Raw genomic sequence first — 144179 nt, 5'->3', positions numbered from 1 at the left:
ACATACACCACACACAATCACACAGCCTCAGAAAACACTGACTGATTGAATGAAATGTCTTGAGTAGAGTGTGAAAAAAAAAGAGAACAAATAAAATCCTCTGCTCTCCTATTACGGCGGCAGAGCCACACACCTCTATGACACATATCTCTATAGTTGCCATGAATATTAGCTCTCCTGGTACTTACTTGATAACATGTGTTAGGAAATATGATATGCTTTTCTTGACTTGGAGTTGAGAGCAAAAGTAATTCATAAGAGGTGAGTGAAGTAGAAGGCAGCTATTATCCCGAACAAGTGTATCTTTTTCTCACTGGTCTGGATACATGGGCACACACTGAGAAATCTCGTCGCAGCCAATTCCGCCTTTGTCTCTGTTTATCATCTACAAGGTTAAATGAGGTTATATCATGGGCTTCAGTTAAAAGAATGTGTTTGCTTGTATATTCAAATATCTGTCTAAACTGTTTAAAATAACAAGTGGTTTCACACCAGAAACTGAGGGAATTTGGTTTCAAATGTTGGAGTATGGTCCCTCATGAGGCTCCCCGATTACAAGTACATGGAATGTAGGAACACTTCTTGTGGTCCTGAGTGCCCAGTACCTTCAGCCACATCACAGTTCAGTTCAAAGGAAAGAAGCTAGTCTCCTCTAATTCCATTCATAGCTCAGAAACTGGAGTTGGGATTCTTATATGATTTGTGATGGCTTTTTTTTTTTTTATTGAGAAAAGGAAAAAAAAAAACAAGTTTCCGCCTCCTCCCAGCCTCCCATTTCCCTCTCCCTCCTCCCACCCTTCTCCCCCTCCTCCTACCCTTCTCCCTCTCCCCCCACTCCTCTCCCCCTCCCTCTCCAGTCCAAAGAGCAGTCAGGGTTCCCTGCCCTGTGGAAAGTTCAAGGTCCTCCCCGCTCCGTCCATATCTAGGAAGGTGAACATCCAAACTGGTTAGGCTCCCACAAAGCCAGCACATTAAGTAGAATCAAAACCCCGTGCCATTGTCCTTGGCTTCTCATCAGCCCTCATTGTTCGCCATGTTCAGAGAGTCCAGTTTTATCCCATGCTTTTTCAGTCACAGTCCAGCTGGCCTTGGTGAGCTCCCAATAGATCAGCTCCACTGTCTCAGTGGGTGGGTGCACCCCTCGTGGTCCCGACTTCTTTGCTCATGTTCTCCCTCCTTCTGCTCCTCATTGGGACCTTGGGAGCTCAGTCCAGTGCTCCTACTGACTGGGAGAAGATCTTCACCAACCCCGCAACAGACAAAGGTCTGATCTCCAAAATATATAGAGAATACAGGAAACTAGACTTTAAAATGCTAATTAACCCAAATAAAAAAATGGGGCACTGAACTGAACAGAGAATTCTCAACAGAAGAAGTTCAAATGGCCAAAAGACACTTAAGGTCATGCTCAACCTCCTTAGCGATCAGGGAAATGCAAATCAAAACAACTTTGAGATATCATCTTGTGATGGCTTTTATGATGAGTTTTTCTCCTTTTAAACTGTTTTTCTTTGCATCTAATATCCACTTATGAATGAATACGAACCATGTTTGTCTTTCTGGGTCTGGATTACCTCACTCAGGAATATTTTTGTGTAGTTCTATCAATTAGTCTGCAAATTGGGAGTGCAGGGTTGTCAGAGGGAGGGGTGAAGGGAAGGGGGCAGGAGAACATGAAGAAACAGGAAGGTTGAGTTGTGGGAGGGACAGAGAGGGAGAGAAAGGAGAGAGGTATACAGGGAGTAATGGGTTAGGGAGAAATCTGGTACTAGGGAAACTCCCAGGAATCTACAAGGTTGACTTTAGTTAACACTACTAGCAATAATGCAGAGGGTATCTGAACTGGCTTTCTCTTGTAATCAGATTGATGACCACCCTAATTGTCATCATAGAACCTTCAGCCAGTAACTGGTGGAAACAGATACAGATTCACAGCTAAGTTCTGGGCCGAGCTCCTGGATTCCAGTCAAAGAGAGGGTGGAGGGATTATATGAGCAAAGGGATCAAGATCATTATGGGGAAACCTACAGTAACAGCTGACCCAAGCTAGGAGAAGCTCAGTGATTCTGGACTATTGATAGCTGGGGAACAAACTAAGCCATATGAATGCGGGTGTCAGTTGTATGGCTTGGGCAGTCTGTGGAACCACTGGGAGTGGGACTATGATTTATCCCCAGTGTATGAACTGCCTTTTTCGAGGGATACCATGTTCAGCCTTAATACAGCAGAGAGGAGCTTGGTCCTGCCTCAGTTTAGTTGACTTCCCAAGGGAGGCCTTACCCTTTCTTGGGAGTTAATGGGTGGGTGAGTGTAAATGAAAAAAACTTTTAAATAAAAAAACAAAATATTTTTTTTATTTTGTGGATAATGTGTGTATGTATGGATTTGGGTGTGCCAATACACACCAGCAATATGGAATTGGTGGAGATCAGCATGAGACTGTGAGCGAGCAAAGACAGTTACATGGAAACAGTTTTTTTCCTTCTGCTTTACATGGGTTCTGAGGACTGAGCTCAGGCTGGCAGGCTTGAACCAAGTGTTTTGCCCACTGAGCCATCCTATTGGCCTTGCTCTTCTGGCCTACCTCCCCACCACCTCCATGCTCTCTCTTTATCCTTCCCTCCTTCCCACCTTCCTTCCTTCCCCCACCTCTCTTTGATGTTTCTTTTTTATAGAGATAAGAGTTTCTCTGTGTAACAGCCCTGTGTGTTCTAGAGCTTGTTCTGTAGGGCAGACTGACCTCAAACTGCCTGCCTCTGCCTTCCAAATGCTATAATTAAAGGCATGTAATTAAAAACTATGAACCGGGCAGTGGTGGCGCACGCCTTTAATCCCAGCACTTGGGAGGCAGAGGCAGGCGGATCTCTGTGAGTTCGAGACCAGCCTGGTCTACAAGAGCTAGTTCCAGGACAGGCTCCAAAACCACAGAGAAACCCTGTCTCGAAAAACCAAAAAAAAAAAAAAAGAAAAGAAAAAAAAACTATGAACCGTGTGCTGCTGCTGCCTCCTCCTCCTTTTGCTCTTCTGCTTCTACCACATCTTCTTCCTTTCTCTTAAGAGAGGGTCTCATTACCAAGCCCTGATCTGAAACTACCTATGTAGAATAGGCTGGCATCAAACTTACATAGATCCTGCTGCCACTGGCTCCAAAGTTTTAGGATTAAAGGTGTATGTCACCATGCAAAGTTTTAGGATTAAAGGTATATGTCACCATGCAAAGTTATAGGATTAAAGGTGTATGTCACCATGCAAAGTTTTAGGATTAAAGGTGTATGTCACCATGCAAAGTTTTAGGACTAAAGGTGTATGTCACCATGCATAGTCTTGTTCTGGCTTTTTTCCCTTTCAGTTTTTAATTTTTTTTAATTTTCAATAGATTTTTTTTTCATACAGGTCTGATTACTATTTCCCCTATCCGCATCTACACACAGACCCTCCCAGACTTCACCACCCATACAAATCACATCTTTTGTTTCTCTCATTAGAATACAAACAGTCATCTGAAAGAATAAGAAAATAAAGTAAGATAAAATAAAACCAGATAAACCCGGATAGGACTAAACAAATGATGGTGGTAACTTCCTCCAAGCTGCATTGATGGAGTTCCCTTTTTAGCCAATCTTCTGTTTCCCCTGTGCTCTAGCACCTTTTTGTCCAGTCTATGCAACATGGGAAAGTGCAGGGCTTGTCTCAAGTCCTGGCTACAGTAGTCTGTTAGGCTGGATCATCTCAACTAGCTACGTCAAAATTATTCGGAGGTGGTGTTTTTCAACTTAGTGGTGTTATTATAGTCCTGGAGGAGTTGTCCTTGTGAGGCTCCATCCTCCTTATGTTCATGGTTCACTGCAGAAAACTGAGAGACACTCAAACCTGAAATCATATACAGGAAAGTATATGGAACCTTTTTCTAGAATTAATTAGTACTCTATATGACCATTAATATCATAACAAAAAGTTTCATATATATACTATAAATCTTATACCTTAGGAAAAAATGTTAAGGGGTCAATATAAAACCAAAGGATTATGAGACGAATAACAATAAAATAGCCCTTAGATTTTTGCTTTTCTTCTGTACCATATCAGGACCCCTGATTGGCTGACATTTGTCTAGTGGTGGTGTCCTGGTGAATGTGTGCTGGCAGGTGATCTTATCTACAGCAGTTGGAATGTTAGGCATTTCCTTTGAATGGTCTGTTCTTGGGTGGTGGTCAGGTCCTGTAACCAGGTATTGCCTCAGGGTAAACTACTGAGACTCAGGCCTCTTATTAAATTTATCAAGGGCTGAGTTCTACTTTGGCAGGTGATAATGGTTGAAAATAAAGAACTTCTTTTGGGGACCTGTCCATACTTAGCTTATCAAAGCTGGAATCCACATGAGTCTCCCCTAAAAAAAAACCTCTTTATTATAGGATAGTAATCTATGAGCCTCCCCTAAAAAAAATAACCTTTATTATAAGTAATACTGAGCTAGTGTGAGATTATTTTGTATCTTCTGCCATCATCTGGTGCTGGAACGTGGGGACCAGTCCACAATTTTTGGGATTGGTCTGCCAGCTGCGTGGCCCACTGGGCACTGAATCTCCTGTCCATGGCTCTAGCAAGCCCTCAGATGCAGCAGGCTGCTGTTCAGCACTGCCTTGCTCATGACCCACATGCTACCTCTCTGTGCGATACACACCAGGCCACATGCTGCTGCCTGCAATCCCTGTGATGTACACAGTCAGCAACTTGTACTGACAGAAAACTTTGGGTTTTTTCTTTTTCTTGGGCCCCAACTCTCAGAATTGTTTGATCACCTTAATAACTGCTTTTAATTTGTTAAACGCATATTTTTTCAGTACCTAAGTAAGCAACACATGTTGTTCACTGCTGGCAGCATCTCTTGGCCACGTGGCTGCAACTGTGACACCTGCTGGCCAATAACGATTATTACACCTACTGCAATTCATTGTAATTGCCTTATGACAGGTAAGATCTGAAAAAAACTACAAAAAGTGACTGATAACATCCAGGAGTTCAATAATTATTTTGCTTATACTATAGAAGGTATTCTGCAAGGCTTATGTGATTTTCCTCCTATACCCCTTTATTTGATTCTAGGAATTAGTTCTGTTTTCAATATTATCTCATTAAAAATGGTCCAATACTATGGAGAAGGATAGCATCCATTTGACAAAATTATCTGAAAGAATTTGTGCTGTTTAATTTAACTATCAGAATCTGTTGAAAAGTTATGATAGATTAATGGATAAGATATCTCTCCAGGAACGTAATATGCACACAATCAAAATTATGTCCAAAGAGGAGATGTTACCTTTACTGGACAAGTTTCATACCTTGGAGTCTTCAGTGAAGGCATTAGAACAGAACACTGGTCAGGAGATTCAGATTTTACAAAAGGCAGTAGTAAAAAGATTAAAATATTGAGGAATTTAATGAAACTAATGAGCAGGGACAGAAGGTACAAGGACAGGATTTAGCCTCATCAGTACATGCCAGACCATGAGATGATTTACATAGAGTTTCAACTTCATATCTGGTAATTTCCTCAGAAATACTATCTGGCACAAAGTACCCTAAGGTAGTCGAAGAATATGCATAGGAACCAAGACATATGAGCAATCTAAAAGAAATAAAGCTTGCAATAATTTCTTATGTGCTACATTCTCCGTTTTTAAGGGAAATGGTGAAAATATGGGCTTCAAGCACTAAGGCTACCCCACACAATTGGCTTCAATTAATCTCAGCAGTCCTAGAAGATGGACCTCAGCTGCTTTGGAAGTGTTATTGAAGAGAAGAGACAAAACTTTTAGAAAAGCAAAAGAATTTGAGACTTCCCAAGATCAAATTCTTGGCAAACATCATTACTCTGATTCTCAGGAACAGGCTCACTACAATGAATGTACCTTGTCTCTGTGTAGCACAGCAGCTTTAAAAGCTTGGGACAGAATTCAGAAACTAGGAAAGAGGTTGAATCAAATTGTATTCATTTAAACACTGCTTGGCACATTATATCCAGCCTCTTCTCAGCCAACTCGTGCACTTGGACTAGCCCATTTCCAATAATGTGTGTGGCACCCCTAGGTGCACTTACCGGGAAGATTCTAGCCTACGTCCATCCTCGGTCGGAGCTTCATGGCGTCTGCCCGGGCGAGGGGAGCATGGCCTCTGAGCTCACTTCCTCTTCCTCCCAGCATTCTGTTCTGCCTACTTCATTCACCTAAGGGATGGCCTATCAAAATGGGCCAAGGCAGTTTATTACCAATGACCTTCCTCCATCAAAGATGGGGTCCTATAACAATGACTTCATTTGGTTGATATGATGTCATGATGCTGATAGCGCTAGTATAAGGCTGGTTTGGGGGTACCAGCTGTGGAAATGGTGCACCTTCTTAGAACATTCTGGACAGAACTCCAAATAAGAACTTCAAAAAACAAACAAACAAACAAAAAGACCCTATTGACTACTCAAAGACCATTTGCAATTATACAAAACAGCAATCTTGAAACTTAACTATCATTTTACTTTTACAGGATTCCATAGATAAAACATTGACCCCCACGACAGCTAGAAGCAACTCTAGAAGATGATATTTTCCTCTCCCAACAAAGTTTTTCCTCTGGGTTAGAGACACCATTTTGGGGTTGATTATTACTCATACAGGTTTGGGGGTTGGAGTGGAAATTATAGAGGCTCAGAGATCTCAAAAAAAGAGAGAAAACTGAATGAGATAATAGGCAGATTAGTGTGAACTTACATTAATAATAGTAATAGTGAGTAATAGAGTGAATACTTTTGAACTATTATTTATGGACAATTTATATTGGTATAGATGTTTGTAAATTGACACAAGTGTAGAAAGGAGCAGCAGGCTGCATTCCTGCTACCCGGCTCCTGGCTACATGGAATTTATGCCCCGAAATAACAATACATAAACTGTATTCATTTAAACACTGCCTGGCCCATTATATCTAGCCTCTTCTTGGCTAACTCTCATATCTTGCTTAACCCATATTTAGTAATCTGTGTAGCACCACGAAATGGTGTCTTACTGGGAAAGATTCAGCATGTCTGACCTGGTGGCTTGCTCCATTGCACCTGACCAGAGAGGAGAGGCATGGCATCAGGCTCACTTCCCTTCTTCCCATCATTCTGTTCTGTCTACTCCACCCACCTAAGGGCTGGCTTATCAAATGGTCCAAGGCAGTTTCTTTATTAACCAATGAAATCATCACAAAAAAAGAAGACCCTTCCACATCATACAAGTTCAGATTATATTTGTTATATGGAATATGTTCCTATTTCTGTTTACAATATTTGATACCTATGCAAAGTTATTTTATCATATTGCGTGTATGCATGTTTCTACCTCTGTTTAAGACATTTTGTATATTGATATAATTTTAGGTTATATTTATCATATTGCTTTATATATTTTTACCTCTGATCAAGATATATATATATATATATACATTGTTTACATTTTGAAGTCATTGTTCTCCTTCACTGCACAGTTTTTTAACAATTGTTTAATATTCTGATATGAAGTCTTAATCTTTAAGTTATATATGTATTAAGTATTATAGGTAAATAGTCATTCATGTTTGTTATAGTTTTAGTCAGACTAATTAGGTTCTTTAGATACATAGACATTGTATTATGCATAGATAGGTAACCTTCAACTGCTTTAAATATCTGTAGGACATGACATTTAAATAGCTTATGATTCTGCTGATGTGAGACACAATTGCTCCTGGCAGCACCAATATATTCCTGAGAGAGAGTTGAGCACCAAAAATGGTCTACTTGGAGTTCATTTTTTTTCTTGGCACAATTAGCCTTTGCACAAGAAACTGCCCATGCCTCTACCACTGACAAAATGCACGATGTCTGGACTGGATAAGCAGGATATAAGAAAAAACACTGTCAAATCTTGCCAAAACAGTGTAAGACAGTTCAGAAAACTTTCCTGCCTCTGAAAATTGTCTGTCACTTATTCTAGTCCTTGCCAATTTGGTTGCTTGGTTGTACTTCTTGCCTACTCAAGTAATATTATCTCCCTTCTCAGGTCTTCGATGGGTTTAAAGATTAGATAGTCATAGTTACCATCCTCTTATGACCTAGCCAAGCCATTTCCAATACAAGACATAGATTCCTTAGGATAGAATGTTAAAACATTATTAAGCGACAGTTACCCTGATATCAAAATCACACAAAAACTCAACCAAGAAAGAGAATTACAGACCAATCTCACTCATGAACATCGACACAAAAATTCTCAATAAAATACTGGCAAACCAAATCCAAGAATACATCAAAAAAATTATCCATTATGATCAAGTAGGCTTCATCCCAGAGATGCAGGGCTGGTTCAACATACAAAAAATCTATCAATGTAATCCATCATATAAATAAACTGAAAGAAAAAAACATATGATCATTTTATTAGATGCTGAAAAAGCATTTGACAAAATTCAACACCCCTTTATGATAACATGAAACCCCTCCTCTGTTGTATGCCTTAAATTCAATTTGAAAAAGTTGGATATATCTAGAACATTCCTACCATCGTTGAACCACTGAGCACATTTTGCCATGTTGATGGATTTACATGCTGTCTGGAGCTAAACAAGGACTTGGTGGCAATTCTTCCCTAGTAGCATACCTAGGACCTTCTAATAGTGAGCATGTTAACAAGCTGGAAGCAAAGTTCCTCTTCAGTCCAAATTAGATTTCTCTATGTTCTTCAACTAGAGATCCCATTGTCATGTCTACAATAACAAAAAAGTGACTTAACATCTAGTTCTGTCATAAAAGCAACAACAGCAATAGCCTATTAGTATGTGACTTCAGAGGTTTCCCTAGAGAGCAACATACCCAAGAGATAGCCTATCAGTGACACTGATGTTTTCATGTGCCATCCTTATGGCTTCTAAAAGCACCTTTATCTACCTATTCAAAATACCTTTTTTCAAACTTCTAACAACTCTCCTAATGTTTGTAGATAAATTTTTTTTTGGTTTTTTGTTTTTTATTGGGGGGCAACAGGGAAGGAGCCTCTTTCATTAGCAGGAGTATTCACAGGTTCTTCAGCCACTCCAGGCTTGGGCCCTGATGGTCCTGGGGGTGGCTGGGCACATCGGGCATGTTCCCATAATCTCGTACAGGGACTGAGTAGTTGTAGGGTGTTGCCTGGTTGATCATGGAAGCATACTTGGTGTAGGGGTTGATTATGGGCATAATTATAGCGAGGCCCCAGACTGAGAAGGACACCACCAGCACCGGCTCTTTCGCCCAGGCATTCTTGAGGAAAGTGGTGATTCTCGCAGCCATCTTGGTCTTCTGTAGGTAAAAACTTTTGTAGGATTTTTCTTCAGGTACTTTGTTAGTTCTTATCTATACTTCACCCAACCATAACATTTCTGTACCTGCTGTTCCATCTTGTAAGAACTGATTTCCCATCATCACTTGCTTAGGTGTGCTTGCACATTTCAGATGCTTTTCTAGACCTGTGAATCATCCAGAGCTTAGTTTTATATAATGAAACATTGCTATAAAAGTGAGCAGGATCTGAAAAGTCCAAAATCTATTCATTCCAGCAAGTGCCAACTGGTCTTGGGATTTATTAGCTATGGGGGTTTAAAACATGTGATCAAGGTACATGAGAAGATTCCACTGCTTCCTTCAATTGTTTCCTCAAAAGAGCAAAATGGGGCACAGCCACACAGATGAGCAGCTCTCTTTTGCCTAACTCTATAGATCACTAACATGGTCTGTGAACCATCCTGCTTCTTCATTTTCTTGATGTTTGGGAAAGAAAGATCACTGGTAGGACAGACAGGGAAAGAGAGCATGAATATATAAGAAAGATGACAAACTTCTGGCTTCCTCACATTCCTGACCTGAAACAAAGGTCTAAAGGACTGGCTTTTTCTTCTGCCAGCAGGGCTCTACTACTGAGGAACCAGTCTGAAAATGACCAGATCAGTACATATTCACATCAAAGTTTTGGGTCTATCAGCCTCCCTGTCTTTGTTCAAAATTATCAACCCTAAAATAGAGAGAAGAGATACCTCAGAGAGGAGACAGTTAAATCCCCAGCCCTGACTTCAGCTTCTAAAATTCCCATTCGACTTTACTGAGGATCTTTCTCTCTGTGTGCATCTCTGTCTCTGTTTTAGTTTCTGTCTGTCTCTAGTCTCCATTTCTGTCTCTTCCTCTACTTCTCCCTCCCTCTCTTGTTCTCCTTTCTTCCCCTTCCCTTCTCCTCCCCTCCCCGTGTCTGTATATGTTTGTATGTGTTGTTTCCCCACCTTTAATGAATTATCTTTCTTCATCAGCTCATCTGGCTGCTGAGATTTTCCCCTGCTGTTACCTATTGTATTTGAGAATTGTCTTGCCTTTTAAGTTTTTAACTGGCAGAGGAAACAAATATCATCAAATAAGTGCCTCAATGGTACGAAGATGTTAACTCTAGAGCCCTACCAGGGGAGTTACTATTCTCTCTCTCTCTCTCTCTCTCTCTCTCTCTCTCTCTCTCTCTCTCTCTCTCTCTTCTCTCTCTCTCTCTCTCTCTCTCTTTCACACACACACACACACACACACACACACACACACGGATGCAACAGGGTTGGTTTCTACTACTTGGGTTAACAAGAGTTAACAAAGGATATCAGAACCATGCCCTCTCTGGTTGTGCAACTACACATACCACTTAGCACAAGCAGTGTTAATGCAAGGTGCAAAAATGGATGTAAAATAACAGAAAAATATATATAATGGATTATACTGCATAGACTCTTAACTCAACTGTTGCCTCTAAGGAGGGAAATGTTACCTGGGTGAGTAAAATACCTAGTTTTTATCACCTAGCCCTGTTGTACTCTTAGAATTCCTACATACTTTGGATAAAACAATTTTGCTTATTTTTTAATTTTATAAATTATTTCCAAAACCTAGGTATTATTTTAACTATAAAATATTGGGGAAGTCCTTGCTCCTGAGAAAGTCCTGTTTCTACATTCTACATGGCACGATTTAATATTGTCTCCTTACTCAAATCTGAATACTCACTGGTCCTTTCTCCAACTCCCCTACGGGTGTAATTCTGATTGTTGGAGAGGAATAGTATAGGGTGAAACAGAGCAGTTGCCAAACCTAGAGCAGACAAGGGTGAACATGATATTTACCTGAGCTCTCGTGGGACAACTTACTTACTGTTTGGATTGTGTGGCTCTCCTGTAGCTTGTTTTAAGTAAGTGTTAGATCGAATGTAGCAGGTAGAAGCAGCCTTTAGTTTTAGGACCACTTGAACCTCTTCGAACCATTCTTAGACCTGTGTCTATGAACTATGTAAACCACTAAGTGGTGCTATAAGCTCATGTTTGAAAAGCATGCATCCTGAGTTCAGTTATTTCATTACATAACTTAGACTTTTTTAAACATAGCAGAAAACTGTAGGCTGTTTTCCATCCAAAGCCTCACCATCTTCTTTAAAATGAGTACTCAGAAGCTAAAGCTTGAGATTGACAGGTCTGACCACATAGAAGGACTAGAGGTTAAAGACAAAAGAAAGAAAACAAAATTTTATTTCATATAAATAACCACATTATTTATAACAACTACAAGATTGTAATACAACTGCAACATTAGAAATTATTGTCTTGTTATTTAAAACCCCATTCTCCCTTGCATTTAATTTGCCTATGCTCTATGAGTATTGAAAATAAATGTAAAAACTTGATATACAAGAAGGCTTAAAGGGATAAGTGCCTGAAATTTATATTTACTAAATCTTTGTTAACTATCTCACAATTATGATTGAAAGCTCTACTTTGCATCTATTTTTTTTTCAAATTCTTACTATCTAGAATAGTTAGTAATGATAAAGAGAGGCATTGTCTCACGGTCATTTTGCTCTTGGGACATTTGGCAGAATCTAAAGGCAATTTGTTTGCAGCAACTGAATGAAGGTGATATTATTGATATCCAAGGGGTAGAACCAAGGAAGAGAAGGATACTCAGGAAGGAAATAAATAAGAATAGAGGGAGAATTGTAAATATATAAATAAGAGTGTGTGTGTGAGGGGGGGGCGTACTGGGGAGATGTTGTAGTTGGTAAATTGCTTGCTTGCTGCAGAAGACTTAACTCCCAAATTCATCACAGCACCAGGGAAGGCAAAAAGGACAATTCCTAGAGCTTGTTGGTCAGCCTCTCTAGCTGAACCAGTAAGTTCCTGGTCCAGGAAGAGTCCTTGTCTCAAAAAAGAAATTGAAGAGTTATTGAGGAAGATATAGGAACATCAATCTCTGTACTCTCCAATGTGAAGTTCTGACTTACACACACAGACACAAACTGACACAAATATACATCCACATGCAAGTATACATACACACATATGTATATATTTACTAAATCTTTGTTAATTAACTACCTCACATTTATAATTAAAAATTCTACTTTTTATCTATTATACACATATGTATATGTATATAACAGATACACACACGCACACACAGAAATGGGGAAAACTATAAAAGAATAGATAAATTAAGCCAACCTCAGAAAAACAACCATCATATTTCCTCTTATACATCATTTGTAGATTTTATATAGTCACCTAAATTCATGAACGATTATGTTAAACAAAAGAAATAAAATTGTCTTGGAGGAAATGGGCACAGATCAATGGAATGGAGACAAGGGAGAAAAGAGGGAGGATGGGGAGGATGTGGTGGGAAGACATTATACAATATTATAAGATGCTCATTATACTTGACCAATATATGTACATTGACTGATAAAAATAAAAGTACAGAGAATAAAAAGAAGCTTTGGTGGTGAGTATGGTACTTCTTGACATAGGGTCTTGCTATTAGAACCTGCCATAGCTTTGTTCTTCTATTCTTCCCGCTTCTGTTTTATGATTCCTGTGATTACAGAAAAGCTTGATTTTGTTTTCAGCCAGTGATACAGCTACTGGGATGTGTCATCAATCTACTCAGAAGATTAATATTATAAGATATGCCTATTTCATAACGATTGTCGTTATTAAATTACCATATATTGTAGTATGAATTCTAATTGATTTTAATAATAAAAACATCGAGTCAGATAGAGGAGTGGCGCTGAAAGATCAGAAAAGCAGAACAGCCAGTCACTAGTTTACCAAATCCTCAGACTGAGTGGGTGATCCTCAGACTGAATACCTTGAGTTTCTGTCTCCTCCTGCCTCATATTCCTTTCTCTGCCCAGACATATCCCTTCCTGTCTCCATCTCCCTAGTGCTGGGATTTAAGGTGTGGGACTCCCAAGTACTGGATTAAAGGTGTGAGACACCACCACCAGGCTCTGTATTTCTTATTTACTGGATCAATCTCATGTACCCAGGGTGACCTTGAACTCCTAGGGATCCACCTGCCTCTGCCCTCCAAGTGCTGGGATTAAAGGTGTGTGCCACCACTGCCTGGCCTCTATGGCTAACTAGTGGCTTAGCTCTGCACTCTGATCTTGAGGCAAACTTTATTTGTTCGATCACAAACAAATATCACCACAATATACATACATGTTAGGAATTGAAAGTCAGGCTGGACATCATAGACAAGCCAGGCTGGATAGCATAGAACTTGCTCCAAAATATGTTCAAGGTGAAGAAAGGATATTAATAGAAATGCCCAAAGACAATTTATTTTAAATAGATTTCCTGATTTTAAGGCTCCTCTAGTAATCCAAATGTTCTAAAAAATTGTACACTGTGCTACAAGCATATTGAATCTCTTCACTTTAAAGTACTGCATGTGAGTGCTTGTATGTTATATGTGAATAACAGTATATACATATAATCAAGAAACTCATGCTTATTGAAATTAGTTAAATGTGATAATTTATATACATTGTTGTGACCAAATTGCAACAAATTAATCCCTGTAGCTTATGTGTAACTTAATAGAAAGTAAAATAAAGTTTGTGAAAGTAAGATAACTTGATCTGAAGCATCAAATTTTAATTCTGAAGACTATTTTCTTTGATTTTTGTTTTTGAGACAGGGTCTCTCTATGTAGACTCAGCTGTCCTAGAACTCACTTTGTAGACCAGACTGGCCTCAAACTCAGAGATCCTCTTGCCTCTTCTTCCCAACATCTGTAATGAAAGGCTTGGACCACCACACCTACTCAAATTCAGGGACTGTATTCCTTTTTGCAGCACTGAAGATTACATGTAAGGACTTACACATGTTATTCATGAGAAAGACACTTGAGCTACATTCCAGACCTTTAAATGTCTTTTTCCTCGAATATTACCAGATTACACTATTGCACTATACAGAATGGTTTTAAAGCAACAACAAAATCAAATGGAATCAACTCTGGGCTTTTACTACATTCTTGACACATATTCTCTCTTCCATAAAAGTTACTATATCTATAGAGGAAAGGATGGACAATGCGAAGAACAGAAGAAGGGGAGAGGAAGAAAGAGAAAGAATGACTAACTGCTTACATGCATGTATAACTGAGAAGTAGCTTAACTGAGAAAGGTTAGGTTAGAAACTGTTCTCTCCTTCTAGAGTTTGATATTGGCTTCTTAGTATTGTTGCCTTGAGCATTAAGTTTCAACCTGAATATTCAAAACATAGTGCCAACCCTTGGTTGCAATCAGCCAAGTCAGTATTAGGATGGGGTTGTAGTTATGCAGAAAACCAAGGAAGTCTGTGACAGCTTCTGGATTTGGCATTACCAGTATATGCAGAGCACCCCCATGATGTGGGAGTGTCATATCAATCTGTTGATTTCATTGGTTAAGTAATAAAGAAACTGCTTGGCCTGATGGGTTAGAACATAGGTGGGTGGAGTAAACAGAACAGAACGCTGGGAGGAAGAGGAAGTGAGATCAGACGTCATGCAGCTCCTCTCAGAGCCAGACACGATGAAGCAAGCCGCCAGGTCAGATATGCTGAATCTTTCTGGGTAAGACTGGTGCTACACAGATTATTAGAAATGGGCTAAATTAATACGTGAGAATTAGCCTAAAAGAGGCTAGATATAATGGGCCAGGCAGTGTTTAAATGAGTACAATTTGTGTGTTGTTATTTCAGGGCATAAGCTAGCCAGGCAGCAGGAACACAGCCCTCAGCTCCTACAACACCTCCACTTAAGCTCCTTATAAAAATTTTATTTTTACTTTGCTTTATTTTTGTTGGTAGTCTTGTTTGTTGGGTGTTTTTGGTTGTGATTTCTGGTTTTGGTATTTTGTTTGTTTGTTTTTTGTTTTGAGACAGGGCTTCGCTGTGTAGTACTGGCTGTCCTGGAAATTGCTATGCAGACCAGGTTGTCCTCGAACTCACAGACTCTGTATGTTTCTGCCTTCCAAGTAGTGAGATAAAGGTATGTGCTACAATACCCAGCAAAATTATGTCTTTAAATTAGCTTACAATGTAGTGAATCTTCATAAAGCTTTTCATACATCTTTCTTAGCACTCCTACCAACTCCTCATCTCCAACCTCCCATCCTTACATACGACTTCATACAATGTATATCTATCTAATGCTACCTGAAAACTGGTCTTGAAGCTTAACAAAATTTTATAGCTTTATTTCCATGTTGATGTAATTCAAGCTATTTTTAGATTTCCCTTGAGAGTTCTTTTATCTGTGTTTTATTTATAAATATATTGTTTAATCTCCTTAGATTTGACAATTCCCCAGTCATTATTTGTTTCCTGGGCACTAGTTCAAGGTGTACTTTGTGGCCTATAATACGGGTACTACAGGGAATATTTTATCAATGTCAATTCCTTCAAGTTGATTTTACTAGTGCTTTTCTGATTTACTGATTCCTTACCAACCTTCTGGATGCTTAATCTATTGACTACTGGCAGTTTTATGACGTCTCCAAATATAGGGGTGGATTTATCTATTGCAATTTGTAGTTTTAGCAGTTCTGCATCTCCTACTTTGATGTTTTATTGTTAAGTGAATACAATTTAAGGATTATTATGTCTGGGTACCTGACACATTTATTACATGTAATGCCTGTTTTTCTCTGTAAAAGTCATCCTGATTCTGAGATTTGCTTTACTGAAATTAATAGAAAGTACAATTTTCTTTTTATTCACATATATCTTTGTCATCCTGCATCTTTCAATTGAGCTGTCTTCTTAGTTAAGATAGCTTTGTTAGCTGGGTGTGAGAATGAGCCCCATAGTCTCAGTTACTTGGAGTGCTCGCAGCAGAGGATCACTGGACTCTAGAAGTTTGCGACCACTCCAGGAAACATAGTGAGAATCTGCTCAATAAACTAATTCAGTTTTTAAGAACAATATGTACTCAGAACCTGTTTTGCATTGCCTTTTATGTTTTAATTAGTGGATCCAGGCTATGTCCTTTATCACAATCAGTACATTTTGATTAGTGATAATAACTTCCATGTTTATTATCTTCCATTCATCGTACTCGCTCTTTTTAGGCTTCTCTGGTTTTACTTGAGTTTACATTTCATTTATTTTTAAACTTCTTAAGTAGTAATCTTAAGTTCCAGTAGGCATCTTAATTAGCCTAAATCCCCCTTCAAATAACACTTCACCACTTCATATGCAACACACATACCTTTGAATAAAGCATTTCAAATTCTTCAGGCCTATCCTACCATTCATTTCTTGTCTTCTAATGCTACAAGTCTGTAATGTAGTGTTGTATTTTTTTATTTTAATCCATCTTTTGCCTTTTAGAGAAACTAAGAAAAATGGAGGATTTTGTTTTACCTTCATTTATTTTTTCTTCTGGAATTCTTCCCAGTTTTATATAAAACTGTGGTTTTGACTTAAAGAGTACCTTGTCCCTAACAAAATCATCTTTAGGTTCTTTAAGTACCAGTTCTCAACCTCACTAACACTGTGACCCTTTAATACAGTTCCTCATGTTCTCGTGACCCCAACCATAAACCCACTTTCATTGTTACTTCATAACTGCAATTTAGTTTCTGTTGTGAAGCATAATGTAAACATCTGTGTTTTCTGGTGTACTTAGAGGACCTCTGTTAAAGGGTCATTCTCTTCAGCCCTTCGATCCCTAAAGGGGTTAAACTCATAGCTTGAGAATTACTGCTTTTGAGTAAAAATAGCTTGAAAAATGAATTATTTTGTTTTTTTTGTTTTGCTTTTAAAGTTCACTTTATTTTGTGATATTTGAGATTTGAGATGATAATCAAGCACTATACCACTGAGCTAAATTCATAGTTTCTTTTAGCTTATTTCAGATGGGATTTCATTAGGATTCTCAGGCAGCCTTGATTTCACTCTATAGCTTCAGCAGGCTTTGAACTTCCAACCTTCCTGCATCAGCCTCACAGTAATTAGGAATGCAGACCTGAACCAATAGGCTGAACTTTTCTTTAATTGATTTTACTGCTTACACAATTTTAAGTTCCTCATTTTTTCTTTTTCCCACCATCAATTTAATATTTCACGCTTCTCTCCGTTTACATACATGGACTATAATTTTTAACCAGCAAAGCACATTGTCATTCCAGCAAAGTGGCAGGCTACAGAATAAGATGCAGATGCAGAGGTGGAAAGATTTTAAGAGCTAGAGGTAGTGGATGATCCCAAGAAAACAGCATCTTCCGGACACAACTGGGCTGATATGCACATGAGCTTACAGAGACTGTAACAGCACATGAAAGACCTGCACAGACTCAAACCAGACAAAATCTCAGCACTGAGAAGGAGACATGGACACAAAGTTCCATACCTAACCGAGAAGCTATTTGCAGTCAATACCTACTGGAAAAGGGGAAAAATCAGTTTTCTCCCATGCAGTGCCACTGGGTATATCAACCACAGTCTAGGGCAGGTCCAATACCCAGGAATAGTTGCCCAACACAAAATAGACTTCATGATGTTTTCATGCATTTTCTTTTTCTTTCTTGTTTTATTGATTTTTCTCTTTCTTCAGTCTGTCTGTTTTGATTCTTGTTGCTTTTTTTTTTTTTTTACTTTGCTGTTGCTTCTATTTTGTGGGTTTTTAAAAGACAATGTTCAGTTGTGTGGGTATAGAGTCAGGGAGGATGTGAAGTAAGTTGGGGGAGGGTAAAGAATATGATCAACATATACCACCAAAAATTTTAAATAGAAATTAAGAAATTGAAAAAAAAACTAGGAACCCTCACAAAGACAAAAAGGGAGGGAGGGAGGGAGGGAGGGAGGGAGGGAGGGAGGGAGGGAGGGAGGGAGGGAGAGAGATGGGAGGCAGCTGAAGCCAATGGGATACATTTTCAGATGTCATGGAGCTCCGGTAAAGTCTGCTGCTGTGGAGAGCAGGTCTTTTAATGCACACTTGTTCTCCTGCCAAACAACAGTGGCGTCCTTGGGCTTTCCATTATGAAAAGCTAATGAGCTTTCTGGAGGTAAAGCTCAGACAACTGTGGTGGCCTTGCCCTCCCTTGCCCTCAGATTGCTATCCTCCACAGGTGTCTCCTCAAAGTAGCCACATGCGTGAGAACCTTAGTGGATTCTAGCTCTGGCAAAAACCTGCCTGGGACTCTCCAGGTTCTTTCTCTCCATTCCGAAATGTGGTATTTGCCCTGAAAATTCAGCCTGATAATTTCTTTGGTGTTTTTAATTGAAATGGAATTACATCACTTCTCCTTCCCTTTATACCCACCTTCAAACCCCTTGCATACCCCTTCAAGTGATAGGCTCTTTTCAAAAATTATGTATTTAATTTAAAAAGAAATAAAGAAGTAAAAGTGAAAAAAATATCTGTTTTGAATTCCCTCGATTTTTAGTTTTTGCGAGCCAGGGAATAGTGATTGTTCAGGTCTTTCTTTGCTCACGATTAAACCAGAAGTCAAAATTGACCTTTCTGTTCTTTCATCTAATTGGCTAAATTTAATTTGTGCTTGTTGATTTCTTTCCTGTGTGTGAAGAAAGCACAGCCTAAAATTGAAAGTGCACAATAAAGTAGTACACATTGCTTCTAACATATCTCTGGGGCTTTTCTATCCGGCAAAGCTAAAAGCCCAGCAACTGAGACGCTAGCTGCTGTAGCTCCTCTTTCCTCACTCCCCCAGCACCTGGTGACCATCAATCTCCCCTCGGCTTCTAGTGCTTGGCTACTTTCTCCCTGTCATGGAAATGCAACTGAGACCCTAGCTGCTGTAGCTCCTCTTTCCATGCAGCAACTGTTCTTTTCCGACTGGCTTGTTTGACCTAGTATAGTGCCCTTAAAGTTCATTTGTGTTACAATATATACATCTTGATTTGAAAATAAAAACGATTCAAAGCCAAAAAATACCAACCATATGCAGTTTTAAATAGCTTTTGTTGTAGTAACTCTCGCTGAGAAATTGATTTTGAAGAAGAGATTTGAAGGAAGTGGGAAACATAGTCAAGCAGATATCTGGCAGAAACAATCCAAGTGTGGTAGAGGCAGAGCAAAGAACCTAAAATAAGAATGCTCTTGATATATCAGCAGAAAATCAATAAGGCCACATCGATGGAGTAAAAGGAACAGAGAGATTAGATAGAGAAGACTAAGTACAGCAGACAGAATCTGAAGGGCCTGTCGGCAATTAGAAAGACACTGTCTTTGCCTCTGAATGAAATTCGACTCTCCTGGAGGGGGTTGAGAAGGAGAGGTACACAATCTAATGCACAGTATGAAAAGAGTACTGTGTGTGCTGTGCTAAAAATAGGCCAAATATATGAACTAGATGGGCCCCAGATGTAGAGAGAATTCACATGAACCAATGATTCATCGTACAGATACATCCTGAATATTTGTCCAGATTGTATTGGTGGAAAATAGGCTAGAAGGCAGAGAAAAACTGCAGTAATTATGCTCCTATACTTTTTGGACTTTAGGCTGTGCAAACCAGAATCCAAACAAACCTAAAATATTAGGTACTACAGCCAAAGCCTTTGCAAATCAAATAACGTCAAATTAAAAGTGGTGGCAGTGGTGCAACTGGGAATTAGCCTCGTCGGCTATGCACTAAATTGAATTAGAGCTAAAGCTGTGTCCCCATTCAACTCATTTAAAAGGAATGAAATGTTCATTCTTTCAACCTAACCTGTAGTCAGCAAATGAAAGGAAAAGACCTAAGGCAGATTCTCACCTACTTTGATAAATAATATTATATGGAACCCAAGCAACACCAATTCATGTACGCAATTGTGTGATTATGTTTTAATGGCAAATTTCAGAAATTGCAACAAAGAGTATGGGGCCCACAGTACGGAAAATATCTATTCTCCTTTTGTGTCTGAATAATATGGTCTCCTATTGGTAACCTCAACTTCTACCTACAAAATCCTAAAATAGAGAGTAAAACCCAAATTAAGCTAATAAATATCAGAGTGGAAATTAATGAAGAAGAAAACTAAGGAACAATGGGAGCAATCAATGAATTCGATACATCATTAGTCCAATGGAAAGGGGGAAAGTGGCAGATAACAGAAAAGTGAGGGGTGACATCACAGGAGCCACTAGGGATTCCAAGGCTATTACAGAGTTCATTCTGGATAAAACAGGGGAACTAAGGAGCCTTCTGTGATGGGGATTGTTACATATCTACCTGACAAGGCTCTAGTGCCCAATCGTTGTTCAAACTCTAACTTAAATGTTCTTATGAATATGTTTTTTCTTCTGCATTTATTTATTTTCTATGGAGAGGGTGTAACATGTGCCACAGAAGCTCATGGAGAGGCAGTGGACAACTTGGAGAAGCTCATTTTCTTCTTCCACCCCCACCACCTGAGTCCGTCAGATTGCCAACCTTATTGACAAAGTACCCTTCCCCATTGGTCTTCCTCACTGGTCCACTCATATGTTTTCCAACTATGATGAACACCTTGCAAATAGGTCACTTAAAGTAACCATTTCCTTTCTGTTTTAGTTAGGCTTCTATTGTGATACTGATCAAAAGCCACTTGGGAGAGTAGGCGTGTTTGGCTTACATGCAGTTCCACGTCACAGTCCATAATCAAAGAAAGGCAGGGCAGGAACTAAAGCAACTGCCACCGCGCAGTACTACTTACTGGCTTGATTCTAATGGCTTGCTCAGCCTGCATTCTCACGCAACCCAGAACCACCTACCTACCTAGTGGTGGCACTGGCACAGTACCTGTGCCCTCCCACATCAACCATTAATCAAGAAAATGCCCCTACAGGCTTGCCTGTAGGCCACTCTAGCGGAGGTAATTCTTGAATCAAGGTTCTCTCTGCCCAGGTGACTGGCTTGTGTTAAGCTTACAAAAACTAGCCAGCACAGCTCCAAGTTGTTGGCATCATAGACTCTCTTTCACTTCCGTTGTTTATGTGAATGCGAGAGTTCTGAAGCCAGATCCTCATGTTAGCACAGCAAACACTTTATCTACTGAGCCACCTCTCTATAGCTAAACATTTTCACTTTAGTTAACTATTATTATTTTTCTGTGTATGTATGTGAGTGTGGTATATGTATGTGGTTTATGTATCTATGTGGGGAGGGGGAGTCTACAAGCCTATGTGTACTCAAGTAGGCCAGAGCATGACATTTGGTTTTCTCTATTATTCTATGCCTCACTTTTGTAATGGATTTTATTACTCTGAACTATGTATTTGTGTGAGTCTTTATATGGATACATGTATGATAATATCATATGTTATAAGAAAAATATACATTTAAATTACATTAAGATGTCAACTCAAACCTGATACCATGCAAAAAACAAATACATATATCAAATTTGGCAATACCAAATCCAGGCAACAGGATCATTTCTTGACAGAAGACAAAAATATATTTTTTTAAAATTATTTTTAGTTATGTGTGTGCGTGTACTCACCCAAGGAGGCCAGAGGCATCAGATCTCTTTGGAGCAGGAGTTCGTTACAGTTGGTTGTGAGGCACCTGAACATGGGTGCTGAGAACCAAAATCAAGTCCTCTGCTCTTAACCACTGAGCCATCTCTCTCAGCCCCCCTCTGCTTTAGTCCTTCATGACAAGTTATGTCCTGAATTTAGAGCTCAGATTTCCCTCCCCCAAAACACATACACTAGGCTGGAAGGCAGCAGTTCCAGAGATCCTCCTGTCTTCAGCCCACTCAATGCTGGGCTTAATGGGGTGTGCAATCCCATGACTGGCTGGGTCTTCACGCTTGTGCAGCAAACCATCTTAACTGCTGAGCTGAGCCATTTCATCAGTCCCGGAAAGCAACCACATGTTAAATCTACAAAATCAGATAAATAAAAATGTTCAACGTACAAAATTAGAAATAACGATAATGATCCAATTCATAGATAAGGAAAACATAATAGTGCTAATAAGATCTGAAGATAAGGCAGCTGGGAAGCCAGAATACTCTTTAATATGCATAGAGTTTCATTTTGTATAGATGAAATCATTCTGGATATTGATTGTACAAAAATATGAACTAAACAATAGCTACTGAGTGATATATTTAAAAGTAGTTAACATGGCAAATATTATATTACACACATTTGAACAGGATTAAATAATTTAAAAATGAAGAAAAACTTTGACAGATATATGTTTATAAATGATGACTTTTGTAATATGCCATACAAAAAATGAAGGCTAAAACTAGATTAATGTATCAACTCAAACCTGTGAACATAGCAGAACTATTTTTTTGAATTTGTCAATGCCAAATCCTGACAAGAGGATCTTTTCTTGAGGACAAGTGAGACTATAAAACAATATGGCACTGTGAAAGACAGTTTGAAATTTTCTTACAGTGCTGAATTCAACCCGCACAGTTTAACCACGTATGTCAATACAAAAATCTGTATGTGACTGTTTACAGCAGTTTAACCAAGGCTTGTCAAACAAACATGCTATCCTTCCAGAAGTGAATGAGTAGCCAAACTGTGATTTTCTTTTATCAATAAAAATGAATGAGCTATCAAACTACAAAAAGATAAAAAGAGAGGAATGTTAGTGCATACTTCTAAGATAAAGAAGCCAGTTTACAAAAACAACATATCATATGATCCAAATCATATGAAATTCTGGACAAGACAAAAATATAGAGAGGGCTTAGGACAGCCTGTGTGAGGTACACAGGTAGAGTGCAAAGGACATTTAGATAATGATGAAACTGTCCTGGGTACATGCAATTACCCATTTCATGTTGATGTAGGTATGCCATCACACATTGATCAAATCCTTAGAATTGTATAGGCCCAATAATTCAAATTAATGTAAGCAATCATTTATAGCTATTAATAATGCAAAGCGATTTTTCTAATTGTATGAAATACCCAGCATTAAATCATGATGATAATTATTGGTGGGACATGAAAGAATTGGAATCATTGGAATTCTGTTCTAGTCACTCAGTTTCTTTTTGCAGTTCTAGTAACTGAAGTCAAGACCTTGTTCATCCAAGAAAGTGTTGTCACTGAGCTCCAGCCTCAGCCCCGCTCAACTGCCTTTATAAACGAAATGGTGCTCCGGAGAAATGAAGCCTTCTAAAGCTGTGTAGTATCTCTAAATAATCAATAGCTTAAAGTCGCTGAAGATATCACATACCTGTGTCAGAGGACACGGAGAAATCCAACTATTGCCACCCTCAAAGCTTCATTCCTAGTGGCTAACTTCCCCAGTGTGGAGAAGTTCTTGTCACGTTAGCTGGAGAGAAAAGTCATCATCCACCTTACCCAGCTGTGAAACACGTGAGTGACAATAATGACTATCTTGGCAAGATATGCCCATTGGTACAACAGAGGCACAAATGCCATCATGTAAACTAGCCATTTTCTGATTGGATTTAAGGTGCTTGCCGTAAGTGGGACCCCAGCTAATACTACTAACTGAGCCAAAAAAACAAAAAGGAAAAAACAAATAAACAATCCAAACCAAACCAAAACCAAAACAAAACAAAACAAAAAAAACAAAGAAAAAAATCTGGGCTGGTTATACCATAGGTCCCAGGGGGGAAAAATAGCTCTTTTATTCTGCTAAATAAATAATAACCTGTCCCCCACAAGTTCTTACATTTATACTAATAGATTGGGATGTCTATCACCTCCCATCAGGGAAGCTTCTTTTTACAGTAGATGGTGATTAATACAGAAACTCTTAATTGTTATTGCATAGAACAAGAGACTGTGGATTGTTCAGCTCTGAATGGGACATCCGTGACACACCTCATTTCCCCAAGGCTGTAGAAGTGGAAAGACTGGAAGAGTGAAAGGAAGTAGATGTCTCTAGTGACACATGCATTTTCTTAACATGACAGCACAGTGCACACATAAACTCCCAACAGCTGTGAGAATGTACAAGGCTTGCACAAAATCAAGCCAACGCTAAATCCCAATATGGATGGGGGAGGGGCTCGTGCATTCCCACCTCAATCTGAGAAGCTATTGACGATACACAGCTGCTGGGAGAGACTTGTTTTCCTCAAGGATGCGGCATCTGGGAGGCTACCCATGCTCCCATGGACATACTGGTAGCACCGAGAGGACTGCACGGGTATTAAACTTTTAAAGAAGGAGAAAAACACATGAAGTTGGGAAGGAAAAGTATTTATGATAGGGGAGGAATGGGGAAGGGAATGAGAGCATAATGGATCCAGAAACATTGTCTGCATGCATGACTATTAAATAAAATAATTAATTAAAAAAGAATAGAAAGAAACCTGTGGCAAATGAGAAAAAAAGGTTGCTCTGTAATCACTATAATGGGAGGCTTAAAATAAAGCCAAATGTTTGTAAATAAAAAATTAAATAAAAGCAGCATCAAAGTAGAAAGAAATTACACTTTCTAGAATAGCTGAAATCAAAAGATTGGCATCAGTTGCTGTTGGCAAGTGTGTGAAGCTACTGTAACACTCTCGCACATGAAGGGTGATACACAAAACAGAACTACTGCTTTAGGAAACAGTTTAGCAGCTTCCCACAAAGTCAAAAATATTCTCAACACAGGATCCAACAATTCCATCACTGTGTTATTACTGTAGAGAAAGGAAAACATGTGCTTCCAAAAGAGTTGAGTAATAATCTTAGTAGCGTCTTTGATGTGTACTAGCCCCATCCATAAAAATTAACCCCACTGTCTGTGAAAAAGAATCGAATAAACAAACTATCGTGTGTTCATATAGCAGAATATTACTCAGCAATACAGGAAATAAGATGGTGCTACATATAGCAATGTAAGCAACTTATTAGAAGTAACTGGTAAGAGAATTTAAATTGAGGAATTGCATATAGATCAGATTGGCCTATAGGCACATCCGTGGGAGAGATTGTCTTGATTGTTAATTGATGTAGGAAGAACAAACCCATTGTGAGTGGCACCATTCCCTGGTTCAGAGAGCTGTCTCCCTCCCCTCCCCCATCTTATATTCTTCTCTAGGGCTAGGATTAAAGGCATGAACCACCCAGTTTCTATGGCAACTAGTGTGGCTACTGGGATTAAAGGTGTGTGTGTGTGTGTGTGTGTGTGCGTGTGTGTGTTACCCTAACCTGGTCTGTAAAGATGATCAGTGGGATGGTTGTACTCTCAGATCTTCACGCAGTCTTTATTTATAAAAATACAATGAAATGCCACTACATTCATTCTTGTCCCTATGAAAGGAGTCTATACCACACACTTCTGTGACAGTGACCATTATGAACACTGCTGTTGGGGACTTGTCTCTTTTTTTTTAATTTTTTTTTATTTAATTATTAAGGATTTCTGCCTCCTCCCCGCAACCGCTTCCCATTTCCCTCCCCCTCCCCCGATCAAGTCCCCCTCCCTCATCTGCTCGAAGAGCAATCAGGGTTCCCTGACCTGTGGGAAGCCCAAGGACCACCCACCTCTATCCAGGTCTCCTAAGGTGAGCAACCAAACTGCCTAGGCTCCCCCAAAGCCAGTACGTGCAGTAGGATCAAAAACCCACTGCGATTGTTCTTGAGTTCTCAGTATTCCTCATTGTCCACTATGTTCAGCTAGTCCGGATTAATCCCATGCTTTTTCAGACAACATGGGAGCACCGGACAGAAATCTCAAGGTCCAAATCAGGAGCAGAAGGAGACGGAGCACGAGCAAGGAACTCAGGACCGCGAGGGGTGCACCCACACACTGAGACAATGGGGATGTTCTATCGGGGACTTGTCTCTTGTGATGGCCTGAAATACCCTTAAACTGTGCACTGAAGCAGTTTTTCATTCTGCAGTTATCTTTGTCAGATACCTTCGAAGCAGGATAGAAACAAGAAAACTGAAAGGAACTTGAAAAGGGAAGGGAGCCCTTCACCCTGGAAGAGTGAAGCCTCTTGCCAACTGAGTGTCAACACTTCCATCATAATTGACAATATTCCTTTTATCTGAAAGTATTTTTGGAACTGGAAAGATTGGCTGAGAAGTTAAGAGCACATACCCCTCTTGCAGAGGTCCGGAGTTCTGTTCCCAATACCCACAAGATAATACAGACATCTGTAATTCAAGTTCCAGAGTATTTGATGCCCTCTCCTGTCCTCCAAGGACATTTACACACACATGGTCCATAGACATACATGCAGTTGAGATGCCCATACATATTATGTTAGTTGCTGCTTTATTGCTGTGAAGAGATACGATGATGACAGCAACTCTTATAAATGAAAACATTTAACCAGGGCCTTGCTTACAGTTTCAGAGGATGAGTCCATGATCATTGTGGTGGGGAGCATAGCAGCACTCAGGCAGGCATGATGTTAGAGAACTACATCCTGATCCATTGGCAGGAGAGAGAGAGAGAGAGAGAGAGAGAGAGAGAGAGAGAGAGAGAGAGAGAGAGAGACAGAGAGACAGAGAGACAGAGAGACAGAGAGACACAGACACAGAGAGAGAGAGAGAGAGAGAGAGAGAGAGAGAGAGAGAGAGAGAGAGAGAGAGAAAGAGAGAGAGACTGGAATAAATGTGGGCTCTTAAAACTCCCAAACTCCACTCCACGCCTACTCCCTGTAACACACATCCTCCCACATGGGCACACCTCTTGCAACAAAGTTATACCCCTTAGTCATTCCCAGACAGCACATTAACTGAGGACCATCCATGCAAATATATGAGCCTATGGGGGTGAATCTTACTCGAACCACCACATACCACTAACTGTTCCCATCCTTACCCAGGATCTTTGGCCAAGGAAAGCATGGTTGAATTCTTTATGCTGGACTTACTGGGTCCTCTGAGTAGGAGCATAGACAGGGATGCTAAGGGACATGTGGACAGTGACAACCCTGCACAAGAAGGTTTCGGAGAGGAAAAATATTAGCGACTGGCCTCGAGATCATTCTTATGACATTTTGCTAGAGAATGTGGTTGGTTTTTTGCTCTTTTCCTCTGGCAAAGGCTAAAGTGAAGAATTTTGGATTAATGGATTGATAGATTTCAAGAGAGCCTAGTATTGACTGTTGTCTTGTAGTTAGCTGGAATCACTTTGATACAGATCTACACTGCAGAAACACAAAATGTGTAGTGTAAAGAGAAAACAGACACCAGGAAGAGTAATGGTTTTTTTTTTAAATTTATTTCTTTATTAAGGATTTCTGCCTCCTCCCCACCACCGCCTCCCATTTCCCTCCCCCTCCCCCCATCAAGTTCCCCTCCCTTATCAGCTGGAAGAGCAATCAGGGTTCCCTGACCTGTGGGGTTAAACAGGAAGAGTAATGTTGGATCTAAATCCTGTGCTCAAGGAGATAAAGAGTTTAAAGAAATGCCTGATGCTAAATGAGATAAAGGGAGTAGTGACCTGGGGGCGAGGTCCCACACAGCTTAATTCCCAACTTGAATAAATGCATTGAAGGAGCAGTGCAGGGAACTATCAACAAGTCAAAGTTTAGGCAAATAAGAGTAATCCAGGGGCTCAGGTTTTGGCCCTAGGCAGAGGCAGATTTGGTAGCTTTGGGACCACTTGGGTTTGGCTTTAAGGGGTTGTGCACTCTCCCTCCAGGGCTAAAAAAAGCTGCTGAGGCCAGGTGTAAGGTAAGGGAAGCCTCGGTATGGAGGTCCAATGAGGCCAATGCATGGAGCTGCAAATTTGAAACTTTCAAGACTCCAAAATGTTGGAGTTGCCATGGTTCTAGGATACCTGCCGAGGAAAGTGGAACAGTGGCTGAGAAACGAGCTCCAATAAAGTTGATAGGAGGAGATCTGAAAAGCACTTTGACATCAGGCATGGAAATGTAGAATTTGTAGATTTCCCTGCTGGTTTTCAGTCACGCTTTGGTCCAGTATTTCCTCCCTACATGCCCTTTCCTCCCTTTGGAAATGATAATGTATATTCCTTTTTTCTCTTTTTTAAAAATGCTTATTTATTATGTATACAGTGTTCTGCCTGCATGTGTGCTTGCACACCAGAAGAGGGCACCAGATCTCATTATAGATAGTTGTGAGCCACCATCTGGTTGCAGGAATTGAACTCAGAACCTCTGAAAGAGCAGGCAGTGCTCTTAACCTATGAGCCATCTCTCTAGCCCGGTAATATATATCCTGTGTTATTGTATGTTGGTAGTATGTGATCTGCTTTTGATTTTGATTTTACAGAGGATTACAGTTACAAGATTTCTGTGAGTCTAAGAACAGACTTTGGACTTTTAAACAGTGTTGAGTCTGTGAAAGGCTATGGGGACTTTTGATCTTGGACTGAGCACATTTTGCATTAAGATATGGCTATAGGCCTAATGGGGACAGGGAGTGGAATGTGATTATTTGAGTTAGATTGACACCCCGTGGACTCTTAAGTTTACAGACTTGGTCCCCAATTGAAAAGCTATCCAGGGAGGATTAGGAAGTATGGCTTTGTTGAAGAAAGTGTGGCGTTATTGAGGAGGTGTGTCACTGGGAGTTGGCTTGGAGGTGTCAACACCCACACCCAGCCCAGTGTCTCTGCCTGCTTCCAGTGCATCAGGATGTAGTTCTCAGCTACCTTTCTAGCATCATACCCACCTGTGTGCTGCCATGCCCCCAACCATGATGACAAAGCCTCTGACACTGTAAGCAGTCCCCCAATTCAATGCTTTCTTTTATAGGACTTGCTATGATCATGGTGTCTCTTCACAGCAATAGAACAATAACTAAGAGACACATAAAATAAAAACAAATAAAACTTTTTAAAGAAAGCTATTTTAAATTATCGTGTTAAAACACCAATATTCTATGCTTAAGCCCTTAAGTGATATATGGTCTTTCTTCTTCCCCAGCAGCAAACCTACAATTTTCTAGGAATCTCATTAGAAGCCCCATTTGCTGTAAAGTACATGTCTTTACTTCACATCATTGCGCGACCCTTGTGACCCTTGATTCATCAGATTACAAGCCATACAAGATACAGAACCCTGAAGACACCTTGTAATTTCACTTACTGAAAACTGAAGGAAAACAGAGAGAGTAAGGATGTGCCTTGCAGAGGCCACTGTGGTGCACAGATCTCCAATAAAGCCACTATCACCATATCTGACCAGGAGATAAAACCTTCAACTGAGGACTTAGGGGACAAGAAGGAAGGGGAATACATTAAACTCGAAGTTATTGGATAGGATAGCAGTGAGATACATTTCAAAGTGAAAATAGCAACACATCAGAAGAAACTCAAAAGAAAATCACAAAGACAGGGAGGGCCAACAGATTCATTTGGATTTCTCTTTGAAGGGCAGAGAATTGCTGATGAACATACTCCACAATAACTGGGAATGGAAGAAGATGAGGCTGATGTTCATCAAAAACAAACTGGATGGGGGAGGAGTGCCATTTGATGGTGTCACAAATTCTTTTTACTGTTTCCTTTTCTCTCAATCATTTTCTATTTTTAAAATAGGTTCTTTTGTAACGTGTTCAAAATGAAAATTGAATACGGACACTCCAGCTCTTTAGAACATCTGCTAATCTGAATTCTAGTGTTCAAAATTCACTATTGGTTGTTATTTTTGTGTTGATTTTTAGTGATCAAACTTCAGCTCCCTTAATATTGTCCTTTTTTCATTTAACAAAATGTCATGTGTGCACAGAGAGACTGCCCTTTTCAGGGCTGTACATTTTCAGGTTCGTGGTGATAAAAAGGCCAAGCAGTGTAAACTTTCCTACGCTCTTCCAATTGGCCCTGAAGGTCCAGCACGCAGCTGCTTCACTCCAGGACTCTGATTTGCGATGGGAGATAGAAATTGTGCAGAGAACTGAACTGGGGGAAAATGGCCTGTTCTCAGCTTGAAGCTAGTTTTAAAAATCTGAGGGTCTGGACCAAAAGAAGAGCATCACATTTGTAGTCAAGGAGACAGATGCAGCTAACTCCAAAGATGGCTTCACTGGAGAGAGAGAAAGCATTCTAAGAGTAAGGCAGGCTGTCTGAAGATCCCGAGAAAAGTTCTAATTTTCCTCAGCAGTTAGCAAAAACGTTACTCAGGCAGAAATTTACACAACAGACATTGCCCCTTTTGATTCTGTTTGTACTTTTTGGCCTGGGACATGAGTTCTTAAGGGACATCGTCTGTACCAGTTTCTTTAAAATAAACAATATTTCTAAAAAACATAAAAAGGAGGGGAAATAGAAAGAGAGGGAAACTCTCTTAGAAACCCTTTGAAATGTAACTTGAAAGTCTCTAATATTGCATATTTTGCTACTGCTAAAATATTTAAGACTCTTCTTTAAGCAGTCAAGATGCCCACTTGGGCGCATCTTCTTCTTTCCAAGAACACTCCTCTTTTTTACTATAATTCCCATGCTTCAATCTATTTCAGAATCTCTTCTTAAGAAACTCCAACTCCAAGGGGACATGGCTTAGGCGACAAAATGTTCCCCGTACAAGCATGAGGACCTGAATTCAGATTTCCAGCACACATGCACACGGAGCTGGGAATCACAGGTTTACATCCCAGCTCTGGAGAAGTACCTCAGGGAATCGCAGACCAATCATTCTATCTCAATCTGTAAACCCCAGATTCAGCAGAAGATTAATCTCAAGAAAAACAAACAAATAAAAAAAGGTGGCTGAACCAGGCATGGCGATGTTTACATTTAATCCTCGCAGGTGGGAGGCAGATCTCCGTCAGTTTCAGGTCAGCAGCCCTGTCTACCTAACAAGTATCATGATATCCAGGGGCTTCATACTAAGAGCATGTTTCAAAATTCATTAATGAATTAAGTAGAGAAGTGCCTGAGGAAGACATCAGTTGTTAACTTAGGATGTTTGCACACTTATGCACATGCAAATGCACCCACACATACGCCATGCATGAACATTCACATATCAAACTCCAACTCTAGTTCATCCTGGCTTCTCCTTTCCTATGATGAAGTCACTGATCCTATATACAACTGTGTTGATGCTGCTGGAAAGAAGCCCTCAGGTTGCTTCAGGTAGCAGTGGGATTGTATCTCTCATCCACACAATAGAAAATATCTCCTGGGTAACCTGGGAGTGATGGGGGGCTATAAAAGGGAGGAGAAGAGAGATGAAAAATGAGGGATGGTCGGGGGGGGAGGGAGGAAGTGGAAGAATCCTGAACGAGATATCTTGTTAGAGAGAGCCTGGTGCTAGGGAAATTCCCAAGAATCCACAAGGATGGCCCCAGCTAAGACTCCTAGCAGTTGTGGAGATGGTGCCCAAACTGGCCTTCCCCTGCAATCAGATTGATGAATACCCCAACTATCATCAGAGAGCCTTCATCCAATAACTGGTGGAACCAGATACAGAGATCCACAACCAAGCACCAGGCCGAGCTCCGGGAATCCAATCAAAGAGAGGGAGGAAGGAGAGAATATATGAACAAGGGAGGTCAAGATCACAATGAAAAAATCTACAGAGACAGCTGAACCAAGCTCATGGAAAACCATGAACTCCAGCCCAACAGCTGATGAACCTCCATGAGACCAAACTAGGCCCTCTGCATGTGGGAGACAGTGGTGAAGCGTGGACTATCTGAGGGGAACCTGAAAGTGACCAGGATCTATTCCTGGTGCATGAGCCAGCTTATTGGAGCCCATTCCCCATGGTAGGATGCCATGCTCAGCCTTAATGCGAGGGAGGGGCTTGGTCCTGTCCCCAACTTAATGTGCCAGACTTTGTTGACTCCCCATGGGAGGCCTTCCCCATTGGGAAGAGTAAATAGAAGGTGAGCATGGGGAGGAGGTGAGAGGGTGGGAAGGAGGGGTGGGTGGGAGAATTGTGGTTTCAATGTAAACTAAAATTAAAAAAAATAAATTCAAAACAGAAAATAATTCAAACAGCAGCCAAGGGCACACCCAAGAAAATGGTTATAATGACTGGCCATGGAGAGTTCAGCCACAGATAAAACACATACAAAGGGAGATTATTTAAATGAGTTACCTTAAAAAATACTTTTAAAAGGGGAAAGACAGAGCTTTAAAATTGTATAATCATCAGATGCTCTATTTAGAAAAAGTAAAGTATATAAAATTAAAATTTAAATGCCCTATATCCATATCTGCACCTTTCCTCCACTTTGGCCCTCTACACTTCAGGCCTAATTAACTCCTGCTAACAGCTTAGTAAGTATGTTGGCACATCAAACTAAATGGTGGATTCTCTGAGACTTTGAAAATCCTCCTCGAGAAAAGTTGAACCAAAAAAGTGCCATCTCCCTATCTACTGCCTATGCGATGATCCAAAATGTTTCTTGAGCATTGTACCTATTTCATGTTACCTAGCTAGGCTTTATGTAATTTACCAAATTCCCATAGGAGATAAGTAGTAAAATCGGGGTTTGTATTCAGGTACCTTTGACTTCAAACCTCAGCTTTCTGATCCTGGTTCTGCTCCTTGCAGGCCGGGGGATGGATGAGCAGGGACACTGAGCCTGGAGTCAGGAAGTGCAGGGATCGTATAGTGAATTTTGCCCACAATAGACTGCATAGTAGACTCACAAGCAACAGAGGAGAGTTCCTGTGCTTGCCAGTAGCAGAATGGAGAGCAAATGCGACATTTGTGACAACACGGTGGGGAAGGGAGAAACAGACTAAAGCAAGGGCTTGCAAAATCACCCTCTGCAAGGTTAATCATTTGCAGAGACACAAATAAGACACAAAACAAACAAATACGAAGAGGTGAAATCAACTTAGATCTTGTGGGGGTGGGGCATTTCTTCCCAGGTTCTGGGAAGTGTAGTATATCAGGGAGAAAGAGAGAGAGAGAGAGAGAGAGAGAGAGAGAGAGAGAGAGAGAGAGAGAGAGAGAGAGAGAGAGAGAGAGAAGAGATTTAGTTTCTCCAGGTTGCAGAGCTGACTGGGAACAGCAATGCCAGTTTTATTCTTCTCATAGTTCTTTTGTTTAATTTTTGTATTGAGAATTTTAAAAATGAATTGAATATGTTTTGATCAAATCTATCTCCATTCCTTCCTCTCCGACCTCTCCCCTATGTCTCCACACCACTATCCCTTCCAACTTTCATGTGCTCTTTTTTTTTTCAGCTCACTGAGTTCTCTTAGTCCTGTCTGTGCAGATATGAGTGTAGAACCATCTACTGGAGCATGGGGGATCTCTCAGGAGCCACATCCCTGTAGAAAACCATCTTTTCCTCTCTAAGTAGCTATCAATTTCTAATAGCTTCTCATCCCATCACTGTACTTACTTAGTTTACTCTTTCGCGCCACACTTAGAATGTCTACATGGAGCCATGTTTTGCTCTGTCTTGTAAAAACATGCCCTGCTAGACTTTCCACGGGTCTGTGTCAAGTGCAAGATTCAATTACATGTCATCTAGAGGATTTGTAAACCCCTCCTTTGAATGGAGATGTTAGGATTCTAGTGTCGTATTGCATCTTCCTAACTGGCTTCTGGGAGACTGGTGATTCCTTCTCAAAAAGTAGTAAAGCTTTCTGACAACATTTGCTTGCTGTCTTCTGTTTACCTTGTGGCTGGTTTTCTGCTGCAACACTAAGTAACTTTGGAAAGAGGCCACTATTGCTGCCATTGTCCCTGTTACAACCCTTTCCCAGGAGGCAGATCAAATCCTAGTCCAGAGGAGACAGTACTGAATATACTCCTAAATACTCATGTGCCTTTGAGTGAGTTCCTTAGCTTTCTCTGACTCTACTTCCTCCTCTCCATGATGGATAGTAATGGTACATTTCTACCTCCGAGTAATGTTTTGTCAACATCATCACCATTTCTATGGCTTAATAAATCAGTAGCTTGTTTCACTCTTGTATATGAATCGAATGCAGTTGTTTATCACCTATGTATGGTTTTGTTAGTTCCATGATGGGAGAGAAACCTTTATCAAGAGAGATACTTGCACTTCCCTCTTTGGCTGTAAGACTTTTGAAACTATGAACCTTGAAAAATGAAAATTTCCCCAGGAATTCCATTCTAGGGGCACAGTAACAGCTGTCATTCTAGCCAGAGGAAGAACATACCTCCCCAGAAAAGATTTCACAAAACACTGACAACTTCTATTAATATATGCATATTTCCTGGGTTCTGTTTCATCATTTTTCTATCAAACTCTAACACTGCTATAGTAAAGAAGGAGGAAATGTACTCAGAGGCTTTTTCTCCCTAGTTTGGCAAAACTGTAAAAGAACAATCAATTTTCCTATATTTTCTTCTTGATATCATTTAAGATGTGAAGAGGTTTATGAGTCTTTGTCACTTGGTGATTCAGAGGTCCAGGCTCCTTCCTGTTTCCTGACTGACTGACTCTTCTCTACCCTCTGGCTCTGGAATATCCTACGTCCAGCAGACAAAATGGGAAATGCAACAGTGGGATGGGATTTCTGCCTCCTAATCTCCTTGACTCAGATGAAGTACAGATAGATCCCTTTAACTATATTGATTTGAACAAGTCACAACATCCATCTAGATTAAGTCTGTCTGGGAAACATGAGCCTCGGATATGCCACTGTTCGTCAGCAAGAACTTTGTTCAATGAAAGGAGATCTTTTAGAACTGACTTCTGGTTTCTTTGGCTGTATAAATATCTCAAGAATCAGTAACCTTTCACTCTAATTACATGCAAGTAGTCCTGAGCACCAGCGAGCACGCCTAATCCTTTTCTAAACAGTCATTCTCTGCCTTCTTTCTTTAGTAACTCACCCTACTCTGTCTTTTCTGTGGACATGTGTCAGTGTGTGTGCATGTGTGTGTATGGATGTGTTTGCCTGCATATGTGCGCATGGAGACCAAAGGAAAACTTGGAGTCCCTTTCTGTATCACTCTCAACCTTACCGGTTCAGACAGGGTCCTTCACTGAACCTTGAGTTTACAGATTGGACAGACAGATTGTCCAGAGAAGTGCAGGAAGCTAACTATTTCCACAGTTCCCAAAGCTGGGCTTGCAAATGTATCTCCCCCACCATACCATGCTTTTATGTGGTTGCTAGGGACACAAATTCATGTTTGCAAAGCAAACACTTTACCCAGAGAGCCATCTCCTCAGCTAGTTCCTGCTTTGTAAATATGTACTCATATCGTTTAAAATTTAAGCAGTTTTTCACTACCATTATTTGCTCAAATTTCTTTTCTCTTTTCTTCCTTTTGGGGTCTCCTGTTCTTCATATGTTGATCTACCTAATACTGTACTTTACCCACAAGGCCATCTTCCATGAACTGCTCTGTCTTTTTGTTTTATTCTTTTTTTCAAAGTCAGATTTAGTTTATAATTTGACATTAAGGTTTTAAATTGAATTTAGTTTAAGCTTCCCTGGGAAAGATTAATTCTCCCTCTCTCAGGAGTCCTAGTTCCTATAGGTGTTTGTCTAGGTGTGAGCCCTGTGAGGTTTCCCACCTCTATATTACCATGTCTCTTTGTGCTGTCCATGCTCAAATCTTGTTTAGATAACCATTTTCTCAAGGTATCATGGGTAAAGCTTCCCTGTATTTCTAGGCAACCATCTAACAGCACATTTTATAGTCCTCTGGCTCCTAGAAACTTTGCTGCACCTTCTTTCACAATGCTCCCTGGTCCTTGGTGTAGGAGATTTTTGGGTATATAACTATTGATGCTGAGGGCCCCATGATTAGTGGCTCTCTGCATTTTGAGGAATTATGGCTTTCTGTAACAGTTTCCATCTGCTGAAGAAGCTTCTTTGATGAGAAATAGGAGTCACACATATTTTTGAAGAATGTGTGTTTAGAATACAGTTAGGAAGCATGCTGGTATGGTGGTAGTAATAGGTTTGTTAGTACAGTTAATTTTGGTGTGTGACTTTTAAATTTATTTTTGTGTTTATAATAAAGTATATAGGAATAAGTTTATACATATATATGAATTATGATAGTTTAGTAAACTCATGGTAGTAGGCTCTCCTCTAAAATCTGTGACCTCATAAGCCCAATGTACTCTAGTACCAGGTATGATGTCCTTCCTGTTGAGTAGGTCTTAAGTCCAATTAGACAGTAATTAGTTACCACCCAATTATGAATGCAACTATTGCACCTTTATAAATAGCTTGCCATCTAGTCACTATTGCAGTTCATAGGACTAACAGTCAGGTAGGACTTTCAGTTGCTTACCTCCCTTGGCAGTGTACACAGCACCTTCAGCCACTTGCTGAACCAGTTGTGCTCAGTGTGAAAGAACGAACCTCCCTTTCATACGAGCCCATCATTTTAAATGGCAGGTCTCAATGGGTCTAATGGACCTTTGTGGTTAAGGGCTCTTTAATTCTGAAGCTTTTGTACCTGGGATAGGTTTTTATATGGCATAACAGTCCTATTTTATTCTTTTGCATATATATATATATAGCTGTTCCAGCATGTCTTCTTAGACCATCATTTTCGTTTAAATGGTCATGAAGTCCCTGTTCAATAAAATCAATTCACCAAAAAAGCACAAGCTATTTCTAGACTCTCATTTCTATTCCACTGATTGACCTGCATGATTATCAGTGCCAGTACCACACTGCTTTTTATTAAGATAGGTTTGTATAAGCTTAGGAATAGAGATATGTGAGCCTTGTAACATTCTTGTCTTTTCCAATTCAATGTACCTTTTAGGGCTAATACTTCCTTCCATTTGTGTAGGAGCAGAGGGTTGTTAAAATCCGTTAGGAATTGCAATGATATACGATTGATAGGAAGAATAAGAATACCATTTTAACAATGTTTTTTTTTTTTCTAAAGAACCCACGATAGCTTTCTATTTCTGGGTCGGTCTGTTTTGATTTCTTCCAACAACGTTATATAGTTTGTGTGCAAGTCTTAAATTTCTTGATAAAGTATATTTTTAGGAATTTTCATCTCTATTGTATGAGTTTAAATGGAATTTTCAAATTTTCTTTGCAATTGTTCATTCCTGATGGATAGCTACAGGACTTATTTTTATGTGTTGGCTATTCATCCTGCCACACTCCTGAATATATTAACTAGCTCTAGTGGTCCTCTTAGCAGGTTTGTGTGTTATAAAGCACAAGAGAATGCCAACTGCAGAAACTTAGTTTAGTTCTTTTGTTGTTCTTTATTTTATTTTTAGCATTATTGTCAAGGCTGAAGACTAAGCTTCACTTCTCAAGATTCCATTTAGTTTCATGTCTTTTACTTCAAACTCTTGCACACTCTCTTCCTCCCCTCTCACAGGCAATTGAACTCTTCCCTTCCTCCATTCCTTCTCTTTCTCTCACTCCCTTCTCACAGGCAATTGAGCTCTATTCTCTACAGTAATTTTTTGGATCTCCAAAGGATGAGATTTGATCACTGGTATCTTTTTTCTTTCTAAAAATTTGTATGTAATTTTTTCATACAATGTATTTGATCGCATTCTTTCCTTCCCCCTAAACCGTGTATTTCTCTATCTTACCTTTAAAGCTATGCTTTATTTCTTCTTGTGGAATTGAGGTGCTAGATGATAATCTTTTACTTCATCCTGAAATTAAAATTTCATTTAAGGCAACACTACAGACAACATATTCCTTTTAATATTTTCTGTCTAGTATTATTTTAATTTGTCTTTATTACAGTGTATAGCTTGCTAGATTTGAAAACTCTTTGTTGACATATTTTTTGTTTTTCATTATTTTAAATGTGTCTTCAAATTCCTTCAGTCTCAATGGATTCTGATGATGAGTAAGTTAGAATTTTATTCAGGAACACATAAAACTGAGAAGATGCTTCTCTATTTTTTGTCTTCAGGATCACCATTCCATTTGTCCTCTGAATGTCTGACTATAATACATCTCATCATGGATCTCTTTTACTTCATTCTAATTTGATTCCATTAAGCTTTGTGTGTGTGTGTGTGTTTGTGTGTGTGTGTGTGTATAGTAATATCTTTCAAATTTCAGCTAAATTTCTACATCATTACTTGTTGAAATATCTTTTTCTTCCTCCGTCCCTTAGGGGATGGTCATTATTTATAGGTTGATCTAACCAATACTATACATTTCATTCTTTTATTTCACCATTCTGATTCTTGAATAATCTACATTTGCTAGGCTTGTCAACTCACTTCTACTCAAATCTGCTACTGAATCCAGTAAGGGATTTTTTGGGTAAAGTTATATTTCCAACTGCCAAGTTTCTAATTGGTTTGTTTTATGCTTTAATTAGTGATGTATTATTTCTTGGCTTCTTTTAATTCTGACCATGAGATTTTCTTTGGTGTAAATTACTTATTTTAAAGACCTTGTTTAGGAAACTCAATATGTATGTTCTACCAGAAAATTTTCTATTAACTTATTGCCCACAATATATTGGCTATATTTTCACGTTTCTTTACATGCTATCTAATTTCTTATTAATTGTTTGGGCTTTGGAATTTTATAAATGGCAGTTGTGGAAGTCAGATCCTATCCCTGGGTTTTGATTTTTATCCATATTCAATAGAGTTGTTGGTCTTATTTATGTAGTTATTAGTTTTTCTAATTTTTGTGATAAAATGCCAAGCAGAAACCATTTAAATGAATAGTTATTTATTTCTTCTTGTGACCTCAGAGGATTCAGTGCATTTGTGTTAAAGAATGAATAATAGAGCAGCTTACTCAATGGTGAAAAGAGCATGTGGCGGATGTTCAAAGGTTCTTCACATTCCAGCCTTCAAGAAACAGAGAGAATGAGCCAGGAACTGCTCAGAATCTTATACCCACAAGGACCCATCTCCAGATAAACATTTTGTCCAGTTATGTTCCATGTCCCAAAGTTTGCATAACCTCTAAAAATAGTGCCAACAACTGGGAAGCAAGCATTCAAGCTGTGAGCTTCTGGGATACATTTCAGACTTCAACAATTATTGCTCTTGACTAGTTTCATAAAGCCTATGTTCTTTTGTGTGTGTTTAATAAAGGCTTTCCTACATTAGGTTAATGCCAGTGTACTTATTAAGACGTGTCTTCAACACTTAGTATTGCTCTTATACCTCTTTAGCTGTCACGTCTTGTTTGCACAGAGCAGAATATTAGGTTTATGCTCTAGAAATTTCCTGGATACACACACACACTTGTGTGTGTGTTTATTTGATTCCTAGGAATATGCTAGAACATTTGAAAAGTCCTATGTCCAAAAGATCTTATTTCTAGTCTTTTTCCCTAACATATGTTACTTATCTTTAAATAGTTTCAACAATAATTTCTCGGCTAGCCATCACATCAGTGGGATAACGAGGTAAAATAAAAATTCTCAGACTTTTCTCTAGGGAGCCATCACACACACACAAAGAAATAGTAATAAGTAGCAGTGACCCATTTAAAAAATGTTCATTCTTCTCCTTGTAGTACCTCTCTCTAGGATATCAGCTGTTGTCTGAAAGGCCAGGATTGAGTTGGGGAATCAATGCAATTTAAAATTTCACAGATCACTCTTTCTATTCTAATTATATCATATTTTCTTAATTATTAATTTCTCTAGTTTTTTGCAACTTTTGGTTAGTGTCTGGCGTTTAGAAAAAGTTATTAGAACCATTACTTTTAGTTTGTAGGCTAATTTTGTGATACTATAGGACTTTAGATTTTTTTATTATAATAGCTTTTCTATGATTGATACTTGTCAGTTAACCCTTTTGCTTAAAGACACTTTCATCTTGAATTCTGTTTTTTATCCAGCAGTAGCTGACATTTAAAAACTTGCAATGCCATTTGAATGGGATAGATTTGTTTCTCCACATAATGTATGTGTTGATGTTTTCAACACCAATATGAACGTATTTAGAGAAAAAAAATATAGCATACAGCTAAGGTAAAATAAGATCATGATGATGGAGCCCTAATCTGATAGGGTTGGTGGTCTGAGAGCAGTAGAAAAGGAAATCATTTTTTCTCTTCATGTAGAAGACCACCAGAGAATTCAGTTGGAAGGCAAATGCTTACAAGCCAGGAGGAAAATCTTTACCAAACATAGATCCCACTGTTAGATCTCAATCTTAGACCTCAGTCTTTCAAAATTGTGAGAAAAGAGATTTGTATTGCTTAAGTCACTTGTTATATAATATTTAGTTGTAGCAACTTTAGATTACTAGTGCAGGCACTAATTGTTAAATTAGTGCTTCTTTCCTTTAATGTCCAATGCATCTGATTATTTATATACCTTGCTAAAATGCCACAGCTTAACATGTTGTGTGAGAGAGGGTCCGTTTGTTCTGTCCACCCTGCTAGCTTACACCCGAAATAACCACACAGAAACTGTCTTCATTTAAACACTGCCTGGCCCATTATCTCTATCCTGTTACTGGCTAACTCTCACATATTAATTTAACACATCTCCATTAATGTGTATCGCCACTTCACTGTCGCTTATGGGCATGAGTCTAACCAGCATCCATCTAGGGCAGGAGATGGCATCAGCCTGTCTGTCCTTCCCAGCATTCAGTTCTATTTACTCTGCCTACCTAAGTTCTGCCCTATCAAAAGGCCAAGGCAATTTATTTATTCAACCAATGAAAGCAACACATAGACAGAAGAACCTCCTACACCATTACCATGCCTCCACTACCAACATTATCTTAAACTTCTACAGGTCCAGCTACTGTAATCTTTGACATGATTTCCAAATTATCACATATGATAAATTCGCCCAATATTCTGCCCCTGTACATAGTTGGTACCAATATCTCCATTTTCAGTGTCTGCTTCATTCCTTCACATAAATTTATCACTAAGGCAAATCCACAAAGTATAAGATTATATTATAGATACATTCTGCCTCAACATGCCAATTTATACATTTCTTAAGGCACTTTTAGCCGCTTTCTAAATCCGCTACAGTCTTGTGATTAAGACAATGTAAGCTTTTTTATTTAAGTAATAGTATGATGTAAGTATTGCTAGACAAGCAATAACTGCCCTGGTCATCTTTTGCCAACTTGACACAAACTACAGTCATGTAGGAATAGGGAGCAACAAGTAAGGAACTGCCTCCACCAGATCACCCTTTGGTAAGTCTGCAGGGGATATTTCTTAATTAATAACTGATACGGGAGGACCCAGCCCACTGCAGGTGGTGCTGTCTCTGGACAAGTGGTCCTTGTTGATGCAAAAAGGCAGACTGAGCAAGCCCTGAGGAGAAAGCAGGGAAACAGTGTTTCCTCATGGCTTCTGCTTCAATTCCTGCTTTCAGATTTCTGCCTTGAATCCCTGCTCTAATTTCCGTTCATGATGAACAGTGCTGAAGTAAACCCTTTCTTACCAAAGCTTCTGTTGGTCACAGAGTTTTATCACAGCAATCGAACACAAGCTAGTAGCTAGTATAGAAATTGGTGTCAGGAATAAGGTATTGCTGTGCCAGACCTGATTGTCTTGTTTCAGGGGACGATCTATATGTGTTTGGTATTTCAGGATGGAAAAGCCATTAGTTCTCAGCGCTTAATGAGCTATCATGGGAACTTGGAAGATAGTGCCAAGAGTAGTGCAGATGATGGAGCCCTGGCTTATGATTCTAAGAGGGAAGTTTAAGTTAAGCATCTCCCAAAGACTCTGCCCCAAAGGCTGCTCATGTAGTATTTTGAATTAAGAATTTATGACGCTTGTCTCTGGGCTAAAGTTTTAACTAAGAGACCAGAACCACTGAAGCAAAACCTTTGCATCACAGGAACAAAATCAATGTTGATTGGCTGGAGCTGAGAAATTAGCAATGATTAACAATAGACCAGCCTCGATGAGGTGGAATCCTCTGAAAGTATTTCCTCAGGGTCGACGTACAGAAGGTGTGGCCCAGAAGGAGCCATGCTGGGCTTGCTTATAAGAAATAGTCGAGGCTGTTGCAGGAGCCATGCTGGCAACTGAACTGGGTAATGTATAAGAATCTCCCACATGTTACTGGTTTGGGTCACACGAGAGCTGCAGAATTTAAAGGGGTCATGCAAAACAGCTGAGGCTAGGCACCATGTGGCATGGTCAGAGTCACTAAAGAGAGGACAGGAATCTATTGGCGAAAGTGCAGCCTGTGGAGATCCAAGAATATTGGAAATGCCAGGCCTGTAGGGTGACCCCCAAGAACAGCAGCAGCTGTGGCTTGGAGCCAGCCTGAGCCTATGAGTCATGCTATGTGTGCTCTGAAAGGCAGAGCCAGAGTGGAGCTGCCTAAGTCCTTTGGAGCCCAGAAGATTGTGAGTGAACCCCAGATATTGTATGCTCAATTATTTACACTGTTGGAAGTAGTTTTGCTTTGCCTTAGCTGTGACAGGGCTGTTTATTTCCCCTAATTGAATCAAGAAAATATTTCAATTACTTTTAGTTTTCTAGGCGTCCACAGTTAATACACTTTTAAGGAGACATTGGATTTTTAAGGAGAACACATACTTTTTAAAGCAATGAAAAATTTAAAGGTCATAGAATATTTGAAGTATTATTATATTTTATACTGTGATATTAATAAGAAATATGACATCTTAGGGACAAACAAGAAAGGGAATTTTATGATTTAATAGGGATGTATTTGTGTGTCAAATGATAAAGGGTCAATTGTATTGGTTAGTCTTGGTTTGTTTGTCTTCTTTTGGTTTGCTTGTCAACACAAGCAAGAGACATCTAAGAACAGGGAACTTTAACTGAGAAAATGCACCCATCGAATTGCATTGTGGGTGGTGCTGCCCCTGAACAATTGGTCCTGGTTCTGGATGGTATAAGAAGCAGGCTGAGTCAAGCCAGTAACCAGTTCTTTTCCAAGTCTTCTGCCACAGTTTCTGCCTCCAGGTTCCTGCCTTGAGTTTATGCCTTGATTTCCCTCAGTTATAAAATGAAATAAAGCCAGTTACATGTCAATTCCTCAGGAGGTGGTATAAAATGACCTGGGAGTTATAAAATGAAATAAACTATTTCCTCCCAAAGTTGTTTTTGGTCATGGTGTCTTAACACAGCAATAGAAAAGAAACTAAACCAGGACCCACATTTAAAGCAGGCAGGCAGGTGATATGATTCAACTTGCCATCAAGCCTGGTGACTTGAGTTTAATCCTTACAACTGAAATAGTGAAAAGAAAGGAAAAATTATCACAAGTTTTCTTACAACTTACACACATGCAATATGGCACACAATCCTTCTCCTCACATTAAATAAGTAGATAAATGTAATTTTAGAAAGGTAGACTGAAGAAATTTCCCAGGAGGTAAAGTGATTTCCCTGCAAACATGAAGACCTAGAACTCATGGGAGGAAAAAAAAAAAACAACAGGTATGGTGTCTCCCTTGTAATCACAGTGCTAGGGAGGCTGAAATGGGAGAGATGGAGACAAATGGATACAGGATTACAGGATGGTCCCTGAGGCTCCTTACTCAGCCAGCCTAGCCTGCCTGGCAAACGCCAGTCGATGAGAGATCCTATTTCAATAAAGAAGGAGACCTCCTGAAGAATGACAATGTAACTACTGTGCTCTCTGTCCTCCAGGTACACTTTCCAGAACGGCTGTACATTTTCCAGAATTTTCCTCCACCATGCAGTCAACATGCAACTGCACACATGTGAACACAGACTCTCAAATAAAACAAAGTATGATGATTTTGGACATAGCGAATTAAGCCAAGATTATGTTCATTCTTGTATCAATGCACCTATAAAGCATAATTTTATCAAGAAAAAAAGCTCATAAGATAAAAACACCTGGGGTTTGTGCAAATAGCTCTGAAATCCTGCTGATATCCTTGCTCTTACGTAGGGTCTTTACTGGTTTCCTGTGACTAATATAGCAAGTTGTCATGAAATGTGCTGAAAACAACAAAAATTATTTCCTTACATCTCTGGAGATCATAAATTTGAAGTAGACTTACTGTAAATAAATGAAGACACAAGTAGCTTTGTATTCTATCTTGAGGCACTAAGAGAAAATTAATTCATCCCTTGACCTATAGGACCTTAATCCAACCTTAATGCCAGCAATATTCCATCTTCACAGGTCTCTTTACTTCTCTGATTGCAGTACTTTCTTCAGTGATTAAATACCCCTCTGCCTCCCTCTTAAAGGAACATTTGTTAGTCACCTGGATAGCTGAGGCTAATCTCTCCACCTGAAGATCCTTAATTGTATTCATCTGCAAGGTCCTTTTTCATATAAAAGAAAATTCACAGGTTACACAGTTTAGGGAACTCCCCACTATGGGAAATGTTACACAGTTTAGGGAACTCCCCACTATGGGAAATGTTATTCAGTCTAGCACAAGAACCAATCATATTACCACATTTTACTGCACAGGAATAGATGGAAATTTTAGTTACTCACACCCCCGTGGCTGTACATTTTCCAGAATTTTCCTTCACCATGCAGTCAAGAGTAGGACAGATAGCTTATTTAGACACTACTCCATAGGGATTTGGAAAAAAAATAAGATAATATATGCAAAAATGCTTAGCATAGTGCCTGGCATAGAGTAAACCCCTGGAATAGCAGATCATCTATTCTCCTTCTAGCCATTTGTATTGTTCGTGCGTATGCTTCCTCTTCCATTACCTCTTTTGTTTGTTTTTGTTTTTATGGAAGCTGAAATTTTTATTAACTATAGATCATTACACTGAGTGAATATTAATTCCGTGTTGTAATTGTCTCAATGGCTTAAATGATTTTAGCCAGCTCCTTGAGAAATTGGATTCAATCAGCATCTTGTTTTCACAGTAATGTGCAGGCTGATGAGCTGTGCTGTGAATAGCGAATGTGTCATCCTTGCCATTTTCCCACTGGCTTCATTTGCATTACTAGAATTATATTCTGTCCAGAGATTTTTTGCAGGAATCTCAAGGCAGTTGTCCATTTTGTAGTTATTGATTTCATTTAAAAAACAAAACTTAGATGAAACATATATTTAACTAACTGGGCATAGATCAACTATAATTATTTTTAATCAGTTTAAAGACTTCCAAAATTGACACTTCGTTACAAAATCTCTGGAGTTTAAAGGCTAAGTGAAGGCACTTGTTTCAATGTATATAGCCATTATATATAAGGTCTCAAAGATTGATATAGATAAATGTGCTTCTATCTTTTTCCTTATGCTTTTCAGTGAAACTTCTTGCACAACTCTGAGCTATAGTAATACTTATTTTGGAGAGTACCAACTTCATGTGTATAGAGCTTCACTCTCAAGAAGGTTTCTAAGCCTCTTTACCAAAAACATCAATTCTCTGCTTCCCAAGCAATTTTGCATATGATAATTTCTTGATAGGAAGTGGTGACAAATGCCTTTAATCCCAGCACTTGGGAGGCAGAGGTAGGCAGATCTCTGTGAGTTCGAGGCCAGCCTGGTCTACAGAGCCAGTTCCAGGACAGCTAGAGCTACACAGAGACACCTTACCTCAAAAAACAAGTAAAAAAAAAAAAACTTCTCACATCATTTCTTAATTACAAAGTCCTTTCCTGGGTGTTTTGGTTAGTTTGAGCCCTTTGATACACATTAGGATGAGATTTTTTTTTCTCCAAAAATTGATCTCAGCAGAGAAGTTTATCACATCAGGCAGCAGTTACTATAGAGAATCATTACTGTTCAAAGTGCTGAGAAAAAAGTGTTCAGTCGTCATTGAGACATGTAAATGGGCTTCCTAGACCTGCCAAGACTCAGGACCATCTTGGAAGAGGAGGTGGAATGAGTGTGCTAGGCAGAGGATGTGAAGGAGTGCTGTGAAATGCTGCCCTCTGGCCACGGGATGGCTGGTGCACTTGTGAAATGCGAGTTCTGTGGTTAGCTGCACAAGACCTGCACGAGCTCAAGCCAGTTCCAAATTGCAACAGGAAGTGGGGAGCAGCTCCCAAATGCACCTCAGCTAAGAAGATACTGACTGTTAGGAGGTATGACCACCATAGGTTTTCCTTGTCCCAGTGACTGTCCTTACTCTCATGTGCATATGGGCATAATTGGACCAAATTTAATTAATTTAAAAATGAAAAAAATGGCCTTTGGAGTTTGGTGGAAGCTATATTGCATCTGTACACCAGTTTGGGTGGAACTGTCATTTTTAAAATATTAGGTGCCAATCTACAAATGTGGATTATCTTTTCAGATATCACTTATTTTTAAAATAAAGATTGATATGAGAATAAAAGAGAAATACTGTAGCAAAGTACAAAGAAAGAACAAATTATTCCAAATCACAGTTGTTCTCTACTTTTTTTCCTCCAATGGCTTACTTTTTACTTTGGGAAAGGATTCCTACTGAGAAGTGATTTCCAAATCAAACTCTCTTCTCCCAAATTAGGTAATCTTCCTTTAGAGTGGTATATTTTTCCCCACACCACTTAACCCTGTCTGTCAAAGAATTTGCTATGGTTTTCTCATGCCTATAATCAAAAGCATTGTGAGAAAAGACACAGAGTCAAGCTGATACCCAGAATGAAGATCATTTTCTCTATTCATTAACTTAGAGTGGGTTTTCTGAACACTCAGGAACCTTAACGCAGAAACCCAGAAAGCATTTGTGTAATTTCTTTCTATATCTTAATCTTCATGATACAAGACTTGATTATCAATTTCAAAATCAGTTTCACTATTACTATAGGAGTCTGTTAATTTTTTAAGTAAATGATTTCTCTTGATGAATGCTCTATTAATTCAGTGTCCCTGTACCACATGTATACATTATTATTACTGTCTGTGTCCTATAGTGCATTGTTCTCAGGTTAGTCCTACTTACTTAGAAAAGCCTTACTTCCTTACCTCCTTCTGAACATGGGTCTCAAATATGGCTTCCCCTTATATATATACAAGAGATCCTTAGCTCATATCTCTAGAATAGAATGTTTCCCCATTCCAAGAAATGCCAGAATATGTGATCACAATCACGCCATAACATAGCACCACAGTTCCTAAATATATCTTGAGATTCCTTTAGCCTCTCCATTTAGGACTCACCTGAGTTAAGTACAGGAGACAGTGTAAGAGCAGCTTTCAAGTTCCTCTTTTAGGGTCTGGCAGATTAATCTGTACTTCAAAGTATTTAGGAACTGTGGTGGTGCATTGACCTCTATGTTATGGCCTGATTGCTACTCTCTTGAATTCAGAATAATCATGAATACCTGAATGAGATACGAGATTATCCTATGAAAATTCCCTTATACTAGGCGCCAGGAGACCCAGCATTGGGGTGAGTTTCTGACCCTGCAGCGCCAGCCCGGGAAGGGGAGTTCAGAGGTTCCTTGGCCCCTATCCTTCTTGAGCTCTCGGCAGGGCCCCCACTCCCTGCATACCTCCTCTTTCTTCCTAGCCCACCCAGCTTCCATCCAGAACACTCCCCAATTTGCCCCACCGCCCTCTTTCTGCACATAACATCACCCAGCCCAGCCAGTCTGGGCACTGGGTCCGAATCATCGGGGCACCCAAGCGGGCAGGAGTCTCTTTGTTTCTATGGCCTGCCTGCACCAAGCAGGGTAGGCGCTTTGTTTGCGACCTGCCCACCAGCATGGAGGCCTGATCTCTAGGCGCCAGGAGACCCAGCGTTGGGGTGAGTTTCTGACCCTGCGGCCCGGGAAGGGGAGTTCAGAGCTTCCTTGGCCCCCTATCCTTCTTGAGCTCTCGGCAGGGCCCCCACTCCCTGCATACCTCCTCTTTCTTCCTAGCCCACCCAGCTCCCATCCAGAACCCTCCCCACCTCGGCCCCACTGTCCTCTTTCTGCAAATAACATCACCCAGCCCAGCCAGTCTGGGCACTGGGTCCGAATCATCGGGGCACCCAAGCGGGCAGGAGTCTCTTTGTTTCTATGGCCTGCCTGCACCAAGCAGGGTAGGCGCTTTGTTTGCGACCTGCCCACCAGCATGGAAGCCTGATCTCTAGGCGCCAGGAGACCCAGCCTTGGGGAGACCCAGCATTGGGGAGAGACAACGTTGGGGAGATCCAGCATTGGGTAGGCAAGGAGACCTGATCCGGTAAAGAAGATCCATAAGGGAGCATTTGGAAGAAGAGATGGGTAGACGCCAAGGCAAGAATTCGCCCAACAAGCTGAAAAGCAACATGAAGCCACCAGAAACCAGCGACCTCACAACGGGAGGACATGAACACCTTAATCAAGAAGAAGTAGAAAAGGTTGACTTCATGAAAGTGATTGACGCCCTTAAACAGCATGTAAAAAATGCCCTTATAGAAATGGATGAGAAATATAACAGAAAGTTTGAAGAACTGAATAAATCAGTGAATGATACCCTAGAAAACCATGGAAAAACAATCAAACAGATAATGGAAATGGTGCAAGACGTGAAATCTGAAATGGAGGCAAAGAAGAAAACACAAACAGAGGGTCGGCTGGACATGGAAAATTTACGTAAACAAAGAGAGTCTACAGAAACAAGCATAACCAACAGAATACAAGAGATAGAAGAAAGAATCTCAGATTCTGAAGATACCATAGAGAAAATAATCACTCTGATCAAAGAAAACAGCAAGTCCAACAAACTCTCATCACAAAATATTCAGGAAATATGGGACACAATAAAAAGACCAAACCTAAGAATAATAGGAGTAGAAGAAGGAGAAGAAGTGCAGCTCAATGGTCCAGAAAATATATTTAATAAAATTATAGAAGAAAACTTTCCCAACCTAAAGAAAGATATACCTATGAAGGTTCAAGAAGCATACAGAACACCGAATAGGCTGGATCAAAAAAGAACATCCCCTCGCCATATAATTATCAAAACACAAAGCATACAGAATAAGGAAAGAATATTAAGAGCTGCAAAGGAAAAAGGCCAAATTACTTATAAAGGTAAACCTATCAGAATTACACCTGACTTCTCCATGGAAACCATGAAAGCCAGAAGGTCCTGGATAGATGTACTTCAGAAACTAAGAGACCATGGATGCAAGCCCAGTTTACTATACCCAGCCAAGGTTTCGTTCACTATAAATGGAGAAAATAAAATTTTCCAGGATAAAAACAAATTTAAACAATATGCAGCCACAAATCCAGCCTTACAGAAAGTAATAGAAGGAAAATCACTAACCAAGGAGTCCAACAATGACCACAATAACTCAGACATCTAGAGACCCTTCACCAACACAAATCAAAGAAGGGAAACACACAAACTCTACGACTAAAAAAATGACCGGAGTTAACATCCACTGGTCATTAATATCACTTAATGTCAATGGACTCAACTCACCTATTAAAAGGCACAGGCTAAGAGATTGGATACGAAAACAGGATCCAACATTCTGCTGTTTACAAGAAACACACCTCAACCACAAAGACAGGCACCTACTCAGAGTAAAGGGCTGGGAAAAGGCTTATCAAGCAATTGGACCTAAGAAACAAGCAGGTGTGGCCATACTAATCTCTAACAAAGTTGACTTCAAACTTAAATCAATCAGAAGAGATGGAGAGGGGCATTTTATACTCATAACAGGAACAGTTCAGCAGGATGAAGTCTCAATTCTGAACATCTATGCCCCTAATTTGAAAGCACCCACGTACATAAAAGAAACATTGCTAAAACTCAAGGCAGCCATCAAACCGCACACACTAATAGTAGGAGACTTCAACACTCCTCTCTCACCAATGGACAGGTCAAACAGACAGAAACCTAACAGAGAAATAAGAGAATTAATGGAGGTAATGAATCAAATGGACTTAACAGACATCTATAGAACATTCCACCCAAATAGGAAAGAATATATCTTCTTCTCTGCAGCTCATGGAACCTTCTCAAAAATCGACCACATAGTCGGTAACAAAGCAAACATCCACAGTTACAAAAAAATATTAGTAACCACCTGTGTCTTTTCAGATCACCATGGATTAAAGTTAGAATTCAACAACAATGCTACCCCAAAAAAGCCTACAAACTCATGGAAACTGAACAGTCAACTACTGAACCATACCTGGATTAAGGAAGAAATTAAGAAAGAAATTAAAGTCTTCCTGGAATTCAATGAAAATAAAGAAACAACATACTTAAACTTATGGGACACTATGAAAGCAGTCCTAAGAGGAAAGTTCATAGCACTAAGTGCCCACTTAAAGAAAACAGAGAAAGCTCACATTGGAGACTTAACAGCCCAACTGAAAGCTCTAGAAAAAAAAAGAAGCAGACTCACCTAGGAGGAGTAGAAGACTGGAAATAATCAAACTGAGGGCTGAAATCAACAAAATAGAAACACAGAAAACAATCCAAAGAATCAATGAAACAAAAAGCTGGTTTCTGGAGAAAATCAACAAGATTGACAAACCCCTATCCAAACTAATCAAACGGCAGAGAGAGAATTTGCAAATTAATAAGATCAGAAATGAAAAGGGGGACATAACCACAGACACAGAGGAAATTCAGAGACTCATTAGATCTTACTACAAAAGCCTATATGCCACAAAACTGGAAAATGTAAAGGAAATGGACACTTTTTTAGATAAATACCATATACCAAAGTTAAACCAGGACCAGGTGAACAATCTAAATAAACCTGTTAGTCGCGAAGAATTAGAAGAGGTTATCAAAAACCTCCCTACCAAAAAAAGCCCAGGACCAGATGGTTTCAATGCGGAATTCTACCAGAACTTCCAAGAAGACCTAATACCTATACTCCTTAATGTATTTCACAATATAGAAACAGAAGAGTCATTGCCAAATTCCTTTTATGAAGCTACAGTTACTCTGATACCAAAACCGCACAAAGACTCAACCAAGAAAGAAAATTATAGACCAATCTCACTCATGAACATCGATGCAAAAATCCTCAACAAAATACTGGCAAACCGAATCCAAGAACACATTAGGAAAAATATCCATTATGATCAAGTAGGCTTCATCCCAGGGATGCAGGGCTGGTTCAACATACGAAAATCTATCAATGTAATCCAGCATATAAATAAACTGAAAGAAAAAAACCATATGATCATTTCATTAGATGCTGAAAAAGCATTTGACAAAATTCAACACCCCTTTATGATAAAAGTATTGGAGAGATTAGGGATACAAGGGTCATACCTAAATATAATAAAAGCTATATACAGCAAGCCGACAGCTAACATTAAATTAAATGGAGAGAAACTTAAAGCCATCCCACTAAATTCAGGAACACGACAAGGCTGTCCACTCTCGACATACCTCTTCAATATAGTACTTGAAGTTCTAGCAATAGCAATAAGACAACATAAGGGGATCAAAGGGTTTCGAATTGGAAAGGAAGAAGTTAAACTTTCGTTATTTGAAGATGATATGATAGTGTACATAAGCGACCCCAAAAACTCCTTTAGTAATGTGGCAGGATACAAGATAAACTCCAAAAAATCAGTCGCCCTCTTATACACAAAGGATATGGAAGCAGAGAGGGAAATCAGAGAAGCTTCACCTTTCACAATAGCCACAAACAGCATAAAATATCTTGGGGTAACTCTAACCAAGGAAGTGAAAGATCTATTTGACAAGAACTTTAAGGCATTGAAGAAAGAAATTGAGGAGTATACCAGAAAATGGAAGGACCTTCCTTGCTCTTGGATTGGGAGGATCAACATAGTAAAAATGGCAATTCTACCAAAGGCAATTTATAGATTCAATGCAATCCCCATCAGGGTCCCATCAAAATTCTTCACAGATCTTGAGAGGACAATAATCAACTTTATATGGAAAAACAAAAAACCCAGGATAGCCAAAACAATCCTATACAATAAAGGATTGTCTGGAGGCATTACCATCCCTGACTTCAAACTCTATTACAGAGCTACAGTGATGATAACAATGTGGTACTGGCATAAAAACAGAGAAGTTGACCAATGGAATCGTATAGAAGACCCGAATTTTAACCCACAAACCTATGAACACCTCATTTTTGATAAAGGAGCCAAAAGTATACAATGGAAGAAAGACAGCATTTTTAACAAATGGTGCTGGCATAACTGGATGTCAACCTGTAGAAGAATGAAAATAGACCCATATCTATCACCATGCACAAAACTCAAGTCCAAATGGATTAAAGACCTCACTATCAGTCAGAACACAGTGAACCTGATAGAAGAGAAAGTGGGAAGTACCCTACAGGAGATGGGCACAGGAGATCACTTCCTATGTGTAACCCCAACAGCACAAACTTTAAGGGCAACATTGAATAAATGGGACCTACTTAAACTGAGAATCTTCTGTAAAGCAAAGGACACTGTCACCAAGACAAATAGGCAACCTACTGACTGGGAGAAGATCTTCACCAACCCCGCAACAGACAAAGGTCTGATCTCCAAAATATATAGAGAACTCAGGAAACTAGACTTTAAAATGCTAATTAACCCAATTAAAAAATGGGGCACTGAACTGAACAGAGAATTCTCAGCAGAGGAAGTTCAAATGGCCAAAAGACACTTAAGGTCATGCTCAACCTCCTTAGCAATCAGGGAAATGCAAATCAAAACAACTTTGAGATATCATCCTACACCTGTCAGAATGGCTAAAATAAAAAACTCCAATGATAGCCTTTGCTGGAGAGGCTGTGGAGGAAGGGGAACACTCATCCATTGCTGGTGGGAATGCAATCTTGTGCAACCACTTTGGAAATCGGTGTTTCGGTTTCTCAGGAAATTCGGGATCAACTTACCCCTGGACCCAGCAATACCACTCCTGGGAATATACCCAAGAGATGCCCTATCACATGACAAGAGCATTTGTTCAACTATGTTCATAGCAGTATTATTTGTAATAGCCAGAACCTGGAAACAACCTAGATGCCCTTCAATGGAAGAATGGATGAAGAAAGTGTGGAATATCTACACATTAGAGTACTATGCTGCTTTAAAAAACAATGACTTCTCAAATTTTGCATGCAAATGGATGGAAATAGAAAACACTATCCTGAGTGAGGTATCCCAGACCCAAAAAGATGAACATGGGATGTACTCACTCATAATTGGTTTCTAGCCATAAACAAGGGTCACGGAGTCTACACTTGGTGATCCCAAAGAAGCTAAGTAAGAAGGTGAACCAAAGGAAAAGCATATAGTTGTCCTCTTGACTATGGGAAGTAGACAAAATTGCCGGGGAGAAAATTGAGATCTTGGGGGTGGGGTGGGATGGGGGTAAGGGGAGATGGGGAGAGAAAAGGGAGAAGGGGAGAATGGGGGGGAGCTTGGGAAAGGGGGAGGATTGGGATGAAGGAAGGTTGGATGGGGGAGCACGGAAGCACGGTTCTTAGTTAAGGGAGCCACCTTAGGGTTGGCAAGAGACTTGAACCTAGAGTGGCTCCCAGATACCCAAGCCGAGGTCCCCAGTTAGTTCCTTGGGCAGCTGAGGATGGGGAACCTGTAATGACCCTATCCTAGAGCAATACTGACGAATATCTTGCATATCATCATAGAACCTTCATCTGGTGATGGATGGAGACAGAGACAGAGACCCACACTGGAGCACTGGACTGAGCTCCCAAGGTCCCGATGAGGAGCAGAAGGAGGGAGAACATGAGCAAAGAAGTCGGGACCACGAGGGGAGCACCCACCCACTGAGACAGTGGAGCTGATCTATTGGGAGCTCACCAAGGCCAGCTGGACTGTGACTGAAAAAGCATGGGATAAAACTGGACTCTCTGAGCATGGCGAACAATGAGGGCTGATGAGAACCCAAGGACAATGGCACGGGGTTTTGAACCTACGTAATGTGCTGGCTTTGTGGGAGCCTAGCCAGTTTGGATGTTCACCTTCCTAGAAATGGACGGAGGGGGGAGGACCTAGGACTTCCCACAGGGCAGGGAAATCTGACTGCTCTTTGGGCTGGAGAGGGAGGGGGAGAGGAGTGGGGGGAGGGGGAGAAGGGTGGGAGGAGGGGGAGGGAAATGGGAGGCTGGGAGTAGGAAATTTGTTTTTTTTTCTCTTTTCTCAATAAAAACAAAAAGTTAAAAAAAAAGTTAAAAAAAAAAGAAAATTCCCTTACAGAAAGGGTGATTGTGATCAGACCCTCACCTGATATTCCAGCTACTCGTTCTTATGTTTCTGCCCAGTTGCGCATAACCCTAATTAGATGCACCTGGTCTCAGAGTTAAACTAGGAGAGTATGGTTTCACTCACCAAGATTTCAGGTGGTTTCCACCCATGCTAGAATGGGACTTCTTGGCAACACTATTATTTAGGACTCATTTGTTGTACATAAACCCTCACCCATGTTGTGGTAAGTTGTTGACTGAGGTTTTCTCTCCTGCACGGTTCTGCACCTGTTAAGTACCAAAGAAATCACATAGAGGTTTACATTAGTTATAAACTGATTGGTCTAGTAGCTCAGACTTCTTCTTAACTAATTCTTATAACTTACATTAGCCCATAATTCTTGTTTGAGTTCGCCATGTGGCTTGGTACCTTTTTTTGGGCGTGACAGTCACACCTTGCTTCTTTTGTGGCTAGGTAATGACTGCAGACCAAGCTTTTCTCTTCCCAGAATTCTCCTGTTCTTGTTGCCCCACCTCTACTTCCTGCCTGGTTGTCTTGCCTATACTTCCTGCCTGGCTACTCGCCAATCAGCATTTTATTAAAATTCAACTGACAGGGTACAAACCATTGTCCCACAGCAGTAAGTGAACTCAATAAACTCAGTGGTCCAGCAAACTGGACTAAAGTCAGATTGCTTCTTTGGTTTGTCTTTAGTGCTGTATCAGGGGCACCACAGTTCACCAAACAGATCGAGGCTTTTCCTGTTGTGGCAGTTACTGTAGTACGGCATTTGGTATCTGGAAGCCATGGAACTGTAGATTTATTGTTCCCCTTCTAGTGTGCATTCAATAAGTGGACTTGGGTGGATGCCAGAGCCAGTTGTGCTTTGCAGCCCTTAGGAAACATCAAGGGCAATGGTCAAAAGTAGACAGATACAGAAATAGAGTGGTGCAGGCAAAAGGAACAAAATTTGGCATAAAGTTGTTCAATTATTCCCCCAGAGTATCGTGTGTATATTTCTCTCCTAAGGGTAGAGATTGTTCCCCCATCCAAGTACACATTAGCAGCAAGCTGTGGCCACTGAAGAAACAGAGACCTGCTTCAATACCAGAATTTAATCTGTCAGATCCAGCTGAAGCAGAAAGAGCATTTTATTGTTTCTCCTGTTCCTTTTTGCTATGACATCAGGCCTAGCTCCTTTGGGGGTATGGAAATCGTCAGGAGCCTTTGGTGATGCCTAATGATGGGAAGTGCAGTGGAACATGAGGAATGATTGTGGGTTGATGTCCTAAAGTTGATATTTGGGATATAAATGATAGAAGAGAACCAACTCCTGCAAGTTGTCCTTTGACTTCCACATATGCACTGTGATATTTGCAAAGCCACACACAGACACATACTCTCTCTCTCTGTCTCTGTCTCTCTCTCTCTCTCTGTCTCTCTCTCTCTGTCTCTGTCTCTCTCTGTCTCTGTCTCTCTCTCTCTCTCTCTCTCTCTCTCTCTCTCTGTATGTGTGTATAATATATGAACTATGTTCATATAATCTTTATTCACAATAGCCAGAACCTGGAAACAACCTAGATGTCTCTTGACCAAAGAATGAATAAAGAACATGTGATATATTTGCTCTATGGAGTATTACTAAGCTGTTTTTTTAAAAAAAAAAAAAAGGACATCATGAAATTTGCTGGCAAATGGATGGAACTAGAAAAAAAATATCATTAGTGAGTTAACCCAGACCCAGAAAGACAAACATGGTATCAACTCACTCATAAGTGGATATTAGCTGTAAGTAAAGGATAGCCATGCTACCATCCATAGAGCCAGAGAGGTTAGGAAACAAGGAGAGCCCAGGAAGGAAGCTTGGGTCTCCCCGGGAAGGGGAAAAAGGAGAGATTTTGTGGCCAGATTGGGGGTGGGTGAGGATGGGAACATGAGGGATTGAGAGGAGAGAAGGGTATGAAGGAGGAAAATATGAATACTGAATGAATCACTGGTTTAGGATCTGCTTCACATGAGAAGCCACATGTTTGGTACTATAAGACAAAATTCTATAGCTAGGAGGTCATAGGTCCCAGAGAAGAAACTATTGTTCTTATTTTGGTTAGTGGAAATTATATGCCTGTCAAATTGCCTAATTGCTTTCTTAGCATTTATGTTCAAGCCCAACGATTATTGCTGCTCTGAATCATGGTCAAGGAAGCTTCTTTTTGAATGGGCACCAGTTATTTCAAAGGCTCATAATTAGTCAAACTGCTACTGAGCATAAAAGAGTACTGCTATGATGTAGCAATCCAATAGCCAGCTCTAAATGGATGAAAACAATCATTCATCTGTATCAAAATGCAAAATGCAGGGTTTTTCATAGGAAAGGAAGCAAAATGAACGTAAAACCAAATGAAGCACTGTAGAATGCTGTCCTCTGCACATGTCATAGCCATTACCTTCTTGAAATTTCAGCTACCATTATTACACTCATAGGACTGGGCTTTTAACATTACATCATAGAAAGGAGTGATGTCATTGGATAATCAGCTGATGTTACAGCTGTCTTCCTCCTAGCTCAGTATTCAGTTGGTATCCAGAGGTGCCCCAGTGCATTTGAGATAGGAGATTTAGAAGAGGAGGGCTCCATTTATACAGTGCTTGGGACGTCAACAGCCGTGACACAGCTCTTCTAAGACCACCTACTTTCTTGTAAGTAAACATTTATCTCTGCTTTTTAAGTCATTGCAGAAGATTCATTTGTTCACTAAGTTAGACTTGAATGGACTGTCCATTTGATCTGACATTATCTGGGGTGAATTAGACATTTGTTTACACCTCACTAGGAAAGTTCAGGCAGCAAGGCTCTTTCTTTACTAATATGCCATCTGATAGTCTAAAACCTTCATAGACAAGCCACAAATAAGATATAGTATTTTAGAAAAATTTCAACAACCAAAAGAAGTATTGGCATACATGCACACAAGGGCATTCTTGTATAGTGTAGGGAGAGTGGCTGCTAATCCCTACCTAAAGCTCTGAGAGAGAAGCAGAGGAGTGGAAGATAAATTGGTGTTGGGACAATGGATTGAAGGGCAGGGCAGGGCAGGACAGAGCCAATGGCAGTAGGAATGGATAAATGCCAGTGTTGAAATATTAGCAGAAATCACTGTGTACATATGTTAACTACTTTTGGGCATGAAACTAATACACAAGCAATCCATTTTCTCCCTTATTAGTTAAATCATGGAGTAGTTAGAATAAGGCAAATGACAATTTCAATTTGTACCATACAAAAGAAAAGAAAAAGGAAAACTTCCTAAGAGACTAAACTTATCTGGGCAATACTAGATAAATTAATGAGTTATTAAACAGGCTTCATGCTTATGATCAATCAATATTGTTTGTTACAGGAAAATAATATATTTTACTTCAAAGAAATGTTAAATTTGCATTAGGAAGTTCTGGAGAATAGTATACATATACATACATATATACAAATATATACATATACAAATATATATATATATATATTAAAGAATTGACTTACTTCATACTTCATTGTTGAGGCCTAACAAGTAGAAAACCAAGTAATAGAACAGCAGGTTAGAACCCAAAGAACAATCTGATGCTTCACTGTGAAGTTCAAAGTGGTCCAGAGGCAGAATTCCTTATTTTTCCATAGACCTTCAAATGAAATATAGTCACTGACAGTCTTAGTAAACTGCAAATCACATCAAAATAACAACTTCACAGCAGCATCTAGGGTACCAACCAAAATCAAGGTACCACAGCCAAATTTACTTGACATGTAAAATTAGCCATCACACTCAATGAAGAAAATGTCACACAATTTTGTATGAAGTTTTTGTCCATAGAAAAGAACCTAACATAGATTTTTTTTTCTAGATCTAATCCATCATTTTCTCCAAGGTGATGCTATATGCAAAGCAGTCAAAACCCCAAACCTAGGGATTCTCTCTGCAGAGACAAAGCTTTCAAGAAACTAAAACATCTTATAATAAGGAGAAAAACTATAGCTTACAGTTTCAAGAGCCCACAGCTGTCACTTCTGTTTCTCACAGTGACTTCCTTCTGTTTCTCAATAGTCTTATGAAACGGATGGCCTCTGTTTAATATTAACGGGAGTGCCACAGGTGCTTTTCCAGGATAACATAGGATAAGCCACCAGCTTTATGTTATTTCTGTTCCTGGAAGCTAGAAACAAATGTGTAACAGAGACAGTCTTGACTCCACTTTGAGGAATCTTTGTTTGCATGGGGCTCAAACCAAAAGAAATGATTTTCACCATGGCTATGCTTTAGAATCTTTAAGGTTCTTGAAAATTATTCACGTCAGACCTCATCTCCCATTACTCTGCTTCAGCTGAATCTAGCACACTACTTACAGGGCAGAAGGGGTTTCTTTGTATATTTCTCTCATATGGGAGTGGTAACATATGTGGAGATTTACTCTATTAATGTCCATTATCTGAATAATATGGTGGAGTTTGTTATTATATCTTATACATGTATGCCATATACTTCAGTTAAATTTATGCCTCCATTACCCAAACTTGTATTCCCTCTCCTTGCATTGATTTCCTACTTATTTTCTGTTAATTCCTATTCTAAATTCATTTTAGTTTTAGATCTAGAGTCTCCACAAGAGAAAATACATGATACTTGACTTCTGAGTCTGGTTCAATTTGTTTAACATGATCCTCAGTTCCATTCATTCACTTGCAAATAAGTTACTGAAATAGATTGTGTTTAGTGATAGTATTAAGTTATCAGGGAGAGAATCTACAGTTACATGGAGACATTGAGTCTAGTTATGGGAATGACAGATTACTTCATCAAAGAGCTTATATTTGAACCAAGTTTTCTGTGGCTCAAGGAGCAGGATGGAAGGGTTAACTAAAGAAAATGGTGCGTAAATATGTGGTATGAAAATCTACAACTTTCTATTTTGTATTTATTTTTGAAATTATAATAGAGTTACATAATTTATCCCTGCCCTCCAAACTCTCCTACATTCCCTTTCTTGCTCTTTTTTAACATTTATGGCCTCCTTTTTCATTAATTGCTTAGCATATATAATTGTAACATATTCAGTCTGTATGATGTTTACATGTGTGTATTCAGGGCTGAACATTTTGCTACTCTATAACCAAATGGTGGGCCTTCTCTGGGGAAGACTATTTCTCCTATTCTTAGCATTCCCTAGTTACTTGTGTAGTGATATTTTGTTTGTGCTTTAACAAACAAAGCTTGCCTGAAGATCAGAATGCAGAGCTAGCCACACTAGTTGGCTGTAGAGGCCATGCAGTGGTAGCAAACACCTTTAATCCCAGGAATCAGGAGACAGAGGCAGAAGGATCTCTGTTAGTTCAAGGCCACCCTGGGCTACACGAAATTAATCCAGTCTAAAAAGAGAAACAGAACCAGGCCACAGTGGTAGCTCACACAAAGTTGATCCCAGCACTTGGGATCACATGCTTTTATTCCTAGCACTAGGGAGGAGGAGACAGGAGTGATATGACTGGGTGGAGAGAGGAATATCAGTCAGGAGGAGACAGGAGCTCAGGATTCAGTCTGAGGCTTTGTAGAGAAGACATTTAGTCTGAGGACCAAATACCACATTTAGTCTGAGGACCAAATACCACATTGAGTCTGAGGATTTTGTAGAGGAAGGCACTAGTGGCTGGTTGCTCTGCTTCTCTTATCTTTCAGCTTTCATACCCCTAAAATTTGACTCTGTGTTTTTATTATTAAGACCAATAGAAATCGTGCTACATTCTGTATGTAGTGCTTTGTGTAAGATTGAAGCATCATGGACTTTCCCACATCTGTTTTCAAATGCCTATTGGTATCTTCTTTGTTAAGCTCATGTTTAGGTGTTGTGTTGGTGGAACTATATGGGTGTAACTTCTGACTTTACTAGGAAACTCCTTGATCGCATGCCTGTTAATCTTTCTGCCCCCTCTTCCACAGTGCTCCTTGAGTCTTAAGGTGCCAGAGTATCTTGTAGATGTACCCAATGGGACTTGGCTTCACAACTCTGCATTTTGATCAGGTGTGTGGTCTCTGTCACAAAGAGAAGCTTTCATGGTTAAGAGTTAGCACTAAGAATAGATGTTTATATTGTTGTTAGAGATTATGTTGGTTTAGTAAAATAGTGACTAGTATGGTCTCCTGCAAGATCCATAACTTCAGTACCCCTGAGGAGATGGCCAGGTTTCCAGTACCAGTCATGATTTCTCACTTGTTGTGTGGGTCTTAAGTCCAATTAGAGAGCTGCTGTTTATTGCCAAGGTATGAGTGCAGCTAATGCAACCAGAGAGTTGTTGTATTACTCCTGTTGTTTGGAGTGTTTGGACTTCATTTCTAGATAGAATTGCTGCTTCCCTCCTTTGGAAGCTTGCATGGCACTTTCTGGTACCCTGAAAACTAGTACTCAGGGAGGAGGCTTTCCGTTCAGTTCCAGATCAGGAACCTCTGAACCCTGTGTCTGAAGTGCACGGCGTATTCCACCTCTTAAGCGCAACGAAGAGCACTAGCAAAACGTTATGTGTTTTGGTTGTTTCCTGGAGAGCCCTGGTCGATAACTCAAAAAAGAGAATTTCATGTCTGCTACTGGACATTTTTATTACGTGCTCTTTGGCTCTTTTTTTTTTTTATTGTTGCGTTTTTACCTGCTTTCGGCTTTACAGTGATACTGGCTTCGTAGAAGCGATTGTGAGTATTCATTCTGTTCATTCTGCTTCTTTTCCTCCTCCTCCTCGTCGTCGTCGTCGTCGTCCTTAATAGCTTAAGAAGGATTCGCTGTAGATGTCTGAATGCAGTGAATTCATCTGGCGCTGACCCCTTTTTTGCTGGAAGGCTTTTCATTATCATTTCAATTTCCTCATTTATTGTGGTTTTGTTTAGGTTGTGGACTTCTTGGCGGTTTGGCTGAATCTAGGCTTTCGGTTTTCCAGCTTAATGGGGTACAGGCTTTAAAAATAGTCCTGTATGATATTCTGTATTTCCTTGTTGTCTGATGTAATTTTTCCCTATTCAGTTCTTATTCTGGCAATTTCTGTTATCTTTTCCTTTTTATCAGTCAAGCCGTGGGTCTGTCAGTCTTGTTTAATCTTCTCAAGCAGTTCCTAGGTTTTGATTTTTTTGTATTGCTCGCTTTGTGAACCATTGATTTCTGCTCTCATTTTTATTATTTCTTGCCATCAACTAGGTTTCGATTTGTTTTTGAACAACTTGGATTGTTCTTTTTTTTTTTTCCCCAGCTTTTTCAGCTGTGTCGTTAGGCCACTTATTTCTGCTCTTTCTAATCGTTAAAGGCACCTACAACTATAAATTTCTCTCTGAGGATTGTTTTCATTGTGCCCACTTTATGTTTGTTTGTCTGATTAGTTCTTTAGATATTTTACATACTAACTCAATATCAGATATGTAATTGGTAAAAAATATTTTCCTATTCTATAGGATGTTGTTTTGTCTGAATAACAGTGTCCTTTGCCTAACAGAAGCTTTTCAGTTCCATGAGGTCCCATTTACTAATTGTTGGTCTTAGTACCTGTGCTAACAGTATTCTGTTCAGTTAGTAATTGCCTGTGCAAATGAGTTTAAATCTAATCCCTACTTTCTCTTCTATCAGATTAAGAGTATCTGGTCTTATATTTAGATCCTTCATCCATTTGGATTTGAGTTTCTTTTTCTTTTTTTAAAAAAAAAGAAAACAAACTGTCTTTTTTCATTATACATACCAATCCAAGTTCCCACTTCCTCCCCTCCTCCCATTCCCTTCCTACCAGTCCATACCATCCATTCCCTTCTGAGGGTTACCTTGCTCAGCCTCAATACAGGGGGGGAGGGACATGGTCCTGCCTCAACTTGATGTGACAGACTTTGTTGACCCCCCCTTGGGAGGCCTTAAGCTTTCTGAATAGTGGATGGGGGACTGGGTGGGAGGAAGGTGAGGGAAGAGCCAGTAAAGGAAGGGAGGAAGAACTGTGGTTGGTATGTAAATTGAAAAAAATACTTTTAAATAAAATATTATAAAAATTTAAAAGGCCATAAGTAGAAATAATACAGAAAATCAGGATGGAATTCTCCACACCACTCCGGTCTTAATGAGGCAAAGAAAAACCTTAGAAAAAGGCAAAGAACTCAAGTAGGTAATTTGGATTTGTTAGAGAGAAAGATTCATAACAGCTTTCATTGAAATAAATCTAGCAAACAAAATACGCTAAATCCAGATTTTAACCCAGAGAGATTGGAGTCTATGGAAGCTGGCTATGTGTGTATCCTCTAATCTGCCAATTCCTATTGCTTGAAATCTTTTTTCTATATTAATTTAATTTATTTCATATAATAGGTCTCAATCATGTTTCCCCTCTCCCAACTCTTCTCAGATTCTTCCCAACTCCATCCCCACCCAAATTTATGTTCTCTCTGTCACTCATATCTATCTATCTATCTATTTATCTATCTATCTATCTATCTATCTATCTATCTATCTATCTATCATCTATCTATCCATCTATTATCTATCTCTATCCCTTTTAACAAAAAAGAAAATCAAAACAAACAAAAACAGTGAGACAAAAAAATAGAATCAAAAAATTCACAAACGCATTGAATGCTTTTTTCACAAAAAAAGCATGCATGTTTGTTTGATTTTTTCTGTTTGTTCTATTTATTTTTGTTTCTTTGTCTTGACAAAGTACTCCTGGGCAAATGTGGTTGATATACCCAGTAACAAACAAATGTAGAAAACAAATTTTCCATTTGCCTGGCGATATCAATTTCAAATAGCTTTTTGATTGTGAGTGGGACCCCATGTCCACTTGCCCCTCTCAGTGCTAAGACTCTGGCTGACTTGAACCTACCTGTTCAGGCCTTATGTGTGCAGCCACAGTCTCAAGTTCATTTGAGCTTCATATGTATTTCTTCACCAAAAGAGCTCTAAGAATGCTTGTTAAAGAATTATTTATGGTAGCTTGGAGGTGACATCTGGTTGGATGAAGTAGGTCACTCAGGGTGTGACTTTGAAAGGTATACCATATTTTCAGTCCTCATTCTGGCTGCCAGGAGGTGGGCCTGTTTTCCTCTCCACACACTCTGTTCCATGATATTGTGCCAATAAAAACTTAGTAATTGGTCCAAATGACCATATACTTGAATCTCTGAAACCATAAACCCAAATAAATATTCCCTTTTTAAGATATTTTTCTGAGATACATTGCCACAGTAATAGAGAGAGTCTGACTTGCTTAAGGCTTGCTTGAAGTTCCAGTTCAAATATGATACTTAAAAATTCTAGTTTGTTCCCTTAAATGCAGTATATTAACTTTACTCACTATTTATAGCTATGTGTCCTGTGTCCCCAGTAGGAAGAATGCAAAGCTCAGAGAAACAATGGATGGACCCAAACATAACTATCAATAACTCACCTGGAGACTCTGCTTCCAGTTTCTACAGTGCTAAGCTGGGAGGGGTGTCTTGTAAATCATAAAAACTAAGGGGTGAATATTTTCTCATGAAATGTAGCTAGAAGGCATTCCCCAATGATATATGGATGCTGCTTAGATGGTTCAGGATGTCTGTGTTCAGGTAACAGAGGATAGGAAGAAGAATTCCTGTTCATTTTGGCCATCCCATAGTCAGAGATAGAAATTGTGGTTCAGAGATGAATACAGATGGTATCACAATATACCAAAAGAGTAAAATTTTCATTGCTTACTGAATGACACTTTTACAGGAGAATAGGAGGACCCAAGATAATCTAAGAATAGCTTGTGTGTTATTTGAATGAGATGTCCCCTAAAGTCTCAAGGATTTGAATACAATGTCCCCAGTTAATGGTCATGTTTGGGTAGGCTTAAGAGATGTATCCTTGTTGGAGGAAGTATGTAACTTGGGGATGGATTTGCGGTTTTAAAAATTGCACATCACTCTCACAGTGCTCTTTCAGCTTCCTGTTTGTTTTAAGATATGAACTCTAAGCTTGCTGCTCCAGCTGCCATGCTTGCCTGATGCCATGTTAGAGATAGACTCTTACACTCTGGAGCCCTACATTCAAACAAATCCTTCCTTCTATAAGTTGTCTTGGTTGTAGTGAGTTGGGTGTGGTGGCACACACTTTTAATCCCAACCCTTGGGAGACAGAGGCAGGCAGATATCTGTGAGTTCAATGGCAGGCTGGTCTACAGATTCAAGACTGCTGCCTGAGATGATCAAGCCTCACAGGATACTCCAGTCACGACTTGATTATAATTCTAAATTTTCTTTGGGTCCCCATAAGATTATCAGCATCCCTAATCAGCAGGAAGTAGCCTGGAAAACTATGCCCACATTCCCAAAAATGGACTATGGATATTTTCCTTTCCTTAGAATGTTGGTTACAAGTTGTTATGGGTAATGGTCAGGAAGAAGTAAACAAGGAAGATTTGACTCAGAGTTCTTGTTTTGAAAAAAAGGGGGGAGTGCTGTGGGATAATGGTCTATACCCTGTCACATATATTTTAAATAAATGTAGCCAGACAGGAAGTAGAGGTGGGGAAACGAAAATTCTGGGAAGACAGAAGTCTCAGATTGCAGTCTGTGACCTAGCCTCAGAAGAAACAAGATGTGACTACCTCACCAAATAGACTACCAGGCCACATGGCTAACATAGACAAGAATAATTGGCTAATATAAGTTATAAGAGTTAATAAGAAGTCTGAGCTACTGGGTCAATCAGTTTATAACTAATGTAGACCTCTGTGTGATTCTTTGGGACTTAACAGCTGCAGGACCGGGCAGGACAGAAAACCTTGGTCAACAATGGTGTTTTATCACAGTAATAGAAAGTTAACTAATGTAGCTCAAGAGAGCAAAAAATGACCCAAATGTGTGCTCTGATCGTTTTTATGGATGGAGTGTCTGTATCTGTAAGCATTACAGCTAGGATGAAAAGGGATCCTGGCAATCAGGAGTCAAGAAATACTACAGGCACTATAAGCATAGTATCTTACAGCCCTGCTTCAGGAGAAGGCTTCCCCAATGTAACAGCTCTGCTCTGGCAGGGGAGGGGTTTCCCCTGAGAAGTTGTTATTGCTCTACTCAGGTTCCTGGGAACTTAACAACTCTGCTCCACTAGGGGCAGGATTCCTTATGGAAAATTACACAGTTCGGCTCTACGATGCTCCTCAGATCACGAAGAGCTTAACAACTCTGCTCAACTAGGAACAGTTTCCTCAGGGAAAGTTACAGTTTGGCTCTACTCTGCTCCTCCTCAGTTTACCCAGGAGCTTAACAACTCCTCTCTGCTAGGGGCATATTTCCCCAGGCAAAGTGTTACAGTCCGGCTCCACTCTTCTCTGCTCCGAAGAAAGCTGTTACTTCTCTGCTCCCTTCTCTGCTGTGCTTTGTTCCAGCAAAAGAAGTCTTCACCCAAATCTCATTCCAAAGATTTGTTGGGAGGGAAGAATCCAGGAGAGAGGATATTTCTGCCAGGGTGGAAAAGGCGACTCCCAACTGAACAGGTACAGGGCTTATATAGGGCTTCGTAGGGGTCACAGTTTTTTCAGGGTTAAGACTTTTCAGGGTGAGAATTGGATTGCAATCCCTGACTGAATTTCATGCTCAGGAATTGGTTGGTTTTATTCTCAGTGATTAGTTCATTCTTCTCCCCAGGGATTGTTTGGTTTCATGCTCAGTGGTTGGTTGGATTTCCTGCTCAGGGATTGGTTGTTTTTGTGTTCAGGGATTGGCTGATTTGTGCTGGGTTGGTCAGTCAGGGACAGAATGTGTTTCTTTGGCTCTGGTTTCATGATCAAAGTGTATTGCTTTTACTGGCCCTTTTTAAACTTTGGCTCTGGTTTCAGGGCCAGAGTGTGTTTCTTTCACTGACTCTTTTTAACCTTTGGCTCTGGTATCAGAGCCAGTTAACTGGCTCTGGACTTAGGGTCAAAATGTGTTTCATTGGTTCTGGTCTCAGGACCAGGATATGTTTCTTTGGCTGTGGTCTCAGGACCAGGATATGTTTCTTTGGCTCTGGTCTTGGGCTTGGGGTGTGTTTCTTTGGCTCTGGTTGCAGGATTAGGGTATGTTTCTTTGGCTGGTCTTTTTACCCTACAGTATTTATCTATATAGAAAAGGTCTTATGTGGTTTGAACCGCTCATAATTTCATAATAGAGAAGACAATGTATTTCTTATCAGCTGTCTCAAATATGAAGTACAAGGAATGAGGTAGAGATTAGGCTTAAATGACAGCAACTATCAACAACTGGAGTCAGACTCTTCATTACTCCATGTACACAAGGGTCATTGACCACAATAATCAGGAAGGGCAATAGACTGTGTTACAAAACAGATTCCAGCATCATTTGTTTGACACAATAATCAAGAGATTATTGATAATCTCTTATCTTGTCGAATTGTTATGGGAAATGGACATAAGAAGTAATATTTGCCCAAAATATAGCTGAGCATTTGTTATAGATATGGTTCCACGATGGACTGTTACAGGTTCATACTCACATACACATGATAAATACATACATATGTATGTACATATGTAAAATTACATAAATGTAATTTTAAAATTTAAAGAAAATACATGCAAGCAAGATAGTCCTTGAAATGACTAACTTTCAGGTTGTCTACTAACAAGACTCCTAGGTTCTAGAATATGTCCTTTCTTGAAGAGATGGTTCCATACTACAATGATAACAGCTGTATCACTTTTAAAACTTATAGACTTCATAGCCAATTGTAATCAAAATATCACAATTTCAATTTTTATCTATTGTACACATTGTGTTATGGCTTGGGTGATTAAAATTACTGACACTGTGTGTTAAAATTCTTTTCTCTTTCTTCCTTTTTTTTCTTTTCTTTTTTTAAAAACTATCTTTTTTTCATTTTACATACAAATCCCAGTTTCCACTCCTTCCCCTCCTCCCATTCCCCCCAACTTCTTTCCCACCCCACCCCCATCCACTCCCCAGAGCGGGCAAGGCACATTGCTTTGGGGAAGGTCCAAGGCCCTCCCTACTGTATCTAGGCTGAGCAAGGTATCCATCCAAAGAGAACAGGTTCCAAAAAGCCGGTACAAGCAGTAGGGATAAATCCTGGTGTCACTGCCAGTGACCCTGCAGTCTGCCCCAGCCATACAACTGTTAACCACATTCAAAGGGACTAGTTTGGTCCTATGCTTGTTCCTTCCCTGTCTGGCTGGAGTTGGTGAGCTCCCATTAGCTCAGGTGAACTGTTTCAGTGTGTGTCCCCATCATGGCCTGACTTCTTAGCTCATATTCTCATTCTTCCCACTCTTCAACTGGATTTTGAAAGCTCAGCCCAGTGTTCCGTTATGGGTCTCTGCCTCTGTTTCCATCTCCATCCATCAGTTGCTGGATGAAGGTTCTATGGTGACATTTAAGATAGTCATCAGTCTGACTATAGGCCAAGGCCAGATCGTGCACCTGCTCCCCTATTGCTTAGGGTCTTAGCTGGGGTCATCATTGTGAATTCCTGGGAATTTCTCTAGTGTCATGTTTCTTGCTAGCCCCATAATGGCTCCCTCAATAAAAATATCTCTTTCCTTGCTCTCATCTCTGTCCTTCCTCCATCTCGACTATCCTGTTCCCTAAAGTTCTCTTCCACCTCCCCTTCTCCGCTCCACTTCCTCTTCTGCTTTCTCTTCTTCCCTACCACCATGGTCCCAATTTTTTCAGGTGAACTTGTCTATTTGCCATTTCCAGGTGTATCGATATATGTTTTCTTAAGGTTCACCTTGTTATTTAGCTTCTCTAGGATCATGAACTTATTATTCTTTGCTTTACAGCTAGTATCCACTTATGAGTGAATACATACCATTTTCAACTTTCTGGGATGGATTTTTCTATTCCAAAAGGTGATAGTGTTAGAGCAGAGCATTCATGAAAATCAACAACCCTTTAAAAAGTATATGTGAACAGTGTCTAGCTTATGTTTCAGCATGTGATGTGTATATATAAGTAAGTATAAGACAAACACCAGCAAGATAGAAGATAATCTTCACCAAAACTAAACACACTGACACCCTGATTTTGGACTCCAAGCCTACAGAAATGTGAAAAATAAATTTCTGTTGTTTATAGCCACCCAGTCAGTGGTACCTTATTATAACCACCTCAACAGAGTTAGATATGTAGCAATAGATTATTTGTTTTTATAGAAATGTATATACTACTATATAGTATCAATATTTTTTTATTTTACTTGTTTGTTTCAACTTTTTCAGTGTAGGGGATTGAACTCAATGCTTTACATGTATTTTTTTTTTTTTTTGGTTTTTCGAGACAGGGTTTCTCTGTGGTTTTGGAGCCTGTCCTGGAACTAGCTCTTGTAGACCAGGCTGGTCTCGAACTCACAGAGATCCGCCTGCCTCTGCCTCCCGAGTGCTGGGATTAAAGGCGTGCGCCACCACCGCCCAGCTACATGTATTAAATATACTAGGCAATTGCTATACCACTAAGCCCTTCACTGTATTTTCTGATAAAGAAAACAATAAATGTGAGAGTTATCATCAAAAATATTTAATACTATATTATAGTACTAGCAAGTACAGACACTGTTTCACAAATTTCTAGAACCAATACAACTGATGTTATTCAAGTATTATATACATTGAATAAAATCTCACCATTTTCTGCTCCCTATAGCAATGGCAATCCTGCTTTCTGTTTCTACAAGCATGACTAATCTAATGCCTCATACAGATGTGATGATAAAGGGATTTGAACAGTTATGACTATCTTATTTGGATTACTGTCCCCAAACTTTACCTAAACAAAGAGGAAGATTTCCTTTTTATTAAAGGAAATAATCCATTTTATCTGCATATCATTGGATTCATCCCTCTATCATTTATTCGAATAAACCCAATTTAATTTGATTTAATTTTTGAAATAACATTTTAAAATTAAAATATGAATATATTCCCCTCACTTCCTTTTCCTCACTCCAATCCTTCCCATGTCCTCAACCTCTTGATCCCTATCTAATTCATGACCTCTTTTTTAGATATGATATATTATATACATATATTTATGTATAATGTATACATATATGTGTATATAAATGTAATAATACAGTCTGCTTACTGGTACTACTAAATATTGTTTACTATTACCACTATACATGTGTTTATGATTTCTTGGCTGGCAACTTTGTATTGAATAACTAATTAGGTGGCTCATCCTTGGAGAAGACTAATATTCTCTCTTTTAGCATTTAATTGCCTGTGGCTCTTTGTCTAAGTGCAGGGCCCTATGAGATTGTCCTCTTCCACAATGCAGTTTTTGGTCTTGTCCTTGTTCAGGTCTTGTTTAGACAACCATACTGTTGGGGTATCATAGATAAAGTTTCCCTGTCTCAGAGTAGATTAGAATTTCATACATGAATACTAAATTACATGATTTCCACCCTTTAGTCTCCATCATCCATTCCCTCTTTTGTCTCTTCTACTCCTTTTGAAGTTCTTGTCTATAACTAGCATTGTTATGTATATTTCTAGTTTGCTTTTCTGTTTCTGTTTTGGAATACTGACTAAAAGAACTTGTGGAGAAAAGGTTTCATTTTAGCTTATACTTTTAGGTGACAATTTAAAACTGATCAGGAACTTAAGCAAGAGTAGAAACAAGAACTGTGAAGGAAAGCTGATTACTGGCTTGCTTCCAGGCTGACATTCAACTTCCAGATCCATATCCCCAGTGATAGTATTACATACAATAGCAGGGAGAGTTGTCCCATAGCAATACGCAATCAAGAAAATGCCTCATAGACATGCTTGCCAGCTAATCTGGTAGAGGAAATTCTTCAACTAAGGGTATGTCAAGGTGAAAACCAAAATTAACCATCATGTTGACCATGTTGCTTTATGGAGGAGTGTGAGAGATTCTAGAGGTTTGGATAAGAAACGTGGTTAAATTTTCTAAGAGAGTATAATAAGCTATTCTAGTAGGACCCAGGATGACCTTAATGCTGAGAGGAATTTTCAAGACAATGTAACATTGAGTCTGTGGTATGATTATTGCTAGCAACTCTATACACGTCTAAACTTAAGAAAAAAAGAGTCAATAGGATATAAATGAATAAATAATAAAGTTTAAAGAGAAAAAAATACTGGGAGGCTTAATGTTCCAGTCAAGGGCTACCCTGCCTAAAATGTATATGTCAAGGAAAGATCACCTATTCTGAAAGGGACAATGTGAACGATGAGAAACTTTTAACTTTGAAAGTAGAAAGCCTGAGGGGTTTCTGGGTCCTAGAAAGCAATTGTTTCAACATACAAAATCTGTTAGCTAATGTGGTAGAAAGGGGCAAAGGTCCATCCTAAAATGACAGCCAAATTTAACAATGTAATCCATGTTGTACATGCTTTGGGTCATAAATGCTGCCAAAATGAGGGTGTTTGTAGATTCTTCCGTCACTGTTTGAGGGAGCCACTGGGGTCAGTCAATACATGGAAGTACTTCAGTTGCTACAAGAAGGCTCTGAGAGGCCACTGCATTAAGCTTTGTAAGTGAAGCCTGCATTGTATTAGAGATCCCTATACGTTGGAGATGCTAGAGACATGAGACACCTGTCAAGAAGAGCTGCATATTCACTGTAGTAGCAAGCCAAGAGAGAGGTGTACGTTACAAATAGCAAAGCTGGAGGTACTAAGCCATCGAAACCCTTAAAAACCAATGTAGCAGACAATGACATGGAGTTACAGAGTTTCCAAGTCACAATTAAGACGTTACATTAAGTCTCAGAAGAGACTGGACTTTTAAACGCTGTTGAGACAGAAAGACAACTGAGGCATTTAAAGTAGAACTAAATGCATTTAGAATTATGATATGGCAACAAACCTTCGAGGACCATAGAGTAGATTGTCGTGGTCTAAATGTGAAATGTCCCTCATAGTCTCACACGCTTAAACACTTGGATTTGGTTAGTGGCATGTTTAGGGCTAAGAGTATGGAACTTTTAGGATGCAGAGCCTTGCTAGAGGAAGTACATTGTTAGGGGAAGGGTTTGAAAGTTTATAGCCTCTTCTAACTTCCCAGTTTGCTCTCTCAGCTTCCTACTTGATGAAATGTGATCAGTAGTTTTCCCACTCTGGTTACCTGCTGCTCTATCTTCCTTGCCATTGTGAGATCTCTTCTGGAACCATAAGCCAAAATAAATTCTTTTAAAAGTTGTTTTTTGGCTATGGTATTTTATCATATCAAGAGAAAGGTAACGAATACCACACACACACACACACACACACACACACACACACTACTGAATCTCCATTTAACATTGCTAATATAGACATGCTTAGGGCTAATTGCTTGGTATTGGATAACATATTGAGAGGTTCACCCTTGGAGGAAACTGATAGTCCTTTTCTCAATAGCCGTTGACTGTAGCCCTTCGTCTAGGAGTGAGGCCTTGTGAAAGTTCCCCCATCCGTGTTGGCATACCTGCTCATTGCTGTCATTAAGCAGATATGTTAGGCAGTCATACTGTTGAGGTTCCATGGGTGTAGCAGCACTATCATATCTATAAGACACTACGTAGCTGCAGACCTTGCAAGAGAGGTCATAGACCCTAGGAACCTACTGCTACTGTTTCCCTCAAACCACTATAACTTCTAACTCTACTATAATACATGTCCTTGTACACACAAGTGTAGTTCTGTCTCCTCATCACAGAAGCTACTGTTAGCAAATATAGAGACTATCACAGAAATCCACATGTGATCAATATGCAGAGAATAAGTGAATTGTGGTACCCAACCTAAACAGATACATTTACAACACAACCCTATAGCTGAGTCAGGGAACATTGTGGAAAAGGAGGTGGAATGATTCCTTTTATCCCTTGCACAAAAGATATAACGTCCAAGCCCATAGCAAGTATATCAAGCTATGTTAAATGTTTATTTCCCATTATATAATATACACACTCAATAGCCTTTTCTTCAATTACTCATTAGCTGGGTTAATGACTTTCCCTAAAAAGAAAATGCTTCTGGTCCTTTTCTCCAAAACCATCAATAAGGATGTTCTGTCAAATTGGATAATGGGATGAAGAGAAGCCACTTCTGGCTGTTCCAGAGACACAGCTTTAGGAGCAGCTACTTCTTTGGTTCTCTGTTCTCCAATATGCAGCAGAGCCTTGTGAAAAGCCTATGGGAGAGGAACACACACTGAAGGTCCCCTGAAAAGTGGCAACAGCCTTTGGGTGTGTTAGAAGTACAAAAAGAAATACTATATATTATGTAGATGGTACCTGAATATGAATATTACTTTGAGAAGTTTCCTTAATTTCTGTGATTTTAGGACTATTTGTTTGGGTAGCATCTCATTCTCCATCACCTTTCATCTCTAGAAGGTACCTTTTTAGTGTCTTCCAGACATCCTCTAGCACTGCATCTCATGAGTTGCTTCTGATCATTAAGGCTTTCCATCATCTTAGAGTCACCTTAGTACATGAGGGTTAGGGATGGAAATTACATTTATTTATGTATTTGGGTACCTGGCCAGCATGTATGTTTTTTTTTACATCACATGTGTGCCTTGCTCCTACAGAGATTAAAAGAGGGTATCAGATTTCATGGGACTGAAATCATAGACAGTTTTGAGCTTTCATGTTATGTTGGCAGTGGAAATTTAACCTGAGACTTCTGGGAGGGCAAACAGTGTGCTTACCTGCAGAGTCGTTGCTCCAGTCCCAGAAGTAACTTCTAAAATGATTTATTTTGAGTAACAAGAATACTCTCATATGATACTGACCTAACAGAATCACACTGTCACCATAGACATGAGATTTCTCACTGACTAAACAAGGTGGGTGAATTAATTGTCTCTTGAAAGAAAAAAAAAACAATCCATCAGCTTACACAGGAAAGTTTTAGACCATTGTCTCTCATAATTCCAGCAAAGTTGGCACTTTCAGCAAAGGCATCCCTCATGCCCATCTTCTGAAGTGTACCTCCAAGGTCATATGTGGCAGAAATGGAAAACTTAGGAACAAACAACTCAACCCATCTGTGTGGAATAAGGAAAGGGAGACATGACAGTCACCACACTAATCACAAAACACACCAGGATATATCTCTTTTTCTTTCTCTCAATCAACTCTACTACTCCCCTGAACATTGAGAACTACTAACATGGCACCAGAAACACAAAAGATATTGTTGTAGAAATTGTCTCGGACTCGGACAATGCTGGAGTGTAATACATGGTCTCCTGGGCCTTTATTACAGAAAGATGTGTCTCTGTGGTACTGAGCAAGGACAGGGGCTAATGGAATGAAGATAAGAGTTTAGTGCATGGGCACCTACAGGATTTTCCGTCTTGCAGTTCTAACTAAGAATGACTGCCAACTCCATGTAATAATATCAAACCTTATCCATCCCAAAGCTTTATATGGTCCCTGAAAAGGTATCAGCGTTGTAGCATGCTCACATTGGGGAGCATTATGGGGATTTATCATTTGACAAATTTCTCCTTTGGCATTTTCTCAGTATGCTTCGTTGAAACACTGTGGAAAGTATCCAGAAAAGTCTCATGCACACTGTACTGGACTTACTCTAAATATCATCATACCATTGACAAGTGCACCTGGGTCATTTTCCTGCCTCTAGGTTTCTTCTGAACTCAGCCTCATCTCCACTGTTAGGCCCATCCATATGTCATCACACCCTCTAAATTGCTTACCCTTTCTGTAGTAAGTAGTTCCACTTCTTCAATGTCTTAGATGACAAGGCTGCCTCCACCCACTCTACGTGTCCGTCCTTTGAAAGGACAGAAAGTGCCAGGGCATTCTCACTATAGCCCATATGGAGTACTGTGCAGTTCAGCTTTACATCCGGAAAATGATAGTACTGTTCTAGGTGGTGTGTCACGGGCACTTGCACTGTGGTGGTCTTGTCTACTGAGAAGCTGGAACTCTCTTCTGTTTTAGATATGTGGAAAGGATTTGCCCACTGGGCTTAAAACAAAGAAAGAGAAGAGATGTTTCTTTGAAAATATTAGTCATTCACTTAATAATCAAGACGGTCTACTGTCACCCAGTTTTCCAAATGATTACAAGTGCCTCAGTAAGCATCAGAGAAACAAGGTCAGCTGACATAATAATCCAGCTACCACATGGCAAAAACAGAGTTCCTTTCCGATGCTGCTGAACTTCGTAGTATATTTCTAGAAACACTAAACTTTGTACACCCATCAGAAACAGTATCTCCTTCCATGAAAAGGTATAGGAATGTCCAGAAAATGGGTGAAATGAGATAACAAAATGTTCTGCCATTTTAAGCATATATAGGTGTGTGGCTTATACAAAAAAAAAAAAACACTCATCCAAACATGAAAGACAGGTTCTCTAAAATCAAGAGGAATTATGTGGGTGTAGCCCTTTCAGAAAAGAGGGCACATGATACTTACTCTAAGCTCTAACTTCAGGGTTAGATAGCCTTGCTGGAAAGGGTAGAAGTGAAAATTATCCATGGTAGTTGGATATATATAGCATAATTGCACATAGTAAGTACTTAACATATCGTAAAAGGGATTTATGCAGTGTATCCAAATCTACACAGGAAGTAGGGACCACATTATGCTTAAATACAAATTCAGTTGGCTTGCCGAACATGGGCTTCTCCCACCTCATTAAATGATTTTAGAAACTATAATTATTTAGCCTAATCAGAATAGTCATAACATTGTCAACCACATTTTTAAAAGTGTTACCTACCTAAAAGTTTTCTGGGCTCATATAAAGAGCTGTGTGTCATCCTGGAATAATCCAACACAATGCATAAATACTTACGTAGTGAAGAATCACTTTGGTATGAAGAATACCTACTGATGCCAGTGACAAGAGGCCATAATGCCCCTCCCCTTCTCTATCTTAATACTAGACTGGAAATTAATGTCTTAATGCCTTACTTTTGAAATGAATTTAGTTCACCAGAATCATGATAATGTTCAGTCTAAGGTCTTGAATTAGGTCTATAATTTTCCCTTTGGCTTGCTTCTCCACATAACTGTTGATCTCCTGCTGGGATGCAGAAACATTGGAGAAGTCGATAGGAAAGACTTCAGTTTCATAAAGGGTCTTGACATCATCCAAAACCCTTGCCAGTGGTTTCAGCTGCTGCCCAATGAAAACTGCATTTCCCATCTGCAATTGCAGTTCATTCTTTGGGAAATTCAATGAACAGATCAAATGTTGGAAGCCCTGATACAATTCTGTTATTGGAGTATCTGTGAGGTTAAACCCCAAGACCTCCAGAATCTGAGTTTGAGTGTTAGAGACAGATGCAAAAGAAAGCATGGCTAAAGCAGCAGATGTGCTCCCAGGGGAAAAGAAGATGTTCCAATCTGGGTTCCCCACAGGGAACCTACAATATCGACTGAATGCAAAGTCAGCATTGATAGATGACATCTTATAGAGAGTGGCATTTTGTTGGGACAAATGGCAGATTGTAACTTTGCCTTCAGAGATGTTATATTGTGCACAATGGATTGTAGTCTTGTAGTCCAAATACCAAGAGAAACAGATAGAGGAACACTGACATTCTGGAATGGAGAAGATCTACAAAACATGAAGTGAGATAACAATTTGGGGAGCGTAGATGAAACACTTTCTGATTCAGACAAACATAAAAGTCACTCACCTTGATTTATAAAACTAAAGGAAGCATTTGGAGATGTCTTCCAGTGGGGAACAAGAGGTGATAGTCTCTCTTTTTTTTAAACACCAGTGACATGTCTACTTGGGAAAGAGAGTAGGAGAAATGATTTGCCTAGACGACAGAAATATGATGTCATAAATTCATTAACATATGATAATAGCATGTGAAAATATTGATACTAATTTGAACTCATGGAAATTGAATCATTTGTCATTTGAATGAAGAGCCATTAGACAAAGCAAGCACTCCTTCTGATTATGTTACATGTACATAAGAATATTGGTTTGTGTATATATGTGTATTTTATGATACCATTTGTGATATGATAAAATGAGAACAGCTCCTACAAGAAATAACTAGTTGGAACTGAAGGGTGATAGTTGATTAAGTTATATACAACATAGCAAGTCAAAATTCATTCACCTGTGAAATATATGGGAACCATAAGAGTATTTTCAAATGATAGGAAAATGGAAGTAAACCATTCTTGTTTTAGAGACTTTCTTCTTTTGGTGCCACCTAAAGAGTCTTTTCTCACTTCTAACAGATCTTAATAATCTTGTTCTTATAAGTATGCATGGAATTTTGTAACATTTAGAGAGGAAGGCCGAGAGTTTTTTAAGCATGAAATAGTACATAGAAACAAGGAGCATGATATAGAGCCACAAATATTTATACACCAGTGGTTAGAAAAAAGATTTTTGAAAGCAGTATAGGACCTCTTCTGAAGCCTTTAATTTTCTTCATGAGCGGCCTCATCTTAGGTACTAAATTGCTATATAAAAATGTCTGTCTAGCCCATATCGTCTTACTGAATTGTTACTCAACTACCCAGATGCTACTGGACATATACACCCTGTTTGTCCATTCATTCTTCAACCTCCATTGGGAAATCTCAGTTTCCAAATGTAAACTTATTCTATCTCAACTCCCCAAACCACTTCTTCATTTTCATTCTATATTCCAATATATTTCACCCCTCTTAATAGACAGACACATATCAAAAGGGCTTGCTTCAATTTTGTTCTCCACTTCTTTTTTTAATATTTATTTATTTATTTATTATGTATACAATATTCTGTCTGTGTGTGTGTGTGTCTGCAGGCCAGAAGAGGGCACCAGACCTCATTACAGATGGTTGTGAGCCACCATGTGGTTGTTAGGAATTGAACTCAGGACCTTTGGAAGAGCAGGCAATGCTCTTTAACCACTACTAATGGTCGTGATGACCAATGAATACTATCTGAATACTTATCGAAACTTTTCATTTCTCTCCATCTCTACTGCCAGTTGCCAATGCCTAAGTTTAAGGTTTTGATGAATTTATCTGCTCCAAGCACGATAGAGGGCCTCTTACCTCCTCCAGCCTTCCTTCATCCAGTTCTAGAGTAAATTTCCACATTATCACTGAGTACTCTTCCTACCAAAGTTGACAAGGCTCACCAGAGGGTCAACTAGCAGGGACCACTCCTAGACCTTGCCTCCTGAACCGACAAACTTCAAACTCAGTTATTTGGAACTCAGGCTTGTTAGAATGTTCAGTGTTCCCAAGGGCAAAAATACTCACAGTACAGGCCCAAGAAGCCGCTTGCATCTCTCACATAGCAATACCTTCCCATCTTTATAACATGCCCTCTATTGCAAAACTAGAGCATTCTTAGTTACAAATTAACCATGACATGAATGCTAGGATGGCATTTCTAAAGCTGATGCACAAAACCAAGGCCAAATGAAAACAAAAGCTTAAAAAATAAGGTTTGTACTCTGGGTAAAACTTTACATAATTCTTTGGCTTCTACATACATCCCTCATTTAAAACAGTTTTTATTGCCATTGCCAAATAGTGCAATAACAAGAAGACATTTGAGAAAAAAGATATGTACAGACAGAGACTTGGTGAATCTTTTAATTGGATGTTGTAGGGTGGGTTTAAGTGTAGGTGGAGAAAATGCTCTCAAATCCTAGACTTTTTAATGCTCAAAGGTAAACTAGTCATGTCTTGTGATCACTAAAGTCCATTACACCCTCCGCTAACCCAAGGACTCCAGAATATGGTATATAAGGGGCCAAGAATGTAAGATAAGAACAAGCATCATCTACCTGATATGAAATATACAAACACGCAATAAAAGCCGGGTGGTGGTGGCACACATCTGTAATCTCATCACTTGGGAGGCAGAGGGAGGTGGATCTCTGTGAATTTGAGACCAGCATGGTCTACAAAGCAAATTCCAGGACAGCCAGAGCTGTTACACAGAGAAATTCTTTCTCACAAGACAGAAACAAAACAAAACAACAAAAACAAAGAAGAAATAGAAACAAAGTAATTAGATCTCATCAAGAAACTTCAGTTTATTCTTGACTGTCAGTTTCTACTTAAAGTAATAGTAGTAACAGTAACTCTCCTGCTATTTGATCAAGCTAAGGACATGGCACAAAACACTTGACTCACCAAACAACTACTTTAAGAACTACATTAATGATCAATGTATTCATTTAGCAGCATAGACCATCAACATCCACATGACTTTTGGTGAGTTCATGTTGATGTCCATGGGCTAGGCTGTCACTGGAGACCATACTGGTGTCCATGGCCCATTTTACCGGGGAGGCCCTGTTGATGTCTATGGCCTGTGCTGCAGCAGAGGGCCATGTGTTGATGTCCGTGGTCTAAAATGCCACTGGATACCATGCTGAGGTTCAAGTGGCTCATGCCGATGCCAGCGCCCATGGGGATGTCTGTGATGTGTGCTCCTGCTGACTGAAAAGGGCAAGGAGGCATCTTTTAAGGAAGCTTTTGTAGTGATACTGATGACTGCAGACTCACAGTTGAGAAAGACATATAAGGCTCCTGTGACAACCCCTATCCCCACCCTACTTCACCCCCCCCCCCAAAAAGTAACAGCCTAGACAGCAAGCCATTGAAGAAAACACTTAAAATTGTGATAAGGATGATCAAGTGTAGCTTTCCACAATTGATAGCTTCTGGCAGGGATGGGAGTGGAGAAAGACTCAGTTTTCTTTAAATTGCTGACCACTGGGAGTTTGACTATACTCCAGTGACTATGTGGGCAACACAAATTAGACCTATCTTTTTATTTCTTTTTTGGAGGAGGTTACAAAGGGGACGGGCAGACCTGGGAGAATGGGAAGTGAGTGTGGTGGGGTGCATGTTGTGAAATTCTCAAACAATCAATAAAAATATTACATTAGTGGGAAAAAAGGATCAATATGTTAATCAAGGACATAGTGAACATTATTGGGGCTAGTTGAAGTTAATCCAATGTATAGTTTATTGAAGGACTTGAAATCCAAGATAAGTTGAACATATTAATTTAAGTTCATTGGAAAGACACTGGGGGGATTTTTGAAAAGGAGGTAAGTACAGTGAGTGTGACTATAATATGCTGCTGTTTCTTTTCAATCAAATATAGTAAAGTCTTACTCTATACAAAACAACATATTCAGTCCTGGGATTTCAAAGGTGAATGCCGAATATTCATCCTCCATCAAAGTGGCCTTTGTGATCTCATGGCACCACTGCTCAAGCTTAATAGGTAAGGTCACATCTCACATATAGGATGGTCACTAGCACAGGTGGTACACAGAAAGGCCATGTCAAGCTTGAGTCCCTTGGTTACCTGTTCAGTTCACACTCAACCCTGGTAATAAAACAACATATTGTCTACGTTCTCAGATGCCATTAGCTCCAGTAAACCCTTGAAGAAGAAAGGAAGAAAGTTTTAAATGAAAAAGAAAGAAAGAAAAAGAAAGAAAATTTTAAACCTGTGCCCTCTGGTGACATGTTTGGACAATGACACAGGTTCAGGCTTTTAGTAAAAATTTACTTAAGGGAACCAGTGGGAACAGACACACACATTATATTATACACATACACATATATACACACATATACACATACACACATAATACATAGATGCATACATATATATGTATATAAAACAAAAGCAGTCAATGAAAACATAACTAATTCAAGAAGACCCCAAGCACTAACTTAGTCCCTCCTGAGGACCATGAACAATGGCCTAATGCTAACCCCACTTCGCAAAGTTCCCAGTGCCTCTACACTGACATGAGGAAGACCAAGCCTCCAACACACAAACCCTTAGGAGACACATTGAAATCATCCACACATGAATGACTGGCTAGAAGCTGACACATCCTGGGAATCCAGAAACTCCATTTCCCCCCTCCATTTTTATCAGCAGAAATATGTTTCTCATCTCACTGAAATGCCTAACCCATACTTCTCTTCTGCTTTCACCAAACACTTTCCCTTCAAGATGAACCTGACCCCTCTTATAAAGCTGTGTTTAGCATACTTTTAGCCTTGTGTTAAGGTGGACTTGCTAGAGATGCAGAGAAGATAATGGATATGAAATGGTAAAATTAGCAAAGTGGCTTTCTTCCTGTTAACTAAGTCTCAAAGGCAAGTCAAGAACTGGGTCCTTAAGCAGAGTGAATAGGAACTCTCTTAAAAGTGTTAGCATACCATTGAATTCACTCAGATCTAACATTATACATATTTTTTTTGATAAATGCCATAATTTATTGCCATACAATATCCTTCAAGTTTTATTTTGTAAATGTTTGTTTCTCCAGTTACTTTCATGTGCAAACATTCCCCCCTGGTTTTACTTGATATTTGATCTCCCAAATAGAAATAATACATCTCATTCTGTGTGTAGATGCAGCGAAGAAATGAATGTTGGGTCATACATCCAGATAAGGCAAATAAGGAAATGTGATCATATAAGGTGTATGTTAAAGGAAAGAAGAATATAGAATGAGTAGAAATAAAAGAAGAAAATTAGAGTGCTAGTACCAGTATATGCCTATATCAATATTAAACATTTATTCTACTTTTATTTCTATATCCACTCATGTTTACATAAAATATGTTAGTTGTACTTAACTTCTCAGCATTGCAATCAATACATGGAGCAGGAATGAGTACCATCCAGATATAAATGAAAGGGCTACATTGGTTCATCCAGCCTTCCAGAACAATTTACCATAAACTGAGTTGTTTTTAAACGTATTTCTCAACATCCTAAAGAATGAGAAAGCAATGTTTACGGGACTGAAAGATTCAATATTTGCCCTAATTTTGTTTCTTGTTAACATGATAAAATATATCCTGACAAAATCAATTTGAAGGGAGAAAGTGTTTATTCCCATGACTACTGGGGTATCAGGGGAGGAGCCTGAAGCAGCTAGTCCTACAGTAAAGAGCCTCAGGAATGAATGCGTATATGCTTATTATTCAGCTCACCTTTTCCACTCTTACACATGTGAGACCCAAACTCAGGAAATGGTGCTGCTCACGGTGGACTGGGCCTCATCACATCTCCCAGTTCAATCCAGATATCCCCCCACCACAGACATACCCAAAGCCTTTTCCAGGTGATAATATATTTTGTAAAGTTGACATCTAAAACTTAGCCATCACAATTTTCATTTGACAGATTGCTTTCAGGCTCATAGATGGCACCTTATGCCTACATCTTCAAGGTAGACGTGATAAAGGAATATGACAAGGCCTCTTTTGGGAGGGGACTAATCCTACCCATGAGGACTATGCTACCATAAACTCAACCCATCCTTAGGGAACCATCTCTTAACACTACCATCTCAAGTAGTGGAGTTTCTTTTGTAAAACCAATTTGTGTGTTGATTGTACAAGTCTGTGTTCATGTGAGTGATAGCGCATGCGCACATGCCTTTTTAAGACAAGAAAACAATCTTGGCTGTAGCTCCTCAGACTTTCTCCATTCACCTTGTTTTTGGAGACAAGGTCTCTCACTGGATCTCATTCAATAGAGTATTCTGGCTGGCCAGGAAGAGCTGGAGAATCCATCTGTTTCTGCCCCCATGACCCCTGCACTGGGATTACAGACATGCACCACCATTGCCCACCTTTTTAACATTGCTTCTATGAATCAAAGTCATGTTTTCATGCGTTAAGCATTTTACTTGAAGCCCCACGGTGTAGGATTTAATCTTGATATCTGAGAGGAACACAAACACTCAGACCAAAGCAGGGCCTTGATATCTTTTTGTGTAAAAAGGGTTCACATGTTTTCAGTGACATGTGACAACATCCTGAGAGGTGAAAAGATGCTTTTGCATCCTTTTTATTACTCAGAAGTTAAATATGAATGCTCTAAGATGACCAGGTTGTTCTGGGGGAAGTTTGTACAACACTGTGCTACTTGGTTTTTGTCAACTTGACAGAAATCTAGACATATGTGGGAAGAGGGACTCTTGGTTGATAAAACACCTCTATCAGATTGGCCTCTGTAGGGCATTTTCTTTTTTCTTTTTTGTTTTTTATTTATTTATTAGAAACTTTTTAAAATTTATTTATTTATTAAGGATTTCTACCTCCTCCCTGCCACCGCCTCCCATTTCCCTCCCCCTCCCCCTATCAAGTCCCCCTCCCTCATCTGCTCGAAGAGCAATCAGGGTTCCCTGACCTGTGGGAAGTCCAAGGACCGCCCACCTCCATCCAGGTCTAGTAAGGTGAGCATCCAAACTGCCTAGGCTCCCCCAAAGCCAGTACGTGCAGTAGGATCAAAAACCCATTGCCATTGTTCTTGAGTTCTCAGTTGTCCTCATTGTCCGCTATGTTCAGCAAGTCCGGTTTTATCCCATGCTTTTTCAGACCCAGGCCTGCGGGCCTTGGTGAGTTCCCAATAGAACATCCCCATTGTCTCAGTGTGTGGGTGTACCCCTCGCGGTCCTGAGTTCCTTGCTCGTGCTCCCTCTCCTTCTGCTCCTGATTTGGACCTTGAGATTTCAGTCCTGTGCTCCAATGTGGGTCTCTGTCTCTGTCTCCTTTCATCGCCTGATGAAGGTTAATATTCAGGAGGATGCCTATATGTTTGTCTTTGGATTCACCTTCTTATTTAACTTCTCTAGGATCGCGAATTATAAGCTCAGTGTCCTTTATTTATGGCTAGAAGCCAAATATGAGTGAGTACATCCCCTGTTCCTCTTTTTGGGTCTGGCTTACCTCACTCAGGATAGTGTTTTCTATTTCCATCCATTTGTATGCAAAATTCAAGAAGTCCTTGTTTTTTACATTAAGGGCCTCATTGAATAAATGGGACTTCCTGAGACTGAGAAGCTTCTGTAAAGCAAAGTGTAGAGCATTTTCTTAATGAATGACTTATTCAGGAGGACCAAGATCAGGGTGGGCAATAGCACTCCTAAGCTAGCGTTCCTGCTTTGCATAAGAAAACATGCATAAGAAAGCAGGCTGAGTAAGACCTGGGGAGGATGCTTTAAGCAGCCCTACTTCATTGTCCTGGCTTCAGTTCCTACCTCCAGTTTCCCAGCTTGTTTCTTCCCTGACTTCCCTTGGTGATGGACTATAAGCTGTAAGATGTAGTGAACTGTTTTTGCCCAAAGTTGCTTTTGGTAATGGTGTTTCATGATATAAATAGAAACTCTAATCAAGACAAATGTTAAGTTTGCTAAGACCAAAAACATATCTCAGATAGCTTCTTTAGATGATTTTTGTTAGGATTGCTCGCAACAATCTAAGCTTCAGAAAGCAGAAACTAAATGGAAAAACTACTCTTTGAAGGATAATGTAGGTCCGGGATCCTCTTTTCTATCTGTTATCAGTGATAGTAGCCCATTCATGCCTGCAGCTACAAATGTCCTCTGCCTTCTGATACTTTTATTTCTGTTCCAGGTATAAGAAGTTATGACATGACTAACACTTCTCTTCCTGAAGGTCCCATTTACTGTGGCATTGAATCTGTATGCATAGGGAGGTACAAAATCTATGTGAGACAGAGTTTCCCTCCTGCTTTCAATCCCATTTTCCCTTACATGTCTCTCTTCCTGACCCCATGTCCTGCAAAAAAATCCAAAGTACCCAAGTCATTGCAGTGCTACTCTGCCGTGGTGTGCAGTCAATTGTCTACTGAAAATCCCCTGTTCCAGAGAACAAGTTTCGGAGACTCCCCAGAAGCTTTATAGGAAAAAAAGTAGTACTTTTGCTAACAAATATTGTATATGGGAAAATGGATTCCTCTAAAACCAAATTAGAGATTTTACTCTGGGGGATGAAGAAAATAACAATCAGTGGCTTCACACAAATACAAGATTGAGACAAAAGCGTTAGAGGTTTAATATACCCCAAATCCTAAATCTGACATTTTTCAAAATCCAAAAGAAATCCAATATAATATTACAAGCAGAAATTTCATAATTGTGCTAATATTAAAGGTAAATGTCAAATTTTAGGTATTCAAAAATATTGTAGAAGATTATGAACAGAAAATGAATATATTTAGACCTGGGTCCCATTATCAAGATATTTCACTATATAAACACAAATTTATGAAAATCTAAAAGAACTATAAACAAAATCCTTTTTGAGCATCTAAGGTAAGGGATACTTAACCTGTTGATTTATATACATATAGTATACTACAATACAAAATGTGCTTTTGTGCTTGCTACCTTAAATGATTCTCAAAGAAGTCTTATGTAGCAACAAGGGGATCAATTCATTAATTTGGTAAATTGTAAAACTGCTGTCTGAGAATGACAAACAATATACCAAAAGTCACATGGGAGAGCTCAGGGTAAAACCAAGTTTCCATCTCAGCGTGATTTGATTGCTATCCAGTTTTGTTGTTGGGTTAGAATTTATCTACATTCCCTTCCAAATTTAAACCAAAGGAGTGATGACCACTGTGCTCCCATGTTAAGGTGGGCGCCAGAGGCAAAATTTAAAAACATTGCAATTTGTTTAGAGTTATGAAAGAGATTTATTGGTATTATTTTTTCCTGAAATCTGATATTTCTAAAGCTAAAGTAAATACAGATTTTTTCTAAAAATAATCTGATGCACAAGTCATTTTTTCTTTTATTTTTAAAAAAAACTTTGATGTAACATCTGTCTCTATAATTTTAAGAAACATTTTAAATCAAGGCCATGGCTTAGGAGGGGCTAATTGGCAAGTCAGAGTCTTATTTTGTTTCCTGAGAAACTATCTGTTGCCATAATTCTACTCAGAAGCATGTCACCAAGATCAGTGACCAAGGGACAAGTGTTGAGAAAAGAGAATAGCTTTAATGAAGATGATAGACACCTGAAAGAAGGAGAAATTTAGTTTCAATTCCTCTTTTCCCAAGATCTTAGAGAAGTACTAGATTTTTATAGGGGCAACATGCAGAAAAACAATATTTTCCAGACACCTGGAGTTGGGCAGTCTGGAGTTTTATAGTGATCAAGTGTTGATAGAGTCTGAATGATAGTTTCCTGTCAACTAGAAGTCAAGCATTTCTGCAATGCAGAGTAAAGGCCACATTCTCCGAATGAGACAGAAGAGGCATAATCTGAGGTGGATAGTATAGTTGTTTTTTAATGTCTTATTCCTATGCACCCTTTGGAGGTTGTGTGTAATCTGAGAAGCACTCATTAAATCCTTCTAGTTTTGTTTGTTAATTTCATTAAAATTTTATTTTTAGTGGTGATGATGGATTGGTTTCTTCTTCTTTTTTCTTTCTTTTGTTTTATAACTATGGCTAGCCTACAGTGTGCTATGTAGGCCAGGTTGGCCTCAAAGTCAATAAAAATCCATCTACCTCTGCCTCCCAAGTGCCTCCCAAGTGCATGCTATACAACAACCAGCTTTGCTATAAAAAAAACTTTTCTTCAACCTATTCTAAATTTCAACTTTATATGCTTTTAAAATAAATACATTTACTAACACTAAAATATCCAAACAATATTAATCTCCTTTTGCTCTGAGAGGTTTATAAAACTGCTGAGTCCTGGTTTCTATACTATTTTTAATGTTTCTGTCCCTATTAACATGAGTCCTCCCTAGGTTGAAATCAGGAGGGTAAACATCATAGTGTATCATGCCACAACATACAAACATATTATAACACTTTACTTTTTCTGGCAATGGTGGAATTTGTCAGATAGATAGGGCATCAGTGAATCTAAAGTTAGCCCAGAAACATAAAGACTCAAGAGACATGTAGCTAAGATAAACCACTTGCAAAGAACCTAGGTTATTCATTGGACACAAACTATGTCAATCATCAGTTCTCAGCAAATGAGCTTACAGCATATTAGAAAAATAGGCTGGTATTTTATGACTCCTCTAGGTCTGCCCATGCCAACTGCCAATGTGAATCCTTCCTGCTCATCTGAGGTCTCAGAGTAAAGTAGCAGTTGTCCTCACCAACCCCCAGAACTTTTTTTTTTTTTTTTGCCCAGTAGTGTTCCTCCCCAGAAAACAGCTATACCAACCATATTTCTTGACAGGTGTGTGCTACACCATGCTTTATAACCAAGAGCGAAACCCATCTCCAAGAGATCAGGCTGAAGTTGGTAGACAAATGGGCCCATATCTGATCAATGAAGAAGGTTTCGTGCCTGAAGAATATGTGAACTTAGTTCCAGAAAACTTGATCCCTGTGGCTTTGGAAGCAGAACTGGAATTCTACCTGATACTGGATGATGGGGACGAGGTCATTGTGTTTCATGAGCAGGACATAAATGATGATGATGAGGAGGAGAATCAAGCAGAGCTCATGGAAGACCTGAGCTGGGTTTACAATGTGGAAGAGGATGATACAGATGACGATGAAGCTAATCATGAGCATACTGAAATCGTCACAGGCACTGGTGAGTTATCTGTGTCAGAATTTTGGCACTTTAATCGAGGTCTGCTATGTCCTTCTATACAACATATCTGTGGTAACAATCGCATCCTGCTCAAGGGCCCATGCAGGCTTTGTGGTAGTTAGACACCCGTGTGAACCTGGGAAAACACTGAAACTGGAGAAACAATATGCTGTCTTAGTTTATAAATGCAAATGAATATTTTTCTTTGTGGGGGAGGGCTGCAAATAACACCAGACCCAAGTGGTTCTTGTCCCAAGAGTCAGAAATAATTAGCCACACAGGATGTGAGCTGTACTGCAAAGAAGGAAATGTTCCTGAAAACTACCAACTACTTACAATCCAGTCCTCGACTACAATCTGAGGATTATGCAAATGTAGTTTGACCCCTGAGGAAGGTACCCAGAAGTATTTGTTGGTATTTTGTTTGTTTCTACTTACTTTTATACTGAGAATACAAAGCATATTACTGCTGATCATAAACCAGAATTTTTTGGAAGTTCTAGTCTCAATGTCTGTTCTTTACTTATTGAAGTAAATGACCATCTGTATGAACGATCCCATGATGAGACCAAAGAAGCTGCGGTTACAGGGAACCTTGAGTCTGAAAATGAAAACCAGGAGGAGGAAGATGACAATAATCCAAACTCAGCTGAAAACAAAGAGTAGTATCCAGGTATCTATATGTAGTGTATAGCATTCAATCATTCCTGTCTATGTTTGTATGTGTATATTGTGTGTGTGCTTGTGTTATTTTTAAAGTTTTCTTTGGTAAACCAAATAATGAAAACTTTAAAAAAATAGTTAAATTCAGTTTAAGGTTGGTAATAAACACTAGATAGTACAAACAACAACATGTTCTTAAATGTTCCTAATTATCTTTTTAAAAAATAATTTGTGTGTGTGGTTGAGTGTTTATATGTGTGTGAGTATGGTGTATGACTAAGTGTGGTATATTCATATATGGGATGTACATATGTATGCAGTCAGGAATCAGAAGAGGGCATTGGGTGTGTTCCTCTCATCATTTGTCACCCTTTTCCTTTAAGGCGGCATCTGTGACTACAGAGTTCAAGGTTTTCTGGCTAGGTTGACAAAGCAGAAAGCCCTAGTGATCCAGTCTCTCCCTTTTTCAGTACTGGAGTTAGAGGTTTGCACAAGGCCATGCCTAACTTGTTATATGGGTACTAGGATAAGAACCCAGACCCTCACGCACATAGAGAAAGCATTCTTTTCTTTTCAAATGCTTTATTAGGATCTATCTGTTCTTTTTTCTTGTTTTTATTGAGCTATGTATTTTTCTCTGCTCCCCTACATTCTTCCTCCTTCCCCTTCTATTCTCTCCCATGATCCCCATGCTCCAAATTTACTGTGGAGATCTTGTCTTTTTCCGCTTCGCATGTAGATTACATCCATGTATGTCTCTCTTAGGGTCCTCGTTGTTGTCTAGCTTCTCTAGGATACTGCCAAGCCATCTGCCTATCCCAAATGGTCTTCACTTCTATTCATTCAGCTATAGCTATAAGGATCAAGAGAAGATTTGCTACATTGGGTAGTTGAGCCCATGACATTTTGAGAACCCAAAACAAATGGCTAAAGTTGTATTTACATACAGTAATTGAGACTTCATCATGTACTAACAGAAATAATCTATTTTAACAGGGAAAAATGTTTAATAACTAGAATCACTGTGATTTGTATCTTAGTATTCATTTAGTCAAAATTATTACTATTTAATTTAACAGTCATTAAAAATTAGTCATTGGAAGATTATTTTTCCCATTGAATTTATTTTTAGTTTATTTCTAATTGTATCATTCCATTTTCCCTTTTTACTAGTATAGATCTTGTGGGTTAAGAGAGTATGATTTGTAAATAGAGAATACAGTGTTTCCTATAGTGTCATAACATAGACCACACTCTCCTAGAACTTGTTATATATGCCAGGCTTGTCTCAAACTCAGAATCCTCTTGTATTCACATCTTGAGTGCTAGGATTACAGATGTGCCCCATTATGCCCAGCTAGCAGGGTTTGCTTTTTGGTTCCAAGAAGAGACTATACTAAAATTCCAGAATGGTTTCTCCAAAGCAAACAACAAAACAGAATTTTTCAATGCTCAAAAAGTGAGAAAAATGAAGTTGCTATAGTAGGAGAGGGATTGACTGCATATTCTGTATGAACACTTTCATCCCCAAAGATCCAGGCTATGATGGAGACATGCTGTGTAAAGATCATGTTAAAACAGCGCATGCATCTTAGGTTGACTGCTTTCTTCGTTTTGCAAAGTAGCTGGTCCATGTTAATGCTCTACAAGTACTAACTATCCCTTATTACCTCCTACAGCTTGAAGGCATAGAGATGAAATACAGAAAGGCAGAAACACATGAAGATTTTATCAACACAGATTGTGGTTCAAAGTTCATCACCCTTTTAAGTTAACCTTATCATTATCTGATGTCTTACTGTATTGTCTTCCTATAACCCACAGTGCCCAGTACAAAATAAAAGATTTAACAAGCATAAACAAAAGATTCTTCGCAGAACACTGAGTCAATTAATTAATATTGTTTTTGTCTTAATATAGCAGATATTAAAGGGGACCATTTGTGACCATGCTTTAAATTCTTTCACTAGTAGCCCCCAGCTACTACAACATTAGTGTTAAACGATTTATTTCAAGAGAGAGGCAGAGGTTTAGCTTCTATTCATGGAAACTAATGAATGTACTGGCTTGTCTGGAAGCCAGATAGTGTCATTGCGCAGTGGTGGCAGTGGCAACAGCAACAGCAACAGCAGCAGCAGCAGAAGGAGGAGAAGGGGAAGAGGGGGATGAGGAGGAGGAGAAGGAGGAAGAGGAGAAAGAAGAAGAAGAAGAAGAAGAAGAAGAAGAAGAAGAAGAAGAAGAAGAAGAAGAAGAAGAAGAAGAAGAAGAAGAAGAAGAAGAAGAAGAAGAAGAAGCAGCTTCTAGGTAATTGTTAGAAATGCAATTACACAAGTCCACTAATGTGGGACTGTCATATATCAGTCTGTTTCTTTCATTGGTTAATTAATAAAGAAACTGCTTGGCCTGATAGGTTAGAACATAGGTGGGTGGAGTAAACAGAACAGAATGCTGGGAGGAAGAGGAAGTGAGCTCAGACTCCATAGCTCTCCTCTCTGAGGCAGACACAATGAAACTCCTACCCAGGATGGACATAGGCTAGAATCTTCCTGGTAAGTGCACCTCGTGGTGCTACACACATTAATAGAAATGGGCCAAGCAGTGTTTATATGAATACAGTTTGTGTGTCGTTATTTTGGGGTATAAGCTAGCCAGGGGGCTGGGAGCTGGGCAGCAGGAACACAGCCCACAGCTCTCTCTACAGTCCACTACAGACAAGCTGACTCAGAAATGTTCAAGTTAAACCAAAACCCTGAGTTTTTATAAGTTTTTTAGGTGATTCTAAAGCCTATTAATGCTTTACAAACACTAGATTAGAACAATGGAAGGCCAGGTTTCTGCTTTATGAGTGTTAGTTAATTCATTTGAGACTCTTTTCAGTAAATTGAACAGGGAAATAAATAATGAAGAAAAGACTTAAATTCCTCAGTGTCCGAACATAAAGATGTGGAAGCTTAATGATTATGTTGTGGAAGGAAGGGAATCAGGTAAGGGAGAAGAAAGTTAATCCTAGGAATATACAAATTTTATGATGTCATATATACAGTTTATAATGTATAAAATAACCATATACTAGTGGCAAAGTCATACAAGTGTAAAAGAGGGGATACATATGACTACTGCCTGTATGTGTAGACTGCACAGAGGAGTGTAGGTCAATAATAAGCACTTTATTTAGAAGAATGGCTAGCTGAGAAGAAAGATGATGAGTAATTCATTTGGAGAAGGTACTCTTGGTTCTATAAATCTATGATGAATTATTACTACAAAATCAAATAGCTTAAAACAAGAGACATTTATACTCAGACAGTTCTGAAGGCCACAAATCTGAAATCAATTTGCTAATTCAGGAACACTCACTCATAGCTTTAGGAAAGAATCCTTGTTTCTCTAACTTCTGGTCACTTTGTATGTGATTTTCTCTTGTTTGTCTGTTTCCTCCAGAATGGATATGACCATTGCTATCTTGAATCAGAGCATCTATGATAATTTACCTCCCAATCCTCCTGAGATCAGGCTTATACTCTTCCCCTAGTGGAGGGATGGAGTATTTTTTTCAGGGATTATAGGGATCAAAATCTTTGAGAGATTTTCCCCAAAGCTCCTCTTTCCCCAATATTATGTAGGAGGTGAAACGCTGGTAAGTTGTGGGACTCTGGTTGTATAGCTCCAAGTATGTGACCCATGGGGTCTTCATTCTTCAGAGGTATAACATTTTATGTGTTATTCATGAGGTGGATGGGATTCTTCAGTTGTATAGCTGCAGGTCTGTTGCTCAGATAGCTTGGCATGAATCACCCATGTTCCTATATATAACCTCAATAAACCCATTGCTTCACCAAGCTGTATTTGCATGGAATCTTTCTGTCAGTCAGTCAGTGCTCTATCTGGGGTGATTAAATGGTTCTTTACATCTCATAAGGAAAGCTCATGTATGGCATACTTTCTTTCTCCATATCCTTTCTCTTAGCTGATAACACTAATAATTTGATTTAAGACTCAAAAGAAATATAGGAGAATTCCATAGTGTGTTTGTTTGTTGTTGTTGTTTTGGTTTTAAACTTTTATTGATTCTTTGTGAAGTTCACATCAGGCTTCCCAATCCCACTTATCTCCTCGAGCCCTCACATCTACCCTCCACCCATGCAACTTTCCCTCAAAAATAAAACAAAAAAAGAAAAACCAAACCAAAACCAAACAAACAAAAAGAAGACAGAGAAGAATCTCATTGTGGAAGCTGTAATGTGGTTTGTTGACTCACACAGTTTACCCTTTAGTCCATTCATCAAACTGCTATGAGTCATTGGTCTGGTTTGAGGCCTCTGGCTTCTGCTACATCACTGATAATGGATTCTCACAGGGGCTCCTCTTGGATATCCTGTTGTTGTTCTGTGTCATGGAGATCCTGCTGTTTTGGATCTGTAGGTTCATCCCCTTCACATGCTACAGCAGTTTATAGTTGAGGTTTATGTTAGAGTGGGCTAACTCATATAGCCCTTGTTCTAGGCCTGGGTGGTTGCTGGATTGGTTAGCCTGTCTGCTTTCTCTCATCTTCACTACTCAGGTGAGCTCTGCAGCACTGCCTCAGCTAGCTCACCCAATGCAGCCTGCAGCAAGGATCAAGTCCAGTTTGCTTGCTCTCAGTTCCTCAAATCTGGTCATACCACCAGGGCCAGCTCTACTGTTTTGCCCAGGTGAGGTGCCAGATCCTTTCTCCTGATTGTTGTATGGGGCATGGGGACAGGGGTATCAGTTTTCCTCTTCTCATGCTCTCAGCGATGGCTCACCTGCACCCCTGAAAACAGGGTCAGATCTAGTGTTCTGTTCAGATGAGGGAGCATGGCTAGGTCTCCTGTGTGCTACAGCTGGGGAGGGTAGAACTAGTTCCCTCACTCTTATGACCCCAGGGCCAGCTCTCTCACCTACGGTGGTCACCAAAGGGAGATGGCAGAAGGAGGATGGCATCTTTTGCTCACCCATGCCACCACATGGCAGATAAGGGGGGGGATCAGCTCTCCTGCTCTCATGCCCCAGGACCAGTTCACTGGCCTGAGTCCTGACAACAGGGTCAGCTCTAGTGTGTTGCCCAGGTGAGTTGCAGACCCATGATGAGGAGTAGAGCCATCTTTGCCCAATTCATAGACCAGCTCTCCTGCTGTAGTGTCTAGCTATCACAGGGCCAGCTATCCCATGGCAAGTGAGGGTATGGCTGGCTCAGTGCAACACTCGGATTTCCACATGCATAGTCCTTCTCATTCCCTGGGTTAACACCAGTCAAAGACATCATCATGGACCTTAGCTGCAGCAGGAACATAGACCCAGACATGACCCTTGGCAGCAGCTTAGGCCCAGATGTCACCAAGGCCCCAGTGACCACACAGAGTGATGTGGGAGTCCCCTCTGTGTGCTGTGATTACCATAAATGAATAAAGACTCTGCCTTGGCATGTTGGTGGGACAGAACTTGGGTAGGTAGGGAAAACTAAATGGCATGTTGGGAGAAAGGAAGCAGATTCAGAGAGATGCTATAGATCCTCTGCCAGAGTAAGACATGTTGCTGAAACTTAGCCTGTAAGCCACTGCCACATGGTGATACACAGATGAATAGAAATGGGTTAAACTAAGATGTAAGAGTTAACCAATAAGAAGTTAGAGCTAATGGGCCAAGCAGTATTTTAATTAATACAGTTTCTGTGTGGTTATTTTGAGGCTAAGCTAGCTGGGCAGCCTGGGTGAACAAGCGGGTCCTCCTCCTACAACAGGGGCACCCAGATCAGGATGTCCTTGGTGGCAGCATTGCCCTTGGCTACAATGGTGGTTTGAAAGAAAATGGCACCCAAAGGGAGTGGCAGCATTAGGAGTTGTGGCCTTGTTGGAAAAGGTATGACCTTGTTGGAGGAAGTGAGTTACTTTGGGAGTGGGTTTTGAGCTCTTCTATACTCAAGCTACTCTCAGTGTCTCAGACCATTTCCTGTTGCTTGCAAAATGTAGGATGCTTAGCTACTTCTTTAATACCAAATTTACCTGCATGCCACCATGTCTGACCATGATGATAATGTACTGAACATCTGAACTGCAAGTGAACTACCCCATGTAGTAATAAGAGCGGCGGGGCTGCGTCCCCAGCACCCCGGCTGCCTAGCTAGCTTATGCCTGAAGTAACAACACACAAACTGTATTCATTTAATCACTGCTTGGCCCATTTCTATCTAGCCTCTTCTAGGCTAATTCTCACATATTAATTTAGCCCATTTCTAATCATCTGTGTAGCGCCCCTAGGTGCGCTAACCGGGAAGATTCTAGCCTATGTCCATCCTGGGTCGGAGCTTCATCGCATGCATCTGCCTGGGAGCTGGGAGCATGGTGTCTCTCTGAGGCGTCTGCTCCCGAGAGGAGAGCTGTGGAGTCTGAGCTCACTTCCTCTTCCTCCCAGCGTTCTGTTCTGTTTACTCCTCCCACCTATCTTCTAACCAATGAGGGCCAAGCAGTTTCTTTTTATTTAACCAATGACCTTCCTCCATCAACCCCAATTAAATGTTTTCCTATAAAAGTTGCCATGGTCATGGTATCTCTTCATAGCAATAGAAATCCTAACTAAGAAAGACACCAATATGGTCTCGACCCCGTGCATCTGCAGAAACCTCAGTGTTATCAGGATCCACAGACATCACCCCAGACCCTGCTCACTGCAGGGCCTCTCCATCTTGTGTTTCTTAGTAAATTTGATCTTCAAAGACAACATATCCAAATGAAATCACATTTATACGTAGTAGATATTAGAATTTGACATTCTTTATTTTAGAGAATGAAATTCAGTTTATTAGAAGAAACAGAAAACTTGCATTGTTCTTATATATTAAATAGTGTGGTGGGTACATAGTATAAATACATTTGACTTCATATCTACATATTCTATATCTATGAATTGAAATATGAATCAAAAATGTTTGAAAAACAATTATGCTATATATATTTCTTCTTTAGTTCTTAAATAATTTACATAATATATATCCTAAGTAATATAGAGATATTGATGGCTTACTAGGGTTATATACAAATGCTACATGTTTGGCTATGTCATTTTTTAATATCTTGAATATCATGGAGTTTATCATCTTCACCAATTTCTGAAAATAATCTCTAAGAGATATTGAAGGATGATTATATATTCTATAATATTGTGTAAGACTTAGATATTTATAAATAAAAACCTGACCTACCCCTGGACCCAGCAATACCACTCTTGGGAATATACCCAAGAGAGGCCCTATCATACAACAAAAGTATATGCTCAACTATGTTCATAGCAGCATTGTTTGTAATAGCCAGAACTTGAAAAGGACCTAGATGCCCTTCAATGGAAGAATGGATGAAGAAAGTATGGAATATATACATATTAGAGTACTACTCAGCAGTAAAAAACAAGGACTTCTTGAATTATGCATGCAAATGGATGGAAATAGAAAACACTATCCTGAGTTAGGTAAGCCAGACCCAAAAAGAGGAACATGGGATGTACTCATTCATATTTGGTTTCTAGCCATAAATAAAGGACATTGAGCCTATAATTCGCGATCCTAGAGAAGCTAAATAAGAAGGTGAATCCAAAGACAAACATATAGGCATCCTCCTGAATATTAACCTTCATCAGGTGATGAAAGGAGACAGAGACAGAGACCCACATTGGAGCACAGGACTGAAATCTCAAGGTCCAAATCAGGAGCAGAAGGAGAGAGAGCACGAGCAAGGAACTCAGGACCGCAAGGGGTGCACCCACACACTGAGACAATGGGGATGTTCTATCGGCAACCCACTAAGGCCAGCTGGCCTGGGTCTGAAAAAGCATGGGATAAAACCGGACTTGCTGAACATAGCGGACAATGAGGAATACTGAGAACTCAAGAACAATGGCACTGGGTTTTGATCCTACTGCACGTACTGGCTTTGTGGGAGCCTAGGCAGTTTGGATGCTCACCTTACTAGACCTGGATGGAGGTGGGTGGTCCTTGGACTTCTCACAGGTCAGGGAACCCTGACTGCTCTTCGAGCTGATGAGGGAGGGGGACTTGATAGGGGGAGGGGAAGGGAAATGGGAGTCAGTGGCGGGGAGGAGGCAGAAATCTTTAATAAATAAATAAATAAATTTAAAAAAAACTGACAAAACATTAGAGGGAAAATGGAAATGGGGCTAATAGCTACAAGCTATTTAAAGAAAATAAAGCCTTAATTAATTTTTGTAGAAGACTGTATAAGGGTAAAGGCCAGAGATACGTTGATAGAAGACCCTGTTTATACATTGCATAAGGTTACTTACATACTTTCTCTTTAGCATTAGTACTTTCTTCTTCTTTTTTAAATGGTTAAGTTTATTTATTTATTTATTTATTTATTTATTTATTTGATTTATCGAGACAGGGTATCTCTGTAGCTTTGAAGCCTGCTCTGGAACTAGCTTTTGTCGACCAGTTTGGACTCGAACTCACAGAGATCTGCCTGCCTCTGCCTCCCGAGTGCTGGGATTAAAGGCTTGTGCCACTACTCCACTACTGCCCGGCAAAGATTTATTACTACTATGTGTACAATGCTCCTCCTGCATGTATGCCTGCAGGCCAGAAGAAGGCACCAGATCTCATTACAAATGGTTGTGAGCCATTACACATTACACATGGTGGATGCTGGGAATTGAACTCAGCACATCTGCAAGAACAGTCAGTGCTCTTAACCTCTGAGCCATCTTTCCTCTTCTTGTTTTCTTGTTAAACACCTCAAAATCTACTCTTGTTAGAAAGTAACATTTCACATTCCTTCAGAGAAACATATACCTCATTCTTTTAAAGTCAGAATGGTAACATGAAAAGTCAGTATAAACTACCATTGCTACTTTAAAATTAATCTAAACATCTACATTGGAAAATGGATTTTTTTCTAGAGATGTGTTTTGCATGATTTTTGGTTGCTGACAAGTGACCAACCAGCATAACTGCTTACTGCCTGCCCCTGTTCAGGCTGATATGAATTAGGGCACAGCATTAACTAGGCAGGAGAGCTTATGATAGGAACAAAGTGCAAAGCTCATATTTTCTCACCAGAAAACCCATTATGCTGGTTTATATGCCAGTATAAAAGCAAAATTAACAAGCTATAATAATAGGAGCATTTTTAGTCTATTCCAGATTACAGCTGTTTGCATTCGTGCTCAGGAAGAATGTAGTGTTGCACGGGGAGCACTCCCAATCCCAAAACAAACAGCATATGATACCTGGACTTAAGTGGGTGATCGTGAATATTCCAAGATCATATCCACTAGGTTAGCTTCAGTTTTCATCTATGCAAATATCTGTTTTGAAAATAATGTTTAAGGAGACTTCGAGAAATAGAGGATCAATGCCACCGTCATTAGAAGACAGTGTTAAACGACTGCAAATGTAGCATTTGAAGCTCATTTTCAAATGTAGCTTTTAGGCAGAGCATGTCTGAGTCAGTTGATTTCTACAGCTTAACCAAGCTGGAATCATGGGAGACCCAGGGATCAGCACAGTCAGCTGGCTCCAGTAACTGCCTGGATAAATAATCCTGAACAAAAGTTCCATTGAGGCTGAGGACTGAAGCTGACTCATGCAGAAGTGAGCCACGGGTACACGATGAACCACAGGAAGCCTTCTGAGCCAAAGGCCTCCTGTCTGTGGAGCAGCCACATTATTGAACATGATGGAAGAAGAGCTCCCAGTTGATATAACAGAACCCTGGGGTGGTACTTGAATGTGGAGGGGATCAAAAAACACTAGAGTAACTGAATAGCAGATGTTTCCAGAGAAGGGCCAAGAGGTTTGGTCGTGTTGGTCATGGTCTGGGACCCATCAATACTTGACATGAGTGAAATGCTGGGATACAGATGGTCTTCCCAAACTGCATCTTCTATGATCATTAACCCATATCTAAGCCTGATGGGCTGGTGATCTCAGAATGATCCCACTTATTGTCTGGAAGTGGGACCCAATGCTACATGTTGTTCTGGGAAACTGATGTAAAAGGTGACTTATACAAGGAAGTCATGGCAGAGCCACTGCTTAAAGCCAGTATACAGCCTTCCTTTTCTGCTTTGTATCCCAGAATCACTTGCTCAAAACCAGAAAAATCTATGAATATGAGAAGTGTGGTGACTACATTATCGGTCCTTTCACAATTATGGACTTTCAGTGTTATGGCAAAAGCTATCAAGACAAGTCAAAGTGTGCATCACAGCAGCTGCTCTTCCATGGACTTCCCCTAGAAGGGAAACACGTTTGTTTAAAATGGGCATGAAACACCACTTCCAGTTTCTCCACTCAACCAGATCCTACACATCCTTTTCCATGGACTAGCTTAGTGGGTCCTTCTGATCCTTACTTCTAAGCACCCTCCTCATCCATGGGTATGTAGAAGGAACCAACGTGAGAAGAGAAGGAGCTCCAGAGATGGAAATGGCAGAAGACAAGTGCAATGAAAGGGGAAATAGTTAAGAAGGGGGCTCTTTGACTAGGAAGGGGGAGAGAGGACTACTCAGAGGGAGAGTACTCGAGGAGAGCTATATAACACTAAAGATGTTTGAAAAAGCCATATAGAATCATAGTATTTCATGTTTACCTAAGACTATATATACATGCATGTTTTAGGTATATGCCTATATAGTTACACAGTTTAAATAAATTTCTGCCAGTTGGGATCACAGTGCTCCACATGCAAAGCCATAGACTAACAATAACACACAAAAAGACTTCTCATTTTTTTTCAAGTTGATAGAACAATCCAAGAGATCCCCCAGAACACCCCCTCCCAGAATATGATAACTTAGTGCCATCACTCTTGAGTGCCTCTCAGATTTTTATGGTAAGCTCCTGTTGCTGAATACAGTACATACTTTGGAAACAGGGCTTGGAAGTATCGAGTTACAACTGACTAGGAAGCGTCCTCCCTGCCTATTAGCTCCTATAGTGCAAGAAGGTGCTATGCAAGCTGCCTTGGGAGAAAAGCAATCCATACTCCTAGTCAGCAGTAAAGCCTATGAAGCACAATAACCAGCAAAGCAAGAAATCCCCCAAGGTGCAGTAGTGGTGGTACTTATATGTTGTAATAGGGAGCTGTGGGCTCCGTCCCCGGCACCTGGCCACCCACATGGCTAGCTTATGCCCCGAAATAATTACACGTAAACTGTATTCTTTTAAACACTGCCTGGCCCATTAGTTCCAGCCTCTTATTGGCTAGCTCTTGCATATTGACCTAACCCATTTCTAATAATCTGTGTAGCCCACGAGCTGGCTTACCAGGAATGATCTTAACCTGCGTCTGGCTGGAGTGGGAGAATCATGGCGACTCCTTGACTCAGCTTCTTTCTCCCAGCATTCTGTTCTGTTTACTCTGCCTACCGAATTTTATGTCCTATTAAAGGGCTAAGGCAGTCTCTTTATTTAACCAATGAAATTAACACAAGCCAGAAGACTCTTCCCCATCATTTCCCCTTTTTCTGTTTAAACAAAAAAGAAAGGTTTTAATTTTAACATAGTAAGATTACATATAACAAAACAGTTATCAAGCAAGAATTACAGTTACAATATTTATATCTATTTTATCTTTTATCATAACTAAGGAAAACTATAACTATAACTAACCATTCTTCAACTCCATCAAAGACTCCAGAAGGATATAATATTACCTAAGCAAACAAGAAATCCAAAGCTCTAGAAATGACAGAGACATCTCGCTGCCTGGACAGTCACCCAAAGTTCTTCTGTACCGTTGGGGCATCCATCTTCAGCCTTCCGGCCCATAGTATCCAGCAGACTTTTCCATGAAGCAGGAAATTTCAAAGACAGTTCAGTCACTATCTGCTGTGTCCTGCAGAATGTCGCGCAGACTTTTTCATGAGTCATGAACCCCAAAAGACCGTCTCACCTTTAGGCAAGTTCAGCAGTCCTCTCTCTGCGGGTTCTCTGTGTCCAGTTTATGCAATAGTCCAGGCAAGAGCAGTTTCTTGCCCAAATGGCTATCAAACTCCATAAGGATCCTCTTCGATGCCCATCGTCCTCTCGAAGTAGATTGGTGCCGCCAGGAGCAGACATGTCTCATTGTCATGAAAAGTCCTAAGTTATTAAAATATTTTAAATGCCATATTCTGCAGCCTTTGAGAGACATGAAGAATGCCTATCTGAAATATATCTCTATATATCTAGAAAATCTAAGTAACATGACTACAAACTTGACTATTATTTATGATTATCCATCAACAACCTATATTTCCTAATTATACATTATATTTTAAAAATGAACTACACAATCACAATACCTTAATCAAGATCAGAAATACATATAACAAAATTGACCTTAAAATCCATACCAATGCAAATTATTCATACCTATACCATTTCCCCCTTTAAATGTAAAAGAACATTTATAAACAATATTTTGGGAACATGGGCACAATTTTTTCTCTCCAAACTGCTTTCTGCTGAATGGGGGCGCTGTTAATCAGATCATTTAGGGTGTAACCTGTGTGCCAGGTTTATCTCAGTTGGCAGTTGAGTGAAGTAATTTTTTAGGGTGTTCACAGCAACCTTTCAGGAGGGCGAGGTCTATCATACCATATTGGAATAGATGCAATCCACAGGGTCACATCCTCTGTGAAAACAAAAGAAAACCCTTTCCAAAGCATCATATCTTAGACCCAAATTCTGAAGTCATACCCTCATGATATCTATTCTGGTTCCACTTGGCAGCCCATATAATGAAATGTCTCTCTGTACTTAGCTCCTTTACAGTCAAAAATTTTAAGGAAAACACAATGTACATAATCCAGACTCTCTGTGAATTTTCCATTTTTACGTGGCTTATTTTTCTTTATTTCTTTTAATCTCTTAACTATCTGTACTCTGTCTCTTTAAAGACTTTACCCTTTTTTTAAGACATTAACTTTATTCTTTATATTCTTTTTCTTCTCTCTCTCAAGCCTACGTACATTCATCCAACACTGTGGTCTTTTATGTCTGAATCAGTTTTATTGTGAATCTGCAATTTTTTTACTGTCTAGGAACACTTTGTTTTGCAGTTTTAAATCGTTAAGCACGTAAGAATCTAAGCTGTGATAATTCCTAGGTCAAAAACAGGTACTGCCTGCTTGCCCCGCCCAGTCCAACATGGTGGAGCCACTCCTACCTCTGATCCTTGCACATTGCACCAGTAGCGTGGTGGAGCTGCTTGTGCCTCTGAGCCGCAGCAGGCAATGACTTCCTTTAAGGCACACAGCGAGTCTAGTTGCCATCCAACAAATCGTAGCACTTACTCCAAATACACCATTTAAATGCTCTGTCTCCCACAGGAGCCAGACAGAGATCACGATGGTAGCACAGCCCAGAAAGCCGGCATTTTAAAACAGCCAGTTTTTTCCTGCTGCTGTGTCAGGAAAATTTCAAAATGGAGGACGTACCATTTTGTGCTAGCTCTGGGTCCACCAGGTAGGAGCGGCACTCAGCACTTTAATTTTGAGACTGAGCGTGCAGCACAGAAATTTTTTTTTATCCAAGTTACGGTCAAATCTGACAGGCAGAGCACTGCGCAGTCTGAAAACATGTCTCTGTATGGCGGCAGGAACCCGCCATGCTCTTCCGCCTGCCTAAGCCTGTTCAGCTGGCTGCCCAGGTGCAGGCGGGGAGCACTGAGCCATCAGCATGGTCTTAGGGTCTTAGAGCACTCTCCTTCTGATCCCAAGCAGGAACACAAACATCCAGTCCCATAAAAGCCATTGAAATGCTTTAAAGCCAGAGTTCACACTGGCAGCACAGCCCCAAGATGCAGCGTTTTTTCTGATGCTGATGCCGAATCAGGAAATCTCTCTATGGCATGCCACCAACAAAGAGCAAAACTCTGTGTTAAACTCTGTTTTTTCTCTGTTTAAAATTAAGCTCTCTCAGGTTTTTAAGTGGATTTAGCCCATCACGTCTGGTCGCCACTCTGTTGTAATAGGAGCGGTGGGCTGCGTCCCTGGCACCTGGCCACCCACATGGCTAGCTTATGCCCCGAAATAATTACACGTAAACTGTATTCTTTTAAACACTGCCTGGCCCATTAGTTCCAGCCTCTTATTGGCTAGCTCTTGCATATTGACCTAACCCATTTCTAATAATCTGTGTAGCCCACGAGCTGGCTTACCAGGAATGATCTTAACCTGCGTCTGGCTGGAGTGGGAGAATCATGGCGACTCCTTGACTCAGCTTCTTTCTCCCAGCATTCTGTTCTGTTTACTCTGCCTACCTAATTTTATGTCCTATTAAAGGACTAAGGCAATCTCTTTATTTAATCAATGAAATTAACACAAGCCAGAAGACTCTACCCCATCACTTATATATTGGGGGGGGGAGGAGAGCAATCAACATCCTTTAAATTGTACTTTAGGGCTGCTTAATAGCAGGAGATTTGTGCCTGCTGTACATGACTGGTGAGGCCATGGACCCCAAAGAATAGCCAACTGGTATTTTCTGTAACATGTGGGCCTGCTTGCTGGGGTTCTGTCCCGTCTGGTCCCCCAGCCATTTTAGTCCCAGAGAAAATCACTCAGAAAGTCTGCATTAGATATAAACTGATTAGCCCATTAGCTCAGGCTTCTTATTAGCTCTTATACCTTATCTTAGCCCATTATTCTAGTCTATGTTAGCCACATGGCTCAGTACCTTTTTTAGCGGGATAGGTTATATCCTGCTTTTTTGGTGATCTGGGCAGCAGGTGGGAAAGAGCTTCCTTCTTCCCAGAATACTCCTGTTCTCATCGCCCTGCCTCTACTTCCTGTCTGGTTGATCCACCTATACTTTCTGCCTGACCAATCAGCGTTTATTTAAAACATAATTGACAGAATACAAACAATTCTCCCACACCAATTTTCCTAGACCAGTATAATTTCTAGCTGCATTATAAATACTTATCCTTCTACACATAGATATGTGTAGATCTCACCACTCATCAAAGATGCATGCCTTTGCAGCAGACAAAACCCACTATAGGAATCCTCAACTGGTAAAAATGCAGAAAACCACTAGGTGACCAGCCTCAGCTGGTATACCTACAAATACAACCTCTACACCTAATGATCAAGAAACATTGCAGACAAGGGTTCATATAGATTATAAGAGCCAGAGAACCAAGATGTTCACTTTTAAGTTGTGCCTTCTATATAGAACAGTTGCTGCATCCAGCATGGCTCCAAGGACTTTAACCTAATAAGGGGAGGATGGTTGAAGAAAAGACATACATGCACACAACAGAACAGCAGGAATTGGGTGGACTGAGATCTCTGCTAGAGAAACCACAACACCCTGGAACCTCAGAATGTTTGTTATATATAGTAGAATAGAGAGGCAGGATATTGCATACAGCTGAACAAGGAGTCAGTGTTTATGGTATAAAGCTGGATCAAGGAGGCAGTTTTAGCTAATCTCAGTAGGAGTTTTAGCTAATCTCCGCATTGTTTTATCTAAATTCTTCTATTAGCAATAAAGACTTGGGAGTCAGATATTGGGGTAAAATAATGTGACAAATCAAAGAAGTGGAGAAGAAGTGAACAGCTGACTCTCCCATTTTTACTGGATTCCCAGTAAGTGTTTCTCTCTCCACACATCTCTCTCTACTACTTCCTGTGCATCTCTCTGTCAGTCTTCCTGGGTCCTCTGTACTCTCTATGGTTAATTCTTGTCAATTGGTTGCTGACTCTGCCCCCTGATTCAAGGTTAATTTTATTAACATAGCCTCCGAGTTTCACAGTGTGATCAAATATCCCACAGCAAAGCAGTCTCTCTATTGGTACAATATCGAGGTTGTTAATACTTGGGGAAGTAGCTATGGTGGACATTTTCTGCACTCACTTGGTTCCCTAAGAAAGGCTTTACCATTTCCCTATGAGCTTTAACCCAAGGGGATAGATAGCCTTTGCCATTCCTCCATGGGTTTGAAGCTCTGAGGTCCTTGATCTGGCCCAGGTCAACACCACACACTCACTGAGGATTTCAGTCCTTCAGAATTTCCTACAGCCAGGGAAGCTGCACCCATGAAATCTCAACAGTATCTCATTTTAAACAAGATCTGAACAGTGAAAATACCAGTTACCTTGGAGACATGACTGCAGGAAATGTCACTAGGTCCCAGCCCTAGACAAAGAGCTACAGTAATCTAATTCTTGCTGAAGTGGGGAAAACCAGTATTTTCTAGGGACAAGTCCCATGATTGGATAACCAATCCCAAGGGGTCAACCCAAAACACATATACAAATGAACAACACTAAATGGACTCATCAGGCTGTATTTATATATTTCTATGTATGCATACATGCAAAAATAATAACAAAGCAGTACATGAAAATAAAAATAGAAGTAAGACTTGGTGGTAAATGAAGTTGCAAAAGGAGAGGGAGGAAGGTATACAATTTACAAAGATCAAAGTATAATTATGCATATGTCTGATATATTCCATAATGACACCCATTATTTTAAGGAATTAATAAACACTAGTGAAAATAAAAAAAATAACAACTGATTGTCCTGTGGTTCCATTTTTCCCTTCTGTGTGTTTAAAATCCTTGGAATTATTTTGGGCCATAGGCAAGCTATAACACCTGCAAAGAAAAGTTTCTCCCCCATCCCCAACATCCATCCATTGCCAACAACTTCTTAGCTAGAGGTGGGGCATTATGAGCGCTCTCTCATGCATGTTTATGTGCACATCATATTTTTGTATTTGTGTATCTGCAAGTCTACCCATTCTGACATCCCCAGCATTATGAAATTCTGAATGTGTAAGGCCTTAAAAACATGTTAGTTGTACTCTCATAATGCTTTTTTCACCATTGTACATATTCAATTATTATATTAAAATTAAATTAATGAAATGCATCCAAAATATGCCCCTTTCTGTCACTAGTATTGACTATTAAAAATGTATAATCATTGGGGGAGAAATGCCCTCCCACAACCCATCGATGCCTGAGACAGGTAGGAGAGTTGACTCTGATGCCATGAGAACAGGAGTACTACTCATGTCCCCCACAAGCTGCAACACTCAGGAGAGCAGGCCCTGCACCTCACCTGGGCAGCACAATAGAGCCAATCCTGTTGGCAGAAATATGGGTGAGGTAGCCCTAAACTTGTGAACATGGGAGAGCTGTCCCCATTACTCATCTGTCATGTGGCAGCATGGGCAGGGAAGAGATGCTCCCCACAGTGCCTGAGGCATAAGAGCCTGAGAGCTCTCCCTGCATCTCATTAGCTGCAGGACTCAGGGAAAGTGACCCTTATGCCATACCCTGGTAACATAGTAGAACCAGTAGAGCTGGCTCTGAAGGTGTTGGTGTGGGAGAACCCAGGCTGAGGACATTAAAACAGGAGAATTGGCCCTGCCCCTTGCTGTTTGCTTCAAGGGGTGAATTAGCCAAGGAAATGCAGGAGAGCTCACCATGATGTTGAAGACAGGGGAAAGCTGGCAGATTTTTCAACCCTACAACTACCCAGGCCCCAAACCAGGAATAAGAATTAGCCCACCCTATCTATGATCTGTTGGAGCACATGAAGGGACCAGTCCTGTAGACCCAAAGTTGCAGGATCTCTTTCACACAGGGCAACAACAGGATACCAAAGAGGAGTTCTGGTGAGGGCCAGCATCGATAGGGTAGCAGAAACCAGAGGCCTTGAACCAAATTCTTTGCAATGAACACTTACTTACAAGTAAAGACAGATGGATAAAAGCATAAAAAAAACCGTGTCACACTACAGTTTCCAGGGTAAGATTGATTTCTTGCTCTATTTTTTCTTCTTTCTCTTTATTTTATTTTGGGGGAAAATTTGCAAGGACAGAGGGAGAATACAAAAGGATGGTGAAATGAATGGGATGAAGATGCTTGATGTGAAAGATACAAAGAATAAATAAGCCAGGCGGTAGCAGTGTATGCCTTTAATTCCAGCGCTTGGGAGGCAGAGGTAGGCGGATCTCTGTGAGTTTGAGGCCAGTCTGGTCTACAAAAGCTAGTTCTAGGGCAGGCTCCAAAGCTACAGAGAAACTCTGTCTTGACCCTGTCTCAAAAAAAAAAAAAATCTGGAGAAAAACCCAAAGCTATCCCACTAAAATCAGGAACAAGAAAAGTTTATCCACTCTCTCCATAATTATTCAATATAGTACTTGAGGTTCTATCTAGAGAAATAAAACAAGATAAGGAGATCAAGAGGATACAAATTGGAAATGAAGAAGTCAAACTCTCACTATTGGCTGATGATATGATAGTTTACATAAGTGACCCCAAAAATTCTACTACAGAACTTCTACAACTCATAAACACTTTCAGTAATGTAGCAAGATACAAGATTAACTCAAAAAAATCAGTAGCCCTCTTTTATGCAGATGATATATGGGCTGAGAAAGAAATTAGAGAAACATCACCCTTCACAATAGCCACAAATAACATAAAATATCTCAGAGTAACTCTAACCAACAAGTGAAAAACCTGTATGACAAGAACCTCATGTCTTTGAAGAAAGAAATTGAAGAAAACACCAGAAAATGAAAGGGTCTCACATGTTCTTAGGTAGGTAGAATTAACATAGTAAAAATGACAATCTTAGCAAAAGCAATCTAGAGATTCAATGCAATGCCCCCCCCCAAAAAAAAAATCCCAGCAAAATTCTTCACAGACATGGAAAGAACCATACTGAACTTTATATGGAAAGGCAAAATTCCAGGATAATCAAAACAGTCATGTACAATAAAGGAACTTTTGGAGGCATCATAATGCCTGACTTCAAACTCTTCTAAAGTATTGAAAACACCCTGGTATTGACATAAAATCAGACAGAAGGACCAATGAAACCAAATCGAAGACCTGAATATTAATCCACACACCTACAAACACCCGATTTTTGTCAAAGAAGCAAAAAATATAAAATGGTAAAAGGAAAGCATATTCAACAAATGTTGCTGGCAGAACTGGATATTAACATGTAGAGGAATGTAAATAGATCCATATCTATTGCCATGCCAAAGGAAAAAAAACTCAAGTACAAATGGATCAAAGACCTCACCATAAGACCAACCATACAGAACCCTCATAAAAGAGAAAGTGGGAAGTACACTGGAACACACTGGAACAGGAGACCACTTCCTAAATATAGCGCCAATAGCACTGACACTGCAAACAAGTTAATAAATAGAACCTCCTGAAACTGAGAAGCTTCTGTAAAGAAAGGACATGGTCAACAAGACAAAACAGCAGCTGACAGAATGGGAAAAGGTCTTCACTAACCCTACATCAGACAGAGGACTGATCTCCAAAATATATATTAAAAAAACTCAATAAACTAAACATCAAACTACCAAATAATCCAATAAAAACTGGGATACAGACCAAAACAGGTAACTCTCAACAGATGAATCTAAAATTGCTGAAAGATACTTAAGGAAATGTTAAACATCCTTAGCCATCCATCAGATAAATGCAAATCAAATCAATTCTGAGATTCCATCTTATACCTGTAAGAATGACCAAGATCAGAAACACTGATGACAGCTTATGTTGGAGAGGATGTGGGGTAAAGGGAACACTCCTCCATTGCTGGTGGGAGTACAAACTGGTACCGCACCTTTGGAAATTAGTATAGCAATTTCTCAGAAAATTAGGAAGCAATTAACCTCAAGACCCAGCAATACCACTTTTGTGTATATACCCAAAGGATGCTCAATCGTACCACAAGTACATGTGCTCAACTATGTTCACAGCAGCATTATTCATCATAATCAGAAACTGGAAACAACCTAGATGTCCATCAACTGAAGAATGGATAAGGAAAATATGGTACATTTACACAGTGGAGTACTATACAGCAGAAAAAAATGACATCTTGAAATTTGCATACAAATGGATGGATCTAGAAAACATCATATTGAGTGGGGTAACCCAAAACCAAAAAGACAATTATCATATGTACTCACTCATAAGTGGCTTTTAGACATAAAGCAAAGAAAAGCAAGCCTACAATTCACAATCCCAGGGAACCTAGACAACAAAGAGGACCCTAAGAGAGACATACATGGATCAAATCTACATGGGAAGTAGAAAAAGACAAGATCTCCTAAGTAAATTTGGAGCATGGGAACCTTGGGAGAGGGTTGGAGGGGAGGGGAGAGGTAGGGAAGGGAACAGAGAAAAATGTAGAGCTCAATAAAATCAATAAAACAAACAAAAAAGAATAAATAAAAAAGAAAGACAAAGATGCATAATCACATACTATTCCTTCTCACTAAGAGAGACAGACAGCACAGGTCCTTTTAACACCATTGTTTAACTGGAAGTGAAAAACAACAGAAAGTTATGTATAGAGGTAACTGGGCACAGGATTTAAGGCCTTATAGCTCAACTCTATTTTCTGTCTCTTCCCTGCTTCCTGTTCCTCAAAGATGAGGAGTCCCAGCTGCACACTATTTTCACCATGGAGCCATGGGCGGCCTAGTTCCCCCTCCATGATGGATTATTTCCCCCTCTAACTGTGAGCCAGAAACAAATCTTTACTTCTTTCTGTTGCTTCTTACAAGTATTTCATCATAGCAACAAGAAAAATAAGTATACAACTATACTAAGCAATTTGCTTACTCAGTCCCCAGTGGGCCTTTGGGACATACCTTGAGGACTTTGTATTGCTTTTGCTACTCATGACTTTTTTTTCTCATATGACTTTTTAAAATGAGATTAGTACATTTGTCCCAATATCAATACCCTAATCTTTATATTTCCTATCTGTAATTATTTTTGTTTGTTTGAATACTAACTGTGGGAGTATCCACATAGAACCATGGCCCAAGGTATTTACATTTGTATAGATGTATCCTGTCAATGTGAGGGATGGAAAACAGATAGAGACAAATGATTACAGGCTTACTTGGGGTCAAGGGGCTAGAAGGATGGTAGTTGGTATTCCCACATTGATAGTATAAAATGCATAGCAGTCAAAGAATTCTAAATTCAAACTTAACCTCTTGGCCCTTGATATGGTGGATTTATTATGGAATAAAAAGTATTACTAGTGGATGGGGCACAGGTTTTGTGTGTCCAGGTTCTTGGTCTCTTATCCAAAGAGTTAAAAATAAGAGCTCACAGCTGAACCGTGGTGCACAAACCTTGAATGGCAGCATTTGGGAGACAGAGGCTGGCAGATCTCTGTGAGTTCAAGGCCAGCCTGGTCTACAGAGTGAGTGGATCCAGAGCAACTCTGTTTAGAAAACCCAAACAAAACCAAAACAAACAAACAGAAAGAGTTCACACAGATTTGCTAAAAGAACAAGATAACTTTATCTGTAGCAAAGTGATAACATAGATTGTAGAGTCAGGTACTGTTAAGAATGACGGCCTGCCAGGTAAGTTTGGAGTTCTCAAGGGCCAGTTGAGGCAGGCTCAGTTTGGTGTCCCCATTTGGGTTTGGGTTATGCACACTCTCTTGTAAGAATTTACCTGGCAGGCGTCCTTCCTCTGCACATACTATGCATACACCCTGTGGTAGATTGAATGTAATTGTCCCCCATAATCTCATAAGGAGTGACACTATTAGGAGCTGTGGCTTTGTTGGAATGGATATGGGCTTACTGAAGGAATTATGTCACTGTGGGGGTGGGCCTTTTGGTTTTCTATGCTCAGGATGCTACCCAGTATCACAGTCAACTTCCTGTTGCCTGCAAGATGAGGGACTCTCAGCTACCCCTCTAGCACCATGTCTACCAGCATGCCACAATGCTCCCCTCCATGATGAAAATGACTGAACCTCTGAAACAGTAAGTAAGCCACCCCAATTAAATGTTCTCTTTATAAGGGTTTTTGTGGCCATGGTGTCTCTTCACAGCAATAAAAACTCCAACTAAAACACACCCTTCTCCTAGCAACTTCAGAACTCCCTCCACCCCTAACTCATTTTGGGTTACACGTACTCCTGTATCTGAACAATATTGTAACTTTCTCTGCCCCAGCTAACAATCAAATGTAGACAGTTCTATTCAAGTTTTGATGACATATTGAGATATATAAAGGGCAGGTCTGGCTTGAAGTAGGTTTGGGTACATGCTCAGTAAAGCAAAATGGTGTCCTCCAGTAACTTCTTGGAAAGAATCCTATTTATCATCTGATGGGTACATGCATTTGGCTGTGAATATGATTAAAATCAAATGTATTTTTGGAAGTGTCATTCACAGAGGAAAAAGGAATATATAGCCTAATGTATGGATCAAGATAGAGCACCACCCAAACTACACTTCCTAGGACCCAACCTCTTTCCCATAGATCCATAGAAAGAGACAGCCTGGGGCCTATGTGTGCTCACAGTCATGTGACCTGATGTCAGTCTTAATAGCATATTCCTCTAACAATCCGCACTACTGCTTTGCTCCAAAAAAAAAAAAAAAGTTATCTTACTTCTTTTGCAAATCTCCATGAGCCTTTCTTTTCCAGTTTTCAGATAAAAGGTCAAGAACCTGGAAACAATCAGCACACAGCCAATAACCAGGAACAGATACACACTGTTTTATTTAACAAGTAATTAGTTGACTGAAACATTCCAAATCATTATGTAGATGTCATGCAGGCCCCAAGTTGAAGTCTTGTCCTGAGCCTTGTAAACGGTCCAGGTGGGTTATGTTAAATATTTAGTCTCCTCTTTCCCTGTGGACTTGTGGGGCTTCTCTTGGTGTTTTGTGCTGCTTTATACTAAACACATGACGGGGTTAGAGAAAACAGATGTGCCTTTGCCACACTACCAGTGTCCTAATCATAGTCCCTGTCTTCAATTTCCCTTACTCCACACAAATACAGAAAACACTTAAGTAATGGAACTAAAGGAACTGACACGGCTCATTCCTGGAAATTAACTATAAGGGTTCTCTGCCTGTTTTGTGGCTACCATTGTTGTCCAGAAGGAACTGAAACTTCTTTGGGTTATTGTAATGGCGGGAATAGAATTGGTGCCCATAATTTAGGGTACTTGAACACTTAGTCTCCAGTTGGTAGTGCGGTCTGAGGAGGTGGGGTTAGGTGATCTAGCCTTGATAGAGAAAGTACATCACTGGAGGCTGGCTTGGAGATTAAAAAGCTTCTCATCACTTTCAGTTCACTCTTTCTGTTTCATGGATGCGGTTGAGGATGTAAGGCATCAACTTTCTGCTCTAGCTACCATGCATTCCTACCATGAAGAACTCATCCTCTGGAATCGTAAGCTCAAATGAACCCTTTCTTCGATAAGTTGATGTAGCCATGGTGTTTTCTCATAGCAACTGAAGAGTAAGTTATACAGTATGAAAGTTTTATTCCTACGTCCATAGGAAAATCTAGCCATAGACTAGTCATCCTTGGAACTAAGCCTTACCAGAGTTTTGGGTAATTGGAACATTTGAAGTCAGGCAATGGCATACTACTCATGATGAAAAACTTCTGTTGGTGTCCTAGTAGCCATGAGAATCAAGGGTTGTTTCATAATCTGTTTTCATATTTGTGTTGCTGGTATTTTCAAGATGGTTCTTTTAAAGAATCTATTAGTAATATTTCTGGAAGCAACATTTCAGGTGTGATATTCTTAGGAGCTCTGCAGATCTTCTCTCAGTTAAAGTTGTAAAACTTATTATTTATGTGGGTGTTGGGGTGTGTGCATGTTCCTGTGTGTGGGTTCATATGTGTATGGTGAACAGGTAAATGTGCAATACATTGTTCTTCAGGAACTTTCCATCTTGTTTTTTGGTACAGGGTCTCTAGCTGGGACGTGGGGCTTGGTGATTTGATTAGAGTGGCTGGCCAGCAAACCTCAGATATCATCAACCCACTTCCACCTCACCAGCACCAGAATTATGAATGTCAAAACAACTACATTTCTTACATTAATGCTAGGGGTTGAACTTAGGAATTTATGTTTTCGTGAAAAATTTTATTTTGACTAAAATATCTCCCAGTCCCCCAAATTGTTTTTAATCCAATTGACTGAGTTCTTTTTTGTTTTTTTTTTTTTTGTTTTGTTTTTGTTTTTGTTTTTCGAGACAGGGTTTCTCTGTAGCTTTGGAACCTGTCCTGGAATTCCCTTTGTAGACCAGGCTGGCCTTGAAATCACAGAGATCCTCCTGCCTCTGCCTCCCAAGTGCTGGGATTAAAGGCGTGCGCCACCACCGCCCGGCTTTGACTGAGTTCTTTAGGAGTGATGTTAAGGTAATACATCAAGTAAAGCACCATTAATTCAAAAAATCTATTTAAATTCAATAATAATAATGGGAGACTATGATATCTGAACCAATGTCCACACCCTCTTTCTTCTTTCTTTATTTTTAAAGGAATCTTTTTATATTTTACATACTAATCCTAATTCCCCCTCCATCTCCTCCTCCCGCTCCCCTCACTTTCTCCCCACCCCACACCCATTCACTCCTCAGAGATGTTAAGATCTGCCATGGGAAATGAACAAAGTCTGTTGTATCATCTCTCTGAAGCAGGACCGAGGATCGTATCTAGGCTGAGCAAGATATTCTTCCATAGGGAATGGAATCCAAAATGCCTGTTCATGCACTAGGGATAAATCCTGATCCTACTGCCATTGGCTCCACAAACTGCCCATGCCACACACTGTCACCCACATTCAGACGGCCTAGTTCGGTCCTCTGCAGGTTCACTATCAGTCCAGAGTCAGTGAGGTCACACTAGCTCAAGTCAGCTATTTCTGAGGGTTTCCTAATCATGGCCTTGACCCCTTGGCTCATATTATTTCCCCTCTCTCTCTACGGCTGTACTCCAGGAGCTTGACCCAGTGCTTAACTATGGATCTCTGCATCTGCTTCCATCATTTACTGGATGAAGGTTCTATGATGGCAATTAAGGTAGTCATCAATCTGATCACAGGGGAAGGCCAGTTCAGGCACCCTCTCTAGTACTGATTAGTCTTAGCTGGGGTGATCCTTGTGAATTCCTGGAAATTTCCCTAGTGCCAGGTTTCTCTCTAGCCCCATAATGGTTCCCACTATCAAGATATCTCTTTCCTTGTTCCCCCTCTCTGTCTTTCCACCAACTCGACCATCCTGTTCCCTCATATTCTCCTCCCCCTCCCCTTCCACCCTCTCTCCGTTCCCCCATGCTCCAAATTTACTCAGGAGATCCTGTCTATTTCCCCCTCCCAGTGGGAACCATGTGCATCTCTCTTAGGGTCCTCCTTGTTACCCAGCTACTTTAGGATTGTAAACTGTGGCTGCTTATCCTTTGTTTTATGTCTAATAAGAGTACACACTGTGTTTGTCTTTCTAGGTCTGGGTTACCTAACACAGGATGCTTTTTTTTTCTAGTTTTATCCATTTGTCTGTGACTTTCAAGATGCCATTGTTTTTTTTACTGCTATGTAGTACTTCATTGTGTAAATGTACCACATTTTCTTCATCCATTCTTTGGTTGAGGGCCATCTAGGTCATTTCCAGGTTTTAGATATTATGAATAGCACTACTATGAACATAGTTGAGCAAATGTCTATGTGGTATGAGTGTGAAATCTTTGGGTATATGCCCAAGAGTGGTATTGCTGGGTCTTGAGGTAGATTGATTCCCGATTTTAAACTACCATACTGATTTACAAAACAGCTATACAAGTTTGTACTCCCACCAACAATGAAGGAGTGTTACTTCACATCCTCTCCAGAATAAATTTTCATGAGTGTTTTTGATCTTTGCTATTCTGAAAGGTATACGATGGTATCTGAGAATTGTTTTTATTTGCATTTCCCTGACGGCAAAGGATGTTGAGCAATTCCTTAAGTGTCTTTCAGTCATTTGAGCTTTCTCTGCTGAAAATTCTGTTATAGATCCATATCTATCCCCATGCACAAAACCCAAGTGCAAATGGATCAAAGACCTCAACATAATCTGGTTACATGGAACTTCATAGAAGAAAAAGTGGGGAGTACACATGAACACATTGTCAAAGGAGACCACTTCCTAAATATAACAATAGTAGCACAGACACTGAGAGCAACAATTAAGAAATGGGATCTTCTAAAACTGAGAAGCTTCTGTAAGACAAAGGGCACAGTCCATAAGACAAAATAACAGCCTATAGAATGGGAAAAGATCTTCACCAACCCCATATCTGATAGAACGCTGATCTCAAATATACAAAGAACTCAAGAATCTAGACATCAAAATACCAAATAATCCAGTTAAAAATGGGGTACAGATCTGGACAGAGAACCCTCTTTCTCCTTTGTACAGGAAGATTCAAGACTGTTGCTGTCAATACAACAGTGCATTATCTTCATCCAACACCGGAGTCACCACTCAAAAGTCTTCTCAAAAGAACAGAGCATTTAAAGATTGAATGCTGTTTCAACCACTTTTTCCCCCAAATCTGATTTCCGGGCAAATGCAGTATAGACGTAGAAGCTCTCTTATTTCATGCTGCCATCACTTATGAGACAAAGGCCCTAACATGGTTCCAACAGTGCTGAGACTATTAGGTCCCCAGCTGGATAGAGAGATTCTTCTCTTGAAGAGTCAGTCCTTGAGAACACTTCATATTTTCCCCTCATGCCCTGTGAGAAGCCGCAGCAAGGGATACATCCAAAGCTCTTAGGGCAAGATGCAGGCTGCTAGATAGTCCTCTGCAGTAACTCTCTGCCTGTGTTCAGAGAGCCCCCTGCAGCAACTCTCGCCCTATGTTCAGAGAGCAGTGTGATCTTCTCTTTGGTCTATGCTGTCTCCCTTTTGCTTCCAAACAAAAACAGTCACTTGAGATTTCATTAAAACCTTACCTGTATTCTTGCATACTTGGCTGGGTCTCCTTTTTATTGTCTCTATTACAAAGCTCCTATCTCCACTAATATAATCATTGGGTACATAACCTCCTAAAGTAGTGTCATTTATTAAAGAGATCCCATTGCATGACTTTTTCGGTGTATATAATTAACATCTGACCACAACCTAAAATAATATAAACGTCCCAAAGAACGATTCACTCAAGTTAAATTTAATGAGCAAATTGAGTTTGCTTGGAGCCACTTAAGGAGCACTGGTGATTGCAACTGCGGTTATTTCTCTAAAGTCCAGCTATTATACCACTCACTCCCCCATCTCTGCTTATCACGTTCCTAACTTACATAGCTCTCTGTCTACAACAGAATAGAGACAAGCCTAAGTTCAGAGCGCTACCTGGTGTTAACGCAGTGGAGGAACACTGGGCTCAAATAATATATGCCGTAAATAAAACCAGTTTCTGAGAGTTACAAATTTACATGTATTCTGTCCTTACTCTTCTTAAGGATTCTTCTGGTCTTGGCATTCTCGGTACAACCTTGGGAAGAATGGCTTTTTTGCTGCATTTGGTGGCACAGAACAGCTAAATGTTGTCTGCAGCAAGAAGGAGTTACTCTGGCTAGGATTTGAAAGACTGGTTCCATACCCTAAGCTTTTCCCCCTATCTCCCATATCCACATCAACAGCACCAACATTTTCCCAGGGGGTAAAGCAGTTCATAGGGCAGAGATTTCTGCATAGTTTCCCTCAGAGAGTTAATCCACTTGCAACACAGTATAAAGTCAAAGCTTATGGTCCTCTCAAAAATTAATAGACTCTGTGGTTAGAAGCAATTGAGAGGAACTAGAATCATTACAAATAAAAGCTAAAGTAATAGGCGAGCTATCTTGCCAAGAGAATCAAGGATAAAGATACTTAAGAAGACTCCCTATTGGAGTCAGAAAATTTTCAAGTACAGCCTAAAACATTATTCCTTCAAAGGAACCTGAATTTAATTGGATCAATCTGTTGAGCAATGTATTCCCCAACCAGCAGAGACTAGAGAGTAATGGCTGAGTGTGGTCAGGGAAAGAAACGATCAAAGTGAATCACAAAAAAACCACTCTCCTCCCAGGGTAACTGTGGGCCTACAAATGAAGGTAATACACCTTTCCAAAGACCATCGGTACTGTGTCCTAAGGGAGGGAGAAGTAGACATTGTCAAAATAATCCAACCAGTTAATAATCAAAAAAAGAAAGTAATAGCAGACTCCAAAGGGGAAGAATTAATACCCAGCATTGCTGGGGGGAAAAACCTCAACAAATTTGTCTAACTCTGAGTTTGACCTATTCCAATTTACAGTTCGACAGTGTCACTCTCCCTGAGATACTAAGAGGTTACTAAACACCAATACACAACATCAGACACACTAAATCCAACTGAACTTTTAAAATCAAACACCCAGTCCCCAGACGACCATGGTGTGGCAGAACTCCAGAACAGTGAATTTGTGGAGACTGTGGAGGCATCCTTTGGAGTAAAAAGACTGCTTTGATTCTGGTCCTTGCCACAAGGGATAATATTCAGGAAGATAGAGTAAAAGTGACCATTTTCAGCTAGGTGCTTCCCAGGCAGTGTTTGGGAATAGGAATATCTAACTATGGCAGAATCCTGCCACTAATGGCATGATCTGTGCCTGATGAGATCCTTCTTTCACAACTTGGAGGGGGAAGCTCTTGTGTCCTGGGACCACATATATTAGTACATATGATTGCTATAAAGTTGGCATCCTTTAACAGAAATAGCATGGTTTACAAATATTTTGGTTAGTGGTTAATGCACTTTATGGTTGAAAGCAAGTGCTTCCCTTGGTCACACAAGGCCAGAGACCTCCTGTGATGAGGAGAAACCCTTTTTCACAACCTGAAGACCAACATAAATCCAAAAGTTGCAAAGAAATGTGATATGCCTGAAGACATGATAGTGAGAGGAATAGTGATCCCCAGGATGAAATATGAACTTGAAGACCTACAAAAGCCCTGCCCTTGATGTAGTCGCTCTCACACTCTGTTCTCTGAGTTCATTTCAGAAAAGGGTAACTCTCTCTCTTCTGCCCTCTTTCCAGCCTGCTTCTGACACCAGGCAGAACCCTAAGGTTGCTGAAAGTCCTCGGGCATTGGGTTCAAAGGGGGTATGGAAAGTTGGGAGTGAGACATTCCTTAGAAGAGTGATTAAAACCATGATGGGGACTCAGGAGTTCAGGCTCCAGAATTAAAGTCAACATGCGGAGGGCTCCAGAGAGAATCGGGCCCATGAAGAAGAAGTGGGGGTCCATTCTTATAGGTGTTTGAAAAAGTGGGGATGTTTGGGGAAGCAAGGAAAGCCATGGTGAGGGAGGAAGAAGTGTTGCTACTGGTAACCACTAGTAGATTTCTGTTGCTGGAGTCTGACAAGCATATTTGAAAAGTCCTGGGAAGATATGTAGGGAGTCTGCTAGAAAACGAAAGACTCACCAACAGACTCTCTTTCGGTTGCCTGCCAATCACTGTGAGACTGGAGAGAGGGAACTGATGCTGTATTTATTGTGGCCTGAGCAGAGGTGCTCTAACAACACCTGAGGACCTTGCTATTCACCAGCACTTTCAGGTTCTCCAACCTCCATACATCGACTCAGAGATTTTTGCTTCAGGCCGAGGCTTCCTGCTTTCTTTAACTTCTAACTCAAAAAGTCTAACTTTTTTCTCCTTTTCATCTCCTTTCCCTCAGGCAGCTGCCAAGATCTTCACTTGCCTGTCTTGATGTTTTCTCTAATTCCAATAAATTATTTAAGCTCCCTTCTAAGTCTGTTGTTACACCTTTGAATATATTCTGAAGAATCATTCGAGTCCCTCAATCTGACTATGAGACTATTGGGGAAAAAAATGCTCCTTTCGGAATTTCCTGATGGAAGAAGGAAGAGGCTGAATCCTGGTGCCAGCTAAAGGGCAATTTTACATGCCAGGAAGGTATTTTGTGACATACCATCAGAACACCTTACTGGAGACACCAGAGTCCAGACAATAACAGCTTGGTGATGGGCAGCACCACACCTTGGCCAGAAATGCTTAGATGTCTACCTCGCTGGCCCTCTACTTATGCTCCAAAGATGGATTTGGGGTACAAGGGGCAGACATTAGATCTTTTTGTTACTTTTCCCCAGTGTGACCACATTGAATAAGTCTCCTTTTTCTACTTTTCCCTATTAATTTGGCTGCTTAAAAAGATTTCTTGAAGCTGAAACTGACTTCTTGGCGTATAGACGTGACTCCAATCTCAATAACAATAATGAAATTATAAATCACATTAACACAAAGTTATAATTAGAAGCAATCCTTCCTCTGGAAATCACCAAAGGCTTTCCTTATTGGGGACTGAGTCTTGCCCTATCAACTTTTTTCCAACTGCTGTCCAACAATAAAGCATAATCAGAGTTCCTGGGACAGACTGCAGAGGCTGGAGAGACAATAAAACATCTGTAAATAAAACAGGTGGATAAAACATGCTACTCTTGCTAAAGAATCAGTGATTAGGTATGTTCTGACCCAAGCAGCTCAAGTCAGGCTATTGAAAGACAGGCTTATAAGAAATAGACGAGGCTGTTGCGGTCACCTTACTCTAGACTTGATAGTTATTATTCATCAGCTCATACAAATGACCGCCTAGAAATAATAATGGAAAGCAATTTGGTATTTATTATTTCATCAGGCTTGCTCTGTCACTGAGAGAAAACAACTAAATGGCTTAGCTGTTCTCCATTGAAAACAAGCACAGCCGATTTCTGCCTATTTTTGGAAACACTATTTTTCTGTGGTCCATCTAAATGAGCTGGAAAGACGCACTGTTTCCTTCACTGGTCGTTTCCAAGGTATCATTTTTTTAGGTTTATTGAGATCAAGAACATAATTCAAAGAATCCCTTAAATGAACCCCTCAGATATATAATAGTCACATTTCGGCAAAGAAGATGGTGTACCAAAAAAGTTACAGTGTATGTAAGACTCCAAAATATGCCTACGTGGGTACCAGCCTTTCTTTAAACACTGTATACAAGAAAACTACATATAGAAATAGGAAGAAATGTAACACCACATTAAAAAATTGGCAACCTACAATCAGGCTTTATTTATCAGCCTTCTAATGGAAAGTCAGATTATAGATTAAAATTGCCCAGGAACTCCTAAAATTGATACAATTTTTTGAAAGCTCATGTACAGTTCAGTACACTTTTGATCTCAACACCAGAGAGAGATTTCTTTTGAATAACTGTCTTTACCCAAAATTAACACGAAGATTTGTAATGTCACTGAAGGAGAAAACAAACCAGGGCCTTGTGAACTGACACACAAAAAATATTCTCAAAAGAAAGAGAGAAAGAAAACATGGCCTTGGGTGTATAGGGATGTGGGAAGGATCTCAGAGGAGTTGGGGGAAAGAAAACCTCCCTGATCAGAATTCATTGCACGAAACATTTTTTTCAATAATAATATTCTCATTGCCATTGAAAGTTTAAATTTTGTATTGTCTCTTGCTTTTCTATGTTTTGGTTTCCAATAATAGCAAATCTTTACTGAAGTCTATGTCAGATTGCACATGCACAGTAAGTTAAAAGCAGATTTGTGAAGGATACTTAAAGTTTATGAACATTGTCTTTCTTTTACAGTTAAGTAATTGAAACAGAATTAAATTGATGGAAATAGAAAACACTATCCTGAGTGAGGTAAGCCAGACCCCAAAAGAGGAACATGAGATGTACTCACTCATATTTGGTTTCTAGCCATAAATAAAGGACATTGAGCCTATAATTTGTGATCCTAGAGAAGATAAATAAGAAGGTGAACCCAAATAAAAACATATAGGCATCCTCCTGAATATTAACCTTCATCAGGTGATGAAAGGAGACAGAGACAGAGATCCACATTGGAGCACAGGACTGAAATCTCAAGGTCCAAATCAGGAGCAGAAGGAGAGAGAGCACGAGCAAGGAACTCAGGACCGTGAGGGGTACACCCACACACTGAGACAATGGGGATGTTCTATCGGGAACTCACCAAAGCCAGCTGGCCTGGGTCTGAAAAAGCATGGGATAAAACCGGACTCGCTAAACATAGCGGACAATGAGGACAACTGAGATCTCAAGAACACTGGCACTGGGTTTTGATCCTACTGCACGTACTGGCTTTGTGGGAGCCTAGGCAGTTTGGATGCTCACCTTACTAGACCTGGATGGAGGTGGGTGGTCCTTGGACTTCCCACAGGGCAGGGAACCCTGATTGCTCTTCGGGCTGATGAGGGAGGGAGACCTCATTGAAGGAGGGGGAGGGAAATGGGAGGCGGTGGCAGGGAGGAGGCAGAAATCTTTAATAAATAAATAAATAAATTTAAAAGAATAAAACAAAAGAAAAAATAAATAAAAAACAAATAATTGGGGTTACTCCCTGATAGTTCAGAAGTTCAGTCCATTATCATCCTGGTGGGACATGGCAGTGTAGGGTTAAGCCAGCCCCTTTAGGAGGCGGGTTTGCCTCGGGCGAATGCATACCGATAAATCTTTCCTACCTCCTGTGCTACGAGGGAACCTCGGTTCTGTAAGTTTTATTTAATCATTAAATTTGTATATATTCTTTAATATTTGCCTGCGTTTATTCACGCCGATACATGACAGTGTGCAGGCAGACATGGTGCTGGAGAAGGAACTGAGAGTTCTATATCTTGAAGGCAACAGGACATGGTCTGGGGCACTGGGTGTGGCTTGAGCATATAAGAGCCTTCAAAGTTCTTCTCCATGGTGACACACAACCTTCAACAAAGCCACACCTACTCCAACAAGGCCACACCTCTTAATGGTGCCACTCCCTTTGTGAACCATTTTCTTAGAAAAAAAAAAGAAAAAGAATTAAGGCACTTTTTATTTTCTTTTTCTTTAATGTTCTACATGGGTACAAAGCCAGTTTTCTACAGCTCTGAGATTTTCATCTCAATGAAAATGGCTACTAAATGACAGTTTATTTTCCCGAATTCCACTAGACTTCTTACAGTTTTGATTTTTACAAAAAACTGAACTAGAATTTGTCAACATTCTATTTAGACTTTGAATACTGTTTTTATATTTTTCGTTATATTAAATATTAACATTAAATTATCATAGTTTGTGTAAATAATAATAGCAAAGATGTATATTTATATTTTACTTCTGTAATATTTTACTACAGATGATTCTACTTAAAGAAACTGATTTAGAATAGATGAAAATGTTTAAATTCTTGATACTTAAGCTACTCTGATGACATGCATTCCAGACGGTAATATATTTAGTAATACACAGACATAATGTATAAAAGTTTACCTTGTAATTACTATGCATGCCAATCTGTGCAGAGAAAGAATTTGGGCATCTTTTTGGCTCCATATATTACTATTGCTTTCTGTTTTCTCGATGAATGAAGTATTCAGTATAGTAACTCAATATTTTGAGGTTTGTTACTTTTTTACTTTCAATATTCATGCATATAAATTAGTACAGCATTCTGGGTTTTTTTCCTTCAAAGTGAAAGATGGAACAAGAATAAGCAATTCACTTTTTTATGTTGAAGTTTAATTTTTTAAATCTCTTTTTTTAATTTATCAAATGTGTTCTTTGTATGAGTTGATAATTCTTTTGACTATGGTCTTGGTTATGATCAATTTGAAGCTCAATGCAACAGTCTTAGTAACTATGCTACTTCTATATAACCCTGTGGCACAGCACATTCAAGCCCCCAGTGCTGTTAACCTGATGCCATAGTGTCTTTCTTATAGAAGGAGCTGTGGGCTGCGTTCCTGCCACCCAGCTCCCAGCCGCCTGGCTAGCTTATGCCCCGGAAATAACAACACACAAATTGTATTCATTTAAACACTGCTTGGCCCATAGGCTCTAGTCTCTTACTGGCTAACTCTCACATCTTGATTAACCCTTTCTATTAATGTGTGTAGCACCACGAGATGGTGACTTACCAGGAAGATTCTAGCCTACATCCATCTTGGGTCGGAGCTTCATTGTGTCTGCCTTGAGAGGAGAGGCATAGCGTTTGCCTCACTTCCTACCAGCATTCTGTTCTGTCTACTCCACCCACCTAAGGGCTGGCTTATCAAATGGGTCAAGGCAGTTTTTTTATTAACCAATGAAAGTAACTCCTCCATCACTTTCTATGGTGTATGAAAACAGTCTTTAATGTTTGGTTCAGCACTGTGCATGTAGCTCTGTGTGGTAGATCATATTATGTTTAGCATGTTGAAAGCCTGGGTTCAATCCACAGCACCAAAACGATACACACATACACACACCTGTTCTCTAGTGAAGCTACTGTACGTGGTTCATATGTTAAACAGAAGTAGTCCCCTCACAGTTCTCACCATTTAGGAATGGCACCACAGGCTGGAAACAAAGCTTTTTACCATGTGGATCATTGGGAAACATTCCAGGTCTTACCTATTGCAGACACACAATAACAAGGAATTTATGACTCTGCATATATTCTCATTTCTTCTCTAAGATTCTTTAAAAGTGGTAAAATTAGGTAAATCAGTAACTATAAGAACATATGCTTCACTTTGTAACATTTATGTATATAACTGGTAGAGTTTGGAAGGGGCTTTTTTTTTCTCCAGATCATAATCTATAAAAACACGCTTTGCAGCTCGATTGCACTAACTTGTCACAGGCACAGACTCTTTTTGTACAATGATGTCAGAGAATAGCATTTTCTTTCCTAAAAAGAAATTTTATATTGTGTGTGCTCATTTAAAACAACTGACACTTTCAAACTAGGTTAATTTTATGGGATGATATAGACAGCATATTATACATATTAGAACAGTTTTTGTTTTCAAATGTGTACTTACGATGAGTTCTCTTATTAGGAAAACACTTAACTTTTCTATCATTTAGCTCAAAGGTATGGATTCTGTCAGATTTCAACTTTGTAACAAGTTGTTTTATGCCGTATAATCTATTGTGGATGTTATCAACATGTTACATCAATGAACTGCTTAAAATTTACTACATGAAAAACTTTGTTTTAATATAGTTTATGAGCAAAACCACAACATTTGTAATTCAGAATAGTGGTGTTTTTATACAAGAAACGTATTTTTCTCATAGGTAATAGTTAATAAAAATATTATAGAAATAAAATTAATTTATTGTAACAAGAATAATTGAAATTTATTCATTTTTTAAGACATGTGGGTTTTCCCTCTCCTAACAAACCTCTTCCTCTCCCCCTCCCTTTCCACACAACTGTTGAGTTTTCTACCTTTTTCCCCCCATCAAGTCCAGGTTGTTTTACACAAGTACCCTTGGGAGTGAGGCCAGGCCTGGTATGTGGTTGACCTACCAGGGGTCACCTCATTAAAGAAAACTGACTCTCTCTCCCAGCAGCTATCAAATGCCAGTAGCTCCTCGGCTTGTGGTGGGAGTTTGTGGCCACCTCCCCCTTGCATGCTGGGATTCTGTCTGACTTGAGTTTGTGCAGGTCTTATATGTACTGTCACAACCACTATGACTTCTTATCTGCAACTATCCTGTCTGTCACGTAGGGAAAACACCATTTCCTTGACATTATCCACCACCACAAGCTCTTACAATCTCTCTAAGTCCTCTGCTGAGAATATCCCTGAGCATTGGATGTAGGGAGTGTGATGCTCATGTCCCATTTAGAGCTGAGTACTCCACAGTTTCTTACTTCTCTCTATATGGACAAGTTGAGAGTCTCCATTATTTGCCATCTACTATAAGGAGAAGCCTCTATGGTGAGGGTTGAGAAATGTGCTGATCATGTTAATAGCAATAAGTCATCAGAAGTCATTTTAGTACTATGTCTGTTTAGTAGAATGACAATAGTATTGGGTATTCCTAAAGTGCCTATGACCTATTTAGCTACAGTTTCTTGGCCCCTTTAATAGTACCAGCTATAGGTCCTATCTCATGGAGCAGAACTTATACACATTCAAATAGTAGTTGGTTGTGAAATGCTGCTATAGATCAAGGAACTCCAACAAACTCATGGCCTCTATGGGCACTTGCATGCATGAGATGCACATTAATTCACATAGAAACACACACAGACACATAAATACGTCAGAAACTAGCTGACCTATTCGAGTGTGCCTGAAACGGGGAGTGAGGATTGAGGAAAGAAATAAACAATAGACAATAGTTACCTCCTTATGTGTCTCAAGACACCTAGTAACCACCCCCTATACCAAACATCCTTTTATCTGGCCTTGAGGATCAAGAGTCTAGTGACCACACCTGTAGGGAGATATTTGGTCACACACAAAGGGCCTGAGGGCCACCAGGTCCTTGCTGGCCTAAACAGGACTAAACCGGCTATCTGAGCATGCTCTGTGTTAACTTCCTCATGACTGAACCTAGGTCCGTCAAGGGAACCCAGTGACAGCTGCCAAGCCACGAGACAAGACAACCTAAATGGATCTCCAGCCTCCACAAGAAATGACCTGATGCCAATGCTGCTGCTTCCCCTCTTCCAGGTGGGTAGAGGGTATGTATATAAGGCCTTCCCCTTCCTGAATAAACTGAGCTTCTGCATTCAACCTGTCTCTGGGTATCTATGACACTGACCCTGTGCATACTTGCCCCCTCCCCCAAGGGGCATCTCAGTGGGACAAAGCAACACACACCTTAGATCAAACATCCAGTTATCTGGCTTTGGGGATCAAGAATAGGTTTGAACTCTCTAATCTTAAGTCAAGACAGAAGAGAGTCAAATCTCTGGGTTCCCACATAAATAAAAATAAGAAAATCATTAAAATAAAGTTCAAAGATCTCAAAGCAGCAAACACTTGTTGCCAGGTGGTGGTGGTGCATACCTTTAATCTCAGCACTTGGGAGGCAGAGGCAGGCAGATCTCTGTGAGTTCAAGGTTAGCCTGATCTACAGGGTGAGTTCCAGGACAACTAGGACTGTTTCACAGAGAAACCCTGTCACGAAACATCCCCCCCCCAAAAAAAATCAAATGGTAAATATAAATGAAAAGACAGAAACTATTTTTTGAAGCAACAACAACAAAAAATCCGTAGTCGAAAACACAAAACATGAAAAATATTAGAGGAACTCAACAGTGGATGAAAACTATCAGAATAAATATTAAATCTGTAGACAGATGATAATTTTTCATACTGTCAATGAAAAGAATATAAATTAACAGTCTCAAAAATGTGAAAAATATCCAGCAACCTCCAAGTTTAGTGTCTCAAGGGAATAAGCAGAAAGTGAAAGTAGATGGCATCTGGTCTGTGAATACCTGCATGAGCATGTACCATACCACACACACACACACACACACACACACACACACACACACACACACACACACCACATGAATACAGTGTACATACTAGATAAAATAAACACAGACTGAAAAAAATGATACATTACCGAATTTGTCACTAGTCTGTCTGTTATACATATAACTATACAAAAAATATTTAGATGAAATTTTTCAGGCTGAGAATGTGTTATTTCCGGTGATAACTTGAATCCATTCACACAAAGGAGCATCAGTAAGAGCAATTATGCGGAGTCATATCTATTCTTTCTTAACCATATGAAGGTTGATTATATACTACAATATTTATATAACATATTTTGATCTATAATACACAATATATATGATGTTTTTGTCAATAACAGCACAAAAGTTAAAGAGTGAGGATATATTTACCTAGTCAAGGATTTTGCTTCATATAGTAACATTAATTTACAGAAAAGCAAAATAAACCCATGATAAATAAGAAGGTATATTCATTTTATTTTACCATTACAAACTACCTGAGATTAATCAACTTTAAAATACAAAAGGACAATTAGTTACCATTGTCGGAATATTTTTGTCCACTGTTAAAATTGACCCCACTCCTTTTGGAGCAGTGAAGAAATAGCACACCCCTTTTTTATTTTTGAAAAATGTTATTCATTCTTCAAGAATTTCATATAATGTATTTTGATCCATTTCACCCTTCCCCCAACTCTTCTTAGACCCAACACCCTTTTCTACACCCCTGTGGAGGTTTGAATAAGAATGGCCTCCATAGACTCATGTATTTGGTTGCTTGGTCTCCAGTTTTTGGAACTATTTGGAAAGGATTAGGACCTGTGGTCTTGAAATGAGGTGTGTCACTAGGGGAAGGCTTTGAGGATTCAAAGGCCCACACCATTCCCAGTTTTCTCCCTCTTTCTGCCTCTACCTTACTGATGCAAGCTTTCAGGTAATGCTCAAGTGCCATGCCTACCTGCCTGCCTACCTGCCTACTGCCATGTTCCCTACCATGATGGTCATGGACTCTAACCCTCTGAAACCACGAGTCACAAATTAAATGCTTCCTAAGTTTCCGTGATCATTGTGTCTTAGCACAGCAGCAGAAAATTAACCAGGGCACTGCCCAACTTCATGTCCTCTTTTGTTTCTGAAGCTAAATGAGTACAATTTAACCTGCCCATGTACTCTTGGCTATGAAGCCTTTCACTGGAGTTGAGCTCTCAGGAGTCACACCCTTAGAGAAAACTGACTTTCCCTCTGTATCAATTGCCAATGGCATCTCATCTTGGAGTGGAGCTTCTTGTTCACCTCTCCTCTCCTATTGGGATTTTTTCTAGCATGAGCTTGTGATGGTCCCCTGCATTTGTATGCTGAGTAGGCAAATCTTAATGAAGTACTCATAATTTAGCTAAATTATTCATCTGAGAGTCATGAAAAAATATATTATTTGGGAAGACAAGTAAAAAAAAGGAAAATAAAGGAACCAAGGTTTCACAGTTTCCAGGGAGGACAAGTCCCCAGTGAATTAACTACCTCGACTTAAAACTTTCACCATCTCTGAATCCTGCTGGAAACAAAGTTTTTTTTTCTACATGGGCTTTTTGGAAACACTCCAGGTTGAAGACATAGCAGAAGGTTAATAACACAATCTATAATTTCATATGTGTTCTTCCTTCTCCCAGATTCTTTTCCCTCCAGGAAACAAATGCAATTTATTTTCAAATAATAAGCAACAGCAATACATGCTTGGTTGTTAATCGCAATGCACAGAGTGCCATGAATTTTTAACAAGATGCCTTCTAACACCCAACAGCGAATAAATCTACAGCCTGAGGAGCATCTCTGGGATTGTAGGAGAGACTTCTCTTGGTAAATATGGCTTAAAAGGATACACCTTAATCAGCATAACACAAGGCAAAATATAGGTTTTATTATAAGAATTTGGAATAAAAGTTGAAATCCAAATTCACGTATGAAATAGGTGAAATGATAAGATTTTTACTTGGTAATAAGAATGTGACTGGGTGAAAAAAATTACCAGGTACAGTGATAACACTAAGATAAAGGGTAGTTCCCTAATGCAGAAAACAAAATATATCCTAGAGGCAAAAATGATGAAGGTTCTAAGACATGTGGCAAAATAGACTTCCCTTTACCTTTCTTCCTTTAGCATTTATCCAGTCTACAAACCCTGACTTTGTGCTGGTCTTTGCCTTTAAAATACTTGATGGGAATGTCATCTTAGCAACAAGAATAAAAGCTGCAAAATTAAGGGGTGTGTAATTGCTTTAACCCACTATCTTGGAAAAAATAATTCCCTCCCAGCAGAACCACTATACTTAAATGACACGGCACTTTTGTGGTGACTAATAATAGAAACAGTAGTAGTATCAGAAAAATTATAAATGTCCTAGGCATTAGTTTCTGTGTAATTTTTAAAACTCCTTTGAGTTGTAGAATATATCATTTTAACTATATAAAGATGTATTTCATTTTTTATGCTGTGGAATATTACTTTACTGCATAAAAATATGTTACCTTTGTTTATGCTGCCTGTGGTTAAGGATGTAAGGAGGTGGGACATTTGTTTTTGCTGCATTTGTTCAATTCTGAAAAGATGTGTTGGTGTTTCAGCTTGCCTGCCTAAGGCACCTGATTGGTTCAATTAAAAGCTTTATAGCCAATAGCTAGGCAGGAGAGGGATAGTAGAAAGAATAAATAGAATGATGAATCTAGGCTCAGGAGAAGAAGGAGAGAAGAAGAGAATGAGGGAGAGAGGGACACACCCAGGGCAAGAAGCCAGGCAGCTGCTAGCCATCCAGACACAAGAAGCAGTAAAAGTAAAATATACAGAAGGAAAAAAAAGTAAAAATCCCTAAGACAATATGTAGATGAAGAGAAACAGATTAATTTAAGTTAAAAGAGTTAGTCAGAAATGAGCCCACACTAGGCTGAGCTTTCATAATTATTAATGTCTCCATGAAATAATTTGGGAGCTGGTTGGGGGTCCCAAAGAAAAAGTCTGGTATACCTTTGATCCTCTTTTCTTGATTTCCATCTATCTTTCTATCTATCTGTCTTTCTGTCTGCTTGTCTACCTGTCCATCTATCTACCTAATTTATTTAAACTTTTTAACATACTATATTTTGATCATATTCTTTTTCTTCCTCCAACCCTTTCCGTATTCAGAAAAAAAGACAAAAAAACATCAATAAGACAAAAATACAAGAATTAAAAGTACACAAAAATAATAGTCTCTAATTTGTATGACCAACTACTCCAGATAATTAATAATCTTTAAAAAACATAAAATTATCTAAAGTAATTACTATAACAATTCATCATTTTTGTGTGTAACATATATTAGATATAATGGGTATTGTTATGCAATAGTATTATAAAATAGCAAAGGATCTGCAGCTACATAGAATGTTTCATTATAATAAAATGGATGTTATTATTTTGCAAAACCAATATATCCAAATGAAAAGAGGGAAAGGAATATTTGTAGTTCTAACTGGAATACAGTAGTATAAATCTGTTTCTCAAACCTAAGCACACAGTACATCTTAGAGAAATCTTTGAATTAATAAAACTGAAAGAATTTAAGGGACTAGTGATGCCACTCAGTGACTGGAATACTTACTTGCTTAGCCTGTACAAAGCCCTGGGCTGAATCTTCAGTAACATATAAAACCTGGCTGGTGATACAAGTCAATAATTCTAGAACTCATGAGACAGATGCAAAAATATTCAAAGTTAAAAGTCATTTGGAGCTACATCAAAAGCTCAAGGAAAGTCTAGAGTACATGGAACTCAGTCTCAAAAATAATTTATCAAAATTTATCTCAGTTTGTTAGTTTTTTTAAAAAGCACAAGTTTTCTCTCATATGCAAAAATAGTCATTTAAATTTATATAATATACATATGCACATGGGTGGGAATACTACAAAGTATAAAGAAAGTTATAAATGAGGATGAAGTTATCATAATAGACGGGAGAAGGAAAAAAGAGATTATTGCAATACACATTATATATGAATTAGAAATGGGAGTTATTTGGAGGAGGGATCCTGTAAGAAGCACAGTAGGTAGGATTGCAGATGGATGCGATAAAGTAGTCTTACACTAGCTCAAAATTGAGTATAATAGAAGATTCTTTATTTAGGAGTAGACTCACAAATCACAGTCCTCTGCACGAGTGGGGAACAGGAACTGAATCCAGAAACCAAGAGAGAGAGAAAGAGAATCCACACTGCTCTGTGACAACATTTATAGTACAAGATACTAGGCCCAAGTGGGCTGGTATCTTAAAGGCTATTGGCTGAAGGAGCGCCCACAGCACGAGATGGCAAAGGGTGTAGTAGTAGGAGCAGCAGGCAGTGTCCCGGGTAACACAAAACAGTAGACTCTCCCCCATTAAAAGGGCAGTGGGGGAAGAGGATGAATATGATCAAATAAGGACAGACATTAATGTATGAAAAATTTCATAAGGAAACACTTTAGTGTCACAGGGGAAAATATTTGCACTAAATGAAAAAGAAAAAGAAAAAGAGAAGAAGAAAGGAAGAAAGAGAACGGGAGGAGAGGGGAAGGGAAGTAAAGAGAACAGAGAAAAGAGAAAAGAGATAAGAAAAAATGAAGGAAAGGAAAAAGTAGAGTGTGATTCTAATTCCTGATTCAAAACTTAAGTACAGCTTTTCTTGCCTGACTATAGATTGTGAGAAAAGTTTTTACTTAGTAGATCTCATGGGAAAAAAATGTCTCTCCCCACACCAGACTTGTACAACTGATGCTTTGTCCTCCCAGAGAGAAGTTGCTGTCAACAAGCCAAGTCCCTGGCCAGCCATGCTTTCTCACACAGCTGTGCCCATAGCCCAGTTGCCTGGATTTAGTAACCTCTCTCAGGTATATTTGACAGATACTTTTGTCACAGACCTTTGCTGAAATCTTTCGTGACAGACGGGAAAGGAATGTTTTGCACATTTCTAAATAAGCACTCACCTTTGCTCTCCAGCATTCCGCTCTGATTTCTTTTGACATTAGTGAGACCACCCCCATGTCTTTGTTCATCTATGGAGCCCTGAACTAGAACAGAGAGGAGCAATTAAAACCTTGACTGTGCTCTTTATTTTGGCTAATTGTCTCAAACATCCGTTTGAATATCTATTCTGACACCTCAGAGCTCCGCTCTCCTCCTCCTCAATTTAACTCCTGCCAAATGGCTGCAGTGGTATGGGTAGTCAGTTAACCACTGTCATTTAAAAATGCTTGAGATTGTCAAGTCCCTTTGGGAAGTGTTTGAATCTCCTGTGCATCCCAGGGGGGTTTGCTAATGGATTTGGTTTCCGTGAGCTTGTGGGTTCCAGGGATCTCTTTATTAGCTATGTATGTGATCTTAGAAAGTATTAGAGGAAACTGTGGGACATTCCAAGGTGTTACCAGATGTTTGCATAAATATTTCAGAGCCAAAGGAGACGTAGGTCTTTCTATTTAATCCTTGGCATTTTAGCTGTGCTCTACTGGCAAGTAGAGAAGAAATCCAATGAAAATATTTGAAAAAAGTCAGCGAAGCAGTGACATAGCTCCAGTATAGGAGCTATCCTATGACAGTAGGAACAGAAATGGGGAAGGAGGCAGGTTCCCTCACAAATGGAGTAACTGTAAATTTGTCTCTGGTGCAAATACGAATTACAGTACAGCAAGCTGCGTAACTTCAAAAGGAAAAAAAGATCCGTAGTACTCAAGAGTCCTGAAGAGAGTTTAGAAACTTCACTCGATCCGCTCTAATCCTTTTAGAAGTAAGCCTGTTAAAGTTAAGGGTGTAGATGTTGCTAGGAACATCCGCCTTTGCGGTGCCCTAACAGCAACCTCAGCCATGACGACAGAATGTAAACAGCAGTGGAAGAGCAGCTGTAACCATCTGGATGCTGTGTCCCTCCAGGGAAGTCCAGGCTCTACTTCAACTGTTCTCTCTGCATGGGCTCAAAAGTTCCAGCCAAGAAGGAGCCGTTTTGCTTCAGCCCATAATCGGCACCCTGCCTCTGCCAAAGCCAGCCAGTTGGCCCCGCCTGCTTTTAGAAATAGGCAGCACCTGTGATTGATGCATCTCCTGATCGTGGTGCCCCTCTCTGTAAGCCTCTGGATAGATTAAAAAGCTCATAAGTTTTTGCTCAGAAAAGTCAGCTTTCAAAATCAAGCAAGACTTTTCTGTCCAGAAATATGCAAGGCATACTTGCACCAAGGTTAGGATTCAATAAAAAAATGAGTCAACCTACCTAGCCTTCTAATTGTTGTCACACAGCTGGTTGTGATTCTTAAAACCCCTGTACTGAGATGGGGGAAAACAGGGAGCATCTTCTCCTTTAGAGTTCAAATGCACCACCCCAAAGACCCCCACACAAACCTATCTGTATGTGAATTATTTGGGGGTCTTTGAAAATCTCTATTTTCCTGAACTCTACCATTGAACTATATATTTATATGTATGGCTCTGAAAATATCCACTCCTAGATCCTAATGAGAATTGGTATAGTTAGAGCCACTTTAAGTGAGATATGGAAATGTCTTAACCTGCATAACTCAGCAGTTACAGTTAATGGCTCGGCCACCTGATCAGGCCACTGGCAAGCTTCAGACGGCACATAAAACAAACCTGCCTGGTGGAAGCAATATATTGAGATAAAAATCATTTCTGCTCCTAATAAGACCTTTGTTACCTGTAAACTCAGTGATGAGATCTTCAGCAATAATATCTTACCATAGACTTGGGGAGGGCAATCAAGAACAATGACCTGTAATGGTGTGTGTGTGTGGGGGGGGGGGGGTGCTGTGGGACCTCACTGGCAAACACCATGAGAAGAAACAACTTATACCTGGTACTGAGCCTTTCACAGCCATAGCCAGAGAATCTTATTTCTGTGGTAGAGACAAAAAGCTGGTTTATGTACAGAGAATAGGAGACTGTGCAGTGTTCAGCTCTAAATGAGCCACCAATTCCACGCCCCTCCTTCCAAGGCTCAGGAATCATCACCAGCAGAGGGAAGAGAGACCACAAGAGGCTGAGATAAGGAATGTCTGTTGTGAAACAGTGTTTAGCAGATGTAGCAATGTAGCTACCCACATGAAATCATAATGTCTAGGACTGCATGCCTAAGAGATGCATAAGTTCACTCCAGCCAGAATAAAAGCATGGAGAGGGGACAGGCTCATGAAGTCCCACTCTTATCTGAAGAGCTATTGGCTCCTGGAAGAGGGAGAGGGAGAGTTAGTTTTCTTCCGGGAAGAAAGCCTTGGGAGGCACACAGGCAGAACTACAGAGACTCAATCAGTATCAAGTTAAAACTAAAAATTAGAGAGCAAACAAGGAGATGGAATGGTAGGTCATCAGTTAAGGGCATTTCTTCCTCTCACGGAAAACTGAAGTGTTCCTCCCAACACCCATATGGTAGCTCAGAACTATCTGTAACTCCAGTGGTGCATATATATGCATGTAAGCCAACACCGATACTTATGAACTAGGAATAAATAAACTACTGAAAGTACAGCACGTGAGGTTGGGAGGGGAAGCTATGGGGCAGGAATTAGAGGGGAGGGAATGGGGTTGGATTAAATCCAAACACATTATATGCATTAATGAATGAGTCTTCATGGGACTGATCTAGGGCCTCTGCATGTGGGTGACAGTTGTGCAGCTTGGCTTGTTTGTGGGACTTCTAGCAGTGGGATCAGGACCTGTCCCTGGCACTTGAACTGACTTTTGGGAACCCATTCCCCATGCTGGGATGCCTCGTCCCACCTTGACACAGGTGGAGGATCTTGGTCCTGCCTTAACTTGATGTGTCCTGCTTTGTTGACTGAATGGAGGCAGAGGAGTAGATGGAAACGGAGGTAGATGGGAAGAGGGGAAGGGAAGGGGAGGAGAGGAGGGAGGGGAAACTGTGGTTAGTATATAATATAATGAATTTTTAATTAAAAATATTTTTAAAATCGAAAAATAAAATAATTCAGAAACAAGTTGCGGTTGTTGGAATGAAAATGGCCCTCATAGGCTCATAGAGAGTGGCACTATTAGAAGATATTGCCTTGTTGGAACAGGCATGGCCTTGTTGGAGGAAGTGTGTCACTGAGGGTGGGTTTTGAGGTTTCATATGCTCAAGTCAGGCCCACTGTCACTCTCTCTTTCTGCTGTCTTGGGATCCAGATGGAGAATTCTCATCTGCCTCTCCAGTATCATGTCTGCCTGCATGCTGCCACATGACGATAACGGAGTAAACATTTGAACTATAAGCCAGTCTCAATTAAATGCTTCCCTTTCTAAGAGTTGCCATGGTCATAGTGTCTCTTCACAGCAATTGAAACCCTAACTAAAACAGAAGGTGGGACCAGGGACTAGGGTATTGTTGACCAGGCCATGATTTATGTTTTTGGAGGAATGTGGACTTTGCATTCAAAAAGGAGTTGAGTGCTTAGTGGGACTTACTGGACCATACTAATGGGAGCATGGGAGACAGCGGTGCAAAGGGTGATCTGAACTCTGCGGACCCAGCTCAAGAAGTTTCAGAGGAGGTGAATATTAATATGTGGCCAGAGATCATTCTTTGTGATATCTAGGTAAAGAATGCAGGTGCTTTCTGTCCTTGTCTAAAAAATCTGCCTGAGGCTAAATCGAAGAGTTATAGATTAACAGCTTTGGCAAAGGATATTTCCAAACAACCTAGCACTGACTGTACAGTGTGGCTATTAGTAGCCAGGCTTATGCAAATCTATAATAAAAATGAACAAGCTGAGCAAGGAAAAATCCAAAATGTAGTATTGGAGGAGAGAAAAAGCAGTAGGACATGTAAACAGATTCAAGAAAAGCCTGGCACAAACGGAATAAAGGGAGTAGTGGTCTCAGGGCCAGACCCCACCCAGCTTAAGCTTCCAACTAGTAAAAAGGAATTAAAGAAAAGTTTAGGGCCAGTTGGGATGGTGTACACCTTTAATCCCAGCACTCAGAAAGCAGAGCCTGGCAGATCTCTGATTTCAAGGCCAGCCTAGTTTACAGAGAGAGTTCTAGGACAACCAAGTTTAAGCAATGAAGGAAACCATTGAAAACAAAAAACAGCCTTAGCAAGCAGTAGCACTGGGCAGCTTTTGGTCAAATGATTCTAGTGTTAGCCTCAAGGATACAAGAAAGTGGTTATAGAATCTCCCTCCGAGAAAAAGACAATCTGCGGAGGCCAGGCATATATAAAGGTGTCCCTGCATGGAGGCCTGGAGAGACCATTTTATGAAGCTAAGAAGGTGAAGCCTGGATTGCCTTGGAGACCCCTTGATGTGTGGCATCTGCTGAGGAAAGCTGCTAACAGGAAATGGAACCAGTCAAGAGACGGTTGTGTGTTGCAATCAACAAAGCTGAAAAGCAGTTGGAGTTCTGAAGAACACTTTGACATCAGACCAGACATGGGGATGCATAGTTTGGAGTTTTCTAGCTGGTTCTCAGTCTTTCTTTGGTTCAGTATTTCCCCGCTATGTTCCCTTTCCTCCCTTTTGGAATGGTAATGTATATCCTGTGCCATTGGGTGTTGGAAGCATGTGATCTGATTTACATTTTGATTTTACAGGGGATTGCAGTAGAGAGATTTCATGAATCTCAGAGACTTGGAACTTTTAAACATTGTTGAGACTGTGATAGCCTACGGGAACTTTTGAAGTTGGACTGAATGCAGTTTTACATTATGATATGGCTACCAATCTATGAGGACCAGGGAGTGAATTGTGTGGTTTGAATGAAAATGGCCCCCAAAGACTCATAGGGAGTGTCTTGTTGGAAGAGGTGTGTCACCAGGGGTGGGCTTTAAGGTTTAATATGCTCAAGCCAGGCACAGTGTCACCCTCTCTCTTCCTATTGTCTTTGGATCTAGATGAGCTCTCAGTTACCTCTCCAGTGTTACGCCTGCCTGTGTGTCGCCATGCTTCCTGCTATGACAATAATGGACTAAGTCTCTGAACTATAAGCCAGCTGCAATTAAATGTTTTCTTTTATAAGAGTTGCCACGACCAGCAATTGAAACCCTAACTAAGGCAGAAGTGGGGAAAAATGTAAGGAAAGGAGAGAAATTAAAACAACATCCCAGAGTTTTCCTATACACATAAATGGCTTTTGTTACTAAAATGTTCAAGCAGCATGGAAAACAAACCTTATATCTGAAAATATGCTATACTAGCTTGTACCAAAGCCTGTCATGGATAGATAATGCAAACCAATAGACCAGGGTATTCTTAATTCTTAACAAGCTAATCATACTGAACCACTGAGTCCATTTAAGAGTAATCACTGGGCCTTAAAATAAGAGTTGACACTTTTTCCAAGGTGAAAACTTTACCTGTCCATCCTCAGGGCACAAAGTTCTTTTCTCAATATAAACTTATTTTAATGTCAATGCCCTGCAATCTGTGAAAGGAGCCATGTAACAGACTCAGGCCTACTTGGCTGCCTATGCTTTTCTGTACACTTCTATTCCTAGTCCAGCTGCTTTCACTTAAAAGCTGCTTTATTGGAGGCCTTCAACATAGAGCTGCCTATGGTACTTCTGCCAAAACATCATTAAGAAGGATGGAGAGTCTCTACTGATTCTTAATTCTGGCTCTTTAATCAGTATTTTTATGCTGCTAGCTTTTATCCTAGACTCCAAGGTCCTAAAATAGGCAGAGATGTTACTCAGGGTGCCATGAACATTGAAAAAAAAATTCTCCAATGTGGACTGATCTATTTGCTTTTTTACTCATGCCATTATACAGAGAAAAACAGAACTGAGGGGAAGGAGCTAGTCCTTTGTTGAACTTGTCCTCTTGCAATAAACAATTAAAGACTATACAGTTAATTTAATCTTGGCTTAAGTTATTCTTATAGCTATTCTGATAGATTGTAGTTCAATATCCTCTCCCCACTACAGCTAAGCTCCTAACATAAAAATCCTTAAGTAAACCAAAAATGTCACTATAAAATATTCATATAATATCAAAAAAGTTCCTAAAACAAAACTAAAGAAAAAAGATTACAAACAACATACAGAAAAATTATGGCTAATGGTATACATAAATCCAATAATATCAATAAGAACATTAAATGTAATAAGTATTTTGATCACAAAGCAGTAAATCTTAGACTGGATAAAAGTGCACAGTTTAATCATATGTTATCTATAAGAGAGTTTAGAATTAAAATACACATAGATTTAGAGTAACACAATAGAAGCACATGAATCACACAAAGGGCAAGAGTGCCTTTATTTCTGTTCTAATAAATCTAACTTTTCTTCCAAAAAGGTAACTAAACGAAAATCTTACAAAAAATGAAGTATAATTATTGTGAACAAATCAACAATTACATAATGGGCTCTCTGTTCCCTCCAGACCCAACTCCCAGGCTCACCACATGCACCCAAACACCAGCTGCCTCCTCCTCCCTCCCCAGTCCACACATCCTGTGGGTCCAACAGACTATATCACCTAGCCACCCCTTCCCTCCCCTCGTGTCCCTGTGTATAAGCCCCAACTTAGGGAGACTGCCTTGACTCAACCATAGGCCACCCCTGCTAACAGACAATGTAGGCTGCCCTCTGACTTTTCTACTTCTGTTCCCCCAGAAGCAAACCTAAGGGCTGCCCCTAGTGCAGCAACAGACTCTCTCTCCCAGGCCTCCCCTTCCCCAAAAGCAGCAATGCTTCTAAACCCAGCAAACATTCCCTATGAACACATCAGCAGAGCAGGGCAGTAAAGTAGGCATCACACAACCAACACACACTCTGAAAATCTAGAGAAGAAACAGAAATCAAGGAACAAAACCTCCAACAACAACAAAGATAACAAAAACAGAAATCAGCAACTAGACTTTAATAAACCCCATCCCATAGGCCTAGACGCCAGCATAAGAACACTATCAACATGAGCCAGGGTAATATGTCTCCACCAGAGTCCAGCTACCATACCACAGAAGACTCTGAATATTCCAAAATAGCTGAAGTACAAGAAAAAATACCTTAAGACAAACTATATAAAGATGACAAAGTTCCTTAAAGAGGAAATGAATCGATCTATTAAAGAAATTCGTCCACAAAAGCTAACGGAAGTCAAATTCCCCTTTGGTGAGAGCATCAAATGAGTTAAAAATGAGGAACATTATACAAGACAGCTGAGTAGTGTCCTTAAGCACTGTCAAGATCGTGGACCATAAGGAAAGATGAGCAAACTGGCATAGGCCAAAGGAGACTTAGAGATTTGATGACCAAGTGCAATGTGGCATACTCGATCAGAGAAGGGACGTTAGTGTGGGAAACAAAAATGATAAAATTTAATGAACTTGGGAATTTAGGTAATAATAACATACTAGTGTTGAATTTTGGGTTTTGACAAATGTATCAGACCCGGGAGAAAGGGGGTACAAGTGTTACAAAAGGAAGAAAGTATCATAATAAAAAGTTAAAAAGTTAAATGTTAAAAAAAAAAAAAGAAATTCGGGAAACACAAAACAATTGGAGGAAATTAATAAATACGTTAAGGAAAGCCACGAAAAGAAAACAGTTGAAGGAAATAAATAAAACTGTTCAAGACCTGAAAGTGGAAATAGAAGCAATAAAGAAGACACAAGCTGAGGGAATTCTGGGAACTAAAAATTTAGGAATGCGAACAGGAACTATAGAGGCAAGCTCCACCAAATAACTACAAGAGGAGAAAGAATCTCAATAAATGAAGACACAGTAAAAGAAATGGATACCCCAGTCAAATAAAATGGTACAACTAAAAATTTCCTGACAAAAATCTTCCAGGAAATCTGGGACACTATAAAAAGATCCATGAATAAGAGGAATAGAGAAAGAGAAATCCCAGCTCAAAGACCCAGAAAATATTTTTAACAGAATCATAGAAGCAAATGTTCTTAACCTAAAGAAGGAGAGGCCTATATAGGTATATGTTGAGAGCTGATGTGGAAGTATTCAAGCAGGTGACGACCAATGTTCAACATACTGGTGTTCTCAGTCACAAAGACAGCTAATTTTAGACTCCAGAGCAGATTCAGAACAGACTGGTTGCCCCTGGAGATGAATATCTGTTTGCCCCTAGAGACAAATACACAAGGCCATTTTCCCAGGTGTTTGTTACTGACTCAAGGTCAGAGCTTGAAGTAACTTTAGTAGGCATAACTTTCTCAGCAATTGACTTTTTGCACATAATCTCAGCCTCAGTTTATGTTAAAGGTTCAAAGTTCAGTTAACTAACTGTTTACTTTCTATTTGGGAATACTCACCAACTTAGAGCTACATGCATGACCAAGTGTTACTCACTGGTTGGTCAATGTGACCTCTCTAGCCTAAGAGAAACGATGTGGCTTATCTTGTGTTATGAGAATAGGTTTGGCCCTGGAAATATAACATATAATTGTCCAGAGTTTGGCTGTGGGAATAGGAAGCTTTGTTGAGCTATGTAGGGAGCTGCTGGAAAAAGAGCTTTGCAGGATGTGAATGAGAGGATATGTGTGCTGAAAGGGAAATGGGAGAAGAAATGTGAAGGTATGTAACTATGTGGAAAATGTATGAAGACTACAACTGTATGGAGATTTGTAACTGTGTAGAGACAAGGAAGATGAAGCAGTATAGGAAATAGATGCACCTGTGTAAAGAGATGTTTGGCTATCTAGGACACAGATGTATGCATGTAACAGAGATATGCAGCTATATGTAAAGAATGAAGCTGTGTGACAGATTCTCAGAGAGGAATATTTAAGATCAAGTAAAAGAGAAAGTTATCATCAGAAAGCATGTGTTTCCTTATTTACCCCTCATATAGAAACGTCTAGTCCTCAGTACATAAAAATGAATACACAGCATACCCAAATTTATGGGACATAATAAAAGTGGAGCTACAGCACGAAGTGTCTACATTAAAAAAAAAATCAGAGAGATCTCATACTAGCAACTTGACAGCACACCTGAAAGCTCTACAATAAAAAGAAATGAACACACCCAAGAGGATTAAAAAGCAAGAAACAGTAAGTGCTGAAATCAACCAAAATAGAAACAAACAGAACAATATGTAAAATCTGCAAAACAGAGAGTTTGTTCGTTGAGAAAACCAACAAAACAGACAAACTCTTATCCAAACTAAAGACACAGAGAAAATATTAAAATTAGCAAAATCAGGAACATGAAGGGGGCATCAAAACAGACATCAAGGAAATCCAGAGAATCATAAGGATCTACTTTAAAGACCTGTACTCTACCATAAGTAGGTACCACTTACTAAAGTTAAATCAAGATTAGATGATCAAGATACACAAACTTACCAAACTAACTGAAAGGCAGGGAGAGATTATCCAAATTTTAAAAAAAGAGAGAAACAGAAAGGGAGATAAAACATCAGAAACTGAGGAAATACAGAGAATCATGAAGACATGTTTGAACGCCTTGAATTCCAAAAAAACTGGAAAATCTAAAAGAGATGATTAATTTCATCAGTAGGTACCACTTACCAGAGTTAAATCAAGCTCAGATAAACAATTTAAACAGACTCATAATCCCTAATCAAATGGAAGCAGTCATTAAACGTCTCCCAAATAAAAAAAAGCCCAGGACCAGAGCGTTTTAATGCAGAATTCTATCAGGCTTTCAAAGAAGAGTTAATGCCAATACTCTTCAAATTACTTCACCAAGTAAAAACAGAAGGAACATTGCCAAATTTTATAAAGCCACATTTAACCCTGATACCAAAACCACATAAAGACTCATCAAGGAAAGAAAATTACAGATCAATTTTCCTCATGAATATACATGTAAAATACTCAATAAAAACTGGCAAACTAAGTTCAAAAACACATCAAAAAAGATCATCCACCATTGTCAAGTAGGTTTCATCCTAGAGATGCAGGAATAGTTCAGCACCCAAAAAAAGAACATACAGTAAATGTAATCCACCATATAAACAAAACGCAAGATAAACATCACACAAATAATTAAGAGTCAAGGAGAAAAGTCAGAAGGGAATTAAAAAAAAAGTTTTAAGATACATGAAAAAAAAACATGATATACACAAACATAGCAATTTTAAGTTAAGTGGTACTTAAAAGAACAATCGTTGTAAATGCCTCTATTAAAAGATAGACCTCAGAACAATTATTGACCCTTCCATTTTAAGATGCTAAAAAATTTAAAGAAAGTTCAGGTTAAAGCAAAAATAAGTAAATCATAACTTTAAAAAATAGAGTATAAGGCTAAGAATAGCTCAATCAGAAAAGGATTTGTTTTGCAAAGCATGAGAATCCAGAACTCACATAAAAAATACTGGATATACTGGTCTTGGTGGCCAGGAAATGAAAGAGCAGTCTTCGTTTACAATATATGGCCTGTGCTTGTAATCTAGGGTTCACTATTCAGTCAGTCTAGCCTATTCAGAGAATTGTAGGTAAGTAAGAGACCCTGTCTCTGAAAACTTGATTGTTCTCTGGGCTCTATATGCATGAGCACACCTAGGGACTGGCAGACACTGAGATACATGCATACACAAAAACAAACATACACACATTTGCAAATAAACTTAAAAAAACAAGTATCTAAAAACAAAACAAAAGCAATATAACCAAAGAACTATTATTGAAACAGATTATCTATAAATCAATAAAAAGTAAAGTAAATACAACAAAGAGAGAGGTAAGGGGAGAGAGTAGGAAGAGAAAGAGATGTGTGTGTGTGTGTGAGAGAGAGGGGGGGGAGGAGGAAGGGGGGAAGAGGGAGGGAGGGGATTATTTCAATTTTAAAAAGAGAAATATTATACTGTTTATTCAAAAATTCAAAGATCTGTCATCAACTTTGGAAAGCAGTTTGGTATATGGTGACACTAACCTACATTCTTTCACTTGATTTTGGTTGTTGGTTAAAGTTCATTGCAAACCACAATGATAATGATAGGTTGGTAGAACTATTATGAAGCTAATAGAGGTCTATTTAAGCAGCAATGGGAGACATTATGCACCACTGAAAACGCTAGCATTGCACTCCACTCACAGTGGCCCAGCTGCCCATCGAAACAGGTTTGGCTATAGGTTGTAGTGATATTTCATTTGTGTTTTAATAAATAAGTTTGCCTGAAGATCAGAGTGTAAATCAGCCACACTAGTCTGCCATACAGGCCAGGCAGCAGTGGCACACACCTTTAATCCCAGAAGCCACACTAATTAGTCATAGAGGCTGGGTGGTGGTGGTGTACAGCTTTCATCCCAGCACTAGAGAGGAATAGAAGGCAGGATGAGACTAGAACTCGCTCTCTTTCAGTCTGAAGATTTCCAAGTGGTAAGAGCTCTCTGGTGGCTTGGTTGCTTTGCTTTTCCCATCTTCTTATTGAACCCCAATATCTGTATCTGGTTTTTATTATTTGTGCTACAATAGTTAGTTGAGGGAAGAAGTAATAGTTACCAGATTAGTTCAAAGAGACTATGTAGCTAAGGAGGAGACTAAATAGCTAGGGTTTAGATCTTTACTGGAGTTCTATAGAATCATTGTTTTTTGTAGTCTACAGTAAGGAATTTAAGTCACTAGGCATATGCCTCTTCCACATTATCACTTTTCTTCTTGGCTATACTAAAGTCAACTTGTTTCCTCCATTACATATCCTAAACAGGATTTAATCTTTCACCACAGGCCCAAAGCAACATGACCAAAACCATGGACTAAAACCATAGGTCAAAATAAACTCTCAACCCTTGCTAAATATTTATCTCAAGCATTTTATCACAGAAATACAAAGGTGACAGACACACTACCATAGCACCTCAAATAGAGACCTGTGAAACACAGGACGTTTCTAAAATGATGAGAAATAAATGTTTTTCTGTTTCTTGACTCCAATATGGTTAATCACCCTATGGTTTATTTTAGTTAAGTGACCAAAGCAAGTATTTGTAACCTTACTGATTCTGTCATTCTTATCTGATTTCTAAGGGAATTCATATGCATCTCCAGATGCCTGAATAACCTTGGAAGATGTCATGCTGGTTATATGGAGTATGTCATGCAGGCTGTATGTTCTGTATCTACATAGGAACAGTGCCTATGCTGATTACCAAACCAATGTAAAGCTGACCCAAATCAAATGCAATAATTAATTTCAGGCTAGAGTACCCTGACATTGTGTTACATGCTTGCATATATTGTAGAGTTGAACACAGATGGGCTTTAGGTTGTCAATTTGAATGATGTCTGTAATGTGTCATTTGCAAGCTTTCAGACTGACAAGGACAACACCACTAGACAAGCAAACATGGAAAGGGGACATCTCACAGGGCCCCAAGCCTATGCAAAGAACGACAGGCAACTAAGAAATGTTGAGAGAGGAAGACATAGTCTTCCCCTGGGATGAGCACAGCTTATTCAATAACCAATAATCAACCCTGGAAAATAGATTGTACAAACACAAGTAACTTTATACAGATTAAGAAGGTTGTATTTATAAAATTAGGAATACATAAATTAAAGAAAAAGAGGCCACAGTCCCTGGATCTGAGAGAGAAAAAAGTGGGATACATGGAAAGGGGCATTGCAGAGAGGAAAGGTAAAAGGGAAAGTAATATAATTATACTTCAATTTTAAAAATAAAGATGATTTTAAAAATCCTTTAGAATGAGGCAGTTTTATTTATCCTTCATGTTAATATCAGTATAATTATATCAATGCATGTTTCTTTTTTTATTTTGGTTTTTGAAGACAGGGCTTCTCTGTGTAACAGCCTTGGCTGTCCTAGAACTCACTCTATGGACCAGGCTGGCCTCAAACTCACAGAGATCTGAGTGTGTCTGCCTACTGAGTGATTGTATTAATGGCATGTGCCACCACTACCTGGCATCAATACCTAATCATTTATTCTTTTTTTATTCTCATATTGATTCATATTTATATAAAAGATTCTTATTGAACTTAATTTCAGAGCATGCCAAAGGAGACTTGAAGGAGGAATGAGGATTGCACACAGATGGAAGGGATCCTTTAGTTTATTCAGGATGCCAAGGAAAGTGTCATAGACTGGGTGCTTTACTCAATAAAAACATACTTATCAGAGATTTACAGGCTGAGAATACCAAGTTCAAGAGGCTAAAGGATTTGGTGTCTGAGAGAAAACATGTTCAGGTTCCCATATGGTGGCTTCTCTTTATGTTCTCATGGGGAAGTGGCCACTTCAATACCTCTTTTGGAAGGGCATTGGTTCCATTGATGAGAGCATTTCCAGCAGGACCTTATACCACGCCAAAGGATGCATCATTTACTATCATCACCTCCAGGAATAGGAGCTCAAAATAAGGTTTAGGGGAACACAGCAGAAACAAAAGCAGGGGCTTTGTACCCTGTTTTATGGAAAGTCTTCACATCTAGTGGCATGTAGGAAGGAAGGTAGCACTCTGAGAAACGGAGAGATGATATTCCTATTTTCTATGGTAGAAAATGAAATATGTACTAAAATGATGCATGTATGTGCCACAATTGCAAGGCTGTACTGTGAGACACTTTTTAAAGTGTCCCTTTGGCTAAGCTTAACTCTATGTCCTAAATACCTTTCTTTAGATATTTATCCTTAGGTTGCTCACAACAGAACTTTTGTGAGTTTTGGAAACGTAGCCCTGCTTTATTGTTTGAACGATGATGTAGGTCCAAAGCCCTCTTTTCCCTCTGCTGGTCTATCTTGATGCCAACTGTAGTCATTACCTTCATGGCTATAGATATGACAATCCACTGGTGCCAGATTCTCTAACTTCTTTGCCAGGTTCAGGGTTGGGGGTTTTGGGGGAATACAAACATTTCTCCTGTGGGTTCCACATGGCAGTAAGCCTGTTTGCCTAGAGATAGACAAAACCATAGTGAGTGAGAGTTTCTATTCTTGCATATCCCATTTTCCATATATTCCTCCATTTATATTCACTCTTCCTTTCTGACACCACATTCTGTGAGTAGAGGCTCACACTTGGTTCTAAATAAGCACCTGTACAATATTGTTTTTACAAGTTCCCATCAAAGTATGCAGTCAAATAGCCAGTTCCTTCCAGAAGAGAGAAAATAGCTTACTTGTGCTATAACAAGATGCCATAGAGTAGGTAAGTAATTTACAAATAATTGTGTTTTATTTCTTATTTCTTAGTATACTGGTGGCTGTGAATCCAAGCCTAAGTCACTGACCATTGCTATGTCCTATAAAGAGTTTCATCTGCGTGTATGGTGGTGCTGTTTTGCTTCATCTTCCAGAGGGAATTACTATTGTATAGTAGTAATTTATAAGGTTTTAACCTTTCATTAAAGGGTAGCCCTTACTATCTCATGACCTACTAATGTGACAGTTGATATTGTTGTGTTGAGCATTTGGCTTCAATATAAACTTTGGTAGAGAAAGAAACATTCAGGCCACAGCAGTGAATCACACAATTTACCAGATGATAGGCACATTTTCAACCAGCCAGACAAAGAACTCTGGGCAACTAAGGAGTGCTGAGAACAGGAAGAAAAAGTGTTTTCCAGGAAAGAGCTCTCTACCCTGATATTTTATAGACAAAATAAAACACATGTGAAAATCTTTCTGCCATAGACTAATTCAGGTTCAACCATTACCCGTACTGTGATTTTGAAAAGCTCACTCTACAGCATGCCTTTAAACATCTAACACTGTCTCTCATCAAAGGTGGAGAAAGACTGGTTAGGCCCACTGAGGGCCATGACCGTTCTTTGTATTTGGCTAATTAACCTCTCTACATTTTCTTTGATATTTATGTGTTTTATGAAAAAAAAAATGTTCTCTTTTTGAAGTGGAAAGAGTATGCCAAATTGTCGTTAACACCTAAATT

At 39.6% G+C, this 144179-nt stretch overlaps 3 protein-coding genes and 1 pseudogene across 3 annotated transcripts; 2 read left to right on the top strand and 2 right to left on the bottom strand.

The window, feature by feature from the left end:
* Positions 1 to 9082: 9082 nt before the first annotated feature.
* LOC121436655 (NADH dehydrogenase [ubiquinone] 1 alpha subcomplex subunit 3-like) lies at positions 9083 to 9337 on the bottom strand. Its single transcript, XM_041636665.1, has one exon. The coding sequence runs from the start codon at positions 9335 to 9337 to the stop codon at positions 9083 to 9085; it is 255 nt and encodes an 84-aa protein (XP_041492599.1).
* Positions 9338 to 27198: 17861 nt separating this feature from the next.
* LOC121436664 lies at positions 27199 to 29730 on the top strand (annotated as a pseudogene).
* Positions 29731 to 60750: 31020 nt separating this feature from the next.
* On the top strand, positions 60751 to 89039 carry LOC121436667 (protein ecdysoneless homolog). The gene is made up of 4 exons (XM_041636673.1): positions 60751 to 60878; positions 86169 to 86531; positions 87064 to 87204; positions 88874 to 89039. The coding sequence occupies exons 2-3, from the start codon at positions 86183 to 86185 to the stop codon at positions 87195 to 87197; spliced, it is 483 nt and encodes a 160-aa protein (XP_041492607.1). The 5' UTR covers positions 60751 to 60878; positions 86169 to 86182; the 3' UTR covers positions 87198 to 87204; positions 88874 to 89039.
* LOC121436666 (thyroxine-binding globulin-like) lies at positions 72129 to 75733 on the bottom strand. The gene is given in 5 exon segments (XM_041636672.1): positions 72129 to 72332; positions 73046 to 73193; positions 73869 to 74142; positions 75096 to 75681; positions 75683 to 75733. Coding segments are annotated over 5 exon segments (1257 nt in total). The 5' UTR covers positions 75728 to 75733.
* Positions 89040 to 144179: the final 55140 nt, after the last annotated feature.

This window comes from Microtus oregoni, unplaced genomic scaffold, assembly GCF_018167655.1.
Source record: "Microtus oregoni isolate MIOR12 unplaced genomic scaffold, Mior012 000050F_001, whole genome shotgun sequence".
Taxonomy (NCBI): Eukaryota; Metazoa; Chordata; class Mammalia; order Rodentia; family Cricetidae; genus Microtus; species Microtus oregoni.
This window is presented reverse-complemented; position numbering and strand designations above follow the sequence as displayed.

Coding starts and splice junctions, on each gene's coding strand:
- LOC121436655 (XM_041636665.1), bottom strand. CDS start 9,337: ATGGCTGCGAGAATCACCACTTTCCTCAAGAATGCCTGGGCGAAAGAG.
- LOC121436667 (XM_041636673.1), top strand. CDS start 86,183: ATGCTTTATAACCAAGAGCGAAACCCATCTCCAAGAGATCAGGCTGAA. Junction 86,532..87,063: donor TGAAATCGTCACAGGCACTG/GTGAGTTATCTG, acceptor TACTTATTGAAG/TAAATGACCATCTGTATGAA.